Below are 103,995 nucleotides of genomic sequence, written 5' to 3' on the forward strand. Positions count from 1 at the left end.
CACCGGTCTGACTGGGCACCCTGCCTGTTCCCATTTCCACCTGTGCCCATTGGATGTGCTCCTCTTCCCAAAGTCCTCGCCTTTTGCAATTTTTCCTGTTGGTGCCATCTGCCCATTTTTTCTTTTGGAACCCTCTTCTAATTTACTAGGAGGATTTCCTTATGTGTTCTGCATACCAAGCCTTTGTTAAAACATCATCACTCCATTTCTGGCTTTCCTCTCTCTCTCTCTCTCTCTCTCTCTCTCTCTCTCTCTCTCTCTCTCTCTCTCTCTCCTGGGCACAAGGTTCTAAAATCTGAGTTTATCACAGGTAACCCTTGTTCCCCTTCCATGTGAACTGTTGAGATCTTGGTTAGAAGGTTGGCCTCCCATGTTGCTAGTCTAACGTTCTTGGCATTTACTTATTTCGGCCTTCAGTCTATTGGGACCTTAGGTTTTGTGTATGGGGTAAGTCAGATGCCTGTTCTTTCTCTCCCACCAGGACCCGAAAGGCCAGCATGAGGATGCGGATGGGGCCCCTGACCCATGGTGGTGCCATTCCTTGCTCTCACTTCCCAGCTCAGCCAGGGCCTGTTCTCCCGGCACCTGTCACGAGACCACACTACATCCATGACTATGGTTTTGTGGCATCACTTTGTAACGACCTCCTGTGTCTTTATTTCTTTTTAATTCCCACACACCCGCAGTCACTGGGGTCTCCTCCCGGGGACTGTTAGAATCGGTTGGCTGAGGTCCCTAGGATTCCATGTGGGGGTCTGATGCTCAGCTTCTGTTTTGTTGCATCCCTACACTTGACAAATGTAGGGACCCTTCCAAAATAGAAAAAAAAAATGCTCTCAAGGATGCCCAGGGCTGGTTTAAATCATTTTTATTACAGAACTACTTTTAAAATCTAAACAACATACCAGATATAAAAGGTATTCAGTATGTAGAAAGTACACAGTGTACATCCGAATCAACCGTACAAGGACAACTGGAAAACGAGGACTCGGGTGGGCAGCAGCATCTGTAGGGACAGAGGTGTCCACGGGCTGGGCACTGATCGGGGAGGCCCCTAGGGCTCCATGTGGACTCCCCAGGGATCTTGGCTCCCAGCCATTGCTTTCTGAGCACTTGTGTCTTAGGTCTCTGTCCCCGTGCCATGATGTGCCATGTCCCATGTGGACTCTGCAGGGCACGTGTAGGCATCCTTTGCTCTAAGAAGTCAGAGGCTGGGGGACTGCTTTGCCTTCTTCTCTAGTACCCCTACCCCCCGCAGAGTGTGCGGTGCCTCTCTGGGGACTCTAGCCATGGAATGCATTCTTGGTGGACCTGGGCATAGGGCTGGCCAATGCCCCAAGAGCCCCCTCCCCAGATATGGGCAAGGGGCCAGGACAGGTCCACTAGAATCTCCCTTTCACAGTTGAGGTTGAGTTACCAAGCCCAAGGGAGGACAGGTGGTGGGCAGTCAGTGCTCCAGACATCCCCCCACCTTGGGCTGCAAGTCAGGCCCCTCTAACTTCTGGGTCTTTAGTGCACCCCTGGCCCCATGGATCCCTGACCTCAATTTGGCCCCAGGGCTGGGAAGGCAGAGGCTCCCTGTGTCCTGGCATTCTTGGAAGTCGGAAGTCTCAGTCTGGTGTCAGGCCCCAGCGGAACAGTGCTCGCTGTCAGTGTTGCTGAACAGAGAGAGGGGCTGAGCGGCCTGCCACCTGCCCTCTGCAGCACCGGGGGGCTGTCCTGGCTGGAGAGAGGCTATGCCTCATGACGTCGCAGGAGCCCTGAGGTGATGTCCCCGGGGCCCACCCCTGGCTGAGGGAACAAAGGCTGGTGTCAGTCGGCAGTTGACCTCTTCCCCCCTCCAGCCCAGCGGTACCTGGAGGTGTTTGAGGGGACCCCCATCCAGCCCTCCTCTGGATCCTCCCAGGTACCCGCTGCTTGCTGTCCTGATGTCCTCGGCATTGGGATAGGTTGTTGGGGCAGAGCCCGCCCCCAGTCTCCCCACCCAGGCCACAAAATGCTGCTGCCAGTCTCCTGCCAGGTACCTTCCAACCAGCCCCTGCTGGGCTGGGAGCAGACAGTGGAGCCAACTCTCTTCCCATCAGTGCTGCTGATGCCCGTCGGTGGAGGGACCCTGTGCTGCTTGCAGCCTGCTGCCCTGGCCTCAGCAGCCTCATGCTTCAGGGGCTGTCACCTGCCACCCTTTGCTTCCTGGTAAAGGGTCCATGGGACTCCCAGGTCTCTACGCGGCCCAGTCAACCCAGCCTCCGTCAAAGGAGACCCCGGAGCTGGGGGTCCTGAGTCCCACTGGGAAGGGGGATGCAGCTGGAGCCCAGGACCTGAGCCGCCTTACTGGCTGCCTGGGTAACAGGGCTGCCACGGCACACCTGCCTGAGAAAGCCCCAATACCAAGTCCACATATGTCACCCGGTGGTCAGGCCACGCTGACAAAGGGCACTCGGCCCAGCCCTGGCGCGTGAGTTCTCAGAAAGGAAGTGCTGGACCGATGGTGCCCCTGGTGCCCATGGGCTTTGAGAGGCAGAAGTGTGACAGGCAGAGAGGAGCTCCATCATTACGTAGGATGTAGCAGCGGGAGAGAACCCTAGTGGACAGGCAGGGACCCCGGTCCACGGGGTGGGGGTGCTGCGTTGGGAGGAGAGGACACACTCTCCAGTGGACTGGGACCCTTGGCCCCGGCGGGAGAGTGTGGGGGGACCCTTGCCCCAAGGGGTGTGGGCCTCCCATCCACGGGGAGGGACCAGGGGTCTTTCAGGGCTGCTGAGGCCTCCGCCCGTGAAGACCCTCGGTGCTGTCTCCGGCCGCCGTGCGCGCCAGCGCGGACCCCACTGCGGGATCCCAGCAGCCGCCGAACACGGCGTTGCCAGGGCCGCGTGGGAGAAGGATAGCGCATGCGCCCGGCGCTGCTCGCGGCCCCGCCCCCAGACTGCCACCGCACGTGACCGCGGCGCCCCGGCCGCGCCCGCCCTCTCCGCGCGCGCGCAGATATCCCAGAACCCATGGCGTCCGAGCGGCCCTCGAGCCGGCCTGCGTGCCTCCTTGTGGCCAGCGGCGCGGCTGAGGGTGAGGCCCGACCCGAGCTCAGCGTGCGGGCTTCAGGGGATCGAGCCGGCCCTGGCCCGGGGGCTCTCGGGCTGGCGTCTCTGCAGGCGGACTAGGGGAGGCTGGGAACTGGGCGGCCTGGGGGCTGGGGTCCGGCCTGGGGCCCAGAGTGGGAATCCTGCGGCCTGGGAGACAGCAGTCTGGGCCTTTGAGAGCAGGAGGCCGTGAGCCCACGTCCCCCTGTACCCACCCTTCTTTCGGCCCGCCTTGCACACACCCAGGAGGATGAGGGGTCGGAGAAGGGACTGTCCAGGGGGGTACTGCTGATGTGCAGGAGCACTGCGCCCCATAGCCCTGCCGTGCGGCAAAGGTACGGGAGAGGGAGTGAGGGGCTTGCGCAGGACCCAGCGAGGCTGGCGCGGTCTCTGTTGCTGGTACTGACTCTCAGGGGCAGGGACGGAGGAGCTGGAGGGCGCCTATCCTGTCCTGAGCACTTCCCAGGTCCTCCCCTGTGCTTCCTGGTCGCAGGGGGCGTCACGAATCCAAAGTCACTTTGGGGGAGGTGGAGAGCCAGGGTTGGGACCTGGGGTCTGGCTCAGCTACCTTGACCTCTGTAGCTGCCCAAGTGGGTGGGAGAAAGGATAGCAGGCCAGGGGTTCGTAGTTTGGGGAGCCTCAGGGGCCCTAAACAGTGTTCCCAGAGTGAGGGTGGGAGGAACTGGGGCCCCCCTCCACCCTGCACGGGGAGATGGACGGTGGGAGGTACCAGTTGGGAGTGGGTTCAGTCCTGGGTTGGCAGGTTGGAAGTTTCGGCCAAAGATGGCTGGTTGGAGTGGGTGAGGAAGGGTTGCGCCAGCTAGGCTGTGCCATGGGATGTTGGGGACACCTGAGAAGGCCACTAGGCAGAAGAGGGGCAGGGGCAAGCCAGGGTCCTGGTCCCTGGGGAGGGGCTGGGCTACACCTGTGTTCCTGCTGACATTTGCCACAGCCCCACCCCCACGGGCACAGGCCTTGCTCACTGCTGCCTCCCTGGGGTCTGTAGTGGGAACAGCGCTCAGTCCTGGAGGTTCAGTGCGTGGGGAGCTGAGTGTAAGGGAGCCTGGCATTTAGGTTTGTCCTATGAAAAGGCCTCTTGTGGCTGGGCCAAGGAGAACTCCCTGGGGGATGAGAGGCCGGTGGGTTGGGCCAGGGTGAAGTGGAGAAGGGCTGCGCCTCAAGGTGGTTCTGGACCTGGGGGCTGGGGTGGGGCTGTGAGCCACAGACACATGTCCTTGCTGCAGGTGTGTCCGCCCAGTCTTTCCTGCACTGTTTCTCGCTAGCCAGCGCCGCCTTCAACCTGCAGGTGGCCACCCCGGGGGTGAGTCCAGCCACCCTGCTGGCGAGCTGCTGGGGGGGTGGGGGCTGCCTTCCTGGGGCAAGGCTGGGAGTGTGCTGCTTTCCCTGGGGGGCTGGGAGTGTGCATGGAGCTCTGGGCTCTGCAATGGTGTGGCCCCGGGTGGGGGATGGCAGTGATGTGTTTCTCACTTTGAGTGTTTGCAGCATCACCCTTGAGGTGGGTGGGAGGCTGAGGGGTTGGTGTCCTAGCCCAAGTCCCTGTGAGCCAACAGTAGGCACTGGATGCCCACCCTTGCCTCTGGGCTCCTGCAGGGGAAGACCTTGGACTTCGTGGATGTGAACGAGAGCAATGCCCGCTGGGTGCAGGACTTCCGCCTCAAGGCCTATGCCAGCCCCGCCAAGCTGGAGTCCATTGATGGTGAGGGGCTGTGCTGCCCTGGGCTTGCAGGGCGGGGTGTGGAGTTCCAGGTGGGTCTGCAGCCTCCCTGTACCCCCTCATGCTCCTGAAGCGCGGGGACCATCCGGAGCACCCTCCGGTCCTGCATCCTGGGCCGAGTTCCTGAGCTTGTCGGGGAGAGATGTGGTGGGCACATGGACGCAAGGAAAAGCCCATAGTGGCTCTTGGCCTGGGGAGCCTTACTCTGTGTGGGGAAGTGACCACGGATGTGTGGCCGCAGGAGCAGGGAGGAGCCAGGCAGGTGTCTGCGGGGAGCCTGGGCCGGCCGGCGGCCTCACCCTGTGAGCGGCCTGTGGTCTCCCTGCAGGTGCCCGCTACCATGCCCTCCTGATCCCCAGCTGTCCCGGGGCCCTGGCCGACCTAGCCAGCAGTGGGTCGCTGGCCCGCATTCTTCAACACTTCTGCTCCGAGAGTAGTAGGTGACCCCTGGGGCTGGGGGCACCAGAGTTGTGAGAAGTGGCCCGCAGAAGAGTGGAGGGTTGTGAAGACATGGGGGTGTGACGGTGGCAGCGTGGAGTGCAGGGTCCCATCTCAGTGGGGGGAGTGCCACATTGTTTGGGAGCAGCTGGTGGACGGGAAGCGCCTCTGAATCTAACCGTGAGTGGGCAGATGTACTCGGCTGCCGGAGCACCCCTGCCCTACCCCTGACATCGTGCCTCTGCAGGCCCTCTGCTGGTGCTGGGCTTCGTGTTCAAGGCCCGCAAGCAGCTGGGGAAAAGGCTGCTCTGTGGTGTGGCCCTGGCCTGGCGCCATCTGTTGGGTCATGTGCTCCTTTGGGCCAGGGTGCTCCTTTGGGGCCAAGAGAACCGGGGGCCCCGCAACGTCTTTGGTCTGTGGGAATGGGGCCCCTGTCCCAGCAGGGTCTGGACAGGTAGCGATTGTCCCTGGCCACCTCAGTTGTGGGAATGCACTTGTGCCACCTGCCTTCTGGGAGGGGCCCGGGTGAGGGCTTGGTGGGCGAGGGCCTGCCTCCTGAGGCTTGGGGGGATGGGAGGCGGGGTGCCAGCCCTTTCTGCTGGTAGGAGGGCTGCTGCTTGGTGACGGCAGTGGCAGTTGTGCAGTTAGACATTCACGGACAGGCCAGTCCAGGCCCGGATCAGTGCAGGCAGTGCTGGGGGCAGTGGTGCAGGGCATTCCCAGGGGGTAAATAGGCCTGCTGGGCCCTCATGTCTCCTTGTGGCTCAGCCGCCGGAACTTGAGATCTGAGCGAAGCCTGGGCCCAAGGCAGCCCTGGTGTGTCAGAGGAAGTGTGGCAGGCATCGGGAAGGGCAGGGCCGGGTGGGCACCCAGGGCCTCAGGCCTCGCTCTGCCCCTGCTTTCAGAACCCATCTGTGCCATTGGCCATGGTGTTGCTGCCCTCTGCAGTGCCACCGCGGAGGACAGGTCCTGGGTGTTTCAAGGCTACAGTGTCACTGGCGTGAGTGCAGCATGAGGGGTCCCAGGCTGTGGATGGGCACCAGACCTGCCGATGTGCCTGAAGCAGGGGGACAGCCTGGGACCTCAGGTCCATGTCACTTCTGGTGGGTGACACTTACCAAGACAGGGATCCTGAATCCGGGGATGGGCTGGTGGCTTTCTGCTGCCTGCAGTCCCTGCCCCTCTGAGGACACCTGGACGCTGGTCAGAAGGGGCTCTGCATGCACACGGTGGGGCCAGGCAGGCATTGGGGTAGTTTGGAGCCCTACTTTTATGCCCATCCAGTACACAATGCCCTTCGTGTCCAGGAAGTGGTAGCACCATTTGGGTGTTGGGCCTGTCTGGATGGGGAGCCAGACTATGGGTCCTGGGGGCAGGGGGCAGGTGGAGAGCTGGGAGGGCCTGCATGGTAGGACAGGCCTGGCCAGTGGCTCAGAAGAGGAACGGACTCCTCAGTGCATGCTCGTGTGGCCCTTAGTGGAGGGGTGAAGCTAGCCTGCCCCCACAGTAGCCTCGCCTCCCTAGATACCCCACAGCTGGAGGGCCTCACCCTCTGCCTCGGCGGCCTCTGAGGTCCCATCTCCACATGGAGGGCAGGGCCCCTGCCTGACCCTGTGGTGGGTGCCCCTTCCCCTGTAGCCCTCTGTGTACGAGCTTGTCCGGGTACCTGGCTTTGCCCACCTGCCCCTCATCGTGGAGGACTTTGTCAAGGAAGCAGGAGCCAGCTTCAGTGGTGAGCCGGGCATTGCCGACGGTGGGCAGGGCATGTTGCCAGGGCCAGCCTCTAGTTGAACATCTGGCAGACCTGGGGGCTGGCCTCAACTGGGCTGCGGGAGCTGGCCTGAGCTGACTGAGTGGGTTGGGCGGGGCGTGTCTGGAGCTGTCCCTGTGTGGGGCATGGCCTGAGGCCTATGCCCTCCGTGTCTCCTGCAGCCAGCCAGCCCGATGCTGTACATGTGGTGCTGGACCGTCACCTGGTCACGGGCCAGAACGCCAGCTCGACTGTCCCAGCTGTGCAGAACCTGCTGTTTCTTTGCGGCAGCCGGTGAGGAGCCATGTGGGCTGGGCTTTGCGGGCTGGTTCCCAGCTCCTGACCAGGCCATTTGCTGACTGGAGCCTGTCCTGCAGGAAGTGAGGCAGCTCCCCGCTGAGCCTACCGGACAGCCAGTGGACGCTACCACCCTCAGACTCTAAGTGTCCCCAGAAACAACCAGAATCAACCTCTAGGACCTGCCTCTTGAGAGTGACTTCCGGCCTCCTGACCCAGCCTCGTGGCATTGTCGGAGGCCCCCAGCAGTGAGCCCGGACAGGCCCCCTAGCTCCCAGCACACACTGCTTGCGTAAGGGGTGGACGGCACAAGGGTGCTGTGCTGGTCGCCAGGTACTCCTTGCAAATTCCAGGTGGACTGTCCATGGAGCCAGCTCAGGGGGCCTGAGATGGGGTGTTGGCCCCTCTGGTCTTCCTGGGGCGCCTGGCTCGGGGCCCCTTTGTGTGTCCCCCACCTTCGTTTGATGGGTGCTGCCACATGCAGCCTCTCAAGACAAAGCGAGGACGGAAGCGGTGGCCCCGCCGCCCCAGGCCGCTCTCTCCTAGCCCTGGGGGCCGCGTTGCGGCCCCCACACACCATCTTCCTCGGAAGCCTTCCCTGGGGGGACACTCTCGGGGGTCTGTCACACTTGTCCTGCACAGCGCACAGCTCCCTTGCTGGCCCTGTGTCTGCAGTTAGCTCCACGTGGTGAGGGGGCATCTCTGGACGAAAACTTTGAAAGATTGCACCTTAGGGGCATCATATATTATCTGTAAGGAGCCGAGTGACCTTGCTGATGGCTTCTGATCGGCCAGATCTTTTGTCATTGCTCCAGATCAGGTCACGAGGGGGGCTCTGCTCCACGGGGTTCTGTCTCCCTGCAGCTTGGTCCTGGGCTGGCCAGATCCAGGGGCTGGGGCTGGGGGCAGCCCAACAGGCTGGGATGATGCAGGCAAAAATTCTAGGACAGTGGGGTAGGTGCTGGTGGCTTCTCTGGCCCTGCCCTCTGGGAACCCCCCACATGCCCAGACTCAACATCTACCCCAGAGAAAAACTTAAACCCCATAGAGATGGTGTGCAGAAGACTGGCATTGTTCACCATGATGAATGAGTAGATTATAGCTTCTGAATGGACAATATTGATGTCCACATGGTGGAATATTTGGCTAGAAAAAGTGAGGTTCTGTTGATATTCTACAACACGAGTGAACCCTGAAAACATCATGTAAAGGGAAAGAAACCAGACATTAAGGGCCCTGTGTGACTACGACCCCATTTATATGCAATATTCATAAAGTCCAAAGTGGACTGTCATTTGTGGGTGGGAACAGGCAAATGACTGCTGTCTACTTACAGTGGTGCTGGCCGGGCTCTAAGCACATTGCAACTGGCACCTATGCCAGGATTGGGAGCTGACCGTGAGTCCTAGGAGGCAGTCCAGGGTATTCAGGGAGGGCTGCTGTGTAGGGGGCTGTTGGGCAGCTGTGGGCCGCAAGGGACCCTCCAGGGGTACTCAGGCACCTGCCCTTGGGGAGGGCTCCTGGGAGGCCACACACACTGACACCCAGCACTGCTGCTCTGACCCCAGCAAATGGGGTTTAGGGGCCCCTGCTCTCCTGCAGAAAGCTATGGGGAAAAACCTTGGCTTGGTGGGGCTCCAGGTGGGGGCAGGGAGTGGAAGAGGCTGCCCCAGAGTAGGGCAGGAGTCACAAGGCCTTCCTGCTGTCCCTTAGCCAGACCCAGGATGGTGTCTCAACAGGCCTGTCCCCACCACTCAACTCCACCCAAGCAGCCCCTCCCCTTGCTCCTGGGCAGTCTCACCTGGCCCCTGCAGCCCCTGCCCCTTCATCATTCAGTCCTGAAAAAAGGCTGGTCCTGTGGCTGGGCAGGGAAGGCCCATCCCACAGACCAGTTGTTACTGCCTCCCACCCAGCCCTTCCTAATGCTGCATGGCATACACAGTACAGTAAGCATCTCCTGAAGTGGTGCCATGCCTGTCATTGGGCTTCAGGTGTGTCCAGGATGTGGTTTCAAGTTCCCCACAGGTGGTACAAGGGGACCAAGCACCCAGAAGCCTCCCAGGGCCAGGACATCCCGGAGAAAAAGGAGTTGTCCAGAAGCACCAGGGAGGGGCAGGGTGGGGCTGTCCTCTCACAAGCATCTGCGTCCGGCACCCAGGAGGCCTGGTGCAGCGTCCCCTCTGGCAGGGCCCTGTCCTCCCGCATAGCCTACTGGTTTGCAGGCCACCTGGGGTTCCAGGCTCACAGGAAGAGCTTGGATGAGTCCCTGTGTTCAAGGTCAAAGGCCCCCTGGGCTCTCACATCACCACCCATAAGGCCCGTGGTGGCTTGAGGCCAAGGTGACTGTTGGTAGTGGGGGAGCTCTGACCCCATCCTGTCTTGGTCTGCCAGCTGGTGCCGAGAGGAACATGGGGCAGAGTTTCACCAGAATGAAGCACAGACAAGGAAAGTGACTGCTTTACTCTGTTAGGCAAATCAATTTGTGATCCATCCCTCCTCCAATTGGTAAAAAAAAATGCAAGATTCATCACCGGGCAAGTGCGGCGGGCCCCCTGCAGGCCAGCCTCGGGGCCGCTACTTTCCATTCTCCGCGCTGAACATCCGCTCCTAGGAATGCGCAGTGTGTGGCCGGGGCACACGCCGCCCTCCCACCGCCTTCTTGCAGGGAAGGAGGCCCTCGGGGGCTGCCCAGGGCTCAGAGTGCACAAGCTGGTGCCAGCCCTGCTGCCCTCTGCTCGTCTACTCACCATCAGCATCCGCTCCAGCTTCACAGCGTCTGCAGCGAACTTCCGGATCCCATCCGACAGCTTCTCCACAGCCATCTGGTCCTCATTGTGCAGCCAGCGGAAGGCCTTCTCGTCCAGGTGGACCTTCTCCAGGTTGCTGGCCTGGGCTGGGGGAGAACACGCACCAGGGCTGTCTCCACCGTCCAAGGTCACTGCCCCTCCCAGCCCCCTGATGCTGAGCCATCACTGCCCTAGACCGGATGGGAACCCCCGCATCAGGCCCCATGTGGGGACTCAGGCACTGCAGCCCTGACTGGCAACCCTGCTAGGATCCATCTCCTGCACCCCCAGGATGAGGTGTAGGCGTCCACAGTGGCCAAAGTGGGGTCGGCTCACCTGCCTTGGCCGAGAGCATGGGCACCAGCTTGGTGCTGTCCTTGAGCAGCTCTCCGAGGAGCTTGGGCGAGATGGTGAGGAAGTCACAGCCCGCAAGGGCTCTGATCTCACCCGTGTTGCGGAAGGAGGCACCCATGACAATGGTCTGGTAGCCAAATTTCTTGTAGTAGTTGTAGATCTTGGTGACGTTCTTCACACCTGGGAGGACAGGCTCCGGGTTCCAGGCCGCCCACTGCACTGCCCGAAGCAGCCCTCCCCAGACCCCACACACCTGACCCTGTGCCTGCCTGGCTCTGGGGCAGACAGGCTGGGTATCTCGCTCGCCTCTGCGGTGTCGCCAGGCACTTGCCTCACCCGTTACCTCAAAGGGCAGCTCACCAGGGTCCTCCAGGGGCTCGTACGACTTCTTGTCTGTGTTGGCAACATGCCAGTCAAGGATGCGCCCCACAAAGGGGGAGATGAGTGTCACCCCCGCCTCAGCACAGGCCACGGCCTGGGCGAAGGAGAAGAGCAGTGTCATGTTGCAGTGCACTCCGTGCTGCAGCTCCAGCTCCCTGTGGGGACAGGCGGCGTGAGCAGGCTGCAGGCGGCCTGGGCTCCTGCCCAGTACTGCCTGCCAGCACACGTCGTTTCACAAGAAAGGTGTTCAAGACTCGGGTCCTGTGCTCCAGCAGAGCCCACTGCAGCCAGAGTGCCCCACAAAGGTGGGCAGAGTGAGCCCGTTCCCCTTACGACCAAGTCAGGAACACTTACTGGGGTTCCCTCTGGTGACCCGAGCTTTCTTCATCAGACTCACATTTCAAAACAGGAACAAAGGCACAGAGGTCCTGAGAGCCACAGTGGGTGCACACCACAGCTGGTCCGTGACTCGGCTGGGGCTGGAGGCCATGGGCCACCTGACCGTAGTGGCCCCTACCCACCACTCACTCTCCCCCTCCCCCTCCCCGGGGTTCCCTGCAGAAGCCCATCAGTCCACCACGGTGTCCCGGGGCTGGCCCGAGGACAGGGTAACTGTGGTCGTGTGCCAAATGCTAGGCTTCTGCTCAGGCCCCGCCAGCCATGACACTGGGACAGTTTCAGAGGTGTCTCTGCCACATGGCCATACGGACACATTCAGGAGGCACAGCTGCGGTAGGACAGCCTACAGCCCCCGACAGCCAAGCATGAGCAACCACATGACCCAGCAACTCCACTCGGAAGGTGCCCACGAGATGAAACCACAGACTTGCGACGGGTGCTCACAGCAGCATGACCAGGGAGCACCTGGTGAGGGATCGATGCACATGCAAAATGCAGCCTACACACGGCAGGGTGTCAGCATCAGGGCACAAGCCACCCGTGAGCCTCCAAAGCCGCCCAGTGAGGGATGCCAATGCCAGGGCCACACACTGTGCGACCCACTCAGACCATCCAGAACGGGCAAATGCAGGGCAGTGGCATGAGATGAAGGCTCTCACTGCTGCTTCCTACCTTCTACACTGAGCCTGTGTGGCACAGAGGTAACTGACACATGGTAAACCAAACAGGTGCCGATGAGGACGGGAGATGAAGGCAACGGCTGCAGGCACTGCCAGGGCCTGGCGTCGTCTGGACTCAGGGGAGGCTTTGGGGCTGTGCTCCCACCCTGCCCCCTAAACTTACCTGCAGCCACCCGCCCTGTCCCCAGCCCCCAGCCCTGGACCGGCCTCACAGTCACGTACTTTCCAGCCTGAATCCCCTCCCAGGTTGACGACAGCTTTATCAGGATCCGGTCCTTGCTGATCCCAGCTTCCCTGTAGAGCTCTATGAGGCGCCTGGCCCGGGCCACCATGGCATCCTTATCGAAGGAGAGCCTGCGAGAGCGAGGGGCCGTGGCCAGAGGAAGCTGCCCTCAGGACACCACCAAGGAGGGCCAAGCCAGCTCTGACCCGTTTCGGGGCCAGGCCCCACCCTGCCCTGCCCTCAGGTGGGGCACAGCTCAGAAGGCCTCTCCCGGTCACGGTCCTCAGTGGATTTACACAGAGGAGGGCAGACGTGAGCCACGGAGCAGGGAGTGCCCTCCATTTCTCAGAGGGGCAGACTGAGCCCTCGCCACCCTCAGGAACCACAGACTGAACGTGGCTTCTGCCCGCAACCGCCTCCCACATCCTTACCTTGCGTCTACTTCTGTGGATACGCGGCCGGGAATCTTCTTCAGTATTTCTACTCCAAACAACACGAAAAGTTTGTCGATAGCATTTTTAATCTGTTCCTCTTGTGACCTGAAATTCAAGGGAGAAAAGTTAGGCCAGAACCTTGTTGGGCTGAAGTGCACAAGTCTATGAACAAACCCTGCTCCTCTGCCAAGTTCGTCCTTTCGTCTCCTTTCTCCTTACAGTTGTTTATTTGGGAATACACAAAGCGTTACAGCCCACCTAACCATCTGTAAGTGCAGGGCGGACCATCACACCCTCCTGCCGCCACACAGCCCTCCCGTCTGTCACCTCCCGCACTCTCCTCTCCTCTCCTCTCCTAGACGGCCTCCCGTCTTCGGGCACGGAGGGAAGTCATCTTTCCTCCCTCAGGAGCTGCGGGGCTACCAGAGAAGTGAAGGGCACACTGCTTTCCCAAAGCACTGCCACCTGAGGGCCCCTCTGAGCCCACCGCACACAGAAAGACTGCAGCCAGGGAGTCTCGGGGGGCCTCTGGCCCTGGCCAGGCCTGACTGGTGATCACTAAGGGCACCACGCTGTCACCCAAGTCCAGGAGCACGAGGCCTTGCTGATGCAGGAGCCTGGAAGACCCACCACTGGAGAGGGAGAGGGAGGTGGCTGAGTAGGGGGTGGGGGGTGCCTGGGTGGGACCTGTCACACACGTGCACTCGAGGGAGCCCCAGAAAGGACAGGCCCACCAGAGAGCCCCCGCCTGGGGCCGTAAGTCCTTGCAGGCACCACCCTCAGCTGAGCATGACCAGCAATGAAAATGTGACAAGCTTTCTAGAAAAGGCATAAATCTATGGCAAGGACAGTAGATTTATGTCTCTGGGGAGGGGGCTAACTACAGACGGGCCAGGGACATTCCAGAGGCACATGAATGCTAACACTGCACTGTGGTGGTGGCTGCACTGCTGCAGCAATTTCCCAAAACCACCTGGCTGTGTCCTGGTAAAGGCCATGAAATGCAGGCGGAGGCAAGTGGCTGCCGGGGCTGGGAGATGCCATGAAAGGGAGAGGGGCTCCCGGCGCGCAGCCCTGTATCCCGACTGGGTGGGGATTCCGGGGAATGCCTGCCTGTGAACAAACTGATTCACTGTGCCTATGGTGGATGCAGCTCACCCCCCATAAATGACACTTCAGTGACGCTGGTAAAACAGACACAAAAAGACAACTTCCTTCCTGAGAACTAAAATCCAGGGAGGGAGGGAAACACCTGGACTGGTATGCAGCCTGGTCAGGCACTCACCCGCCCAGCCTCTTGCCATAGGCAATGGCCTCCTCCACCAGCTCCTGGTACTCCGGCATCTGAGCAGCGGCCAGGATCAGGGAAGGGTTGGTGGTAGCATCCTGCGGCTTATACTCGTCAATAGCTGGGGAAGTAATTTTGTAAACTAAGTGGTGTGCTTGCTTCCACCCAGAAATCCATGAAGGGTCCCCTGTGAGCCCTAAATACATAAGCAGAGCAAGGTTCATTTTCTGCACAGTCCCTCCCCTGTCCCAGAGGGCTGGCCAACGGCAGCTGTGTGTGCAATGGTACAACCAACACTCAGACCAGAGACCAAATTGGCCACCGCAAAAGCTGACTTTCCCACCCTGGAGGGCCAGTCTGCACACCAAACTGCCATCAGGCATGCTGGTGCCCGAGTGTGCAACAGTGACCACCAGTTATCTCCATTGACTGCTTGCTTTCTTCTTTCAACGGTTCTCTCTTTTAATAAAATTCTTTCTAGTGACCAAGCTAGGAATTCCAGGAAGCCAAGGGAGCCTAGCCTGGAGTCTTGCTGACCAGGCTGTCAGAGTACATGCGAGGCAGCGGCCATTCACCTTCATCGGACTGCTTGGGGCGTCCTGAGGATTAGTTGGTTCAGTAGACTAGCTGGTCTGGCAAATTAGTATTTTCAGAGTATCCTTTGAAGACAAAACTATAGAGATGGAGAACCAGTTGCGGTAGCCAGGCACAGGGAGAGGAGGCGGCTCTCGGGAGCAGCAAAGAGAGGCCTCCGGCCACGGGACAGCTGTGTCCTAACTGCCCTGGCGGCTGCGACAATCTACACATAAAACTGCTCAGAGAACGGCCCGGGGCCCCAGCAGGGTGCAAACGTAAACGTGGGGTCAGGCCTGCCGCCCATTACTAGTATCAGCCTAGTGCCTAGTTCTGTTCTGACATCACACCATTGGGGCCACTGGGAGCCAATGGGCAAAGGATTCGTGGGACTCTATGCACTAAGTTTGCAACTTCCTGTGACTGTGTAATTATTTCAAAATAACAAGTGAAGAAAAAGTGCTTTGGACAAAACACACAGAGCAGTGCACTGAGAATTGTGCATTTTATTACATGTGATGGTAACTAAGATCCATCTGGGGTCAACAGATGAGCTTCAGGGTCCAGGGACCATTAAACACAATGCAAAACTGGTGGTGGGGGTGGGAGACACCGTTCTGGGAAGAGCGTCCACGGTTTTGACTCTATTTTCAAAGAGGCCTATGAGGCCCCAAAGGTAAGAACCTATGCAAAAGGACCACAAAATACCAAAATACTTACACCTATGTAACATTTATGGATATGCGTTATTAACTAATGTGTTTTTCACAGAGTTAATATTCATTAAAAAATAAAAATGTCAGCACTTGGGTTTGGATATTTCTAAAACGGAGGGAAAAAAGGCAAGCATTCGCCCCGAACCTTTTCAGCCCCAGCTGCCAGAAGGTGTAGCCGACTAGCCCCCCTGCTGCTGCTCCATGAGGGCCGGCAGGGGACACCCAGGGCAGGGCTCTGTCAACTCACCAGGGCAGAAACGCATTCGAAATGCCAGGAAGGGAAAAGCGGGAGCAGAAGAGCGTGCAGCCGCCCTCCCAGAGCTCTGCCCGCCGACGCCCACTGCCTCCGGGCCGGGCAGGAGCAGGGCTCCCCAAGCCCCCGGCTCTGACGGGCAGCTTCTGGCACATGGGTTTACGCACCCCGCCAGCAAGCCTGCAGGTTGGATCCAGGCCAATGGCCGCCGTATCCTCTTTTGTATTTAAGCAAATACGCCTATTCATGTCCAAGGCTCTGCTAGATAAACAATCCTCTTACTCAGTGTCACCCAAGAGGGGTAAAAGCCTGTTTCTCAAGTCACCGTGAGAAAGCAGAAACGCAGCCACTTCCTGACTGGGCCCCGCAGCACTCGGCCACCCGGCGGTTCTCGGCCTGCCCGAAAGCCTCATCTGCTCTGGGCGGCTCGGCCGGGAGTGGGCAGGGGAGCTGCGGGCCCACGGGGACGCCTCCAGGACTCTGCCACCCCATCTCTCCAGTGAACACCGTCCACTCCCAGGAAATCCCCAACTTCAGGGGCCTGCCTCTGCTTTCCTCAGCGCATCGGGTTTACGCACCCACCCCATCGCCCCGGCCGGCAGTCGGCCGCAAACGGTCCCCAGGGGCCACAGCTGTCCCCTGGGCGGGGGCGGGGGGAGTGTGCGCAACAGGTTTCAACAGCGGGTGGCGGCGTACCGCGTTTCTGGTTCTTCCGGGCCCAGAACTGACTCGCGTTCCCGGTCCGCTGTCAACAGTCGCCGAACAAAACACGGTCTCCCGGGAATCGGCTCCGAGTCCTCCCTGGAGCACGTCCACTCAAAGCCCCCAGAAGCCCTTCCCTGACCCAACGCCTTGCTGACCCTCGCCACGGGCCTCCGGGGGTCTTCCGCAGTTCCCAGGGCGCCCCTCCCCGCCCCCCGGGGCCCTGCCCCGGGCCTGCGCGCCCCTCGCCCCCTCAGGACCCCCTTCCCCGGGGGTCCTCGCCGTCTCCCCACCTCCGCCCTCGCCCCTCGGGCCCGGCACCCCTGAGCGCCTGGTCGGCCCTCGGCGCCCGCGTCTCCCGCACGGCCGACCCGGAACTCGGGGCCCCGCGCGGCCTCACCGTGGAAGTCGCCCGTGTCGGCCACCACGGTGGTGACCTGCTTGAGCTGGTCCAGCGCGTTCTCCATCCTCTGCCGCTTCACCGGGGAGCCAGACATTGCAAGGCGGCGGCGGGAGCGCGGGGGCCCACAATGCCCCGCGGCCGCCCCATGCAGGCCAATCGGAGGCTCCGCCCCGAAAAGGCCCCGCCCCCACGCTGGCGTGCCTGCCCTTTTTTTTTTTTTTGTCATTGATTTGTGGGCGTTCTTTATATATCCTGGACCAAGTCTTTCGTCAGATGTGTATGATTTGCAGATATTTTCTCCAGTACTGTGGTCGACTTTTTCATTTTCTTAATAGTACCTTTGATAAGAAGCTTTAAATTTTGATGACGTACAGTATATCAATTTTGATGATATACAATGTATCCATTTTTAGTTTTATGGTTTGTGCTTTTGTTATCTTCTCTAAATAAATCCTTGCTTACTCCAAGGTGACAAACTATGTTTCCATAGTTTCTTCTACACACATTTAGCTTTGGCTTTTGTGTTAGAGTCTTTGCTGAATCTCAAATTTATTTTGTGTATGTTTGAGGTAGAGGCCAAGGGTCATTTTTCTCCACTTGTTCCATCTTTGTTGAAAGATCCTTCCCCTCTCCTTAAAATGTAAACACAGGAAATTCACTTCACAGAAAAAAATATACTACTTATCAGGGAAATGCAAACTAAAGCTGCCGTGAGATATCTCCACTGTTGCACTGTCGCACTGAAATGGCAAAAGTAAGAATGACCAACGATACCAAAAGCTGAAAGGGTGCAGGAGCGACTGGAATCCTCAAACACGGCTGGTGGGGCACCACGCGGCCCAAAATGAGCTGTTTGGAGAGCAGTTCTGGCGTTTCTCATGAAGTTAAGCATGTAGTTTCCATGAGCACTAGGCCTTTCACTCCTCAGATAAAAACATGTTCAGGCAAAGATCTGCACTCATATATTCACAGCAGCTTTACTGATAAAAGCTCCAAACTGGAAACTACACAGATGTCCATCGGCAGGAGAAGTAGATAAACTGCTGTAGCTCCGTGCAGTTTAATGCTTCTGGACAACAAAAGGAATGAGCTAGCCACACACCCAACAGCATGGGTAAAGCCCACAGTCCTCACGGTGCCTGAGAGGAGGCTGACTCTAAAGCGCACATAGCAAAGATTCCATTTCTGTGAAGTTCAAGGACAGGCTGACTGCTGGTGCTGGTACTGATCCCCACAGTCCAAGGCTGCCTCTGGGGAGTCAGAACTGGCCTAGAAGGGGTGCAGGGAGCTTTCTGAGCTGATGGAAATGTTCCAATGGGTGATCGGGAGCAGCAGAACCAGCGCGCCTGGGAACTTCTTGAAATGCCTGTTCTCCCACCACCCACAGCATGAGCCGGAAGCTCTGGGCCAGCCCTGCAGCCTGGCCTTCGACAATACTGGGACGAGGCTGGTGCTCACCAGTGTCTGAGAAGCTCAGCTCTGTAAGGGTTAGTGGTCACTCACTGTAGGCGTTTGCCAAAACATTTTCAAATGTGCATTTCACCGTGTGTAAATTTTTAAAAAGGCAATGAACAGCAATAAAAAATGCAAGCCCTCAGAAACAATACATGCTTGGCATGTACTCCTTGGCATCAAAAATGATGCCCTAAGGTAGAAGATGGCCCAGATGCAGAAAAAGGTCCCCAGCATTAGCAAGGGCCACTCTGGTAAGGTGCAGGGCCTCGACCGTGCGGATGGCCCCACGTGGGCATTCAGCGTGCTGGGAGCTGGGTTGCCGCTCAGTCCCTCTGTGTACCTTTTCCTCACGAGCACCCCACGTCATGGCCCCAGATGCTGAGGCCCCTGGGAACAGGAGGACAATGTGAGCCTCAGGGGGACCTCCACGGGCTGTGATCCAGCTGCCACTCCCCTCCCTCGACCTCTGCAAGGTCAGCAAGGCCCTCAGCACCCTACAGGTCTCTGTGGGTTGGGAGCAGCTGACAGGTGCACATCTAGCTCCCATTCCGAGGCAGCAGGAGCTCTCATGGGCCTACTGTGCAGAGGCAGGGATGGAGGCACTGGGTCAGTGAGGGGGGAGGGGGTCCGGCCAGGCTGGCGGCTCTGGAGGCCACATCCGGTCACTCCGAGTTGTCTGACCGGGCCGGGTGGAAAAGGAAGTTGTTTGTGGACTTAGTACCTCACTCGCACTGACTCAGGAGGCACCGGACTTTCTCCCACTTTTCCTGGAAGGGCCTGTGATGTCCCTTAGCCTCTGCAGGCCCAGGGAGTCACACCCCTCACCACCCCGAGGTACAGGAGGTAGGAGGTGTGCCTGCAAACCTAAAGCATGATCCACGCAGCGCCCTTTCCCCTCTTGTGGTTATCTGGCGTTGCCCCTGAAGACCCCAAATCATCTCTTGGCACTGACACGCCTCAGACCTCACTTCAGATGGATAACAGGCTGGCATCATTTGCATCCAAGGGTCCTTGGGAAGGCCAGCAGTGCTGAGCCTGGACCGGCTCAGTCCCTGCCCAGGAACAAGTCGGCAGTGTGTCCAGGCAGGGGCCGGGAGCAAGGAGGGTGGCACTGGAGTGTCACTTGCCTGCTGTGTCCCCTGTGACCTAGGGGTGCTGGGCTGCTCAGGCAGGAGGGGGCCCCCGAGGGCCCAGGAGGATCTGTAAGTCACTGTGCTGCCACGTGGATGCTCTAATGTAAGTCCAGAGAGCAGCCTTGGAGGTCCAATGTCTGAAACGAAAGTTTGGGGAAGAGGCAAAGGGGTGAAGTCCAAGCCTTGGGGTCACAGAAGGAAAGGGGTAGGGAGGGAGGCTTGGGGTCTGAGGAGAAGACCTGCTGGCCAGCCAACCCCATCCAGGTGGCCAGGCCTGCGCTGCCATCCACTGGGAACCAGGCCAACACATGGAGGCAGAGAGTGGCAGGAAACAAGGTAAGTGGCTTAACAGAAGTCACCGTTGCTGGGAGCTGAGGCCTGGGCTGCCCCCTGTTGCAGAGCAGACCTCTGTGTGTGTGGAGAGCACCTGACCTAGTATCACTAGTCCCTGCTTCCAGCAGTCACTGAGCTCCTTGTTCTGGGTGCTGGGAAGGAGCACAGGTGGGACTGACCTGAGGACAAGGACAGGTGTGCACAGAGGGGCGGAGGTCATTGGCCTGTGGGGAGTGGGCAGCAGGTGTCAGGGAGGGCCTCACTGAGAAGCTGGCCTTTGAGCAAAGACTCCAGGTCTGGAGGAGAGCTGAGCAGGGCATTGCAAGCAAGACTCAGCCAGTGCAAAGGCCCTAAGGCAGCAGACACCTCACGTCATGGAAGGTGAGGAAGTGAGGTTTGAAAGCAACAGGAACTCCATCGAGGCCACCCAGCCCTCCATGGGACTTGAGTGGGGAGCCCGGAGGGCATGGAGCAAGGCTGGGGTGGAGGGGGTGGTGAGAGAGGCCTTAGGTTCTGAATGCTGCGCTGGGTCCCCCTGAGGGACCGGGGGAGACCGCTGGAGGCAGTGAGGAGCCAGTGTGCTCCCTGGCGGTGGGACAGTGACCAGAGGGTGCTGATAGAGTGGGCTTGGGGTCCCAAAGGCTGTTGGGGAGGGAGTAGGTCAGAGGTTGGGGCAAGAACCTCAGGTCTGGGGTAACTTGGTGCCCAGTATAGAGCAGCAAGGGGCTCAGGGGTCTTGAGCTCAGGGTGGGGTATCAGCCTGCAGGGTGGCATTTGGAGCCAGGAGGCTGGAGGGACCACCAGGAGAGGGGGAGACAGAGTAGGATGGGTCCAAGGGCAGTCCTGTTGGGGCCCCACGGCTGACGTTGCCAGAGGCAGCTGCATGGAGGGTGACAGCAAGCAGGGGGCAGAGGGGCAGAGGTCGCACACTCAGTGCTTGGGGGCTGGCTGTGAAGGGCACCGGGCTGGCAGTAGGAGAGGAGAGCATGCTCAGCTGACCCGGGTGGCTGGGATCCAGCGCACTCAGGCAGAGTGGCCTTTGTCACCAGATAGAATGTTACCAGGGACACTGGGAGGGCAGGGGGCAGACTGCTGCTGGCACGAGGGGAGGCTCTGCTGAACGCATCCCTTTGCCAGGGACTTTGGAGAAAGTGAGTCCACCAGCTGGGAGTTGGGGCAGGGGGACAGTGCAGGGTCTCAGATGGACAGATGCCTGTGCAGCCATGTCCACAGGGCTTCACAACAGCTGAGGCATGGAAGCAACCCAAATGTGGACAGATGAATGGATAAACAGAACGTGCTGTATCCATACATGATTCGTAATGAACACATACTTGGTCTCCAACCACGGCTCCCGGCTCCCCAAACCCTTGGCATTTCCGGAGGACGAGAGCAATGGGAGCAGCTCGCTACAGTATCTGGTCTCTCCCTGTCCTGAGAAGCTCAGAGCCACGAGCGGAAGCGGGTGTCTTGTTACTTCTCCCAAGCCCCTCTCCCCGCACCTGAGTTTGTACTCATGGGTGACTTTTGGAAATCCCCTAAGCACGGGGGCCGGTGGCCCGGGGAACCTCCCTGCTTAGAGGCCCCAAAAGGGCCTAGGAACTTACCCTAAGAATGCAGCAGCCCAGTTTGAAAAAGACAGATGCACCCCTATGTTTATCGCAGCACTGTTTACAATAGCCAAGAAATGGAAGCAACCTAAGTGTCCATCAGTAGATGAATGGGTAAAGATGTGGTGCATATGCACAATGGAGTATTATTCAGCCATAAGAAGAAAACAAATCCTACCATTTGCAACAACATGGATGGAGCTAGAGGGTATTATGCTCAGTGAAATAGCCAGGTGGAGAAAGACAAGTACCAAATGATTTCACTGATCTGTGGAGCATAAGAACAAAGCAAAAACCGAAGGAACAAAATGGCAGCAGAATCACAGAACCCAAGAATGGACTAAGTTACCAAAGGGAAAGGGACTGGGGAGGGTGGGTGGGAAGGGAGGGATAAGGGGAAAAAGGGGCATTACGATTAGCACACATAATGTGGGGGGGCACAGGGAGGGCTGTACAACACAGTGAAGACAAGTAGTGATTCCAGAGCATCTTACTACACTGATGGACAGTGACTGTAATGGGGTAGGAGGTGGGGACTTGATGATGGGAGGAGTCTAATAACCATAATGTTGCTCACGTAAGTGTATATTAATGATACCAAAATAAATTTTAAAATATAAATAAATAAATAAAAAGCACACACACAGAAAAAAAAATTACTGAGGGCCCCAAAAACCTTCTGTTTATGTGAGTTCTCAATATTTACTGTGTTAGGAAATAACACTATGGAAACTTAAAAACATGAATTTATTCCTGTTTTTAAAATAAGTGAGAGGCCATTGCCAGAGACTGCACCGCTGGCCAGCTGCTGCAGATGGGGCTGCTACTGCCTCGCATCGGAACTTCCTGGAAGACCTGCAGGTAGGCAGCTCAGCCAGGCACGGGCACCTGGCACCTCCCACTCCTCAGGCGTCCCCGATCATGCATGAATGATGCCTCGGGTTTGCTCAGTGCAAACCAAGCCCCTGAAGACCTGCCTTGATCTAGGCCCCAAAGCCTCACAGCCACCACCTGGCCAGCCCGCCAGACCCTGCCCAGACTCTCAGGGCGCTGAGCCCACATAGCTTTAGCCACATCAAGTGGCAGCATTTTGGGGAGCCAGCATTCAACACATTAAGAGCATATTTCTTTGAAAAATTGTTTTCTAAAGACAAATATAGTGAGCAGGGTGGCATTTATCTACATTTTGCAGCTCTCCTTGGTGCCCGGCTGCATGGCGGGTAACTGGGCCTGGTCACTGTGCCTGCCTTCAGTCTGTTGGTGAAGATCCAGGAGCAGGTGAACAGGCTTTGGGGTAATTGTGGACCCCATCCTGACAGGAGGCTGAGCCTCGCAGGTGGCATTCCTTGACAGTGAGAGGCAGTGTGGACTGTGAGCCACCCCAGCACCCTGGACTCCAAAAAAGGACCTTTGGTCCCACGTGATTTCCCACCACTATGTGGGCCTCGGTGGGGATGCTGTCTCTCTTCTGGTGGCAGATTCCAAAGTCATAATTTCCACTCGAACCTCAATTTACCACAGCCACGAAGAATGCCCTTTTCTCCCTGGGAGTGACAGGGTCCCTGGTTCATTTTGGAGAAAATGTTGGCCATGTTCCCAAGTCTGAATGCTTGCAGCTCGCCAGCCGGTGGCCCTTCCAGCTCAGCTCACATCTCGACCATTGACAGAGAGCATCTCCCGGCAGCCCCAGTCAGGGCTCCCAGGATTGCCATGCGACCCCCAATTCCTCCTGTTTCAGGGCCCAGACTAGACTAAGGGACGCCTGCTGAGTCACCTGGGACCCTCTAGTCAACTCTGGCCTGTCTTTCGCTGGGAGGGTGCAGCGGGGACGGACAGAGCCCCTGCCTGCTGCGCCAGGGGCCTTGCTGAGGGGCCAACAGCAAATGTGAGACCAGAGGAAAGGCAGTCGCTCACCGTGGTTTCCTGGGGAGACCCAACAAGCCACACAGGCTGCAAGGCTTACACCCCAGTCCCGCCCAGTCCCGGAGGCTGGAATCTGAGGTCCGGGGGTCCTCCTCAGGCGAGTTCAGACCTCTCCCCAGCTGCTGGCACATTGTTTGTAGTCTCTGAGGCTCCTTGGACAGTAGCTGTGTGACCCCGTCTCTGCCTCTGCCTCCCCTGGCATTTTGAGTGCGTGCATGCATGTGTGTGCCTGCCCAGCCTGCCTTACTATGCCAGTGATGTTGGATTAGGGCCCAACAGAATGACCCTATCTTCTATGAGTTTTGGGGGGATACAAGTCAACCTGTACCAGACTACTTACTGTCTTATGAAACTAGACTCAGGGTCCCCTGAGAGGGACTTGGGGGCCCCCAGGGGCTGGTGGACTCCACCTGGAGAGCTGTTCCCTGGGAATTGCCTCTTTTGGTCTAAGTACTGAGACGTCTCCACCAGCCCATTAGCTCCTGGAGGCAGCTGGTCTTGTGGCCTCTGGTGAACACAAGTCCTGAATTTAATGAAGTCAAACTCATCCACTTGTTCTGGGGTTTTGTACTGGAAGTACTCTGTTGACTTTATCACAAAGGCATTTTCCACATTTTCTTCTGTGACCTTGATAGATTTGCCACCCACACCACTCTAATACTTTTGGAGTTATTCACTTTTGGGGGGCAGTTAGTCGGAGGTTCTCTTCCTGTTTCTCCAAACACAGCTGTTTTCTCCCTGCCACTGGTGCCGCGCCTGCCGAGCACCATCCTCTCCAGGTAACAGGTCGCAGGTGCACCTCCTTCCTGTCCGTTCCCTGTGGCTCTACACAGGCACGGGGAACATCCCGCCTCCTGTGCTATTCTGTGCAAACTCTCTTGGTAAATCAAGTATTTTGAGAAGTCAAAAGAAAAGGGAAACAAAGGAAAAGGAAAAAGTTCTTCCTGAATGGCGTGGGGAATCCTTCTTGCCTCCTGGCAGGGCTTGGGTGCACTCACAGAGGCCGGCCGTGGGGGAGGGCAGGAGGGGACCGGAGCCATGCTGGTCGGGGAGGGCCACAGATATGCCTGTGCCCAAGACAAAGATGGGCTTTGTTTGTGGTGGCACAGCTGGGCACAGAGCGGGTGCTGGGCGGGCAGCTCCCTCCAAGCCCCATGTGACGTTCACTGCCCCGCCCATGGCCAGACGCTCTCCCCTGCAGCCCCAGCCTCCCTGATCAGGCCCAACTGCTCTCGAAGCCCCTGCCCCTCTGGGGCTCTGGGCAGGTGACCTGTCCCTGTGCCTGTTCTCCATGCATGCCCACCCCAGGGGCCCTGGGATTGCCCGGGGGGCAGAACTCGGTCACCCCTAATCTGGGGGCCCTAGACAGTCTCCCTCAGGGCACAAAGCTTCGGAGGGTCCTGGGAAGCAGTGGGGAAGCCCTTTCCGGGAGCCCAGGGGCCTGAGCAGACAGGGCCCTTGGAAACCGCAGGTCCTGGGTGGCTAGCCGGGGGCCCCCACTGGCTAGGAAGTCAGGGCCTGTGGGCTGGGGCATCCTCATGCTGTGCAGAAAGAAAAGTGGAGACAGAGGGGGCCAGAGCAGGTGGCCTGTGGCAGGGACGATGGCAGAGGGACAGGCAAGGAGGCTGACATAAGCTCTTGGCTCCCAAGGGACAAGCCTCCCAGCCTGGAGGCAGCCCCGAGGCCTGGCCCATCCTGGGGGAGGGGTCCTGCTGGGTGGGGGCAGGTGGGGGTCCCCCGGGGCTCTGACCTGGTTCCAGTACGGGCATCCCTGGCCAGCAAAGGCCCCCTTGGGAGGTGAAGTAGGGGTACCCACCTCTGCTCCAAGATAGGGGCCCAGCCAAGTAGGATGGGCAGGTATTCTGGCTGTGGGTACCTGTCCCTCCTGGTCCTGGACCAGAGGGACCTCTGGGTTTCTTGGGGAGGGTGAATGCCCCCCTCCCCTTTTTCCCTTGGGCCCTGTCTCCTGGTCTTCCAGATCCTGCCCAGGCTGGTGTGGACAGACCCTCCTCTCCTAGTCTGGGGATAGAGGAGGACCTTCTTTTTCCCAGGAGAAGGGGCTGTAGTGGTCAAGTCGGTGGTGGCCCAGAGGGCACCAGAGAATCCCAGTCCCTCTCGATCAGGCCTTGCCGGACGAACTCGGCCCACGAGGCCTGTCCCAGGTTAAGAGTCAGGGCTCTCAGCCTGGGGCTGGGCCTGGCCTGGTCGACCAGCCAAGAGCAGCCCTCCGCACTCCGTACCTGCCCTCTGTGTCTGAGCTCCTGCAGTCTCCCCTGGCCATCAGGTGGGGACCCTAGGGCACCCCGATGCAGGGTTGGTCACTTTGGGGACATACAGGTCCAGATGCACCTCTGACCAGGGAGGTTAGAGTGTTCCCTGGCTGACACACACCGCAGCACACGGAGCTGCCAGCAGAGGGCACCAGAGGCCTCCTCCACGGATGGGGCCCTGGAAGGCTCAGGTGGGCACTGGCCAGGTGGTCAGGTGTCTGCGGTGCAGAGCGCACTCACTGCCTGCTCAGCATCCCTGCTCCTGCACCAATGCCACTCCAGTTGACTGTCAACCCCACGCCCTCTTCTTGGGCACCTCCCTCAGCTTTGGGCTAAGCTCTCCAAACCAGTTTTGGCCCTTCCTGGCTGACTCATCCCCCTCCCACCGCTGACTTGATCATGGCCTGCCCCGCCTGACAGCTCTTACAAAGGACGCAATCTCTGGTGGGCTCGGGGATCCACAGTGACCCCCATCCCGCCTCCAGGAAACAGACACATAGCTGCTAGTAGACTTAATTGGTTTAATGACACAGCCTCTGAGCCTCTGTCACCACTCATCTTGGGGTGTGACCTGCAGAGTCCAGGGCTCCAGATTCACCCACCACCCACACAGCATGCAGGGCAAGCCTGGCCTGAGAACGGGTCAGAGAAAGTTCTTTTCTTGGGCTCTGCCGAGGGAAGAGGGATGGGAGTGGGAGAGGGTGTCCACGGCCAGTTCTTGGGTGAGGGTGACTGAGTCCATCCTGGCTCCTTGATGAGTGAAGGGAATATAGCATGCACCCCAGTGGAGCTGGGAGCCCTCCAGGCCACCCCTGGGGAGCAGTGCAGTGGATAGGGGTAACCCCAATATCTGGGGGCTCGGGTCACCAGCCCGGCCAGCTTGGAGCCCAAAGTGGCTGGGTGCTGAGGTCCACTGTCCTGGCCTGGAGGGGTAGGGGGTCAGGGGGAGCAGTGGTGAGCAGCTGCAGGGGGCAGGGATAGGGGCCAGGGTCACAGGCACCAGATGGAACCCCCGTGTGGGTGGCGACGCCAGAGGAGAAGTCTCTGTGGCCTCAGGGAGGGGTTGGTAGAGGAAGAAAGGGGCTGGGCAGGTTTGGGGACAGCCACGACTGGCCACAGGGGCAGGAGGATGAGGGGCTGGTCCCCCCAGGTGGCAAGTTTGGCTGAGGTGTGCCTAGGGGCAGGTGGAGGCAGAGGCATTGCTGAACTTCAGGACAGGCCCCCAGCCCACCCCAAACTCCTTTGGTGTCCACGGTGCCAAGTACATCCACATACAGAATAATGGCCCTTGCAGTGGGGGGTGGCCCCCGGCACAAGTGCGACCCGGCTGCAGGCGTGGTGCCCCAGGGCCAGGTCTAGCTGTCTTCCTCTACCCTCCTCTGGTTCTTGGAGTGAAACCTGCTCATAAGCTCCTCCAGCTCTGATCCACCTTGCTGTGTCTGCAGGGATGGGGGGGACTCAGCCTGGGGACCTGCGGGTTGGTCAGCCTCCCCATTTCCCGCGACCGGGGCGCAGGCGCGGTGGGAGGCACAGAAGTGGGGGGCGGCTTACCTCCAGGAAGGCCTTCTGCACGGTGAGCTGGCTGTACACGCGGACGCCGTCCTCACCGCAAACCTTCTTCAGCTCCTCCTTGTTGAGGGAGAAGAGCTGGGGCCCAGTCAGGATGCCCAGGTTCTCCACGATGCTGCGGGCAGGTGGGCGGCGGGGCATGAGGGTGGGCCCGGCCCTGGCAGCCTCCGCAGCACCCGCGCCTGCCCGCGCCGCCCGCCCCAGCAGCACGCTCACCGGGGGCTGAAGGCCTTGGCTTCCAGCCAGGCGCGGACCTCTTCGGGGCCCGACTCGTACGTGAGCGGCTGGCGCACCGGCTGGCTGCGCTCCACGCGGAAGTGCCGCTGGGGTGGCTGCGTCTTGATGTGGCTGATGATCCTGACGAGCTCGTCGTTGACCTCGTCCATGTGCTGGATCAGCTCTGCGGGCGGCACCGCGCACTCAGGGCCCCTGCCGCGCCCCTCCCCAGACCCCGGGCCCCGCCCCTCCCCAGGCCCCGGGCCCCGCCCCTCGGCGGCGCGGCCTCTCACCGTCCTTGCCCCCGGAGAAGCTTGGGGGCACCTTGTGGGTGGGACTGGCGGCACCCCAGTATTTCTGGCTGGCCTGCAGGGGTGGGGGGAGAGGCAAGAGGGTGGGGGCACCCCCAGCCCCAGCTGGTCATTCGATGTAGCCTGCTTGTGCACACAGACCACCTCCACTGCCCTCCGCGGCCCGCTCCACTTTCTGTCCCCTGAGTGGAGCGATGAGAATGTGGGGCACCCGCCCCTCCTCGCCCCCGACCCCAAATCTCCCCAGGCCCCCACCAGGCCTGCGGGCCGGCCCCTCTGCACCTTTGCAGAGACCCACTGGGGGCCCGTTCCAGCCCCTGCTGTGGAGGGTTCACCCCACCCATCCCAGTCTTCTGCGGAGACGCGGCTGCAGCTGCCGCCCAGCCACCTGGCCCCGACCTCCACCTTCCTCACCTGCTCCAGGTGGGCGTCCTCTGGCCGGACCTCATCCAGGATGTTGCAGGGCACATAGCCTGCCTGGCCACTGCGATTGCGAAGCTTCCACCATTGGCGGCCGTCCTCGAGCACCTGTGGGCACCCCTCCCCGCCATCATCCCCAGCCTGCAGGGCCCCACCCCTCCTCCAACCATGGGTACCAGTGTGGGGTGCATTTCACAGGTGGGCCGGAGAGTTCTGGGCATCTCCCCATGAGCCTGACCCTCCAGTATGGGGACGATCACCACTCCCTCCAGGTGCTCCTGGCGCTGCCCAGCCTTCCATCCCACCAGAGGGATCCCCCTGGCCCCCCACTTTCCTCAGTAGGGCCCTGAGTCAGGGTAACTCTAGCCTACTTGTGCATACAGATCACCCCCACCACCCTCCACAGCCCGCTCCACTTTCTGTCCCCTGGTGAGTGGCCTGGATTCAGGATTGGCACAGATGGTGCTTTGAGGGGCCTTTGGGGTGGGCATGAATGACGAGCCCCCTGCTGGGTCGGAGGGTCCCTCACTCTCCAGCCTGGGCCCAGCCTACTCTAGCACAGGGGCCCCCGAGCCCCCTCTGAGATTCCCCAAGACAGGGAGGCCCCTTAGGCTGTGCTCCAGGTGGGCCTGGTCTATGGACCCAGACTGGAGCCTGGGGAAAGGGGTGCCGCCAGTGTCACACAGCCCCCCACCGCACCCCTGCCTGTCTCCTGAGCAGCCTGCTCCTGGCCCCCACTCACCTCCAGGACCTCGTCCCTGAGCACCGACAGCTCGCTGGCGTTGCGGGCTGTGAAGTCATAGAGGATCTTCACGTACTTGGCCATGGTGGGCACGGGCTCGTAGCCCCTGCGTGGAACAGGTGGGGCTGAGGCCCAGGGCTGGGCTGGGTCTCCTCCTAGACCTGGGGCGAGGCTTGGGGGAGCAGCTTCCAGGTGCCTGGCTACCTCCTGCTTGGCTCTCTGAGGTGCAGCGGAGAGAGGCTGTGGCTTGTCAGCCGGGAATGGAAACTGTGACAGCCCCAGAGTGCCAGGGGCCCCTGGGCAGAGGTGGGGGCGGAGGTGGGCGGGACTCGGGGGCCATGGGCGCAGCAAGTCTGCCCCAGCCCAGGCCACCTCATGGGTCTCCAGGCCCACAGGAACCAGAGCTAGCGTGTACCCGGGAAATGACAGGGTCACAGCACCCCAGAAACAGCTGACCAATGAGGGCAGGATGTTTTCAGGGCCAAGGCCCCTGAAGCATGGCGGACATTGCAGGAGCAGCCGCAGGGGGCTGCCCATGGGCGGCAGGGGCACAGGGTACGAGGGCAGCAGCTCTGACTGGGGGTGTCCCAGGCTCAGGTGGAGCTCTGCCCAAGCCAGGCCATCCCGCTGGGTCAGTCTGATCATCAGGTCAGCTCCTCTTCCAGTACAGATCCCAAAACGCCAGGGAGGGGTGGGACTGGATGGCCCTGGAGTCCTGGCTGGGGTCTGCCCGGGTTGGCCAGGGAGATGGCCAGGGGCTGGAGGTCGAGATGCAGACGTTTCTTAAAGTGTGGCCCTAGGGCAGGCCCTGGGCACCAGGCTGGTGATGTGGGGTGAAGGGATGGGCTCCCTCCTCTCCTCAAACTGAATCCTGGGGCCTGGCAGGGTAACAACCTCCCAGGCAGATCCTGGACCAGGAATGGGAACAGAAAGGAGAGGGGGGGAGGGGGGATCCCCCAGGCCCTAGGTCTGTGAGACGTGGTATGTGGAAATGTGTGTGTGCAGGTAGAGGGCTGCTGTCCTAGCTCAGACCCTGTCTCCTCTGCTCCTCTGCCCACATCAGCCTCAATAGGGCAAGGATTGATGAAACCACTTAAGTTTAGTGGCTTAATATATTTCTAACCATGACTCTGAAACATAAATGTAGGGACAAGAAAAGAGACGATGGATTAAGGCAGTGAATGTATGGGTGGCTTTCGACATTTTTCCTTCAATTATATATAAAGGTAGAATGAAAGTATGGTACTAATTTGAAAGGTATGAATTTTGAAAGGTATGAATGAGGCACTTACTGCCACCTGGTGGCAGCATACCCACAGCAAAGCCTCTGTGATTCGAGGGGTGAGTGTCACACTCCCTCTGTGAAGAAGGCTTACCTGTGCGCATGTGGGGAGCTGCCTGGTGAGACATCTCCGGGGGGGGTGGGCTCAGACACAAGGCTGTGCTTCACGGAGTTTCGAAAAGATGGTCGGCTCACTGGAGTTGGCTGTGGGGAAAATGGATCATCTGGGCTCTGTGTGGGGTGGGAGTAGCTAGGCAGGGCGGTGAGGGCCAAGTGGAGGTGAACCACAGTGAAGGGGTAGATGCCGGAGTTGGGGGGGGAGGTGGGCTGTGGGTGCTCTGACCTCATCCTCAGGGGTGGTGGACACCTGCCCCTCCACTTCCCAGGGAGCCTCCTGCAGCATGTCCATGGGTGGCTCCCAGCCGTTGTGGAACGTGGGCACATAGAGGGGCACCTGCGGCTCCCGTGGCCACTCGGAGCTGAAGGAGTCCTGGGGTGAGCTGTGCCCACCTGTGGGAAGCGGCCCCTCCCACGACCCCATCTGGTCCGAGCCTCCACCCTGCACCGCCCTGCCCAGGCCTTCCCACCCCCTTCCTGCCCACAGCCGCACCGGGGGCGTGTCCAGGTCTCCCCCAGCGACTCCCACAGGGCCGTCTCCTTGGGGACTAGGTGGCCACGCAGGAAGCCCACAGCATCTTGGGACAGCAGGGGACTGGACACCGAGCGTGCAATGTCTGGACCACCGCAGGTGCTGACGATCTAGGGCACAGTGTGGTCAGGGGCGCCGTGCCCGCCAGACCCCAGCCTGTGCCCCACCCGGGGCTGCCCCGCTCTGAGGGCGGACCCCCCCCAGCCCAGTCACCAGGTCCAGAGGCCCGAAGAGGAAGTGCACGAGCTCAGCCGCGCTGGGGTTCTGGATGTGCCTCTGCAGCTTGGCCTGGTGGGGAGTGGGCAGCGGGTGCGTGGGGAGTGGGGGGCTCTGGACCCCCCCATTCCATGTCAGCACCGGGGGGCGGGCGGGAGGGCAGGCCGCTGGCTCACCAGCAGGTTGATGGCCAGCTTGATTTTCTGGAAGCAGTCAACAAACTCAGCCTCGGAAGGGGGCCGCGCCCGCAGTGTGAGAACGCCCTCTGGAATGGGGGTGGTGTGAGCCCGCTGGCCTGTCCCTGAGTCCCGCGAGTCTTGTCTGCAGTCTCATGTGTCCCTCCACCCGGACTGGACCCCCTGCTCAGTGGCCACTCCGTCCTCCCACTGCCCTGGTCTCCCCTCCCCCCACCTCTACTGCATCTGGGTCTTTGCATCGGACACCCCGCCTGCCCGGTGCCCCTCCTCCGCACCCGCCTCCCCTCCCCAACCCGTGCCCCCAGGGCCCCCCCACCGCACCCGCAGGTCCTTTCTTCCCCTTCTTCTTCCCCTTCTTGCGCTGTTTCAGCTGCTTGAAAGCCTCAGCCGCCTTCTGCAGCCGAGCCACGAACCACTCGATGTCGTCCAGGGCACAGTTGAGGACTTGCTGGGGTCAGAGTGGGGGTGTGTCAGCCTCAGGCACCCCCACCCACTGCCGGGACAGCCACTGCGGCTCCTTGGCCCTGCCTGGGGGAGGCTGGGCCCTGGCCGGGGGCTGACAAGACCCACCGTTTCCTTCTCTATCTTCTGAGCCAACACGGCCCGCGGCTCCTCGTCCTGCGACTCCTGGCGGCGGAAGCCTGGACGGGGCAGAGCTGCTTAAGCCAAGGCTGCCCCATGGCTGGGCAGCCCCAGCCCCGGCCCCGGCCCACGGCCTACCTGGCTCGCTGAGTGGCACAGGCGGGCCCACTCGGTTCCTGGAAGGGGAGCCCCCGCCCAGGTGCTGGAAGGGGACGGGGGCCGGGCCCATGGGAGGTGGCAGGACTGACTGCCGTTGCCGGATCTTCTCCTGGTGGCCCCTGGGGGACAAAGGCGGCTCAGCCCGCAACTGCGGGCGTCTCCCAGGCCCTCCCGCTGTGTCCCCTCCACCCTACTTCAGGGTCTGAGGCCGCATCTTCTTCCCCAGCCGGCAGTCGGCCAGCGCGCTCTCGATGTCCTCATGCACCAGCTCCGCCTGGGGGGACAGCGCGTGAGGTGGCGGCTGGGCTGGGCCTCCACCCGGTGCCCGCCTGGGCCCTGCCTCACCTCCACCTCGTCGCAGTAGAAGAAGTGGATGTCGGGCTTGCTCTGCTCGGAGTCCTGGCACACGAGCAGCAGCACCGACGGGTAGCGCAGCTGGTTCAGCACCGTCTGGCTGTGCCGCACGGTGGGCAGTGGGAAGTTCTCCAGCTCCTCCTGGGGGCCGGGCAGCTCAGTGGATGCAAACCCGCCCCAGGCAGAGCCGAGGAGGGACACAGCCACGGACCCGGCCTGTGGCGTCCCAGCCACGGACATGGACGCAAGTGCAGCTTGCAGCCCAGAAAAGGGACGTGGCCCAGCGTGGACAGACATTAGCTCCGCTGACAGGCCACAGCCATGGCACACGGATCACTGACACACCGGGCCCTGTGTGACGTGGCTTCTGGGAACACTCAGCCCCATCCAGCCACCTGCCCTGACCTGTCTGCCCTTGGCGCTTGTCAGGGCCCCACCCCGACAGGGATGCCCCGCTGCTCTGGTCAATGCCTCTGCCACCTGCCCCACTGCCTACCTGGGACTCCACATCCAGCAGCCGCAGGGACTGGTCGCTGACCTGCAGCAGCATCTCCTGCGTCCAGACCTTCTCCTTGGAGCTCAGCTGCACCAGCTTCCGGATAGCGTCGTCCACGGACACGATGGCTTCACTCTTGTCCATGATGAATGTGGCCAAGTGCTGGTGCAGAAATAGTCACTCTGGGCAGAGCCCACCTCGTGCCAGCATCAGGGACAAGGGGTACTCCCTGGGGGTCTGAGGGGCCGTGGCCAATCCTGGGGGGCCACGGACAACCCAGGGGGCCTGAGGGGGTCTCTGCTCTGTCTTGGTGGATGTCTGTGGGGCCACAGATGTGCCCTGACAGAACCCTTGGCAGCCCTCCACAAATAATCCCTGTCCACCACTTCTCGGGTGGCTGGGCTGCAGGGACACCCGCCTCCCTCCCCAGCTGACTTGGTGCAGACTCACTGCAGGACCTTTGCACGCTGTCTCTACCCCGCCCCTGGCCTTCCCAATGCTCTTCCTTAAGGATTCTGCCTGGACATCACCCTCCCTGACTGTTTAGCCTACAGTGTCACCATGACACCTCATCCCTGACCTGCCTGCTTTTTGTTTGTCATGAGCTGACACTGTGTTGTATGTGACCTACTTCTCTTTGTTTTCTGGCTGCTGGGCCCCGCTGACACCCCAGGGCCTGGGGCAGTACCTGCACACAGCAGGCCTCAGGGAATGTGCAGTGTAGGAGTGAGCGCCCTGGGCTCTTGGCCAGCCCAGCCCTCCCCTTACCAGTGTGCCCTTCTGTCCTCCCCACCTCCTGCCAGGCTCCCCCATGTGTCTGTTGATCTTCACTGGATTCAGTAAGCAATGCTGGCATAGCTGGATAAACACTAACATAAACTCCAGGCAGTCAAGACTTAAGGCAAAATGCAAAACCATGAAAGTGCTGAAAGAAAATCCTGGATGATTTTTTATATTCTCAGAAAGGCCTTTGCAAGAGGGTACTTTCCTAAATAAGGAAGAAAATCCAGATGCTCAAAAGAAAAGACCAATAAATCTGACTTAATGAAAAAGATAAAAACTTCTGCCGGAGGAAAAAAATACTATATACAGGGTTAAAAAGAAAAAGTGGGAAAAATATAGATAGAGTAGACATAAAAAGGCTAATTTTCTTAATATATAAAAAGACTAATATGTGTTATAATGATAGTTCTTACATCATTAAAAGCTCTATCTCGTTAAATAAAGATACCAGTAATAAATGAGTACATAAATGAGAAAATATGTAAGTGAAAAGATCAACACCCCAATAGAAAAATTGAAAAATTGGCAGAACTTATAAACACAGTCTTCAGGAAAGTAAACATTAGTAACTTTCTAATATAGAAAATTGTATGTGATCTCATTCAACAAAAGGACTGTGAATTGAAGCTCTGAGACTATTATTTTAGGAATGAATCAACCACTGATTTTTTTACCAAGTCTATTGACTAGCACCAACCAGTGCTTGTGGGTTACACCTGTGAGCTGGGGCGCAGTGAAGTGGGAACATCACTACACACCCGTCTGGCTGCTCTGGGGATAGGCTGGTGACACTGTAAAGGTGCACGTGCTCTCCTGTCACAATTCTGCTTCAGGTACCTGCCCGTGCACAAAACTGCAGAACTGCTTGTAATAATGAGGGTGGGACCCAGCCTACATGTCCACCCACAGGTTAGAGCGGTAAGTGGGCAGAAATACAGCATGGGCTATGGGGAGCCTGCATGTCTGTGCGGGGCAGGGTACAACCCAGAGCATGCCGCTAGCAGCACACACCACAACCAGACCAGACCTGCTCAGTAATTCCTAAATGGCGAAAGCCAGGGCATGTTTTGTGGCCATAATAGAATTAAGTTAGAGATCAGTAATAAAAAGAAAACCAGAAAACTTTCAATCAGAAATTAAGCAACCCACTTCTAAATAACTCATGGCTACACAGTTGTGGAAATGAACACACTTTTAACACTTTCAACCAATGGGCGAAAGAAGAAATCCCAAGGGAAATAAAATACTTAGAGGCAAGTGACAATGAAACCACAACACACCAAAACTGATGGGGCTCATCAAAAGCAGTGCTCAGGGGAGCCTTTAGAGCTGTAAATGCTTCCACGAATACAGAATAACAATCTGAATAATCCACAGGTCGAAGAAGTCACAAGAAAATCAGACATTCTGCACTGCACTGGACAGGGTGAGGATCTAATCACGTGGGTAACTGGTGAACCAGTGTGTTGTATATTTGACACCAATATAAATCGCGTATCAATGATACTTCAGTAAAAAAGAGAAAAAAGAAAATATTCTGAACCAAATGATAATAACACTATGTACATGAAAACTTGTGGGATACAGGTAAATGAGTCCTTCACTTGAAATTTACAGCTTTAAATGAATACATCAGAAAAGAAAGAATATATAATATCAGTGATCTAGGCACTCCCCTTAAGAAGCTAGACAAAGACAATCAAAACCCAAAGTAATTGGAAGAAAGGAAATTAAGAGAGAAATCAACGAACTAGTAAACAGAGAAATACTAGTGAAAAATCAACAAAGCTCAAAGTTGGTTCTGAACAGATTTATGAAATTTATAAATCTGTAGCAAGACTGATCAAGAAAAAAACAGAGAACACAAATTACCAATAACCAGAAGGACAGAGAGGACATTACCACAGATCCTACAGGCATCAAAGTGAACTTGTAACCAAAAACCTTCCAAAGAAGCACAAACCTTATACTCAGAAGGCCTCACAGGTGAGTCCTAAGAAATACCTAAGGAAGAAATCTTGACAACGTTCCATAAACTCCTGAGATGGAGGAGGAGAGCATATGCCCCCCGCCATTGTATGAAGCCAACATAAGCTGATGCCAAACCTGCCAAGGGCATTGAAGGAAAAGAAAATTATAGACCAGTATCTCTAATAAACATCAATGTAAAAAACCCTTAACGAAATATTAGCAAGAGCCCAACGGCATATAAAAAGGACAACACACTATGAACAAACGAGGTTTATCCCAGAAATGCAAGTTGATTCAACATAAAAAACACAGCCAATCAGTGTGATTTACTATGTTCAGTAGTGAATAAATCACAATAGGCTCAGAGAAAGCATTTAACAAAATTCAACACCTTTCATGATAAAAACTCTCAGCAAATAAGAATGGAAAGGACCTTTCTCACTCCAATAAAAGATGTCTACAAAAACACAGCAAATAAAACAGGTAGACTTGAGGACTTTCTTCTGAGACTGGACAGAAGGCAAGGGCATGTACTCCCAATACTCCTATTCAGCATTGGGCTAGTGGTCCTCGCCAGGGCAATGAAATAAGAAGATAAAGTGGCATCCATTCATGATAAAAACTCTCAAGAAAATGGGTATAGAGAGCAAGTACCTCAGCATAATAAAGGCCACATATGGCAAACCCACAGACAACATTATACTTAACAGCGAGAAGCTGAAAGCTTTTCCTTTAAGATTGGGAACAAGACAAGGATGCCCACTCTCCCCACTATTATTCAACATAGTTCTAGAGGCCCTGGCCACGGCAATCAGACAACACACAGAAATAAAAGGCACCCAGATTAGCAAGGGAGAAGTTAAACTGTCCCTGTTTGCAGATGACATGATACTGTACATAAAAAACCCTCAAGAATCCACTCCAAAACTTCTAGATCTAATATCTGAATCCGGCAAAGTTTCAGGATACAGAATTAATACACAGAAATCTGTTGCATTCCTATACACTAAAAATGAACTAGCAGAGAGAGAAATCAGGAAAACAATTCCATTCACAATTGCATCAAAAAGAATAAAATACCTAGGAATAAACTTAACCAAGGAACTGAAAGACCTATACTCTGAAAACTACAAGACACTCATGAAAGAAAAAGAAGATACCAATAAATGATCCGATAAAGGGTTGACATCCAAAATACATAAAGAGCTCACGCACCTCACAAATAAAAAGCAAATAATTCGATTAAAAAATGCAGACACTTCTCCAAAGAAGAAATTCAGATGGCCAACAGACACATGAAAAGATGCTCCACATCGCTAATGTCAGAGAAATGCAAATTAAAACCACAATGAGATATCACCTCACACCAGTAAGGATGGCCACCATCCAAAAGACAAACAACAACAAATGTTGGCGAGGTTGTGGAGAAAGGGGAACCCTCCTACACTGCTGGTGGGAATGTAAACTAGTTCAACCATTGTGGAAAGCAGTATGGAGGTTCCACAAAAAGCTCAAAATAGACATACCATTTGACCCAGGAATTCCACTCCTAGGAATTTATCCTAAGAATGCAGCAGCCCAGTTTGAAAAAGACATATGCACCCCTATGTTTATTGCAGCAGTGTTTACAATAGCCAAGAAATGGAAGCAACCTAAGTGTCCATCAGTAGATGAATGGATAAAGAAGATGTGGTACATATATACAATGGAATACTACTCAGCCATAAGAAAAAAACAAATCCTACCATTTGCAACAACATGGATGGAGCTAGAGGGTATTATGCTCAGTGAAATAAGCCAGGTGGAGAAAGACAAGTACCAAATGATTTCACTCATCTGTGGAGTATAAGAACAAAGCAAAAACTGAAGAAACAAAACAGCAGCAGACTCACAGAACCCAAGAATGGACTAACAGTTACCAAAGGGAAAGGGTCTGTGGGGGATGGGTGGGAAGGGAGGGAGAAGGGGAATAAGGGGCATTACGTTTAAGACACGTAGGTGGGGGCACGGGGAAGGCAGTATAGCACAGAGAAGACAAGCAATGACTCTATAGCATCTTACTACGCTGATGGACAGTGACTGCAATGGGGTATGTGGTGGGGACTTGATAATGGGGGTAATCTAGTAACTACAATGTTGATCATGTGATTGTATATTAATGATACCAAAAAATAAAAGAAGATAAAGTGGCTAAAAATAAGAAATTACATACTGGATTTTTAGACATTATTGTAGATGTAGAAAATCCAGCAACTCCACAAATGACCAGAACAAATAAATGAACTCGGCAAAGTCTTAGGGTTATTCGGTCACTGTGAAAATTTCAATCATTTTTCTACATGCTAGCAATAGACAACTGGAAAATGAAATTAAAAAAATATCATTTGCATCGGTATATAAAAATCAAATACCCAGTGAGTATTTTCACAAAAGACGTGTGAGACCCCTACTGTGCAAACCACAAAACCTCTTGAGTGAAGGTAGGTACGTTCTGGTGAGTACAGAGACCCCACATGCTGGATGGGAAAACTCAGTATTCCCAAGACACTAAAATGTCAACTGTCCCTGAATTGATCTGTAGACTTGACTCAATGCCAATCAAAATTCTATCAGGCTTTTTTTGGTGGGGGGTAGGCAGGTAGAAATGGACAGTTTAATTTTTCAATGTAACTGCAAGTCCAAAGAACTTAGAATAATCGGGAAAATCTCGAAGAAAAAAGAACAAAGTTGGAGAACTCACATTGCCTGATTTATAAATAATGCCACACTGAGTGACCGTGTGGAGCAGAGAAGCCCAGAAGAGACCCATTCATGTCCAGTGAATCGATTTTTGACAAAAGCACCAATAGGGGAGGGAGGGTCTCTTGAATGTGACCACACCTTCCCCACGGGGGAGAAATGAACCTTGAGTGCTATGCTCCCCGATCAGCCCTGATTCACACCATACCCAAAATTAATTTAAAACGGATCAGAGACCCAAATGCAAAAGCCTCAACTATGAGGTATCTAGGAGAAACACATAAAGAAATCTTCAGAGCCTTGGGTCAAGCAATGATCCCAAGCCGCCTTCTCCCTGAAAAAACAAGAAAACCCCAACTATCACAGACAAAACGGGGAAGATCAGATGTCAGCACCATCACCAGACTGGGAGAGGGTGACAACGTGCGTACAGGACGCCTACCCGTCAGTATGGAGCGTGTGTACATGCGGGGACGGACCAGGGCCACACGAAGCCGAAGTGTCCCCTGCAGCCCAGTGCCTACAGCTGTCTTGCTCTGCACCCACTTTTCCTTGAAATGAATTCGCGAAGCAGAACAAAGGTGTCTGTGAACCGTGAGGCTCCGCTTAGAAAGGATTCTCAAAAACACAAGGTGTGGTGATGGAGGGCACAGCGGTGCTGCCCACGCTGGGGTGGGAAAGACAGAGGGCCAGGGTGCTTTGGGGCAAAGGCATTTTCTGGGTGCCGGAGACGGTGAAAACCAAACCCACAGGCTTCAGCAGCGCCCCCCACTGTCAGAGTGGGTGTGTACTCCCCTGCCCCACCCTCTCTCTGTGCCTCTGTTTCCCCCTCCGGGAGGGGCAAGCAAACCCGCCCACTTCCCCCGCCTTGGTGGTTGTTGGGTGAGCAGGAGAGGCGCCCGGGGCTGCGGCCCCTCAGCAGGCTAGCCTGGACCGAAGTCCGGGAGCAGGTCTGGGAGGCCCAGGTGGCTATGGTTCCTCACCCAGGAGGGCAAAGTCCTGGGACGGAAAGGGATGGAGCTGACCTGCCCCCTCCTGCCCTGTCCTTGGGCACAAAGGCAGTAGCAGTCACCAGATGGGCAGGGCCACCGTCTCCCAACATGGCCAGTCAAGGGCCCTTGTGACTGGCATGGTGCAGGCCAGGGAACAGGCTCAGCCAGCAGGCCCGCCTGGCCTATGTGGGTATGGAGGCTTCTGTGGGGAGGGAGGTGCCCCCATTCGTGGCCCAGGGCCCCCTTCCTGGTACAGACTCCCCCTTTCTGGTCCAGGCCCCCCTTCCTGGCCCAGGCCCACTGTCCCTGCCTCCTGGGCCACTCCAGCCCTACTGCTGTGCTGCCTTGGACGATGGCCAGGACCGAGGACCTCAGCCCGCTGCCAGGAGCAGGAAGGTCACTTTAAAATCATACTTCCTGAGTTCAACATGTGGATCAAAACGGTCCCAAGAAAAGCCTGCTGAGCTGGCAGCTGGTGTGGAGCACAGACGAGCAGTCCCGAGCCCACCTCCCCGCGGCAGCTCGGCGAGGGTGTCTCAGTACCGTCTTCACCCCACTCAACCAGCTCCTTGTTTTGGAGCCAGGATGACAATTCCCACGGGGCCTTCCCATCGGAGCCCGGCCAGACAGCACTCAGGGCTTGTCCCCCACCCCACCCCAGCCCGTGTGGGCCACTAGCACCTTCTCTCCCCAGGCACGCCTTCAGGCTCCCTGTGTCCCCAGGCTGTGAGCTCCCCAGGGCAGGGGCCTCCTGGGTCCCCAGACCGTGAGCTCCCCCAGGGGGGGCTCCCCAAGATCTACTCCTGTAGGGGTCCCTGATGTGGACAGGTCCTTGGCTCTAGCCACCTGCTGTGGGTGTCAGACCTGGGCTACCCATGACTCTCTGCGCCTGCCCCACCCACGCTGCCCGTCCCCTGGGGCACTGAGGTGGTTGTGGGTGCGGGGCGGGCCCCTGGCCGCCTCACCTGGACGTGATACTGGGATGTCTCGTGCATGATGGTGTTCGAGTTGGAGTACTTCTTTCTCTGCTCTGAACGGGAAGCACCGGTCACTCACCCTGAGGGTGGGGCCATGGCCCCCAGTCCAAGCTGGATCCCAGGTGGGACTGGGGAGGGTGCAGCAGAGGTGGGGTGCTGCTCTGCTGGCCCCTCGAGGTTACCAGGAAGGACTCAAGGATGAGAAATGTGGGAGGTGGCCCTCCCGGCAGCCCCTGGGGCAGGACCCCGGCTCAGTGTGGTGGGGGCCTGTCTTGGAGAGGGTGCAGGAGGCTCAGTCTCCTCCCTGGAGCCCCCTTGCCCAGGAAGTCCGGGACAGGGCTTCCCCTGCTCTAAGCCCTGCCCCTCCCCAGAGCTTTGTGCTTTCCTGAGGGGACACGGACACTGTCCAAAGGCACCAAAGGAGAGGGCGGTGGGGGTGGCGGTGTGTCTTAGGGGGGCAGAGCTGGGGAGGTGGGGACTGGCCAGGCCCCACCTTCCTGGAGCTGGCACCTGGCACTCAGTCCTGCTGGAATCCTGCCCTGGGCGATAGAGTTGCGGCCGAATCAATATTGATGGCCCCTGAATTATTAGTAAGAGCCTCTCCCCTTACCAGAGTGCTGCAGAGAGCGACCCAGGCAGCTGTTGGTGAGGATTCAGGGGCCTCATCTGGGCTCCCAGGGCTGACCTGCATCTCCCCTGGGGGTCCTCGCACAGCCTTGCAGAGGGCAGTGGGCAAGACCTCCCCCGGGCCCCTGCCACTCCCATACTAGGCTGTCACCCACAGCCTCCCATCCTCAAACCTCACTCACCAAACAGGTCCTTGGCACTCATCTTGGACACACTGTCAGACTGGCCCAGGCTGCCGCTGCCAGGGAGAGGCTGGTGAGGGCAAGTCTGTGCTGCTCCCTCCCTGGGGACGGCTCCCCTCCCTGGGGTCGGCTTGGTGGGGGAGGAGTGGGCAGGTGGGGCGGGGGCTCACTTGGCAGCACCCGGGAAGCAGCTTACGGACCCCGACTGGCTCATGGTGTCCCTGGTGGTGGCTGGCAATGCAGGGCAGACCTCAGGCCTGAGTCCAGGGCCTAGTGCCCGCACCTGAGAGCACAGAGTGAAGCTGACGCCTCCTTGGGCCCTGGTGCAGGGCCTGGGTCTCCTCCTACCACATGCCAGAGCCAGGGGTTGGAGCCTGATGTCCTGGCCACATTCCCCAAGGGTGCCTGGGCAGGGGGTCCTCAGGCAGCAAAGCCCCACCTCCTGGGGACACACCAGGACCACCCCTGCCTTGCGTCCCAGCTGGCGGTCACTGTGGCCCCATCTCATCCAGGACCCTTGGTCCTCCACAGAGACCCTCAGGCCATCTGGGGTGGGGCTGCGAGGGGGTATCTTGGAGGCTCTGGAGGTGGGTCCTTGGCAAGGAAGTGCCTTCCCAGCAGAGGGCTGGGCAGGTTCAAAGGCACTGAGGCAGGTGGGAGGCACACATTGGAGGAAGAGTTCAGGGTGAGGCTGGAGCCCTGGGGGGTGTACTGGGTCCCAGAGCCCAGGGCAAAGGCCAGAGGGCGCCCACCCTCTAGGGTGAGAAGAGCCTGGACCCCTGGACCAGGCTGGCATGTCCTGGGGGTCTGTGTCCCCTGGGGACCTCTGGCAAGGCTGTCCCTCTTTGGCCTCAGTGTTTGGGGGTCTGCCAGGGTGGGGGCTCACAAGCTAAGGGTGCTGGTATCCAAGGCAGGGAGTGCCCCAGGACTTTCTGGTTTGACTCCCAGGAGGTGTGAGGCGCTGGGGCTACTCCCGCCCACATGCTCTCTGGGGAGGAGTGGGTGAGGGCGCAGGGCCAGATTCCTCTGTCCATCTGACTGTGGAGAATATGCCCGGAATGCTCATGACCCAGGGGGTGAGCCCAACTGTTTGCTTAATGGAAGCCAAAGGCATTGGGCACGTGTGTTCAGGTACACACACCTGGGTGACACACAGACATGCACAGGTCGGGGCACGCAGCCCCTCCCCTCAGGGAGTCTGGGCTGGGAACATGGAGGCTTCAGCTCCCTGGGACAGAGTGAGGGTCCCTGGGCCATGCAGACGGAGGGGTTCGGCACTGCCGGGGTCAGGGATCAGCTGGAGGAAGGGGAGCTTCTTTAGCTGACTGGCAGAGGCGCCCTGCAAACCCAAGGGGTGGCGCGGGCACTGCCCGAGGGCCCTGGGGCCCTGGGGCCCTGGCTGCACTTTGGTTTTACTATAGCCATTTTCCGGGTGCAAAGGCAGGGCTGAGCAGGGCGCTCGGTTGAGCAGTGGAGGGGAGGAGGCCCTGGCAGGGCAGGAAGGGCAGAGGGAGAGGCTCCAAGTTCAAATTCCAGTTCACAGCCAGTGACCTTGGGGAGGAGTCGGCTTAAGGGCCCAGGGAGAGGGGTGCGGGGGCCCTGGCTTTGCCCAGGTCCGGTAGCCGTGGGCTGGGGAGGGCCGTCGGGGTGGGAGGAGGGATAGGATGGGCCGGGGGAGCCGAGGCGGGGGCGGGCCTGAGGCGCAGTCTAAAGGCAGGCAGAGTGCGGAGCAGACAGGGCTGGGTGGGGCGCTGAGCCCTCGCAGGGACCTGGAGAGGCCTGGGCAGGGCTGCGGGAAGGGGGCCGAGGAGGGAGCAGAGGTGGGGGAGGGGAGGCTCTACCAGCTGGGCTCTGCGTCAGCACAGCGGGGGCCGACCAGGCTGGGGTGGGGGCACAGGTGGTCTGAACACCCCTGCAGTCCTGCGGAGCCCCCTCGCCTGCCACTAAGGACCCAAACACAGGCTCCAGCCTGGCCAGCGGGGCGGCCACAGGTGGGACACCCACGGCCCGCTGCCAGCCCACCCTGGATCTACCCTGCACAGGCCCCCGCCTCCTCCCTCAACCTTGACCAGAAGTCTGGCCCAGCCTGAGGCTTCCCCCACCCTGGATTTCCTTCTGGTTCAGACACCCAGGAGGCGCCTCCTGACGTCTGACCCACAGGGGCCCCGCCTGCCTTGGGCACTGGGGTGTAGGGCCTGCGAGGGGCCAGGGGAGAGCGGCCCTCACCACCGCCTTCAGGGCTGACTCAGGTGCCACTGGCTTTAACTTCCCCGAGTACCGGCGCCACCCCAGGGCCAGACCCGACCGAACCGGACCGGGCCGGCAGGCCGCAGCGGGACCGGGCTCCTGGCCACAGCCCGGTCAGTGCCTTGCGGCCCGATGCTCCCCTGCGCCCTCGGTCGACCCGAGGGCCCCGGCCAGAGCCCCGCATCGCGCAGCCACCTGGGGAAAACTGAGGTCCGGCCGGCCCGCCGTCGGTGCGCGCAGCTCCCGCGTCGGCCCTCAGCTGCCCTGGTTGGACCTACGCGCTCACCTGCTCTGTCGCCCTGGGCCCCGCGGCCGTCCTTCCGTCCTTCCGTCCGCCGTCTGTCGGCGCCTGGCCGGGCGGCGTCCGGGCTCAGCGGGCCGGGCCGGGCGGGGCCCGGAGGAACCTGAGCGGCAGGTTGGAGACCCCGCCCCGCCCGGCTCCCCGCGGCGGCGGCCCCAACACCCGCCCTTCCCTGCCCCGCCCCGCTCCCCGAGGTCGGCCCAATACCTGCCCGTGGCCCCGTGCATACCCCAGGCCAGAGCTGGGGACCAGGGCGACCGCGCAGGCTGAGGCCACGAGGCCTCTCTGGAGCACGCAGAGCTGTGCCCTGGCAGGGGCAGCATGTGCCCGGGGAGGCCAGCCTCACCCCTGCCAGATGCCTTCAGCTTCAGGTGCCCCCACTGGGGCCCACCCTGGCCACTGGCCCCAGCGCAAAGCTCCGTCTCTTCAGCCCTTTTAGTCTAGGGGAGCACTAGGCCCAGCTTCAGTCTGGGTGGGTGTCAGGCCCAGGGTGTCAGAGCCCCCTAATCTGCACTCTGAGCTTGCCAGATGGGACTCACCTCCACAATCTAGGAGATACTGAAGTCTCTCTCTTTGGGCCACCCCAGCCCAGCCTGGGCACCCCCTGAGGGATGGGGGCATGTCACTGGACGGGGTGTGCGAGGGCAGAACGGGTGGGGGAGCATCCTGTGATGCCCCTTCCTGAGGCCCAGGCCCCAGCTCTGCCCACTCCCAGGCTCCTGCTTCTGAACTGACTCCTGGGACGCCCGCCCCGCTGGGCCAGGAGGAAGTGGGGCAGGGGCAGAGGCAGGGCCAGGCGCGGTGGGCAGCCCCCACACGTGCCGGATCGGAGGCTATTGTTCCCATGGTGGGCGGGGCAGGCAAGGCTGCGCTCTCAGAAGGGCAGGGCAGTCGGCCTGCCTGCGTTTGCTGGGGCCAGCATGGCACACTTCCTGGGGAATCCCCAGGGAAGGGCAACACACTTCACCCTGGAGGCTCGGCGGCACTGCATTTGGACTCCAGGGGCATGTTGCTAGGACCCCAGAGGCAGGTCTCTGCGCCCGTTGTCTGGAGCATCCCAGGTGAGATGCGGAGGGGGTGCAGGAAGTGGCCTTCATCCTTGGGCCCAGCCCTGCCCCTGAACCCCAGCGAGGCCAGACTTCCTGGTTCTCTCCCTAACTCTGCTGAGCACCCAGGGGAAGAGGCAGATGCCCACCCTGACCCTTCCTGAAAGCTGTCAGGGTGGGCGAAAAGTGGGAAGGCCCGCACACAAGGCGACACTGAAGGGCAGCTCTTAGCTCCTGAGATCAATGACTGCCATCAGATTGGGAGCAGAGCCCCAAAAGCAGGCAGCAGGGGGCCTGGTGTCCCAGACCAGTTGGTGGCCACCCGGAGCCCTGGTGCCCCCCCATGGACAGGAGACCACTGCCTGTGTGTGGCTGAAGTGATGGGGGTCTCAAAGGCCCATCCCAGATCCTTAGGTGGGAAGTCATGAACCCTGGAAGCAACAGGTGTCATGCTGCCTGGGTCTGTAGGGAGCCACAGGGCACCCACCCCACCACCCTAAGGGCACGAGGCATCCACTGGTCCAGAGCCAGAGAAGCTGGCCAAGGGGAGGGATCGCCCCCCAACTCACCCAAGGGCAAAATCACTGAGGGTGCCACCACCACCCCTTGCTGAGGCCTGTGCTCAGGCAGAGAAAGAAGTCTGGAGAAGGTAGGTGCCTTAATTAGCACAAACTCAGGGAAGTACAAACATTTCTTTATTTTAAGAATATTGTGAGAAAACACCTAGATATTCAAACATGTTATTACAACACAGAAAATGTGCAAAAAAAATGAATGAAGTCATTAGAAAATACCAGCCTGGAACCTTCAAAGAGCACTCAGACCAGTGGATGGGTCTCATCCAGCACAGGAAACTGGTGCTGCTGACGTCTGGCCACACGGGCTTGGCCTCTGAGCAATGAATGGAGCGGCTCTCCGGCCATGCCCGCCCGGGGCCCCTGGTTGTTCTCCACATCCTTTCCTGCCACCCTCCCTCCCCTCAGTGCCTGGGGGTCCCAGACCACCTTTCTTCAGGATCCACAAGGGGAAGGGAGCTATGGCTGAGACCTTCCAACCCAGGGCTCACAGGCTCTCTGCACCGACTTTCTCCCGGCACTCAGCCTACTGCAAAGCCCGGGATCCCTGGTCCCTAGCTCCAGGCCCCGTGGTGTGGACTGGTGAGGAGAGGATGTGACACCCCATCACCATGAGAACTTGTGCCATCCCGGCCTGCTCCATGGAGACCAAGTACCCCAGCACACCCAGAGTGGGCCACGGACACTGGGAAAAGCTTCTCCAACGAGGTGACACGGTGGTGTCCCGAGCCACTGCTGGAATGGGTGGTTCTATGAGGTTTGTGGCAATAGCCTGGCTGCCCTTTTCAAAGGGCTGTGTCCACTCTGGGCCTCAGGGTCAGGGTAGCTGCTGAACTAAAACCCTCACCAGCCAAAATTGGGGACTGAGCAGATGTCCCTATGCCACCACGGCCATCACCCGGGGCACTTCTGGACCCCTCCCACAGTTGTCCCCAACACCTGGCCCCATACCTTGTTTCTGACCCCACCCCCTCCAAAACCCCTCAAGCCACTGCAAACTGCCCGGCCCTGAAACACCATGGCAAACCAGCAGGAAAATGCCTTTCCATTCTGCAACAGGGACAGTGACGTGGGGAGGCGGCTGGGCACCACCCATCTAGCTGACAAAGGTGGCGATGGCCACCACCTGCAAGACAGCCTCGAGGCCGTGGAGCGCCAGGAGCGTGGCGCTGAGCACCAAATCTGCCCACAGCACCACGGTCTGCCAGAGCAGGAAATACATGGACAACAGGCTGCCAGCTGCTGTGAGGACCAGGCTGGTGGCCAGCAGCCCCTTGGCCTCTGTCAGGTTGCCCTTGGTGCCTGGGGAGCAGAACAAAGTCAGGGTGAGTGCCGGGTCCTGGGATGATGTTTGCTCTGGATGCATGTGGGCCTGGGAGGCCAGAAGCCACAGGGAGGCCAGCCCTGGTGCCACAGCTGTGGGACAAATGCTAGCTTGTCACCATCACATTCTCCCAGGTTTGAGGACTGTGACTGCACAGGACTCACGAGTCCACAGAATTCAAAAAGGGGCACGTTTTCCTTTTTATCTTAAAACCACCCAAAGCTGTAATTTCTGAGTCTGTGTATCTGGGTCAGCTGGGTGGGTGGGAGAGGGGATTTGGTTTTCTCCTCTCAATTGTATTCTAACACCTTTTCCTAATTCCAAATTAACTTAAGATATTTTTTTCAGGAAAAAAATATGGTAGATTTATTCATTTAAAACTTCATGATCAACAAGAAAACACATTAAAATTAAGTAAAAAGGGTCATGCCATAGGGTGACCTTTCTTTTAAATTAAGGTACTGATATACAATCTTAGGAAAGTTTCACATGAGCAACATTGTGGTTACAACATTCACCTGTATTCTCAAGTCCCCCCCCCACCCCACTGCAGTCACTGCCCATCAGCGTGGTAAGACGCTACAGAGTCACTACTTGTCTTCTCCGTGCTGGACCGCCTTCCCCCTGACCTACCTATATTGTGACTGTGAATTAGTGCCCCTCAACCCCCTTCGCCCTCCCCTATGGTAACTGCTGGTCCCTTCTTGGAGTCTGTGTCTGCTGCTGTCTTGTTCCTTCAGTTTTGCTTTGCTGTTATGCTCCATGAATGAGTGAAGTCATTTGGTACTTGTCTTTCTCTGCCCGGCTTATTTCACTGAGCAGCATTAACTAAGATTTTGTTCAAAATTTCCTAAAATATTTTACTTGGGGCTAAGACCAATTCTGGAATATTTCATGCATTCTTACAAAAACAAAATTGTGTGTTTCACAAACAAGTGGGTCAGTCATGGGAAACACTGCCCCTCCAGCGGCTGCCAGCTGACTGCAGGTGCCCACGATCAGGGAGCCTGTGGGGGGGCGCAGCCTGTCCCCTCACTGCTGGTCAGGGTCTAGGGTGGGCATGCGGGCGGGTGAGGTGCTGCTGTCATGGGCTCTACCAGCTATTCCAACCGCAGGAGCATCTCCTAACGTCCCAGCACAGTCCCGTTTAAAACCCAGGTGTGCCAAAGAAGAGGTGGTGCGTGTACACATGGGATATTTCAGCCAAAAAAAAAAGAGATCCTGCCATTTGCCACACATGTATGGATCTAGAGGGTACTATGCTCAGTGAAATAGGCCAGGTGGAGAAAGACAAATACGTATGATTTCACTCATTTGGGGAATCTTAAAAAAAACCAAAACAGAAAGAGCAAAACAGCAGTAGACTATCATAGACACTAGAAGTGACTGGTGGTTACCATGGGGGAGGGGGACAAAGGGGTACAGATCTCAGTTATAATGGGTTGGTCACGGGGATGGAAGTGCAACATGGAGAAGGTAGCCAACGATTCTGCACCGTCTTCCTATGTGGACAGATAGTAACTGCACTAGAGAGGGTGAATATTTAATAATGGGTGTAACTGTTGAACCACTGTGCTGTATACCTGAAACCAATACTATACTGTATATCAACTATACTTCAATAAAAATACGGAGGTAAGTAAAATACAGGCATGCCTGTGGCTGTGGATGTAGCCAGCAGAGACCCTGGGAGCCCGGGCACTCGTGGCAGGGTCTGCAGTGCAGCAGAGGGCGAAGTTCATGTGCATCTGTGGAGACCACATTGGGCGTGGGTTGAGGGCCCTGAAATGGCACCGGAGCTGTGCTGGAGAGCCCTTCTAGCCCTCCTGGCCCCGCTGCCCTGTGGGGACAGGACAGAACTGCCCAGATCCTGCTCCAGACCGTGGGACTGACGGAAGGGGAGGAAGGCGGTGTGGTGGGCATGTGGGATCCAGGGAGCCCACGTCCCGTGTCTGGAGCTGTTGCAGGTGGTTTGTGCAGGACTTGCTCCCGAACAGGAAGTGTCTCTCCCAGGGATATTATGTCTCTTGGGCAAAGGTTCAGAGAAAACTGATGAATACTTAATGACACTCTAAGTGAGGCTCCAAAGCAACTGGGTAAGCAGTTAGAATCGAAACTGTCTCTGAGAACCACGTCATAAAGTGATGACTGCTTTCGGTGTAAGTCATCTAAACCACAACCCTGGTATCAGAAGTGCTATGTTTTCAGTCAACTCACCCAAGTACAACCGAATCGCTTCCAGAATCCCCATCAGAAACAGCAGGGTCAGGTCGAGGACCAGGTAGTCATGAGGGTAACTGAGAGCCTGACCTGGAGAAGGGACAACAGAGCAGGCTCAGGCCACAGGGGAGGCAGCTGGCGCCTGCCATGGCCTCTTTGCCCACGACTTACTTTTATATATGGTCATCAGGACAGTGGCTAGGAAATAAAGGGCAAAATATGTTCCGCTTAGATAAAGCAGCATCTGAAGAGGCACGGACGGGAGCTGGTAGTGGTTAAGGACTCAAGGCCAGCTGATGTGCTCTGCCTCCTGTGACCCCCCCGCCTGCGGGGCTTCCATCCCCATTCCTCCTGCTGCCACAGGAGCCAGTGGCCTGTACCCCCACCCCTGCCCAGGAGACAGACGTGCTGGCCTGGAGTGAGAGGACCGGCACGTGTAGTCACTGCAGGCAGGACAGCCTTCGCACGCCAGGCTTCCTCTGTGGTGTCACCTTAACCCTGGCCCAGTTACAAGATAGAAAAAAAATGACTTTTTCAAATTTTCTTCACAAAAACATTTCTCTTTCAGGGCAGTTAAATATCGATTGGCAATTTTCCTGAGCTCTGTGTCCTTTTATATTGGCACCAGAATTAGTCTGTAAGCATTCAAAGTGATGGGTCCCCACTGTGTTGGCACCCATGGGCCTGGTGGAAAGTGCAGGGCACAGCAGGAAGGTGGTGGAACCAGAGCATTCCATTCGGAGGAGGGATGTCAACCCTCCTAATCGGTCCATGAACACCCTTCCTACTTAAGAGTGGGATCACTGCTCAGGACTTCTAGAAAACACGGGCATGGAGGTTTAAAGGAGAGCTGACTTCTAGAGGCACAGCAGCCCTGGGCACCGTCCTTAGGAGGCCTGGGTCCGCGGCCCTGGGGTCTCGGGGTGCAGGATACCACCGTGGAGGACGCTCTCCCTGAAAGAGAAAGGCTCAGTCAGTGAGCCCCAAAGGCTCTTCTCCCTAGAAGCCTCCTTCCACGTCACCCTCCCTCTCCCGCGCTGACGCCCACCCGGGCCCGCAGCTAGGCACCTCCCCTCCCCCGTGCAGCCTCCCTGTGGGCAGGGTCTGACATTTTGCTTTGCAGAACCTGGGGCTGGGCCATTCCACCACCAGGGAAGAGAGACACCTTGGAACTCAAATGAACAGCAGTTTTTCTCATTTTCTGTGGATTCTGCGTATTTGCCACACACATATAATTGGAAGAAAACCTTCTCTGATTCAGGTTACAAGTCTTTTTTTGTAACTGATAATAGACATTTGCCTTCCTCTGGGATTTTACACATTGCCCCAGATATCCCTTCAAAAATAAGAATCTCCCGAACCAGCCACACTGTCTTTCCGTGGTGCGTTTCCTGGGCTCTCTCGCGTCCCATGGTGCCGATTCCTCCTGTCTGCAGATGTGAGCAAGCCTCTGCCTGAGTGCTTTCTGCAGTCAGGTTTCATGCTGGAAAATCTCTGACTAACCCTTGGATCGAACACATCCTGGGTCAGATCTCCTGTGTGAAGAGGCTCACAGCAGTTGCTCATTCGTGTTATCTAGATACGTCACTAAGAATCTAGAATTTGCCCATGCCCCTCTGAGCAGCGACGAGCGCGCCCTGTGCAGTGGCCTGCCTGTCCTTCCCCCGTGCAACCCCCTTTAGTCTGAAGGGGCAGGAGACAGACTCCCACCCCACTGAGATTTTTGTGAGGGCTGTCAAAGGGCCTCCTCAGGCAGATTGGCGGCCGTCTGTGGAGTCTCAGCTGGGTGGAGAACTTAAGCGGGTCAGCACAGGGCTTTAGTAACAGGTTCAGAGCTCGGCTGCCAGGAGGCAAGTGCGAGCAGGGGGCCGGGGGCCACGGAGCTCGGGTCACCTACAGGCTCGTGTTGCATTTGGACCAGGGAGCTCTTTAAACCCGATCTGTTCTTTCCAGGTTCTAGAAACAGTAGGCTGCCCACATACCAGGCACTATTAGGGTGGATGTTATGTTAATTGGGGTTTTCCTCCCTTCTGATCTCTCAGCTTCAGAGCCACTTCCAACCTACTTCCCAGTTACCCATTGTTGTAGATTGAAATTAGGGGGCTTAGGAAAAAATGTTGCCATATAAAAGCCTCAAGTGATACAGGACTTAAATAATTAACATTAAGGGTAGGTATCATCAGACATGCGGCGTGACCATGTCAGACCTCCACACTCATTCTAAATACAGCGTGGCTCTTAGGACTTGGCATTTGTGTCAGTGATTTACTGTAATAACATTTGGCCATGAACAGGTGTGTCAGAGCAAAGGTGAGCGTGGAAGCAAGGAGAACACACATCTTTCCTGAGGCGATGTACACAGTGTATGAGGAGATGTTGTCCTGGGATAAGCTTCGTTTTTCACCAAAAGAAAATAACACAAACCAACCTCATTTCCAGGGGCCCTCCATAAAGGTCTGGCAACTGGGACCCTTGTTGAGAGCTCAGAACACAAGACAACCAGGACGCCTCCCTGTGCCGTGCCCAATGGGCTGCTCCCATCTCTGCCCTCCACATTCCCTTCACGGAAAGTAACTGAAAGGACCACACTTGCGGTGTGGAACTGGGCTTTCCAATTGGAGCGAACACTGCAGCCGACCAAGGTAATTCCCAGGCTGGAGGAACACAGCCCACCCTGTCCGCCTACTGTGTTTGTCACGTGGCATGTGCACATGTGAGCTGTTGCCAGACTGAGGGGTCTGTCCTCTACGTGAGAGTGTGGTTGGCATGCGCCCTGGTGAACCCAGCAGGGCGCATGCCAACATGAGTTGTACCCACCTACGTGCGAGAGGGAATGTTCTACAGTGTGAATTAAAAACTCTCAATCTGCTCCATGAACCAGCGTCTGGGAGAACTGTACAAGTGAAACACACGGGCCGCGGGCAGGGGGTTTGCCTCCTTGCCCAAGCGCTGGTTTCCCGGACACGGAGCTGCAGGCGACGGTGCCTTCCGGGCCCCCCAAGCCCCCGGGGCCCTGTGACAACCTCCTTCCCGCCTGCTGCTCATCCTCTTGACCCCGAAGGAATTCTCAACAGAGCCACACAGCAAACAGGTTCCCTGAGCCCTCCGCTCGCTGACCCTGGTCCTCAGGGCTGGGATGTCGGTGGTGCTGCGGCCGTGGACGGCAGCCGGGCAGCCCCTCCGCAGGTCGGACACCGAGCTGACCGGTGCCCACAGAAAAGGAGAACCCGTCCACACAGGGCCTGTACCCGTGTTCCCTGCAGCAGCCGGTCGCACCCCAAAGGGAAACACCCCGGGATCCGCCAACAGGTGAAAGGATAGCCGCGCCGCGCCTGCCCCGCTCCACCACCGGGGAACCCTGGAGGGCCTTGTGCCGAACGAGGGGGCCAACCCCAAGGCCGGGCCTGGTTCCCATTTCTGGAGGCGGCGGGTCCGGGCGGGCCTCTCAAGGCTGGGGTCTCACGCGGTGAAGGCACAAGACAACCACCGAATCCTAACAAAATGACCTGCCCCGGACTGGCCTGCCTTTCCGACACCAGCAAGAACCAAACTGAACGGAACCCCTTTCCTGGGACAACCTCCGCCTCCAGCTGAGACCCTCAGGCCCCCGAGGCCCCCACCCCGAGGGACCCCATGGAGCCCCACCAGGCCCGAGACGCCCCCAAGGCTCCTAAAGCCCCCGAACCCCCAGGAGAACCCACCGTGCCCCCTCTTTCCCCTGTGGCTCCCCAGGCCCCCGAGACCCCTGGCCGCAGCCCGCCCCGCGGCGCGGGAACACCACAGCCCCTCACCTCGCCGCCCGGTCGCCATCTTGCCCCTCGGCCCCACCCGCCGAGTCCGCCGCGATCCCGGCAGCCTCTCCGCCCCGCGCCGTTCGCGTCCCCTCGGCCATTTTCGCTTCTGCTCCCGAAGAAGCCCGACCGCGCCGCGCTTCGGGAGTTGACACCGATCCGCGGCCGAGGCCCGATTAGTGTGTCCGCCAGCGCTCGGGAGCCTTCGGACTGGAGGCGGTGGAGAGCCGAGGCTCGGGAGGACCCGGACTCGGGGGCGTTCGGCTCCGCTCGGCTCCACTTCGGGCGGGCTCGGGTCTCGCTCGGGGCGGGGCAGCGGAGTGTGCTGCGCGGGATTCTGTGGGCCCGGCTGCGCTGCGTTTGAGGCCGGAGGCCCTGCTGTTCTGCACGACGGGCACCGCGGCTTCCTAGGCACTGAGGAAGACTAGCGCAGGGCCGCTCGGAAACCCTCGGGCAGCCTCGGACCTGTTCGGATCGGATCGGCTCCGCACTTCGGGGCCGCTTCGGCCCTCGTCGGTTCTGGACTGTCAGCCGTCAGCTCGACTCGACTGGGCCGCTTCGTATCGGTTCGGCCCCTGTTCGGGAGGCTTCGGCTCGGCTCGGCTCGGCTCGGCGGGCCGGCTGACCTCCTCCAGCTGCGCGCTTCGGGCGGCAGCGCGGGCTTCGGGTGGCCCCGGCCGGCGCCTTCGGGCGGGCTCGGCGGAGTCCGGATGGAGGACTCGGACGCGGCCGCCAAGCAGCTGGGCCTGGCCGAAGCGGCGGCGGTGGCGGCCGCGGCCGCTGTGGCGGCGGCGGCCGCGGCCGCGGCGGGAGGCGAGGCGGAGGAGCCAGTGCTCAGCAGGCACGAGGACTCGGAGGAGGACGGAGACTCGGAGGCGGAGCGCGAGACGCGGCGAGTGACGGCTGTGGCGGTGATGGCCGCCGAGCCCGGGCACATGGACCTGGGCTCCGAAGCCCTGCCGGGCCCCGACGAGGCCGCCGCGGCCGCCGCCTTCGCAGGTAGTGCCGCCGGTCCGCGGCCCCGCACCTGCTTGCACCTGCCCTGCACGCACCCACCCCGCGGGCATCTGCCCAGCGTGCCCCTTACCCGTCTCCCACAGGCACCTGCCCGCACATACCCCGGTGACCATCCTGCCCATTCTCCCAGCACATGCCTTGCACTGACTTTGTGTGCCCTGTCGTCCCTGCACACCTGCCCTGTGTGATCATCTGGGCCTTGGCCTGCATACCTGCTCTCTGAATCCCTTTCCTTGGGTCAGCTCTTCCCCTCCTGTTCAGCACTACACACTCCTTCCAGAACCTTCTCAGCTCCTGCCTCTTGCCCTGACTGCCCTCTCCTCTGTTTGTCCTGGGTACTGCTGACACGTTGGGTCAGACGTGGATCCTGTCCTTGGGGAGCCAGAGGGTGGATTCATCTGGTAACCTGGAATCTTAAGGGCCAGCTCGGGTGTGATCTGAGTGTTGGGGAGGAAGACAGTACCCGAGGGTGCAGGTGTGCAGGGCTAGGCCAGGATGGTCTTTGGGGACAATGACTCCAGAGGCCTCAGACTCCCCTTTCAGTCTCTCGTGTTTCCCCCATTTCCTTTATGGATCTTCCCTCCCACCAACTGCATTCCCTAAATTTCCATTCCCAGAGGAAGACCCGCATGGCTGCTGGACCACATTTTGTTTCTTGCCACACGGAACATTTTTGTTCTCAAATATCATGACCCGTGGAGCTGGAACTGTGCCCCAAAGCACTCTTAGGCAGGGCTTCCCCAGACCACCATCCTGAGGAAGGCAGGGACTTTCCCAAAGTTGTGTCCCTTCCCAACTGCAGTCTCCTGAGTGGCCCTTGAGGATGTGGAGTTGAGTGCCGGAACCCCTGGAGGGTGCTGTCATCACCGTGTGGCTCAGCGCTTTTCCTGTAAGAAGCTTGGTGGACTGGGTACCCAGAGACAGCAGCTGATCCTGGGGTGTGTGGTCCTGCTTGCTGTGGGTGTTTATCCAGCCTGTAGGTGCTGCATGGGAGTCAGCAGCCTGCCCAGCCCCTCGGGTCTGCAGGCTGTCTCTCTGGGGTTCCCACACAAGCAGGAAAGAAGGCCTGTGGCACTTCAAGGGTCCAGTTTCATGGCTGGACTCTTGTTTGACATAGGGATTGTGGACCATGCCACTTTTTGCAGGCTGATGTCCTTGCACATGTTTTTCTGGATGCAGAAAAGAAACATGATGCTGCCTGTCACATCAGAGAAACGTTTTATTATATATTTTCCTGCAGAACCTTATAGTTGTGTTTTTGCATGTGTAAAGCATGAGAACTTTCCATTACAAATTCCTATAGTCAGGTGATTTCTAGGTTTAAGTAACTCAGTGGGACTTGATGCCCATCCGAGGCTACTTTCTCTGGGCAGGCAGCTTGCACCACGAGCACGTACGTGATCAGAGACCTCTGGACAGCAGGGTTCACTGGGGCATGGCGTGTAGTCTGGTAGAGGGCACAGACTGGGAGCAGGTGCGTAGTGAGGTTAGGTGAGTGGTGGCTTAATGGATTGTGCAGGACTCTTCCAACCAGGATTTTTCAGCACCTCCCATGTGCTAGGGACTGCCCTGGGGACTGGACACTTTAGAATGCCTGTGACCAAGGCCTAGGAGCATGGGGACAGGCTGTTCAGGGGTGGACCATGAGCAGGAGGGCATCACAGGTGTCTGAGTTTGGGGGAACAGTGGGAAGGTGGGGTGTGGCATGCCAGCATGGGGGATGCTGCTGGCAGGGACCTAGTGCAACGCTGCGAGGGCCGGGGTGGGCGGCACTGGGGTATGGCAGGTCAGCCATACTTTTCAGAAGGAAGAGGTGTCTGACTGTAGGTGAGGCAGGTGGAGGTGAAGAGGGAGGGAGGGGGCAGTGACCACGGGGGTGGGGGTGGACAGGAGGGGCCCCACCTGGAGGGGAGGCGGGCTAGAGGGAGGGGAATCTGCAGAGGCTATGCTGTCCCATGTCTGATGGTAGAATGGGAAGAGTGCTGACCGCAGGCGTGTGGTTTTCTCCTGGAAGGGAGTGTGAAGCCAAGTGCGTTGCAGCAGAGCCCACGGCCAGCCCAGTGTCACGTCAGCTGGGCTGCTCTGGGGTCCTTCTGCAGTAAAAGGTGCTTCTATCCCCATCTCCTAGAGGGTCTTGATCGTTTAGTGGCCAGTCTGAGCAGGTTGGAGGCATAGGCACCTGATGGGAGCGCTGAGCCAGGATCCTGGTGGGAGTCCGCTGGTTCTGACGCTGTGCTGACTCTCCCCCTGTGTTGCAGAGGTGACCACTGTGACGGTGGCTAACGTGGGTACCTCCGCAGACAACGTCTTCACCACGTCCGTGGCAAATGCAGCCTCCCTCTCAGGACACGTTCTGGTAAGATGCTCTGAACTTCAGCCGTGGGCTCCTCCCGGAACCCTGGATGGTGGCCCTGGCCCCTTGGATACCCACCAGGCTGCCCCAGGCGTGAGAAGAAGGTGCAGCAGCTGCCCTGCTTTCTGGGGGCCTTAGAGCCATGCTCCTGGAGGGAGAAATGAGGGCTGAGGCGGAAGCAGCCTGTGGAATATGGGCTCAGAGGAGGGACTTTAGGCGGCAGCCTGGGGACAGTGCCTGGACCCTCCTTGCCAGATGGCTGCAGAAAGGGGGACTTTCCCAGGACCTTTGCTGGAACTGTTGGTCACGGTTACTCTCTAACCTTGATTGCACACCTGGGACACTGTGCCCAAAAGCCAAGTCACTGTCATTGGAACAGCCATGACCAGAAAACGCACACTTAGTTCCAGCAGCAGCAGTGTGGGGAAGGGCTCGGAATGTAGTTGATTGTGATGGTGTCTGGACGCTACAGGGTGATAGCCAGGCGGGGATTTCGTGCGTCCAGCCTGTTGGCTTCCCTGCGGCAGACTGTGTCCCATCCTCCTTCCTTGGAGAGGCCGGGCAGGGGGCCGGGGGCCCAGGCCCAAGCCTGCGCTCCCTGGCTGGGGTGCTCTGGGAGCTCAGAGGACAGGAACACTCTGAAGCTCATGCTACTGGCTGGAGGCTGACGGCACGGAGAGGGGTCCCAGGTAGCCGCATACTCCTGATTGCCTTCATAAGAAAAATACCCTGATTGTCAAGTGAACACAGAGCGTCCCTGTGTGCCCGTGTGTTTGGAGTGGCCCAGGCACACGTGCAGGTGTCCTGGCTGAGGTGTATGAGCACAGGCCTCAGCTGCGGGGCCCACACTCCTCGACAATACTCACTTCCCCTGATTGGCAAGTGGCTTTTTCATGTAGGAAAGGGTCTCGCTGTGCCTCGGGTGGGTTTACCTACTCCACGGGAGAACACTGTGACACCCGGAGCGCTGGTCAGGGCAGGTGCCGGGAGGGCTCTCGCCTACCCAGGGCCGCTTCAGAGTTTCCAGATCACTGTGTGCCCAGCAGCAAGGGTGGGCCTCAGCCCGCAGGAGGGTGCCCTGTAGCCTCCACTATGGCGGGGCGTGAGGTCCCTGCAGGCCAGCAGCGGGGAGCATGGGTGGGACTCAGGGTGACGCTGAGAGGGAGTCTGGCAGGGCCTCCGCTGTGATTGTGCTGTGATTGTAGCTGTGACCTCAAAGCCCTCCCTTGAGACCTGTGACCTTGCGGGAGCTGCTCAGGTGGGTGGGAGGGTTTCCTGCATCTCAGGGTGTTCAGAAAAGTCGCCTTCCCTCACCCCTATGGGCAATCCTGAGCATTTACTCAGGGCCTTTCTTGTTCTTGGCTGTGTGTTTAGCAGCATCTTTGAAAAAGACCTGCAAGGAATGGTAGGCGTCCCCTCGTGGGTGACAACAGGGACCGCGTGTAGAGCCGCATCCCATCATGCCAGGGCCATGCCCTGCAGCCACCATTTGGGCAACTCACAGAATGTCCCTTCTGTAGTCTGGCAGGACAGCCCTTCAGATTGGGGACAGCCTGAACACTGAGAAAGCCACGCTGATCGTGGTGCACACAGACGGCAGCATCGTGGAGACCGCCGGGCTGAAGGGCCCCACCGCCCCCCTCACCCCAGGTGCCGCCCCTTCCTGCTCCAGCTTTCCAAGCAGCACGAGTAGCACATCACCAGTGTGCACAGCTTATCCTGGGGAGTGACTTACTTGTTTTTGTGGTAAATTTAGAATATCAAATGTTATTAAGTTTAAGTAGAAAAAGGGGAATTTCCCAGGGTGAGGGAGGGTTGCCCAGAGCTGAAGGGGGCGATGCTGCTCAGTGGGGATAGCCGAGAGCTGCTGGAGAATGTTCTAGAATGGAGCCAAGTTGGCCGCACTGCTGGTGACTCTGGGGCTTCCGCATCTTACTTCCCAAACGCTCTCTGCCCAGGCCCCCAGTCTCCCGCAGCCCCCCTCGCCCCCGGCCAGGAGAAGGGAGGCACTAAGTACAACTGGGACCCGTCGGTGTACGACGGCGAGCTGCCTGTGCGCTGCCGGAACATCAGCGGCACGCTGTACAAGAGCCGGCTCGGCTCAGGTGAGGACACGCCAGCCAGGCCTGCTGCCCACCCTGACCCCCTTCCCTTTGTCACCCCAGCGCCCCTGGGCTGGAGGACGCCAGGCGGTTAAGACGGGAGGTGTGGGCAGCTCTGTCCCTGGTAGCTGCCACTGAGGCCCCAGTATTGGGGCAAATGGAGAAAGCACAGGGACCTGTAGTGGGCAGGGCTGGAACATGGTTCTGGGGTCAGCCTGGCAGCCATGGCAAAGGGTTCTGGATGGGTGGCAGATGTCACGAGCTTGGCGTGGGATGCGGCTGAGCTGCAGAGGCTGTGGATGGAGGTGGTTTGGCCGAGCAGGTGGTCAGGGAGCGGCTGGGAGGGTGGCTGCAAGGCGAGAGGCCTGGTTGCTTATTGGGCGAACATGGGAGCAGGTGAGCGAGGACAGGCAGCTGGGAGCTCTGCTGGGGTCTGGGCAGGAGTGGTGGGGGCAGGTGTCACTGATGGGCATCGTTTCAGGAGGCCGGGGGCGGTGCATCAAGCAGGGGGAGAACTGGTACAGCCCCACGGAGTTTGAAGCCATGGCGGGAAGGGCCAGCAGCAAGGACTGGAAGAGAAGCATCCGCTATGCAGGCAGGCCGCTGCAGTGCCTCATCCAGGTAGGCCTGAGGTGTGCGGCCCCTGGGGGGGCTCTGAGCCCGGCACCCCAGTGCCCCTGCTCCCAGTGTCTGCTGATGTTCAAAGAGGACAATGGGATGGTGTCCTGAGGAATGTGTGAGGTGACCTAGTCGCTTCTGCCTCTCAGCCTCTTATTAAAGGCCACCCCCGCTGCCTCGGTTTGCTCATGCAGGAGGGGCTTCTGATTCCTGGGTCCTCCCAGGCTCTGTGGGTGGTGATACGGTTATGAGCCCGTCGGCTGGTCCTGCTTCCTGCCACCGGTATTGGTGCTGTAGGAAAGAGAAGTGTGAGGCAGAGGAGGTTCTGAAAGCTGCAGGATTCTATCTTCCCGGACGAGGATAAGCAGTAGACCTGGCTGCAGGCTTCTCGTGGGGCCGATAGGCGTCAGGGCTGGCCTCCTGCGTGCCATGGCTCTTCTCCATTTCAGGACGGGATCCTCAATCCTCACGCTGCCTCCTGCACCTGTGCCTCCTGCTGCGATGACATGACCTTGGTAAGTGGGGGGCCCTCCCTAGAGGTGGCCACTGGGTGAGCCCTCAGCCCTCCTTGGCACCGTCCCCACTCCTGGTGGGACTCCTTTGCCCCTTGTCCCTGGCACCCCTGCAGCTGGCCCAGAGCTGTGTCAGTTTCTCTGCTTTGCAGAGGCCTCACATGTTGCCCGTGGCGGGCACGTCAGAGGAAATATCCTTAAGTGATGGAAAGTTCCTATAATATCACCATCTCAACCCCAGAGCCACATCATATATATATATGATATATATATATAAATTTTTTTATGGTTACAGTGAATGTATATGTGTCTTTTATATTCTGCTTTTTTAAAATTTATATCATGAAAATACTATACTGAACTTATTCATACATAGAGCTTTTAATGTGTTTTGAAATGCTTCCTTATCCCGAATTCTCAACTGTTTCAGGATGAATGGATATTCCATTGATTTTAACATATAATGCCGTGTAGCTTTCCGAAGCATTCAATATTATTTAGAATGTTTAAAGCACTGAATGAGATTTCTTCTCTTCGAGTGCTCACCTGGTTAATGATCAGGAGATAGGATGAGGCGGAGAAGAGTCCGTTAGAGAGACGTGATGTTCTTGGCTGGGAAAACTAAATGAATGTTCAGGAATTGTTTAGTTGATGTAGCCCCTAAATGTGATTACAGTGAAATAACCAACAGGATATTTTTGAGAAGGTAAAATATAGTTCACTTAGAAAAGCTGATAGGTGAGGTTCTCAGAGATCTGTGGAGTAGAAGGCAGGTCAGAGGGAATTGGTTCCACTGGGGAGCTTACAATGAGTGGCAGAATCATTCATAGTCACTCCAGAACACTGAAATCCTTAACTGTGAATCTGACAGAACATGCACAGAACTTGTACTGAAAACTAGAAACTGCTGTTGGAAGAAACCAGGGGAGCCAGCCCGTTGGGAGCCACATGTGGACAGTGTGTCTGTAGCTGGGAGCCACACGTGGAGGGTGTGTCGGGGGCTGGAGACCCCCCACAGTAAAGATGGCAGTTCTTCCTGAATTGACATTTCCTACAGAGCCCCAGCAGGGTTCCTCATAGACATAAACAAGCTGATCCTAAAATTTGTATGGAAAGGGGAAGGAAGTAGAGCCGAAGTAGCTTTGAGGAAGAAGATTAGAATGGGAAGAATCATGGCTGGACTTTAAGATTTGCTACATTGTTACCGTGATGAAGACCACGTGGTACTGACAGAGGGAGAGACCCCAGATCCAGGGAGAACACTACACAGGCCACTAGTGGTATTGGGACAGTTGGACATTCGTGGGCACAGGAACTTACTAACGAATTCAAAATGGATCACAGGTCCAAATTTATCCAAAACATAGAACTAAAATTTTTAGAAGAAAACTCAGGGAATGTCTTTGTGACTCTGACTTAGACCTAGGGTTTCTCAGACATGAAACCAAAGGCCCAGTCCACAAAATAAAAAGTCCATTGGACTGCATCAAATATTAAAATTTTGGCTTCCACCTCAGGAGTGGTGGTGTGATGAGATCTGTGGACCAGCTCCCCAGGGAAATAACTGTTAACAGTGAGGATTATAAAAGATCAACCACTTGAGGTGTTGAGATTGTCCAGACACACCGTAAATGAAGGATTATTTAACCAAGAAAACGTACTGCATCTCAGAACAGGGCGCATTAGAGCCGGGGCAGGCCCCCTCCTTGACCCCCCAGCTCAGCGTAAAGGACGCCCCTCCCCATGGGCGTGCCCAGCTGCTGGCTCCTCCCACACAGCCCCCAGGCGAGGCGTGTTGCTGGGAGGGCCAGTCAGCATTTCCTGCCTCCACCCTGCTCCTAGTTGCAGAGCTGCACTCCAGGCACCAGAGAGGAGAGACTGGGGGCTCCCCTTCCCTCACCAGTCTCTTCTCCGAGAGCAGAGGCCTCACTCGGCACAGCAGGGTGGGGAACCGTGGCCACGCTTGCCCATGGCCCAGCTTGCTTGGTGGGTTGAGGTACCTGCCTTGAGAGGCCAGCCAAGAGGACCAGAGACCACCGCCCCTGCCGGAGCCCTGCGCACAAAGCGGGGCTGCCACCTGAGAGACGGGAGCGCCATCCACCCCCAGCCTGGGACAGCGCATGTGGGAGGCAAGCTGAGCGTCTTGCGGGACGAGAATGGAGCCCCTGCTCAGGGCACCCCGAAGTGATTTGGGGATGGGGGCTGTTTGCACAGGGTGTTGTTGGAAGCAGCAGGCAGCCTCCTGGGGAGTGCAGACAGCTCCGGGTGGCCGCCCACAGCCAGGAGGCACCGTGTGTGTGCCCAGGCTGTCTCGGATGGCAGGGGCGCCCACCTCACGCTGTGGGGAGACTCTAGGGCAGGGTTGTGCCAAGCCCCAAGCACATCAGTCCGTGAGGAGGACGTCTTGTCCATGCTATACAGCACCTTACTTGAAATGCCTGGTTTTCAACAAAAAGTTGTAAGATGTGCAAACAGGAAAGTGAGCCAAACGGAAGAACCAGATGACAGATGCTGCCCCTGGGGGTCTGCCAGGCAGCTCACAGACAGCGGCTCCCAAGTGCCTTCTCTGCTGCCTGTTGCCCAGGGGAGCCACGTGCAGAATTGGCAGGAGTCTGGTCTGCACGCGGCCTCCCCAGGACCCTGCAGGCAGACTGGAACCACACAAGTGTGTTTGGCCACAGCCCCGAGATCCCAGTGCTGACCTGGGCCTGCTGGGAGTCCCTGGGCTGCTGGCAGCAACCGTCTTCTCTCCTGCGCTCACACGGCGGAGGCAGAGTGCTCTGGCATCCCCCATGAGGACACTGCACCCTCGGGTCAGGCCCCCTCCCGTGGCCTGTCACCTGTTGTCACCGCCTCAAACTCAGCCACATGGGGTTAAGAGCCTCAACACACAAACTTTGGGGACACCGTTAAGCCTGGGTGTGAGGTCGAAGTCCCAGCAGACAGAGAATGTCTAGGAGAGACAGAAATCACAAAAAAGCAGACAAGGGGGCCGAGTGGCTTCCTGGCCCTTATGGCAGTCGGGCCAGTGACCCTGTGCAGCAGCAGCGGCAAGTTGGGGTGTCTGCTGTGCACAGCCGTGCCCTGAGGCCTTGGGAGGTGCCGTCAGTGGGCCTTCTCTGCAGGGACTCCATGCCGTCTCTGCTTTGTCGTCACTGGTCCTATCAGGGTCATCAGGAATGCCATGGGCCACCTTCCCTGGCATCTGGGTGAGGCGTTTGCTGGCAGGTTCTCCCAGGCCCCCCTCTCTTTGTTTCCCACTTGTCCTCTGGGAGTTCCTGTAAACTCAGCATGTGGACAGTGCTTTTTCTTGTCTTGCGCTGTCATTCTTTTTGGAAGTGTCTCCTCTGGCACCGCAAGGACTTGGTGTTAAAGGAAGGTGAGATGTTTCCGCACAGCTTCCCGTCTGGTGTTCTCGCTATGTCACCTTCGCAGCCACAGATGATGCCACAGGAACAGGAGGCCGGCAGCCGCATCCATCCCAAGCATTTCCTTCCGTGTCCCTTTGCTTTTCCCCAGAGCGGTCCTGTCAGGCTCTTTGTCCCCTACAAAAGGCGCAAGAAGGAGAGTGAGCTGCCCACGACACCCGTGAAGAAGGACTCCTCCAAGAACATCACACTGCTTCCCGCCACGGCCACCACTGCCTGTGAGTCCACAGAGCAGGGCCTCCCCTCATTTGTCTGGCGTTGGGCGTGTCATCCTGTCACGGTGAGCCCACGGCACCCTTCCTGCCACCTGCCTGGCGGGCTCGTCCGCCTTGTTCAGGGCAGAGTGTAGCGCTGGGCATGCGGCCCACACTCAGGAGGGCCTCCCAACTCTTTCGCTCCTTGGGGTGCCCTTGGCAGGATTTCACACTCAAGCCAAGATGGGGACCTCCTCATCGGGGCCCGGCCTTCAGGGTGGGCCTCCGCGTTTGCACATCCTGATGTGCTTTCGGTTTCAGCAGCTGAAAACATACCCTGTATGTGTAAGACCGAGGCAGGCGTCTAGGAGAGGGGAACGCAGACAAAGGAGAATCTGGCTCTTTTAAACTGCAAAACGGAGAGAGGTGGTAATGGGAATGTACCAGCAGTTAACACACGTGGCAGAATACAGGAAAGATACGTGATAGATACTTAGTTGGAAGCCCTAAAGTTGAATTTCCCAGTTCACAGAGAAGCATTGGCTGTCTCACCCGAGTCCCATGGGGGGTGAATAAGGGTGACCTGTCTGCCAAGAGGCGATGGACTCGCAGAGATGCAGCGGGGCGTGGCAGTTCTCCGTCTTCAGCATCCATGAAAACCTGCTTTGTGATTCACGCGCAAAGTAGTTCTCAAATTCCTTTAAAATTTTCCTGTATTTTGTGTTCCGACTGTGCAATCCATTCCCTTATCCAGAGTTGAGCAGTATAAGCACATGCGGTAGCAAGTGTCCCCGTGGGCCTGGGGTCCTCGGCCTGCCGGCAGGAGGCAGGAGCTCTGTTTGGCTCCAGCCCCAGGCTCCCAGGGCTTTCTGACCTCTGAGGGCTGAGCCACCACCCGGCTGTGTCATGAAAAGGCTTTTGCTTCTCCAGTCACCGTGACCCCCTCAGGGCAGATCACTACCTCCGGCGCACTGACCTTTGACCGGGCGTCCACCGTGGAGGCCACCGCCGTCATCTCAGAGAGTCCGGCCCAGGGCGATGTCTTTGCTGGGGCCACAGGTGAGTGTCTCGGCACCTGCCCCACGTGGCTCATGCGCACTGTACCCTGCTGAGTCGGATTGTGGGTGGCCCCGTGTTCTCAGGAGCCTGCCTGGTCAGGCGGGGCTGGTGGGCGTGGTTGGGTGTGGCAGAGACCACGTGACCTGGGAAGCTGGAAAGCCTTGCAGAGCTGACCAGCCCCCATGCTAGACCAGCACTGTCTGTGGTGTGTATTGTAAATATTCTCGTAACCACATCATGAAAGTAAAAAAAACAGTTGAAGTTAATTTTTGCATTATGTTTTATTCCACCCAGTGTATCCCAGACATTGTCTTGCAACAGTTCAGACTCACCCTGTTTCTGGGGCTCGGGAGCCACACATGGCCAGAAGCCTATTGGGTGGTGCAGCTGTGGGCAGTCTGAGGTCTAAGATCTGTGCAGCCACCCTGGGTCTCGGCTGTCTCGCCCCTTTCCTGATAGTTCAAGAAGCAGGGGTGCAGCCCCCGTGCAGGGTCGGCCACCCGGAACCCCACTACCCAGGGTACCAGGACAGCTGTCAGATCGCACCGTTTCCAGAAGCTGCACTGCCAACGTCTCATCCTAAAATAGGTCAGTGTGAGAGGGCTCACTGCACATGCAGGTTGTTACCCTCAGACCTGCTTCTTACGGAAGAATTTCTAAGCGAAGTTGGGCCTGTTTGGGTTTTTGTGCCAACGTTGCAGTGTAGGGGCTGGCAGAGCAGGCCGCGGCCTGTATCTGTGACATAGCTGCTTCTGCACGGCCACGCTGCACAGCGCCCTTCCCACGAGGGCTGTTTGCAGCCTGTCTGCCCCGTGGGGATGCGTGTTCCCAGGCAGGGCCGTGGTCTCTCCGTGTCTGGTGCAGGAGTGAGTGGCATGCGCCCGGCCTTAAAGGTAACGATGGCGTCAAGGCATGTGTGCATTCTGTGGATTTTCATCTCACTGCATGTTTTGGACACTTTTAAAGGGAGTGTCATAGTCCTCACTGGTGGATGTTTATGTTTTTACGTTTATATTTACAAGGTAGAAACTTGTTCCCAAGTCCTACAGAAACATCGCCTTCCCAGTCTCACGTGCTTGTGTCCTGATTCTCTGCTGCCTCTTTAAACTCCTTCCATCCTGCAAGCTTACTAGTCGGCTGCCTTCCCTATGGCTTGTCCCACACTGGCCTGGGGTGAGCCCCTTGGCTGGGTCTTGTCCCTGGTAAATCTCCTGGGCTTGGGGCCGGCTCCTCAGCCCACCACCACCTGCACACTGGCTGTGGTGTGGACTCGCGGGTTCCTGTCTTACTCAGTGGGTTGTGACTTGCTACTGTCGGAATTTTATGCCGGAATACCACAGATGTGACCCGCAGGAGCCCGCCCAGTTGCTGCTGCATTCTCTGTCCTTGACTTGCCCTCTTTGAGCACTTCCTCCAGGAGTCCCGACCCTTTGGGAGGCAGGTGGTGGGCGGGAGCTGTATTGACTGCATCCACAGACCTCCTGTTGGGGTTCAAAATGGGCCACGGCGTTTTTCCTGGAAGGCCAGATGTTAGACCTTTAACAGCACACTCCCGTGTTAACCATCGGCACACTCTCTGCTGGTGGGTGTCTCTGTCCCAGGCCCTCTGTGGGCAGAGGTGGGAGGTGTGCATGCCTGCACATGTGTCTGTCTACATGTGTGGAGTCCCCAGTTCCTGCCTCCGACCAAGGTTCCTTCTCGCTTCCTCCCTTTCATGGTTTGACTTCCTGCAGCCTGGAGAACCAGGCCCCACCACCTGCATCCGTTCCCCATGAGAGTGGCCACAGGTGTCCAGGACGTGCAGCCGGGAGCTGCTGATCCTTTTGTCTGGCTCAGGGTTCGTGCAGTCTGATGTGGAGCCAGCCTCGCCCGTCTCTGTCCTCACGGGCAGGGAATGCTTTGGGGCACCCCACAAACGTGCTGCCTGTGAACATCTGGTTCCATCCTCACTCGGACACATGTGGCAGGCTTGGCAGGTGCCCTCGGTGTTGGCATTGGGAATCGTCAGTGTGTTCAGAACGCCTCCCCACCTCTGGAGCATTCTCTGAGGGGTTCATGTGCCGTTCATGCCTACTGATAACTGGCTACCCTGTGCTCCAGCACTGATGGGAAATTTTAGTGGTGGGAGCTTTGAAGCTAGGAAACGTATTAATTTTGTGTGTCGTTTTGCTTCCCAAACATTCTAGTGTTGACTGCCCTGCCGGCCCTGGCCGCACCCCCCTCCACCCCTACCAAGGCTGTCTCTCCTGCGGTGGTCAATGGGCTGGAGATGTCGGAACAGCGGAGTTGGCTGTACCTGGAAGAGATGGTCAACTCCCTGCTCAGCACAGCACAGCAACTCAAGACGTTGTTTGAACAAGCCAAGCAGGCCAGCTCCTACCGAGAAGCTGCCGCGGCCCAGGCCAGAGTCCAGGCAGACGTTGAGCGGAAAGAGGTACTGCTCGCATGGGCGGGAACAGCGGGTCTGTGGCCACCAGCCCCGCCCCAGCATCCACTGGCACCTGGGCCAGCTGGCAGTGGTTACGTTGGCGTACAGAGCTCACCCCCCACTTTCTGGGAATGGAGAACCCAGAGAACCATTTACAAGAGAAGCGTTTCTCATAAAATTGGGTAGGGGGTTGGTGTTTGTGGTTTTTGTGAATGAGATTTTTTTTGAGGGGGGGAAATGTGATTGGGGCAGATGCATAGATGCCACAGTGTGGGCACCCCGCAGGGGAGGGGCTGGGGTTCTGGGTGGTTGGCGTGCATCTGAAGGGTGTGCTGTCAGGCGCAGCTGGACATGCCCCGGCGGTGGGCATCACGTACCCCTGCAGGTTGTCGTCATGCAGTGAGAGTGTGGCTTGTATTTCAGTAAGTTTGGAGAAGCATCCTTCGGTGTGTCTGAGGGCAGGCGCGCGTCTCCCCCACGGCCAGTGCCTTCCTCATGGTGGGCTCTGCCTTCCTGCATCTTGATGCCCCGCACGCTGAGGCATGTAGTGGGTATCTCACTGCCTGCTTCTCTCACACTCTGAAGAAGCTGGGTCCTGTGCGTGGCCTCAAGGTTCACAAAGCGTTGTGTCCAAAACTGAGGGTGGAGGAGGGGCCAAGGCTAGTGGGCCGAATGCGAGTCGCCGCAGCCGAGCGCCCTGAGGAGGGCCGCGGCTCGCCCCGCGCGGGGGGCGCTGTGGGCCGCAGAACCAGGCCGAGGGGGCCCGTCCGGAGACACTTCCTCTTCCGGAGGCGGAGGATGCGCAGCAGGAGACGGGGGCATTTTTAGATTTTAGTTGAGAAGTGAGCCTTCTTAGTCACAGGAAATGTGGACTGTGGTTTGTGAACAAAAGTCAAATTGATTTTTTTCCTCCAAGTTTCTGTAAGACAAGCTGAAAAATTCCTACTTTTTATGGATTAGAGGAAAGAACTTTTCAGTTTCTTAATTTTCTAAACGATTTCTTAATGTGATTGACTTGCTTTCAAGGAAGAAAAATGTTGCTTCTTCTGAAGAGTTAACTTGAAAATAATTTCTAAAAAAGTGTTCCAAATGAGGGACAAATTTTATGGAGAAGAGAAAAGCCTGAGAGATTTGGGTAATCTCTACCCAATTACGGTAATGGTTACATTTTCAAATACTTGAGGATTTTGTAGATTTCTTACCACTTTCGGTTGCTAACTTAATTCTGTTAGGTCAGGAAATACACTCGGCGTGCTTTCAGCTCTTTGGAACTGACCAGGACCCCTGTGAGTCCGGTGTAGCTCCGCCCTCCCGGTGCGGGGCTGGGGCTCTGCCGCCTCACTCGCCCCGGTGGCTGTCGTGGTGCTCATGCCCTTCCTCGTCAGCCACCAGAGCCCCTTGTGGCTCATGTCTGGGGCCCTGAGTCCTCTTGGCCGTGGTCCACCTGGACACCTGTCTTTGCCTTTCTGAAATGCTTTGGTGATACAGAATGGGGTTCAACTGCGGTGTCCTTCCAGCACCGTGGCGATACCCTCCTGCCATCTTCTGCATCCACGGCCTTAGCTGTTGTCCGTATCCTTGATCCCCTACACATGGTGCACCTCCCTGTCCGACTGCTCCAGGAATTTCTCTGGTGTTGAGCGGTGTGCTGTGACGTGCCTGCGCGGGGCTCTCTTTGCGTGTGACAGCACCTGGGGTTTGTGTTGATCGCGCTGATGAGTGTCATGTCACAGCTCCCTAGGCACAGGCACGCCACTCCCGCCGCACCACAGCACACTAGGACACACGGGGAAGCACGGCATGGTTGGGGGCACGGGCAGTGAGGGGGGAGTGTAGGCAAGTGTGAGCAGGGTGAGCAGGCTGAGGAATGGCTAGTGGGCTAGGGGCCTGGGGTCTGCAGGTTGGTGGGATCTGACCTGGGGTGATCAGGGCAGATGCACAGATGCCACACTGTGGGCACCCCACAGGGGAGGGGCTGGGGTTCTGGGTGGTTGGCGTGCATCTGAAGGGTGTGCTGTCAGGCACATGGCCACTGTCTGCAGGAGGAGCTCACCTTGGAGGGGCAGCAAGGCCCAAAGACACGTCGGAGCAGCCGAACACAGGAAATAAAGAGATGCGGCTAGACAGTCGAGCTGCTTGGACTTGAAGTCATTTTTCACCTGGTTTGGAAGGTTTTGAGTCACCATTTCCACAAGCATCTTAAAGGCCCCTTTTCTCTTTCTGTGCCTTCAGACACGTGAGCCGTCAGCCCCGAGCACTTGGCATTAGGTCCCGGGACTCTGCAGTGTCCCGTCTGCTCTCTGCTGTCCAGGTTCGATGGCCTCTGGTGCCCCGTCTCCTCGTCCACAGGTGCTCTCTCTGTTGTCTCCCGCAGCCAGTGAGCGCGGGTGGTCGTGCTTTCCGGATTTAGGATTGTAGGCTGGAACCTGTTTGGCTCTTTAGCTTTCTTGAGTCCAACTAGGAGACAGAAATGATGGGTTATGCAGGAAGTTTACGGAGTAACTGTAGGGCACCAGGACACTGTGCGTCGCCCAGGTCTGATGGAAAGGAGCCCAGGATGAACACATTGGGAGGGGCTCTCTGTCCAAGGCTGGTGTGTAGACCTTGTGGCAGAAGATGTAGTTCACAAGTTAGCTGAGAAGTTTGCTGGTTTGGACCTGTTCTGGAGTTTCCGGACAAGCAAAAGGCAGCCCTCTGGGAGTTGCTGGAGGAGCAGCAGTCAGAAACTGGTGGTGTGGGTGGTGACACAGGCAGGAAACCTTCAGAACATGCAGAGGCTCTGGTTCCTGTGTTGAGGGGCTGCAGAAAGGTGATTGCCAGACTGAGGCTGTAGGAGTCCAGAGGGACTGCATTCTGAGCCTTGTGCCCACGTGAGCCCCAGCCTGTGCTGGGAGCCGGGGGAGCCTTACCATCATGCTCCCAGTAGGAGAGATGCATGAGGGGATGTCGCCTTCACAGAACCTGGGGAAGAGCGCCTCCGTTGCCAAGAGGAAGTAAGTTGAAGGACCCCACAGTTCTTTCATGTAGTCCTTTACCCTGTGCACATTCCCTAGCTGGCCTCTCAGCGCCATCTTTCCCTTCTGAGTCATTGAGCATTTCATTATAGCTCCTTTAAACTTCCAGCTGGCCCAACATTTGGGTCATCTCAGGGTCGTTTTCTATCGACCACTCTTCCTCTAGACTCTGGACCCAGTTTTGCTTTCTTCACATGTCTAGTAATTTCCGGTTGTTTATTGGACATTTGCATTCATTCGTGGTAGAGACTCTGAATTCTGTTGGGTTCCCTTTTCTTCCCCTGAATTGTGTTCTGGGGAGCAGTTGAGTTCCTGGCTTGCCATTGACCTTGGGGAGGCTGGCCTTACTCTTCATTAGGGCAGCTCTGTGCTGTCCTCCTCGGGCAGGTCCGTGACCCAGCAGGTGGGGAGGGTGGCTTTTCTTGGTTTTACGAGAAAGCCCAAAGTGTTTACTGCCCCTCCAGCCCAGGTGACTGCAGTCTTGGCGTTGGAGCCGCCCACGCCTGGTGGCCCTCGTGCTGCCGCGACCCTCTTCTTTCAGGAGCTGAGTCCTCTCTAGTTCCGGCCGCTTTTAATCGCGTCAGCCTTCCAGTCATGGCTTCTCTTCGTTTTCTGTGTGGCGTCTGTGGTTGTCTGAGGGCGTCAGCCCTGCACGTGCTCCAGCGGCATTACCTGGCCTCTAGCTCCACGTTCGTCTTTCTGTTTTTTCATGATACATGGGACACATGTAGCAAAAGTGGTATGCTGTTCTGTGGCCCACTTTTTATCATGTAGTTTCTACATATTTGCTGTTTTATACTTTACCAGTCCTAAGTTTTCAAGTTCTTAATTGTGCCTGGCTTTTGCAGTTATAAGCAAGGCCTTATTTTCATGAAAAAAATCAATGTAATTAAAAAATTACAGTTGTAAATTGGCTCCATAAATATCACCTGTTAAGTGGCAGGTGCTGGTGGAGTCAGTGAACCAGTATTGCTGGTTCTATAATTTCCCCCCTAGAATTAGAAGGGACTTGGGATCATTTTTAAGGGTGAGAGGGAAGCTGGATGTAAGGAAGGCTGTGGAGCCGTCCCCTCTCACCCCGTGAGGTCCGCCCCTCGGCCCGGCCAGTCTTTCGGTGAGGACAGCTTTCTGCCCAGCTGCTCTGCAGTGCGTCCCAGGAACGAAGTGAGTCGGAGGGCCGAATCGTGGGCCTCCCACAGGGACTGGGGCTGCGCACCTGCTTCCCCACAGCTGGCTGGTGCCGAGGGCTTCCGGGCCCCAAGGCCCTCCCGTCGCTGCCTGCAGCCTCTGGGCCTGCCTGCCTCCCTCCTGGGAAATGGAGCCCCACTCACGGGGAGGGCAGGGTTGGGGCACCAACACAGACATCTGCCTGTGCTGGTGAGGATGTGGGGGGAACGACGTTTAACTTTCAGTTTTACACTTTTCATCACTAAGTTTTGTGGACCTTTCTTTCACAGAATAAAATACACACACATTTCCTCCCCTCAGTAAAAATTCCAAATGACAGAGGCATGAAACTGAAAGGCGGTGCAACATCATCGAGGTGTTTTAGCCTTGCTGCGGGGTTGCCTCCGGCGAGAGGGAACATGCTGCGCTAGCGGCTGCCATCTTTTCTCAAGCGGGACAGCATATGAGCTCACGCGACACCGTTCTGTCTCACATTTAAGGGCCCAGAGCTGAATTCCTGTTGCACGAGATGCGCACCGACGTGGCCATCTGTCCCTGGCCTCTGGGCCTCGTTCCCCCAGGCAGCAGGGGCACCAACAGCGTGTTGGTTGGGGCCACCGGAGTGTCTGACGTGGCCACATTGGCAGGGTGCTCGCCCCACAAGCCTGGGCTCTGCGTTTCATTTGTGGTTTTATGTATTTCTAAGAAAGAAATACGACATGAAATCCCCTTATCTTTCAGTCTTGCTCTTTGGCAGGAGAAAGCTGAGCCTTTGTTCAGAGGGCCTGGCCTGAGCCTCCGCACCCCCAAAGCCTCCCTCACGTCCACGGCCTGAGCCTTTGACTGCGGCTGGAGCCATTGTAAGCGCACTGGCCTCTCTCTCGAGCTGGAGACGTGATATGTTCTCAGCCAGTTTTGTTCAAAGCTCAGTATGACCTAGAGGACACCCGGTGGGGTGGAACACCCTGTTTCCGTGTAAGGCTGGGTGGATGCCACCTGGCTAACATGGGGAGTCTTTCTGCCTCTGTGCTGGGGGTGCAGGCACTGCTCCGCAGGGCAGACTGGTTGGCCTGTGTGCAGCAGGTGCGGGCCGGCCACACTCAGTGCCATGTGCACTTGGCCTTGCCACATGGGGCTGACCTCTGGCCTGAGCCCCCTGTTGACCACAGCACCTGGGCACAGTTCACCTGGGATCAGGACCGATAGCCTGGCAGGCCTAGCAGGTGGTCAGAGGTGCTGAGAGGCTGCACTGGAGCATATAGACATGAGGAGGCCCACGACATGTGCTCCTAACACGCAGGTGGTGCCGAGAAACAGCCTCAGAATGAAGAAGGAGGGCTGGGCTGGCAGCGTGCCGGCTGGCCTTCACCTGGCGGGGGCTCTCGGCAGCCTTCTGCCATGATGTGAGTGATGATGTCAGGCAGCACAGACCTGGTCTCCCATCCCTGAGCCAACACCACGGAGGACAGGAAGGTCTTTTTTGTGTTTTTTGTTGGTATCATCAGTATACAATCGCATGAGTGACATTGTGGTTACTAGACTCCCCCCATTATCAAGTCCCCACCTCCTACCCCATCAGTCACTGTCCATCAGTGTAGTAAGATGCTATAGAGTCACTACTTGTCTTCTCCGTGCTGTACTGCCTTCCCCGTGCCCCCCCCGACATTATGTGTGCTAATCATAATGCCCCTTTTTCCCCCTTCTCCCTCCCTTCCCACCCACCCTCCCCAGCCCCTTTCCCTTTGGCAACCACTAGTCGCTTCTTGGGTTCTGTGATTCCGCTGCTGTTTTGTTCCTTCAGTTTTTGCTTTGTTCTTATGCTTCACAGATGAGTGAAATAGGAAGGTCTTATGCCATCAAAATGTTGCTCTTTGCCAGTGGCCCTTCTGTTTGACTCTAAGGTGGGACCTGTTCGGGCTGGAGTGGAAGCGCCCCGTGGGGCCCTTCAGGAGAGCTGGGGGCTGGCTGCGGGGGTCAAAGGTGGACAGAGCCTCACTCGTGAGTGGAGGGCAGGATGGGGGGAAGGCTGAGGGCTGCCTGCTTTGACGTTTTATTTGGAATTTAAAAAAATCAAGTGTAGCCCAGCTGAAACTCTGAAGGAGGTATTCGCCAATGCCCAGCATGGCACAGCTGTGTGATTTGCTTAGCAGAGGTTAAACGGGTGGAAGAGCAGACGCCCTGCATCAAGGCACATGGCAGCAGAAGCCAGCATCTGGCCACAGGGTCCTGGCTGACCGCCATGTGTGCCCATGCCCCAGCCCTCACTCAGCCTCCTGCTGGCCATCCCAAGAATGCCCATAGTGGGTCGGGCACTAGCTCAGCGCAGCCCCGGAGGCTGGGTCAGGTCGCTGCCGGTCAGGGTGCTGGCAGGGCTGTCCTGGCAAGGCCTCGTCCTGGCCGTAGATGCCCTCTGACTGTGCTCGCGTCAGGGAGAGCACCCAGGGGTCTTGTCCTAAAGGCACTGACCCCACCTGGGCCCAGGCCTTATCCAGCCTGGAGGCTCCACACACGTATTTCAGGGGCACGTCCCAGGCAGTGCGAGGGGCTAGGCGGGGGGCTGGGCAGGGGGCTCGTGTCCAGCCATGCCTCTGCCTCCTCTCAGGCTGTGGCTGAATTCGGTAAGACTTTTGCTGCCCCTGGAGAAACTTCTCTATTAGTTACAGACTTTGTCTCTTTTATTTAAGGTTTTTGTCATTTAAAGTAGAGGCAGGGTCAGACCAATGCTCGGATTTCCTGACGTGAGTCAGTTTTGTGAATGGAAATGTGATAAATAGAGCATTTTGCAAGGCTGAAATTCAGAACACAGCCCTCGAAGCAGCTTGTTCTGCTCAGCACACATGCACAAATAGAGACGGACCGGGGAGTTGGGGGTTGGTGGTACATCAGCAGGTGTGTCTGACTTGTTTTGTGTGGTGGCCTCATGCCGACCCGCTGGCCTGCCAGCGAAGGCCCCCGTCACCACAGTGGTACCGTGCGCTCCGGCTTGCTGCAGACCATGGCTCGCACATGTCTCCAGGTGGTGTGGACAGGGGGCTTAATGCAGGGCAGCTTCATCAGTTATACCACTAGGAGTGAGCGACCATGGACAGGCCTACTCACCTGGGCTCAGCCCTCGGTTAGAAAGGAAAGCTGCAACCCTGTACTTTAGGGGGACGGTGTGCTCCATGCGTGGGCCAGGTGCGGTGCCGGGTGTGGAGTGCATGGCAGCTGTTGCCGGAGCCTGGAAGCCCGCTCCTGACCCCTCAGGCCTGCCCGGTGTCTCTGGGGCCTGGACACAGCAGACACTCAGGAAATGTCCCCGGTGGCTGGGAACCCTGCCCTTCCTAGGTCAGGTGTTCTGTACCTGCTTAGAGATGAACTCCCCTGGGATGCAGAAAGGGTTCACACCGTGACAAGGTCCTGTCTGCACTTCCCACAGGAGTGGGAGCCCCATGTAGGCAAAGGAGGAGCTGATCTGGGAGGGGACGGATGTGGCAGGGATGGGGACGCGGTCAGCGCCTGCGGGTCCTGGGCGCCTGCTCTTCACTGACTGCCTGTGTCCTTCTTGCAGCAGTACTGTGTCAACTGCGGCCGAGAGGCCATGAGCGAGTGCACGGGCTGCCACAAAGTCAACTACTGCTCCACCTTCTGCCAGCGCAAGGTTAGCGTCCTCCCGCCCAGCCCTGCCTGCCCTCCGCCTTGCCCTCCGCTGGAGGGACTGCACTCCGGCCTGCACATGGCTGCCCTGGGACTTGAGGCAGTCAGCCCAGGCTGGTCTGCACCTGCCAGGCTCATTCCCGAAGGCCAAGGCCCACCCGCCACGGCGCCACCAGCTGTCCCCTGCTTCCTGTCCACCTGGGCCTTCAGCCTCCTCCGTGCTGTCCTCAGGCCCCATTAAAACCCTGGAAAAGGCACATGCGGCGAGTGCTGTGGCTGCCACGGCATGGGGCCGCTGCTCGTCGAGGGCCCATGAGCGCCCTGTGGTGACCCCATCCTGCCCTGCATGCCTTGTCATAGATCAGGAACACAGGTCATGGTCACAGGCACCCGGTTCTAGGACAATTAGAGAGAATACTTCCTGGAGCAGGACTGCCAGCTCGAGGTTCTAACTTCCCCACCCTCACCCAGAGAGGAGCTGAGGTGGAGCGTGGGCCCGCAGCACCGTCCTCTCGTCTGGGTGCCCGTTTGGAACTTTCCAGTCAAGGAAGGGAAGGTGTTAGGTGGACAGGTAGATAGATGCAAGCCCGGGCTTTTCTCGCCCATGCCACGTCTGCAGAAGGGAGCTGTGTTTGTTGGCACAACCCTCCCCAGCTGGGCCTCACCACTTGGCTTTCTGGAGCAGCCTTCCGAGGTCCCTGGAAACCCCCAGGAGTAGCAGATGCCGGAGGTGGGTGGGTGGCCACCACGGGCTGGTGGGGGAACCATGCCATGCCTGGAGTCTACACATGCTGAAGGCTCCCAGATGCTCTGGGGCAGCTCTGAGGTGGAGTCTGTGCCCGCTGGAGGCCCAGAGAGCATTTGGCACCCATGGGTTCTGTACCCTCCTCTGTGACCTGCTCCTCGAGTTTGCCCTCAGCACCCAGGACCCCAGGACATACACACATTTCTCTGTGTGTACAATGGTCCCGTCCTTAGACCCCTGCGGGGACAGAGGCATTGGCACGGGGCCTCTGCGTGTCAGGGCCCACGTGGTACTCTGCCTTTGGAGCTGGTCCCTGAAGCATGAGGGTGACTGGGCTCAGAGGGTTGGGCCCCCCGGTGCTGGAGATGGAGGAAGTGGAAGCCAGCCTGCTTTTGGCCTGAAGGTTCGTTAGGAGGCTTTAGCCCTCAGACTGGGCCACTGTGACCCATGCCTGGGGCCATGGAAGGGGAGCAGGGGCCGGGCGGTGCGGCTGCACGGTGGCGCTGCATGAGGCTGGAGCCGTCCATGCACAGACATGCGCAGCTTCCCCTGGGTGGGGTCACTGGGTCTGAGCACAGCGCACACCTGTGGTTTAGGTGTGATCCTTGACAAAGATGGTGTTTTTCGCTTGTGCTGTCTGCTCTCCCTTGACAACTGTTGGTTTTATTTATGTAAGTTGATCTAAAGCGAATTTCAGGACCGTAATTCTCATACTGGATCCGTAATGAATGGCAGACCGGATCTGAAGAGGCAGGGCCCAGCTACTTGTAATAGATGTTAAATGCCGACCTTGCAGCCAGGCACGTGCCCCAAAGTCCCGCTGTGTCCCCAGGGGCTGTGTGGCACTGTACAGTCGCTCAGTTGGACAAGGGTTGTGGCTTGTTTGGGGTGTTAGCCTGCATTTTTTCTGTCCAAATCCCATGAGTCGTGTGTTGCGTGTTACATCTTCATGGAGGTATAATTGACATGCCATAAAATTCACCTACTTACAAGTTGCAGTTCAGTGATTTTTGTAAATTGGCAGTTGTGCGAACATCCCAGTTTGCTTTTAGAACTTACAGAAGACCCCCTGGGGACCACGCACCTACTCCCACCTGCAGATCTGTCTTCCCTGAACGTTCCGTGTAGAGGGACCACACGACCTGTGGTCCCCTTGCACCTGGCTTCTTTCACTCAGCACATGCCCCAGGTTCATTGTTTCAAGGTGCCATCGCTTCAGCCCTTTGATGGCAGGACCCCATCCCACTGTGGGTGGTTGGCCGGCGGCCCCCACCTCATTCCTGCTGTCCCATGGCTGGGAGCATGTGTGAGAGCGTTTGGGTGGGTGTGTGCACTCGCCACGGCTACATACCTAGCAGTGGATTTTCTGGGTCACAGAGCAGCTTTGTGTCCTGAGAGGCCTTGCGGCCCCATCCTGGCTGCAGCTGCTCCCTTGGCAACACACCAGCATGCTGAGTGGTTTGAGCACCGTTTTGTAGCTTATTCGGTCGTCGTCTGTCTTGTTGGGGGAATGTCTGCTCAAATCTTGCCTGTTTTTTTAATCGCACTGCTGATCCTCCTCCTGTTGAAGGGCTTGCTCCTGTGTTTTCTTCATCATGTTGTTTGCAGGTGAAAGCCCTTAGTTTTGGTGAAGTCCAGTTTATCAGACAAATATTTTAATGGGGATCATGCTGTTGGTGACATAGTCATCTGAGAACCTTTGCCTAACTCCAGGTTAGGAAAAGCTCCTGTTTTCTTCTAAAACATTTATAATCTTAGCTGTTACATTTAGGGTCATGATCCATTTTGAGTTAATTTTTGTGTAGCTGTGAAAAGCCATGGATTTGAGCCCAGCCTGTGTGGTTTAATTATTGTATAGTTTTACACAGTCTGTTTTCAGGTAACTTCCAAGTTAAAGTTTTGTTATTTTGATATAATGATTTGAGATTTTACTTCTCTATTGTAAATTAAGCCACACATACTGTAGACACATAGGCAGCACAAAGATAATCAGCCGGGATCTGCACTTGAGTCACCTGCCAGCATTTGGGTGCCTTTGTGGCTGTTATTCACACGTGTGTTCATATTTGTTCACATCATGTCATTTTTTTACCAGACCTGAACCCGTCTGTGTCCACGCCCACGTCGCCTCCATGAACAATGTGGTCGTGCTGTCTGCCCGCCGCTGGGCCTCCTCCAGGCCCTGGTCGGCTGTGGAGAGCAATGGGTGTGGAGAGGGCTCCTGCCTCACCTGCCCTGCCTGTGGCCCGGGGCACATGGAGGAGCCAGCGTCCCGCTCGGTGCCCCACTCGGTGCCCATGTCACCTGCCCATCTGCCCGAGGGCCTTCTTGCATGGCTGGCTCCAGCTTTGCTTGCTTGTTTCTGAAATCACGAATGACTTATACCGTGGGCAGCAGCGTCTGAGGCACACGTTCCTCTGTGTGTATGATGGTCCCGTGCTTAGACCCCTGAGGGGACAGAGGCTCGGCACGGGGCCTGTGCGTGTCAGGGCCCACGTGGTGCTCGGCCTTTGGAGCTGGTCCCTGAAGCATGAGGGTGACCGGGCTCAGAGGGTTGGGCTCTCAGCCAGGACAGGGCTGAGGCCTCAGCCGGGGGGACTTCTCACTCTGCTTGAGGCGCTGCCCCGGCTAAGGGCCGTGTCTTCCTTTCAGGACTGGAAGGACCACCAGCACGCGTGTGGCCAGGCAGCTGCGGTCACGGTCCAGGCGGATGAGGTCCACGTTGCCGAGAGCGTGATGGAGAAAGCGGCCGTGTGAGGCTGCGGGGCCACCACAGGCCGCGGGCCTGCAGAGGACTTTGTGGGACGCTGAGGACGTGGGACCTTGCTGGCCAGCTTACGGCGGACTCTAAGTGGCCCGTGCCCTTGGCATGAGCTTCTGCCGCCCAGAAGCTGAGGGCGTTGGGGCAGCGCCGGCTGGCCCATGGCGCCTTCTCACGGTGCTCTTTTTTATCCCTTGGATCATGGGCGTCTGGTCTGACCCACAGGCGTGTTGTGTGCTGTAACACACGTGTACATACATGTGTCTGTCAATAAAGTTGATGTTTCCCTGCCCACCTGGACGGGCGATTCCAGCTTCAACCTCCCTGGTGCCAGGAGATGGGGGGGCCTCCACTTGGTTTGCCCTGGTCACGCAGTTCAGAAGTGGCTCAGAAAACGTGCTGAGCTGCAGGAACAGCGAGGCCAGCCTGCAGTGCTCGCCTGCAGTGCCCGCCACTGCCCCCGGCTGCCAACGAGTCAGCAGAGGCCAGGGCTCGAGGGTGGTGCTGCCCCACGTGTGGGAGCCACCGGCCGGGATGCAACAGGCTTGCTCCTGTGGCAGCTGGTAGTGGAGGCCTGTCTGTATCCCCGAAGAAACATCGTAACTGTCCCTATAGCATCGGATTAGACCCTGAGGACCCTGTGGCCACTCAGAGGCAAGGCCAGCCTGCATCCCCTCTCCCTGCTCTGAGGGACGGAGGACAAGGGGTCAAGGAGGGGCCTGCACTGGGGGGACGCCGCAGCTGGGAGTCGCTGCCGTTGGCAGTGCTGTTCCGCCAGCCGCTCATCTCCCAGCCCTGCACCCTCCCTGGGCTCCTGCTTCCGGAAGGTCCTCCAAGGTCTGCAGGGCCCAAGGCTTGGCTTTTGGGGCTCTGGCTGCAGGATGAGCTGGGAAGGGCCCGTCCTGAGGGAGGAGTGAGCACAGGAGCCTAGAGGCGCCCACGCCCAGCCCCCCGAGCCCCCTTCAGCTCCACTGCAGCAGCTGAGGACTGAGCTGGTGTCTTAACACGGGAGGAGGCTGCCCCTCTGGCATTTCATCTCCCCGCCTCTAGGGGACATGAAAGCCGAGAAGCTCCTCCAGCCCAGACGGCGCTGAGTGCAGCAGATCCAGATCGGAGCCCGGGGATCGCCCCTCCCCGCACCTTCCCCGGAGGCGCACGTTGAGAGAACAGGGGGGATCGGTGGTCACCCCTCTGCTCTCAGCCGTGTCTCCGTTGCCCTCGGTTTGCTCAGGCCAGGAGGGGCCACGTCACCCTCAGCAGAAGGGCGCCGGGGTAGGGACCTGGGCGGACCCCCCGTCTGAAAGTGCCAACAAGCAACTGCCAGCAGATCCCAGTCTGCGGCAAACGTGGGTGGAACAGCCACCTGGCAACACACCACTGTCCTGCCCACAGGCGGTGCACCCTGCCTCCTGGGAGCCAGGCTCTGCAGGGGCAGCGTGCTGGGGGAGGCTGCCATGCGAGCGCTCACTCCTTAAGACAGAGCCTCGGGACTGCACGCTCTGGGGGCGGTTTTCCAAAGGGTGTTATTTCTAAGCCTGTGGAGCTGTAGCCACGCAGCCGTGGCCACTGGGCAGCTCTGTTCACTGGGACGCTGAGGGTTCACAGCTGGCAGAGTCCTGGGCAAATGCTTCCAATGGTTTCTCCTGAGGTTGAATCCTCGGGAGACAGGCCAGGGCTGGCATCTGCGAGTCGGTGGTCAGCACAGTCCAGGCTGTCTGGGGAGCCACAGCCAGGCTGTCTATGGTGCCAGTGGCCCAGCTGAGCAAGTGGGAACTGCCCAGGCACCTCCTGGGGCCCCTGCCAGCCAGGCTCCATGTCGGGTCTGCCTTGTCCTTGTGTCCACCTGTCCCATGTCCACATGTCCCCAATATCCACTTTGCCACTGTGTCCACCTTGTCCCCAGAATCAACCTTATCCCCTGCCCTCCATGCCCATCTGGCCCCCGTGTCCACCTTATCCCTCACTGCAAGGGCTGCAGATGTCTGCCCATTGGGCTGGCAGGGACAGAGGGGGGCCACCAGTAGCTCCCAGCCTGTCTGCAGCTCAGCCCCCAGGGGAGGCATGGCTTACTGGCCTGGCGTCCACCCTCAGGAGCATGGCCAGCACAGGCCCACACACAGAATGATGGGGACATGGCCTCCTCCATGCAGGCATCCTGGGTGGGTAGGCAGAGCAGCAGGTGCCCACAGCTGGAGAGTGGCTGGTGCTGGGTGAGGCCCTCAGCAGTGCCAACCCCCTGAAGTGGGCACGGGCAGGGACCTGCTCTGCGCTGGACACAGCAGCCTCAGCAGGCGCCTGTGGAGCATGGGATGGGCAGTGGGGCACAGGTGTGGCACGTGGAACTGAGGCCAGTGGAGACCGGCAGCAGGGGGTTCAGGGCCCCTGACGTTCCGCCTGGCCCCACCAGCTCCCCTCCCTGGTCTTTACTTCACATCTGAGATCCCAGGAGGGCCCATCAGCCCAGCCTGGGGCAGCGGTGCTGCCTGGGGCTCCTCTGAGGATGGGGGCTTCCCCTGGGGGTCAGCCAGGTGTCTGATGCAGCCTCCCCACATTTCATGGTGCCTTCCCCCACAGCTCAGGGACACAGGTGTTAGACCTGTGGGCTTGGGGACACAGCACCCCGAGTCAGCCCCCAGACCAGCAGGAGACGTTAGTCCATCACTGCTCTGATGGTTCCCGGAAGATAAGTCTTTCCAAGGGTTATGGGGACAGGCTGGTCCTTGGGGGTGGCCCATGGGCAGCTTCTTGGGGGAAGGGGCAGCTGACACCCTGAGCAAGGAAGACAGCACCCAGATTGGGGAATGGGCGGGCCCCTCTCTCCACTCTGAGGTCGGCCTGATGCCCTGGACCTCGTAGCCTGCAGTTTCTTGCGTTCGTCACAGCTGGGGTCCCACACACAGAATGCAGCACTGGGGGGCAGGGGGCCTGAATTTCTCCTGCGGCCCAGGGACTGGGAGAGCCAAGGTGAATCCAGGTGGGGCTGACCCCGTTTGGAGGGGCCAAGGGCTGCCTCCTCCCCCGTGGGGACGGGGAGGGCCAGCCTGGGTGGCTCTGCTCAGCCTTGGGCCTGCACCCACTGCCTGTTTCTGTGCCCTGGGCCTGGCCCTGTGGACAGGCAAGAGGATGCCTCAGTGGGCCCACCAGCACTCCAGGTCCTTCTCCCGGGGACTCCGGGCATGGTTGGGTCAGGAGTTAGCAGGGAGCCACGCACTGACCTCCAGGCAGCTGCCAGGATGGTGGGCGGGACCAGCTCAGCTGAGTTTTGCAAGGACAGTGGAGTGGGGCCACCTTGGAGAAGCTGGGCCTAGCTGGGGGAGGCCTAGGTGCTGCCCCCCAACTGCGGTGGTCTTCCTATTGGGGAAGGGACAGCTTCAGGGAACAGCACACAGCCGCAGGGTGGGGCTCCCGTCTACAGGACAGCTATGCACACCCTCCCCTGGAGAGAACCGGAAACCGCCTGGGACCTGGGATGTGGGGCTGCTGGCCAGGGAGCAGCTTGGGAAGCACAGCTGGTGAATGTGGTGGGGAGCCTGTCTCAGGGGGGCGTGAGCACTGGTGGCTGAGCTCATGGCAGCCCCCATGAGCAGGCAGCCCTTACCCCCCTCCTTCCCCTACCCACCCACCATCCCCCAGCCTCCCCTGCGGATGTTTAGGAAGATATCTGTTTTAATTAGTGGACAAACCCCCCCCAGCACAGGCTGGAGTCTTGTCCCCTGAGGCGCGGGTGGGGGTTTGTCCTGCAGCAGAGGCGCATGGCCCTGCGGAAGACGCGGCGGAACTCGGCGTTGAAGACGGTGTAGATGATGGGGTTGAGGGCGCTGTTGACATAGCCCAGCCAGGTGACCGCGCTGACCAGCCGCGGTGGCACGGCGCAGGTGGGACACAGCGCCCGCGTGATGTGCACCACGAAGAACGGGGTCCAGCACCCCAGGAAGGCCCCTGGTGGGGGGGCGCCATGAGCTGCGGTGCTGCCCTGGGTGCTGCCCCTTTTCCCTCCGCCCACCTGCCCCAGGGCAGGGACCCACCGACCACCACCGGAAGGACCCTCATGGCCTTGCGCTCCCGGCCAGTGATCTTCGGGTGCCTCTTCCTGCGGGCCTGCGGCGGGGCCTCGGCCGGGAGGGCGGCGAGGGGTGGCGGGCCAGGGCCGCTGGGCCGGCGGGGAGCACGGCCGTGCAGCTTGGCGCTGCGGGCCGCCTCCCAGCGCCGCAGGCCCCGAAACGTGGCCCAGTAGAGCAGCAGCATGAGCGGGCAGGGCAGGAGGAAGGAGAACACGGACGAGTAGACGACGTAAGCGCGGTCCTCCAGGCGGCACACGGCGGGGTCGCGGCCGTGCGCGTCGTTGAGCCCGCACAGCACGGGCGCTGCCACCGCCGCCGACAGCAGCCACGTGGCGCCGATGAGCAGCAGCTGACGCCCGCCCCCGCCCTGGAGGTTGTAGCGCAGCGGCACCGCCACAGCCACGAACCTGCGGGGGGCGCGGGGCACAGTGAGCGCGGGAGGGCGCGGGGAGGGCGCGGGGGCGCGGGCGGGGGCGGCCCACCTGTCCACGCTGATGGCGCACAGGTTGAAGATAGAGGCGGTGCAGAGCATGACGTCCATGGCCATGAGCGCGTCGCAGAGACGGGGGCCCAGCAGCCACACGCCACCCTGGACCTGGGCCGCGAGGAGGGGGCGCCGCAGGAACAGACAGAAGACCCGCTGACGCTCCCTCTGCCGCGCCCTGGCCAGGAGCCCTAACAGCCCCCAGGGCGACACTGTGTTTCCGACCCCCACTTTTTGCGGGGAGCGGGGGTTGAATGCCAGAGGGAAAGGGAGCCAGAGTGAGCCAGACGGGCCAGTCCTCCCATCGAGCGGGGCGCCAGAGACGCCCCCTGGGTCCCCTTCCTGAGAAAGGCCTGGGAAGCCCGGCGTGGGGGGCGTGTCTGAGGACGCTGGTGGCTGATAATGTGGGGCTCAGGCTGTTTGGGCCCCTCCCCAGACAGGCGGGGACCCTGCCGCCCTGCAGTGCCCAGCCCACCGCCCCTATTCCCTCGCCCCCACCCCGGGGACAACTAGGGGTTTGGTTAAATGCTGTCGCTGCTCTGGAACTCCAAGAAGCCACTTCACTTTGACCTGCTCCATGAATGAGGGTGGTGATAGACCCACATAACTGTCCGGAGATAAATGGGTTAAAAGTATAAAGGCCTTGGCGCTGTGCCCAGTGTCCACACCAAGGGCAAGGAAGCAGACAGCTGCCCCACCTCTAAATCCCCTCCTGCTGGTTTGGGACGATTAGGAGCTTAAGAGCCATCACCCTGACGTCTGTGGCCCTGGGGGAGCGGCAGGCCATGCTGTCCTTGTCCGGCTACCCTCTTGCCCCAGCCTAGCCCAGACTCACCGCATACACTTTAGAAAAATTGATCCTCCCCTCCCCCACAGCCCAGGACACCTTGTCCCCAAGCCAGGCCTAAGCAGCTTTTCTCTGCCCAAAAGGCAGAGCACGCAGGGCTGGCACCGAGGGCTACCCACCCAAGGCCAGACCTGGTTTGGGGTGGAGGCTCCTGGGCCTGAGCTCTGCCAGGGGCTCTGTCACACCATCCCCTCCCTTGGGTTCCGCCGTCAGGCCTAGGCCTCCCCTCTGCCCAGCCCAGCTCACTGCCCAGCAAGCAGCCCGAGTCTGTGGGTGAGGGTCTTCTTCCCTGGGGGGTGCTGGCGTCACGGTGGCCTGTGGCCTTGTGCAGTAATCGTGTGCGCCTCCGTGCTCAGGGGGAGCCGGGGGCTCAGCCTGACTCTGCCTGTCTGTCCATCTGGCTGCCCTGGGGACTGGAGCCCAGCCGGGGGCTGGGGGTTCTGGACGGCCAAACTTCCTGTTTCTGGGGTCCCTGGCTTGAAGGATCCTTTGGGTGGCAGACGCCAACACCGAGGAGAGAAAAGGGACAGAGGCGGAAGGCAGGCCAGCGACAACAGGGCGGGTAGATGGACAGCGAGAGGAGCAGGGAGTGCGGTCCGAGGGCAGAGGCGCCGGTCCTGGGCCCCTGCAACCGCCCCGGCTCGAGGTTCCCGAGGAGCTAAAGCGGCCGGTCGCCCTGGGTCCTCGGCGTGGATGGGGACGGGGACAGGGCGACTAGGGCGCGTACGGCCGCGGACTCACCTCGGAGTAGACGAACAGAGGCAGCACCAGCAGGGCGAGGAGTAGATCGGCGGCCGCCAGGCTCACGATGAAATAGTTGGTGGGTGTCTGCAAGGCGCGCTCGGCCGCCACGCTCACGCACACGAGCGCGTTCCCCGCGAGCACCAAGCCGATGAGCAGCACACCCCCCGCCAGGGCGGCCGCCGCGCCGGGAGCCCAGGTTAGCAGCCCGGGTGCGTCCGCGGCGCTGCGGTTCCCCATGCCGTCCCGGCCCCGTGCGCCCTGCGCTCAGCACCGCGAACAGCGCCCCGCCCCGGGAGCCTCTCGGACACGCCCCGCCCCGCCCTGCTCGGTGGGCCCTTAGGCTCTCTGGGGTGCACCCTGGCTACCCTGGCTCTGCGCTCCGGGCCCAATGGGAAGCGAGTTAGGCGAGGTGATTGACATCGTCCCGCGCTGCACAGGGTTGTAGGGGACGCGCGGGTCTGTGCCTCGACAATGACGCGGATGGAAGGTCGGCTGGACCATCCCTCCTGGTGCGCAGGCACCCATGCCAGCTCCATCCTGCAGGTCTCTGGAGACCCCTAGATCACTACATGGGCGCAAGCTGAGCGTCCTCGCCGCAGGGGCGCTCCTGGAGTCTGTCCAGGACAAGAGGGGCCACAGCTCACTCCACCCGGGTCGTTCCTCCAGAAACCAAGAGGCCCTACCAGTTCCCTGCCGGCCCAGGGCGCTCTCCCACCTCCCTTTGGGCCCCCGCGGTGCCAGTGCGTGCTATCCCTTCCTCCCCGCTCTTGCCCACCCGACCCAATCCCCGGTCCCCCAGAACAGCCTCTCCTCTGGTACCCGAGACCACACTCAGTCACTCTCCACTTGCAGCCACAGCCACTGCCTGACCATGATCCTCCAGGTCCTCTGAGTGGTCAGCCCCAACCTCTATTTCATCACCTTGGCACTTGTGACCCTGAGCCACGTTGTGCGAGCCTCTGAACCTGGGAAGTGGTGCTTACATCCCAGCATTAAATGAGGTAACAGGGAAAGGTACACCACCAGCCAGCTTAGCCATCGCCTTTGCATGCTCTTCATGCACCAGTTTTACCTAAGTCACCTCCTTCTTCAGAGAAAAGAAAAGCCCAAAATGAGAACCCTCTCAGCCTGCACCCACCAAGCCTACAAACTCACTGAGCCTGTGGCCACCAGGACCCATCGCCTCCATGGGCCAGTACAGGACAGGGCTCATGGGAGGCTGGGAGCAGGGTCCCAGAGCTATGCAGCTGAAACTGCGTGGTACGCAGCTCCAAGGACACTGTAAGTTGGTCAGACAGCTGTGCGTGGCAGAACAGTCACCCAGACTGTCCTCTCTCAGATTATAAAAGTGCACAGAAAGAATGCATGGAAATTGTAGCATAGCCTGTTTTCAGTATGGCTTTACCAAAATCAGGTGACACACAACCCAGAGCCTTGTCACTAAAGGGGCCACACAGCAGGCAGTCCAATTCCAGCACTCTGTGGGACCATCTGATGCACCTCTGCCCCCACCCCCCCACCCTCCACCCTGTTTTCATTTCTGGCTCCCTGCACACTTGAGAGGGCTGGAGAACTCAGGATGGACCTGAAGCAGAGTTGCCAGGAGTCAAGGATCCTGATTTCAAAGATATCAGGGACACAGGGGCCAGTTTGACAGACTGACAGTTTGTGTATTAAGGAAAACACAAGGATTCTGAAAAAAAAGGATGCCTATGATAAAAGGCAAAAATCACATGAGGTCTAATCAGGGAAAGCTGCGTGCAGGGCATAGGTGTGAATGGGCATGTAGGTCTGAGCTGCATTCAACACCTCAATCCCTTTCATGTGTCTCTATAAAGGGAACTCACAGCTAGTGACTGGGGCAGGAGGAATTTTCTTCTCTCACAGGACAGAAGTCAGAGGCAGGCATGGTTCTTGGGTTGAGTGACAAGTAGTGAGTCCAGCCTAGCCTCCTATCTGCTTGGAGTTCCCTCCTGGTCCCCAGATGTTTGATATCGTTAAGAGTGAAAAGGCAGCCCAGACTGGGAAAAGATATATGCAATACAGATCTGTGATAAAGGATGCAGATCCAGAATATATAAAGAGCGCTGTCAAATCAACAAGAAGAAACAGACAATACAATGATAACAAAGGCAAATATCTTGAATAGGCATGTTACAAAAGAGGGCATCTTAATGGTCAATAAACAAAATCATCAGCCCCAGGGAGATGACAATAAAGACCACAGTGACATGCCACCGCACACTGAAGTGGGAAAAAATGCTTGATATGTAAAAAAAAAAAAAAGTTGGATATGTGATTTGGAAATGGCTTGTCTCTTCATTCTCCTAACAGTATATCTGAGTTAATTTTTTTATGTATAAGTTATGAACAGAGGTTCTTTTCTTTCTTTTTTCTTGCCTATGGTCCAGTTGCCTGAGTACCATTTGTTGAAAAGCCTATCTTTTCTCTTTTGAATTTTCTTTGAACTTTTGCCAAAAACCACTTGATCATATTTGTGTGGGTGTAATGTGATGCTCCCTGTGGGTTTTGGTTCCTTATTAAAGAAATTGTATTCTCTTCTTAGTTTTCTGAGAGATTTGAATACAAACGGATGTTGAATTCTGTCAAACATTTTTACTCTACCTATTGAGATGAGCATATGGTTTTTCTTCTGTAGTCTGTTGATAGGATGAAGGGCACTGACTGATTTTTGAAAGCGGAGCCAGCCTTCCAGGCATGGCATAAACCCCATTTGGTCATGGTGCACCATCCTCTTTACATACTGCTGTCAGATATTTGTCAAGGATTTTTGTATCTATATTAATGAAAGATATTGGTCTGTGGTTTTCTTTCCTTATATTATTTCTGTCTGGTTTGGGTATCAGAGTAATGTTGGTTTCCTAGAATAAGCTGGGGAGTTCTCCCTTCAATTCCGGTTTCTGTAATTGTATAGGATTGATATTAGTTCTTCCTTAAGTGTTGGAATATTCGTCAGCAAAGACCTCTGGGCCTGGAGTTGCTTTGCTGGATGGGTTTTGACTATGAAGTCAATTTCTTTAATGCCTATAGGACTGTTCAGGAGATCTGTTTCTTCTTGACTGAACCTGATAGTTCACTTCCAAGGAACTGGTTTATGTCAGTTTTCAAGTTTAAGGGCCTAGATTTGTTTATAATATTCCCTTATTGTCCTTTTTATAATGTGAGGTCTTTGATGACACCCTTCTTTCAACCCTTATATTTGTAAATTGTATCATTCTTTTTCTTGCTCTGTCTTATTAGAGGTTTATTAATTTTATTGATCTTTTCAAAGAACCAGTTTTTGGTTTCATTGGTTTTTTTCTTTTTTTCAATTTTATTGAGTTCTACCGTCACCTTTATTATTCCTTCCTTTTGCCTGATTATTTGCTCTTTCGCTAGAGATGGTCACCCTCTTCTAACATAAGCACTTAATGCTATAAATTTCCCTCTGAGATGCATCCCAGAAGTTTTTGTGTTTCGTGTTTTCAATTGTGTTCAATTTAAATATTCTCTGCTTTTCCTGAGACTCCTTCTGTGACCCATGGATTATTTAGAACTGTGATAATTTCCAAAGGTTTTCCAGTTCTCCATTATTTATTTCTAGTTTGATTCTATTATGGTGAGAAAAAAACAGTCTCTAGGACTTCAATTCCATTACATCTGTTAAGGTTTATGACCCAGAATACAGTCTGTCTTGTTCAATATTGTAATATTCCATGTACACCTGAAAAGAGCCTGTGTCCCCCTGAGACAAGGTAGAGAGCCACCCACGCGGATGCTGGATCAGGAACGTGCCCTGCGGATTCTCCAAGTCGTTGCTGATTTTCTGTCTGTTCTATTAAATACTGAGAAGGGAACGCTGAAGCCTCCAAGTATAGTTATTTTTTTATTTCTTCATTCAGCTCTATTTCTTCTTATAATTTTCTACCTGTGTATTTTGAAGATTTGTTGTAATGTGCCTACACCAGGGACATGGAGACAGGGTTAACAGTGTGGGGGACTCCAGAGGATTGGGAAGGTGATGGAACTGGTGGTGGTTACATAGTTGAATACATTTTTTCAAAACTCATAGAAGTGTACATCAAAAACAGTAACCATAAATAGTAAACTTCATAAAAGGGGCAAAATTAGAATGTGTGTGATCCCAGGTTGCAGACAATGGCTCTATTGGTGCTTAATACACGGATGATGAAGCCAGGATGGCCTGTCCTGGGAGAAGGATGTCCTAATCCTGTCCTGAACCTCTGGCCAGTGAAAGTTGGGATGTGTGATGTCTGAGGTTCTGCAGGTCCTGAGTGGCCACTCCGCCCTCCTGGACCAGTATGTCTATTATCCTCCAGAGTAGAATGGAAGCCAGAGCTGTGGGACTGACACCACCCTGGTGGTGACACTTGGGTCGGTGTCAGAGCTGGTATTGGGACCCTTTGCCGCCATTTTATGGGATGCTTGAAACATTTAAGAAAATGTTATTTATTTGGTTTGCAAGAGTTGCCCAAAAGTTTAAGAATCTCTTCTTAATCAGTAGAACTAGGAGACAGAATATCACCAAAGGAATAGAAAAATCTGAACAAGTCGTCAGTCAAGATCGTTTGTTGAACTGTCCATCAACAGCAGGCCACACATTCTCCCCAAGTGGATATGGAGCATCCACCGAGATAAAGATGGACCACATCCTGCGTCATAAAGAAACCTTAACAGATTTTTTAATAGAATGGAAATAGTACAAAGTATGTTCTCTGACCATAAGGAAATTAAACTAGAAAATAATAACAGAAAGATAACAGGAAGATTTCCCAAAACTTGGAAGTTAACACAATTCTGAGTAATCCATGGGTCAAAGGAGAAACTAGAAAATATTTTGAATTGAAGGGAAATTAAAATACATCATATCAACGTTTATCGGATGGAGCTAAAGCCATGCTCAGGGAAAACTGATGACATTAACTACTTAACTTGAAAAGAAAAAAGGTTTCAAATTAATGTAAAACACCAACTAGCAATCTGAAGGAGGGAAACCATGATATATTGACTGATGCAGAAAAAATATTTGACACAATCCAACGTCCATTCACGAGAGAAGCATTCAGCAACCTAGGAATAGAAGGGAACTTCTCAACCTGATAACAGGCATCTTCAAAAATCCTACAGCTGACATCATACTTAATGAGAGACCAAGTGCTGTCCAGCCCAAATCAGAAACAAGACAAGTATGCCCACTCCCACCACTTTTATTCAATGAGGCATCGTCATTCTAGCCAGGCAATAAAAAAATACAAAAATGGAATACATCCGTATTGGAAAGGAAAAAGGTAAAACTGTCCATATTCACAGATGGCATGACTGTCTACATAAAACCATGAGGTTGCAGGATACAAGGTCAACACACAAAAACCAATTGTATTTCTATTACCAGCAATGAACAAATTGGAAGCAAAAATTAAAAATGAAAACATGATATTTATAATAGCTAAAAAAATACACGATATATATGCAAATCTAACAAAACATGTACCAGAGCTGTAAGCTGAAAACTATAAAATGCTGATAAAATAAATCAAATAAGACCTAAATAAATTGCGAGGCACACCATATTCATGAACTGGAAAACTTCATATAGGCAAAGATATCAGTTCTCCCCAAACCGCTCTATAGATTTAATGCAACTGTAGTCAAGATTCCAGTGGCATTTCTCATAGAAATACAAAGGTTGATTTTAAGATTTATGTGGAAAAACAGAAGAAATAGAATTAGCCAAAATAGTTTTGAAAGAGCATAACATTGGAGGAATCATATTACTTGATTTTAAGAATTTCTATATATCTACATCAATCAAGACAGTGTGGTATTGGTAGGAACAGATGCGTAAGTCTACGGAAAACAATGGAAAGCCCACAAGTAGACTCACACCCAATACAACCAGCAGACTTTTTTACAAAGGTGCAAAAGGTGCAGAATAGAGAAAGGACAGTCTTTCCAACCTAGGGTACTGAGACAACTGGACATCCACATGCCAAAAAAAACCCCAAACCCTTAATCTGGTGCTCACACTTTATATGAAAGCTAACTCAAAATGAATCATAGACTGGACTGTACAACATAAAAGTATAAATATTTTGGAAATATGGGAGAAAATCTTTATGATCGAGGATTTAGCAAAGAGTTTTTAGACATGGCACCAAATGCACAATCTACAAATGAAAAAAACTGATGGACTGGATTTCATTAAAATTAAAATTTTTCAGTCCCAGAATGTAAGAAAATGTCAGCAAACCACATGTCCAGCAAATGACATGTATACAAAACATATAAAGACCTCTCAAAACTCAACAATAGTGACATTACAAGTAAAAAAAAAAAAACTCTAGATAAATATCCCTTATAAATACATATATAAAACTTTTCAACAAATATGAGCAAACCAAATCCAATAGCACTTTTTAAGGATTATACACTATGACCAAGTGGGGATTTATCCCAGAATGCAAGGTGATTCAACAGACAAAACTCATCACATTAATAGAAGGGAGGGAAAAAACTTAATCATCTCAACTGATGCAGAAAAAGCATTTGACACAATCCAACACCCTTTCGTGATAAAAAGCTTCAATAAACTAGGAATAGAAAGAAACTTCCTCCACATGATAAAGGTCATATATGAAAAAAACACATAAGTTAACATCATACTCAATGAGAAGAAACTAAAAGCTTTTCCTCTAAGATCAGGAAAGATATAAGGATACCCACTTTGGTTGCTTCTATTCAACATGGACTGGAAGTTTCAGCTAGAGCAGTTAGGCAAGAAAAACAAATAAAAGGCATCCAAAATTGGAATGGAAAAAGGGAAAAAGTAAGACTATTTCTATTTGTAGATGACATAATCTTATGTATAGAAAATCCTAAAAAACAAAAATCAAAAACGAGCAAACAAAAAACCCTGTTGGAGCTAATAAACAAGTTCAGCAAAATCGTAGGATATAAAATCAACATACAGAGATCAGCTATATTTCTATACACTAGCAATCCAAAATTTGAATTAAGAAAATAGTTCTTTTGTAATAGTGTCAAAAAGAATAAAATACTTTGGAATAAATTTAACCAAGAAGATAAAAGATTTGTACACTGAAAGCTTAAAACATGACTGGAAGAGAGTAAGGAAGACACAAATAAGTAAAGCCAATGTTCATGGATCAGAAAACTTAATACTGTTAAGATGGCCTTTCTGAACTGCAGATTGGATACACTTCCTATCAAAATCCTAATAGCCTTTTTTTCTCAAGGAAATGAAAAAGCCAATCCTAAAATTCATATGAAATTGTAATGAACCCCAAAAAACCAAAATAATCTTGAAAAAGAAAAACGAAGTTGTAGGACTCTCACCTCCTGATTTCAAAATTTACTACAAATCTACAGGCATCAAAACAGCTTAAGGATGGACCTACGAATCAGTGCAATACAACTGAGATGAGAGTTCAGACATAAACGCATACATCCCATTCATCTATGATTAATTGATTTTTCAACAAGGGTGTCAAGGCTATTCACTGGGGAAGATTTTCTTCAACGCACAGTGTTAGAACAACTGGGCATCCACATGCATAACAATGGAGCTGGACCCTTACCTCACACCATATACAATACTTGACTTGAAATGTATCAAAGACCTAAATATACAATCTAAAACTATAAAACTCTTAGAAGAAAATACAGGGGAAAATCTTTGTGACCTTGGATTTGGCATTTGTTTCTTAAATATAACAGCAAAAACTAAAACAACAGATAATTGGATTTCATAAAAATTCAAATATTTTGTGCATCAAAAAATACTATCTAGACAATGAAAAGAAAACTCATAGGAGAAAATGCTCAAAAATCATGTATCTGATAAGGCTCAAATATCCATAATATATAAAGAGTTCTTATAAATCCATTAACAACAAAAAGAACCCATTTTTAAAATTGGCAAAAGAACAGATTATGCAAATGGCCACTAAGCACATGAAAAGAAGCTAGACAACCTTAGTAGCTGGGGAAATGCAACTCAAAAGCACTTTTGACCCCTTGTGCTTCCATTTACGTTTTTGTAGAACTTGACGAGTTTGATCCTAAACTTTACATGGAAATTCAAAGGGTCAAAAATAGCTCAAAAACTCTGGAAGAAACACAAGGTGAATGGATTTGATCTACTAGATATTATGACTTATAAAATTATAATTAAGATAGTGACGTACTTAAAGCATTGTAGACAAGGGAACAAGGAATGATTATTAGGCCAGTGGCATATAACAGAGAGCCCAGAAAGAGACCTAATTATACACAGATGGTTGATTTTCAATAAAAATGGCATTGAACAATGGAAGAAATACGGCCATTTTGGTGACTAATGTGGACAACTGGGTGGACCTAACAGGAAAGATGAAACTTGGTCCCTACCTAACATCATGTACAACATAAAGTCCAGGTCTATATCTGGAACATGAAATAATGAAGCTTTGGGAGGTAAATGAAGGGAGACATTGCCCATATATTATATTGTCATCTTATGCAAGAGACAAAAAGATAGGAAAATATTGATACTTTTGACCCTACTAATATCAAAACTGTTGTCTCCATATGTTCACCAGCTCTAAACTATTCACAGCTTTTTCTCTGTCCCTACCAGTTCCCCACTTTGAAATACCCATTTCAAAGCAATTGAGCCCTTACCCCAAATCCCTAACATCCCTTTTTGAGTCATTACCCGACTGCCAGCTGATGGACTTGCTACAGGTTTGATGACTCGGCTTTGTGGGTCCACAGGTTTCCTCGCTGATCTTGGGTGGGGGAGGGGCAGGGGTAACAATTGAAATCCTTATCTTTTTTAGACATATGCTGAAATCCTCATAGAGGAGATGATACAATTTCTGAGATCTGTTCCAAAATTAATTGAAAAGACAGAGAAAGTAGATGGGGTGCGTAAGATTGGTCATGAATTGTTGATGCTGCATTATGGGAGTTCATTATGCTGTTCTGCCCACGTTCATACGTTTCTAATTCTCTACAATAATAATAAAGTTATTTTTCATTTTCTAGTCCTTAAGAGGGGGATGTTCATTAAGGTCACATAAGGTTGCGCTGTTACTGGGGGGGCTCCTGTCCCAAAGCGCCCAGCCGAAGGCCACCTAACCCACCCTGGAGTTGGCAGTTCTGTGCTGATGGAAGCCGGAGGAAAGCAGAGAGGCTGTAGATTTGGGGGAAATAATTCTTTTCAACATCATCTGGCAACCACCATTGATGCAGAACAAGACTACATACAAGCAGCTTAAATCTGACACCTAAAGCCTGGATACAACAGAAAAAGCAGTAGAGAATATTTTCTGTTCTCCCCTTATTCAGAGGATGAAACTGTCACGCTGAGCTAGCTTCTTACCTGTGTTCAGAATGAGCTTCCTCCTGCATCCTACTCTGGAAAAATTAGAACCTGGACCCTGAAATTGGCCATTATCAGGGCCCCCCCCACACACAGAGTGATGTCCGATTTGAGATTTTGAGTAGTGATTCATTTATTGTTTGAGTAGCTATTCGTTATTCATAAGTTGACTTTTCTGTGTCTGTAATGAGGACACAGTTCAGGGTCACGTCCTGGGAACCCGCAGGGCTTTTGCTAAAATCTATGGGTTGAAAGTGGCATTTTGTCCTGGTAGCTTGTATCACGTGTTGTTTCAAATAGAGTTAAATTGGGAGGGCAAGAGGTGGGCTGCACAGTGTCCCTTTGGTCATCTCTCCTGGTTGTGGTCACCCATTGGAACACGGTTCCCATGAGCACGTTCTAGGCACACCAGAGAAACCCAGCCATACCTAGTCTGACCTGTCCACATTTCAGCACAACCACCACACTGATGAGGCAGCCGCTGAGTGCATGCGCGAGGACACGGGCAGGGGGCTGTCTTTGCAGAAATTCTGAGTAATTGAGACAGTGACGAGCTGAAGGCAGTTACAGCACTCTATGTGACAAGGACATGCAGGACACGCCCTGCTGGCATCCTCACTCAGGATTTGCTGCATCCTTGTCTACCCCCTTGTACTAGTGACAGCTTGTGACCTCGTGTAGATATGACCGACGCAGGGGAGCAGGAGGGGGTTCATCACACAAATCTATGTGTGTGTCAAAAATTCACTTTTTACTGTATGTGAATTTCACTATATGTTGATTTTTTTAAAGTCAAATTTTACTGCATGCAAGTTTTTTTTTAACTAGGGAGATTTTTCTTATCAAGATCTGCCTGGATATGTAAGTGTGAGAAATTGGATCGTTAATACATAGAATCTGGATGTTCCCATGAGTATAATTAATCAGTCAATGGCGTTAAAGTATAGGGGATTTTAATCTGCTTATTTTCATAAAAACACGTCACAGCAGCTGTTTAAAAATACATGTAAAGAATACACCCATGAGATCCCATCGCACTGTACCCATGAGAGTGGCCCAAATCCAGAACATTGACACCCGGAATGCTGGCGAGGACGAGGCGCGGCAGGGACCCCCACTCGCCGCGGGCGGGAATGCAGGTGGCGTAGCTGCGTCGGAAGACAGTTTGGAGGTTTCTTAAAATAAACATACTCTTACCAACAACTCAGCAATCCCACCCCTTGGTTATTTACCCAAAGAAATTGATAACTTATGTCCACACAAAACCCCATACACGGATGTTTACAGCAGATTTATCCGTAACGGCCCAAACCTGGAAGCAACCAAGGCGTCCTTCACGGGTGAAGGACGGACTGTGGGCCATCCAGGCGCTGGGTGTTATTCGGCACCAAAGAGAAACGCGCCATCGGGCCAGGAGAACACACGAGGGCCCTCACACGCACAGGACCACGGGGGGAAGCCGACCTGGGAAGGCCACACGCTGTGTGAGCCCCTCTGTGACACTCTGGAAAAGGCGACAGTATGGAGACCGTGAAGGCCCGGGGATGAGGGGAGGAAGGGGTGCACAGGAGGAGCCCCGGGGATTTGTAGGGCAGCGAAACTTCTTTATGGTACTTCAACGATGGATCCGGGTCATTACACATTTGTCCAGACCCAGGGGTGTGTACCAAGACGAGCCCTAGTGTAAATTACAGATTTAGTTAACAATTATCAAAAGTAACAAACGTACCATACCGACCCACGTGTTAGGAATAAGGGAGGCTGGGTGTGGGAGCCCCTACTTTCCGCTGGATTTTACTGTGAATCTTAAACTGCTTTAAAAAAGAGTCTTACTGATTATGAACACAAGAACTACTAGTTTCTAACTTCATTTACTAGATTTGTAATTTATGCTTGAGGGTTTTGTGAGCGCTGGTTCTAAAAAGCCCTACTTAAAGCTCTACCCATTAAGCAGGCCTGACCAGCTGCCCGCTCCCCCGCGCCCCCCAGCTCATCCCGGCCTGAGGTCGGCCTCCCCGCCCGCCGCTGCGCCCCCTGGGCTCCGGGCGCCTCCGCGGCCGCCCAGCCCGGGTCCTCGACGGGCTCGCCCCGCGCGGCTGCACTCTGCCTCCGAGTGCGCTCGTCGGGGCTCCGAGGCGTTGCGCGCGCTGTACCCGCGACGGCCGGTCCGCCGCCCCCGGCCGCCCCGGGCCCCAGCCGCGCCGGAGCGCCCCCGACCCGCGCAGGGGCGCCGACGAGGCGACGGGGGCGGGCGGCCAGCGGGGCGACAGCTGGGGGGGCGGCCCTGACCTTCCTGCGAGATCGATGGGGCGCAGCCGGGCTGCGCGTTGCGCCCCCGGCCCGCCCCTCCTGGGCGCGCTATAAATGGGGCGGCGGCGGGCCGGTGGCCGTGGCGCTCAGCACCCGCCCAGCCCCCGCCGCGCCCACCATGGCCGCCGGACCCTTCCTGCTGTTGCCGTTGCTCCTCCTGCCAGGCTCCGCTGCACGCCCCGCCGCCCCCAGGTGAGCCCGCGATCCCGTGCCCACGCCCACCCCTCGGGTCCACCGCCCCCGGGCCGGCCTGACCCTGACCCATCCCTTCCCAGGGCCCCTAGGCACTCCGACGGGACGTTCACGAGTGAGCTCAGCCGCCTGCGGGAGCGCGCGCAGCTGCAGCGGCTGCTCCAGGGCCTGGTGGGGAAGCGCAGGTGAGGGGCTGCCCCCTGAGAGCACGTGGGGCGGGGGCTCCACCGAAGTGGGGACGCGCATAGCTGTGCCCACCCCCATCTCCAGGGCTAATTCTGACTTGGGGTTCGGGGGCAGTGATCAGGACACAGAGAACAGCACCGCCTGGACCAAGGCTGCCCAGGGCCGCTCCTGCCTGCTGTGGTCAGAGGTGCCTGCCCCGCAGGCCTGGTGAGCACCACTGGGAGCCCTCCCCTAGGCCCTTCTGGTCCCTTTGGGCACTTGGGTTGTGGGGACTGCACCCAGCAGTGGGACAGGGGGCCGGGAAGGTGAAACTGAGTCCGCTGGTGACGAGAGAGGGCCGTTTCACCTGCTGGGCAGGGGTCAGCAGCCCCTGACCTGGCTGCTGTCTCTGCAGGATTCCCTTGAGGGACCACCTGCAGCAGGCCTGGTCTCCCCCACTGCCGCCACGACTGAGCTCTGGGGCAATGGTTTCAGAGCCAGCCAGCCCTGCTGCAGGGACCCAGATGAGGCCCTGATGAAGAAGGCACCTTGCCCCCACCGATGTGGAGCAGAGCCGAGCTTGGACGGGCAGGTGGAGGGGTTGTGGGGTTGCGGGGTTGCAGTTGGCGGCAATAAAGGAGAAATTGAGACCCTGGCCTGAGCCCCCTTCTGTGCGCCATCTTGGTATCATCGAGGCAGGCCCTGCTGGGCAGGGCTGTCACAAGGAAGGAGGGCCCTATCCAGCAGATTCAGATTCTAGGCCGGTGGCCACACCCAGCTGCCCTTTACACCTGGGCAGCCATGGGCCGCCCCACCTTCCTGTTTCCCTATCTCTGACATCAGGGCCACTCCTGTCCCATCAACTGAGCCTCCCAGAGTCCCACCCACACCCCTTGTCATCCACTCAGCAAACATTCTGGGGGGGGTTGCTGGGTAAGAAGGCACAGCCTGGGCAGGGAGAGGTGACAGGCAGTGGGTGTCACCCAGGCCAGGTGCCATCCTGGAGTCAGAGGGCTGCAGTGCACATCTTGGCTCCCGGCCAGGCTGTGCCGTCTTGGACAAGTGGCTTGATCACTCTGTCCTGGGAACTTTGATGCCCCAGCGCTGGAGGGTTGCTGGAGGCTGTGTGGCCACCACCAGCAGACACACAACTGCCCTGTCACCTGTAGAGAAGCCAGGAGCTTCGGGAGGGCATTTCAGCACGTGGGGTGGCAGAGTAGAGCCCTGGAGGTGGGAAGGGCCACCCCATGGCCACAACAGCCCCTCCCTCCATCCTCACCCCACCCAAGGCCCTCTCCCCAGCTGCTGAAGGCTTGGGAGGCCAAGGGAGGATGGGGGAGGGCAGTTGGCGACCTGGGTTGAGGAACCTCACCAGAACTCTCTGTGGGGCCCCAGAGCCAGTGGGGACCTAGGATCCCTCAGGAGCTCCCAGCTGTCCTGGGCAGAGTGGGGACAGGTTGGGAGTGGGAGCAGCTAACGTGGCTGCTGCAGCCACACAATTGCTCCAGTCCCCGCCCCGGCCCAGGGGCCCCAGCACTCCCTGAGCTCCTTTGGCCAGTCTTGCTGTCCACGGGCTGGGCCCCCGCCGGCCTCCGCATGGTGCCCCATTCCGGGCAGTAGGCTAGGCCTGGCTGGCGGCCGGCGGGAGCCCCCTTGGTGGTGGCCAGTCGGTCGTAAAGGATCATAAAGTGGGGCGGTGCCTGGCAGGGGCGAAGGTCGCCGGCGGAGACTGCGCCAGTGCAACCGGCTGCTCCAAGGGTCCCGGATGCCAGGCGGGCTCAGAGCCTCCCGCCGGCTGATGGCCACCGAGATGGGAGCTTGGGCGCTGCTGCTCCCTCTGGTCACGACGCTGGCTCAGGCCCAGGGTACCTACAGGTGCGGCAGGGGGGCTGGGCGGCAGCAGGAGGTTGGAGGCACCTGCTGATGGCTTCCTATTTTCTAGTCTGCTCTGTAAACAACTCCAACTTTGAAATCAAGGAGAACACGTATCTCAGCCAGCCCCTGGTCGACATCTATATCCCTGAGGGCCAGCAGGTGACCCTTGGACCCTCGTCCACCCCCTTGGCATTTCGGATCCAGGGGACCCAGCTGTTTCTTAACGTCACTCCTGACTATGAGGTACAGGTGGCAGGCCTGGGTGGGGCGTGCCCATGACGGCAGCTGGGGTGCCTCACCCCCAGGGGACCCATGTGGGCACCACACTCTTCCCTGGAGAAGGGCTCTCCCGGGGCCTCTGGGGCTCAGTGGGCTCTGCATGCCCCAGGCAGTGACCCCAAGGCTTGGCTGAGGCTGGCCGTGAGGGGGGCAGGGGATGAAGCTGGCTGGGCCCAATGCTTTCTGGACTTAGTGCAGATGACAGGGATGCTAGGCCAGCACCTGCCCCTCTTGGCCTCAGTGCCCTCACCTGTGGAATGGGGACAATGTGCTGTGACCAGTTGGGTGGGCAGCTCCCAGCAACCATGCCCCCACAGGAGGCCACCTTGCTGCAGGCGCATCTGGAGTGCAGGAGAGGTGATGTGGTGGTGAGTCTCCCCCACCCCAGGTGCCCCATCCCCACCTGCACCCCTGTGGCAGAGTGCTCCGGGTGTGGAGTTCTGCTCACTGGGTCACCCTGTGCTGTTGATGCTCAGACTCTGCCCTGAGCAGCAGACTCGCAAACCCAGCCCTGACCAGACAGCACACCCCAACACACACCCCAGCCTGGGGTCCCCCGTGGGAGGCACCCCACCCTACCAGCTTGGTCCTTGCCTTCCTGCCTCTTCCTGTCCCCCCACCAGCAAATTTGCTTCAAGCTAGACACTCCTCACCTCTGTGCCCAACCTGGGCCTCGGCCACCAGCACCTCCTTTCTGGAACCTCCCAAGAGGTTGCTCCCCTCTGGGTCCTGACCCCAACTCGCTCTCAGTGTGGTTGAAGACAAGCCGCACATCCCAGCCCAGAGCGCACACGGTCGCAGCTGATGCCTGTTGGGTGAGGCCTCTCCTCGACCTGGGCCCGCCCTCACACGGGCCTCCGCAGGGTGAGGCCTCAGCCACCCGTCCCAGGCCGCAGGCTGCACCTGCCAGCTCAGCAGGCCACCACAGGCACCTCAGGATGAGACTGCCAGAGCCTTTCTTCTTAAACAGCCTGACGTTGCTGTCATACCTGAGAAGCGCAGGCAGCTTGGCATCCCCACGTTCACAGGGGCTTTAGTTCACCTGAACCAAGATCCGAGCAAGGCCCACAGGATGCCGCTGGCCGATGTTTCTCTTGTCTCTTCACCTATGGCTCCCTTCCTTTTATTCTCCCTTTGACTTTGTTTTTGAGGAAGTCTGATGCCATTTTCTTCATTTGGGATTTTGCTGGTCACACCCCCAGCCTCAGGCCAGGGCACGTGCCACCTTGGGCACCTCACAAACTGCTCTGTGCTCCTCGTCCATCAGCCCTGCTGGAGTGGCAGCCCAGGGCAGACAGCTCTGACTTGGGAACCACATGCCAGCATGGCTGCGGGCTGGGGCCCTCAGAGTATGCCTCTGCCGGGCAGGATCCCACAGGGATAAGGCTACCCACTGCTCTGCCCCCAGGTCACCCAGCTGAGGGTGTTTGTGTTCGTGCTGGACGTCAATGACAACCCGCCCATGTTCCCCTTTGTGACCAAGGTCAAGGAGGTGCCGGAAGTGAGTGTGAGGGAAGCCTGGGCTGGTGCCCTCTGATCTGGGTCTGGGGCATCAGGAGCCCAGGGTAGAGGCCAGAAGGCAGGGGACTAGTGCCCAGGGACTCGACCAGTGATCCGTCCATGGGAGTCAGGAGTGTGGCCAGACCAACAGCTCTCCATCCCAGGACACTAAAGTGAATGCCATCGTCATCCCTGAGACGGAACTGCAGGCCAAGGATCTTGACAAAGATGACATCTTGTTCTACTCCCTCCAGGAAGTGACCCCGGTTGGTGACCCCAGCCCCTGCACCAACTCTGACCCCTCCTTTTGGGTGTCCCCGCCTCCCTGCATCCTCCCAGGGTCTCAGGCTGAGTCCCCACCTCCTTAGGGTGCCAGCAGCCTCTTCTCCTTGGTTGGTGTGAACCGCCCCGCCCTGCGGCTGGACCAGCCCCTGGACTTCTACAAGTGGCAGAACGTGACCTTCCAGCTGCTGGTGCGGGTGAGTGGGCCGCTCCCGGCTCGGCCAGAGCTCGGCCCCCGCCCAGGGCACAGAGGCCTCATCTGGCTGCCCGGCTGTTGCAGGACACACAGGAGGAGGGTGCGGAGCCCAGCCACACGGCCACAGCCACCTTGGTCCTGGAGGTGCAGCCTGCCGACCTGCGGCCCCCCTGGTTCCTGCCCTGCGCCTATGCAGATTCCGAAGTTTGCGTCCAAGCCCAGTACCACGGGGCTGTCCCCACCGGCCACCGACTGGTACTGGGGATGGGAGGGGCAGTGTCAGCACTGGGTGGGGGCAAGGAGCTGGGTGCCCTGGGACCAAATTTGGTTATTATTTTCAAACAAATGAGAACATTCTCCCTAAACTACTCTTGCCCAACCCATGGTGGTGAGTGGTAAGCAAACCCCTCTGGAATTACAGCCCAGGGACGACCCTGCAGAGACCCAGTGAGGCAGGCTGGGAGGCTGGAAGCACTGGAGGGGACTTGACAGGGTTCCCGAGGAGCAGCTGGCCCTCTGACTGGCTGACTGTCCCCTGGAGGGTCTCACAAGTTGCACTGAGGCACCAGAGGGCAGTGGGGCTGCCAGGGCCTCCCGCCATACGTGACTCTGTAGACTCTCCCCAGGCCACGTGTATGCTTGTTGAGACATGATGTTCAGATCCATCAAATGTCTTTGGGCAAACTGACTCATTAGCAACAGAGCCAAAGGGAGTGGCCATGCCAGACAACAGGACTGCCCATCTGGGGGGGGCTTTTCAAATCTTGAGGGGGAGTGGATGGGCCGAGCTGGGGCCTTGGCAGCAGCCCGTGGCATCCCCTCATCTCCGGTCTCCACAGCCGGCCCCCCTCACCCTGCGCCCTGGGCCCATCTATGCTGTGGATGGGGACCGGGGCATTGGCCAGCACATCACCTACAGCATCATGGAGGGTGAGTGCCAGCCCCTCAGTTATTTCCACGTGGCCCCCGGGCCCCATCCCAAGCCTGGGCCAAGGAAGCCCCAGGGGGCCCCACCCTGTGGTCCAGAGAGGACCTGAGGCCAAACTCTCATGCCATCTTCCCAGGACAAAATGATGGCACGTTCAGCATCGATTCTGACTCCGGCAACCTCACCATGACCAGAAGTGTCCCCAGCCCCAAGACCTTCCTTCTGCTGGTCAAGGTGGGTCCCCTGGCCAAGTCTCCATGGGCCTTCCTGAGCCCCAGGCTGCAGGGCTCACCCTTTGAGGACCTGCTGGTCACTGCTGCCTCCCTGACCCCCAGGGTGACCAGATGGACCATGCCCGCTACTCAGTGACCCAGGTCACGATGGTGGCCCGAGATGCCAACGGGAGCCTGCCCCACTTCTCCCAGAGCCTGTACCGAGGCACTGTGGTGCTGGGCTCTGGCGTGGGTGTGCTGGTCAAGGATGCCGCCGACCCCTCCCAACCTCTGAGGGTCTGGGCCCAGGACCCTGAATTCCCGGTAGGCCTGGCCCGGTCCCTAGGTCTGTCTGGCCGCCCCTCCACTGTGCATGGGGCGTATCTGGGGAGAGCCTGGGCCCAGGACTCACCAGGGTTGTGTCCAGGACCTCAACTCAGCCATCATCTATCGAGTCACCAACAATACCTACTTCCAGATGGATGGGGAGGCCATGAAGACGGCCACCCCACTGGTGCAGGAGGGAGTCTTCTATGCTGAGGTGAGCATGGCATCTCCAAGGGAGGGGGTTTGAGCTAGGCCTAGGAGGACATGCCCCCTTCCCACTCCAGGTTGAGGCCTACAACACAGTGACTTCAGGGACAGATTCCACAACGGTGGAGATACAGGTCTCAGAGCAGAGGGAGACCACCCCGGCAGGTGAGCGGCCAGGGACCAGGGAGGGCTCTTGCCACAGGTAGGGCGGTGCCTCTCTGGGCCGGGCAAGCTGGGGGCAGAGGCAAGCCCAAAGCCTGTACCTGGCCCCCAGGGCCCCCAACTCCCCCAGAGGCTGGAGGAACCCGGCCCACAAGCAGCACCACTCCAGAAGCCCCGAGGCCCCCAGGGCCCTCTCAGAGACCCTCCACGACCACCTCTGGGGGGGGCACCGGCCTGTACCCTCCCTCAGGCACAACTCTGAGGCCTCCTGCTTCGTCCAAGCCCGGGGGGCCCCCCAGTGCGGGAACCAGCACCTCCCCCACACCAGCATCACCCAGTGGGAGCTCAACACAGACCCTGACCCTGAAGCCGGGAACCTTTCAGCCATTGCCCCCTGAGCACAGCAGGACCCCCACACCCTCAGGTAGCACACCCGTTTGCCCTAGGGTCGCCCTTGTGCCCCCGAGCCATGACTCTGGGTGGTCCTGGGCATCACTGTAGGACAGGGGCCCCCCCAGCCTGGCCCAGCCAATCCCAAGCAGGGGTGTACCTGGTCTGGGGGGAGACAGACAGGTCCTGGGAGCCCCCAACGAAGTACACTGGGGAAGGTGTGTAGAGGGCACGTAGAGGCCAGATCTGGGGTCCAGTGAGCCCCTAATTCCCAGGTTACTCCCTCCACTCAGCTCCCTAGAGTGTTGGACCCCTGCCTCCCTGGCCCTAGTGGGCAATGAGCCGCATCCCCCTCCCTCCCTTCAGCAGCCTGGCCTCCCAGGGTCCCAGGACATACAGCTTCTTAGCTGGGGGTCCAGTAGTGCCCACCACAGAACCTCGGCTGTGGGGGGCGGCCAGGCCTGGCTTGTTCTTGGGGTGTTCCAAGCCAGGTGCCAGGGTGCATTAAGTGCTGTGCCGTGGTGCTAATGGTAGGGGTGCCTGTGTTGCAGGGGTGCCTAGGACCAGCACTGCAGGGCAAGGTGATCCGGGAGGCAGCCCTGCTGGGGACAAGCGCTTCTCCGTGGTGGAGATGGGGGTCCTGGGCGGGGTGCTGGGCGCACTGCTGCTTCTGGCTCTGATCGCCCTCACAGTCCTCATCCACAAGCACTACGGCCACCGACTCAAGTGCTGCTCTGGCAAAGCCCTGGTAAGACTCTGGGGGTTGGGGACAGGAGAGGGTCAGACAGGGCAGGAGAGCAGCGACAGTGCGGCTAAGATAAGACAGACAAGGGGCTGAGAATGGAGTCAGGGAAAGACGGGGGTGGGGGGGCAGCTGATGGCGAGGAAGAGGGGGTTGGAGGGAAGGAGTGGGGGGGTGCAGGGGGAGGTTAGGTGGGGGCTTAGTAGGGGGGAGATGGGGAGGGGTGGAGAGGGAGAGGGGTGGCAGGGAGGGTGGAAGCTCAGAAATCAGCAATCAGCTGGACTATGGAAAGCAGAGGTATGGAGAGAAGGGACGTCAATGCCATAGTCCAGAAGATGGAGAGGCAGACGGGCGGAGGAAAGGGGAGGGGCGGGTGGATCCCGGTCTCGGGAGGTAAAGGGGTGGGTTCGGCCCAGGCCTGGTTGACGCCCTGGTTCCCCTGCCTCCTCCCCAGGAGCCCCAGACCCGCGGCTTTGACAACCAGGCCTTCCTAGCCCACCAGGAGGCCAACTGGGCACCGGCTCCCAGCCCCCCACCCGGCCCCACCCAGGCCCCGCCCGCGGACCCCGCGCCTCCCTCGCCCTCCGGCTCGGTGCGCCCAAGCCCTTCCCTCGAGTCCCCTGGAGCGGCCCGGGATGCGGACGGCCCGGCCGCCGTGAGGTCCATCCTGACCAAGGAGCGGCGGCCCGAGGGCGGCTACAAGGCCGTGTGGTTCGGCGAGGACATCGGGGCCGAGGCCGACGTGGTGGTCCTCAACGCGCCCGGCTCGGACGCACACGGCGCCGGCGACTCCGGCAGCGACTGCAGCCGCGAGGACGAGGACGCGGATGGGCGCCACAGCGGGGATGCCCTGGACGACGCCTTGGGCGCGGGCTCCACCTACGTCTAGCGCGGCTCCCCGCCTCCCCACGGCGGGCGGGTCTGCTGGGAGTCGCTGGGCTGCGGACCCCCAACTCCTCTGTGCAGAATAAAGCGGCCCTTCGGAACCCCGGGCTGGCGTGGCGGCGGGGCGCGGCGGGGGCCGGGACGCGCAGGTCCGCGCCATGTGGCCCATCCTGTCTAGCCCAGGCCAAGTCCGCGGCCGCGCGGGGGCCGAGGGCGGTGGGCGGCTGCTGCCCAGGGCGCCATTTCCCGTAAACCGCGAGCTGCACCCGCCGGCCACGGGGCTTCCCAGGCTCCGTGCCAGCTGGCAGCTGGGAAGTTCCTCTCCTGGGCCAAACGCGGTCCGACGGGCTGCAGGAGGGTCTCGCCTGGGGAGGCTGAGGCATCCGCCTCGCCAGCAGCCATCTCAGGAAGCCTCCTCCTCTAGGAGGGCCTGGTCCGGGGACCTCCGGGGTCACAGCCTGTGGGCCTTGGGCCCAAGACTGGGGGAACCAGGGCCATGGAGGGGGGTCCGACCACCGGCTTCCTCAAGGCCAGGCCTCAGGCCGGACTTCCTCTCTGGCCACCACTGTCCCTTATGAGTCATCGGCGT

General features: G+C 57.3%; 8 protein-coding genes and 1 long non-coding RNA gene across 31 annotated transcripts; 4 read left to right on the forward strand and 5 right to left on the reverse strand.

Annotated features, from left to right (window-relative positions):
* Positions 1-2,931: 2,931 nt before the first annotated feature.
* On the forward strand, positions 2,932-9,250 carry GATD1 (glutamine amidotransferase class 1 domain containing 1). 5 transcript variants are annotated; one of them, XM_037011531.2, is made up of 8 exons: positions 2,932-3,060; positions 4,319-4,395; positions 4,686-4,791; positions 5,138-5,245; positions 6,153-6,247; positions 6,886-6,979; positions 7,180-7,291; positions 7,375-9,250. In XM_037011531.2, the coding sequence occupies exons 1-8, from the start codon at positions 2,997-2,999 to the stop codon at positions 7,379-7,381; spliced, it is 663 nt and encodes a 220-aa protein (XP_036867426.1). In that variant the 5' UTR covers positions 2,932-2,996; the 3' UTR covers positions 7,382-9,250. The 5 variants fall into 5 exon arrangements, with proteins under 5 accessions (XP_036867426.1, XP_036867428.2, XP_036867429.1 ...); XM_037011533.2 differs by lacking the exon at positions 6,153-6,247; XM_037011534.2 differs by lacking the exon at positions 5,138-5,245.
* Positions 9,251-9,739: 489 nt separating this feature from the next.
* Positions 9,740-16,648, reverse strand: TALDO1 (transaldolase 1). Of its 2 annotated transcripts, none has more exons than XM_017678830.3 (8): positions 16,484-16,648; positions 13,837-13,960; positions 12,549-12,656; positions 12,117-12,248; positions 10,795-10,970; positions 10,417-10,614; positions 10,042-10,187; positions 9,740-9,901 (listed from the first exon to the last, which is right to left on the reverse strand). In XM_017678830.3, exons 1-8 carry the CDS (start codon positions 16,578-16,580, stop codon positions 9,869-9,871), a joined length of 1,014 nt encoding a protein of 337 aa, XP_017534319.3. In that variant the 5' UTR covers positions 16,581-16,648; the 3' UTR covers positions 9,740-9,868. The 2 variants fall into 2 exon arrangements, with proteins under 2 accessions (XP_017534319.3, XP_017534320.3); XM_017678831.3 differs by lacking the exon at positions 16,484-16,648 and adding an exon at positions 16,078-16,261.
* A 9,069-nt stretch (positions 16,649-25,717) lies between these two features.
* Positions 25,718-43,359, reverse strand: EPS8L2 (EPS8 signaling adaptor L2). 7 transcript variants are annotated; one of them, XR_012123054.1, is made up of 21 exons: positions 43,208-43,359; positions 40,845-40,957; positions 40,675-40,730; positions 39,854-39,918; positions 32,404-32,565; positions 31,899-32,048; positions 31,748-31,827; positions 31,533-31,672; positions 31,383-31,453; positions 31,134-31,260; positions 30,792-30,880; positions 30,613-30,687; positions 30,361-30,509; positions 30,094-30,229; positions 29,845-29,954; positions 28,469-28,574; positions 27,721-27,834; positions 27,289-27,488; positions 26,996-27,179; positions 26,762-26,894; positions 25,718-26,649 (listed from the first exon to the last, which is right to left on the reverse strand). XR_012123054.1 is itself a non-coding variant. In XM_037011538.2 (21 exons), exons 2-21 carry the CDS (start codon positions 40,886-40,888, stop codon positions 26,566-26,568), a joined length of 2,106 nt encoding a protein of 701 aa, XP_036867433.1. In that variant the 5' UTR covers positions 40,889-40,957; positions 43,208-43,359; the 3' UTR covers positions 25,718-26,565. The 7 variants fall into 7 exon arrangements, 6 of the variants coding, with proteins under 6 accessions (XP_036867433.1, XP_036867431.1, XP_036867432.1 ...); XM_037011538.2 differs by having other exon boundaries at positions 27,289-27,361; positions 32,446-32,565; XM_037011536.2 differs by having other exon boundaries at positions 27,289-27,361.
* A 1,586-nt stretch (positions 43,360-44,945) lies between these two features.
* TMEM80 (transmembrane protein 80) lies at positions 44,946-52,662 on the reverse strand. Of its 4 annotated transcripts, XM_017678857.3 has the most exons (5): positions 52,179-52,650; positions 49,322-49,341; positions 48,559-48,652; positions 48,385-48,477; positions 44,946-46,145 (listed from the first exon to the last, which is right to left on the reverse strand). In XM_017678857.3, exons 1-5 carry the CDS (start codon positions 52,195-52,197, stop codon positions 45,940-45,942), a joined length of 432 nt encoding a protein of 143 aa, XP_017534346.1. In that variant the 5' UTR covers positions 52,198-52,650; the 3' UTR covers positions 44,946-45,939. The 4 variants fall into 4 exon arrangements, with proteins under 4 accessions (XP_017534346.1, XP_073073487.1, XP_073073486.1 ...); XM_073217386.1 differs by lacking the exon at positions 48,559-48,652 and having other exon boundaries at positions 49,243-49,341; positions 52,179-52,662; XM_073217385.1 differs by lacking the exons at positions 48,559-48,652; positions 52,179-52,650 and adding an exon at positions 51,411-51,966 and having other exon boundaries at positions 49,243-49,341.
* Positions 52,663-52,704: 42 nt separating this feature from the next.
* Positions 52,705-77,512, forward strand: DEAF1 (DEAF1 transcription factor). Of its 5 annotated transcripts, XR_005059415.2 has the most exons (13): positions 52,705-53,177; positions 55,454-55,551; positions 57,069-57,198; positions 57,507-57,653; positions 58,132-58,271; positions 58,718-58,783; positions 62,300-62,426; positions 63,333-63,461; positions 63,756-64,049; positions 65,648-65,895; positions 73,621-73,710; positions 76,547-76,657; positions 77,104-77,512. XR_005059415.2 is itself a non-coding variant. In XM_037011542.2 (12 exons), exons 1-12 carry the CDS (start codon positions 52,889-52,891, stop codon positions 77,206-77,208), a joined length of 1,863 nt encoding a protein of 620 aa, XP_036867437.1. In that variant the 5' UTR covers positions 52,705-52,888; the 3' UTR covers positions 77,209-77,512. The 5 variants fall into 5 exon arrangements, 4 of the variants coding, with proteins under 4 accessions (XP_036867437.1, XP_036867439.1, XP_036867438.1 ...); XM_037011542.2 differs by lacking the exon at positions 76,547-76,657; XM_037011544.2 differs by lacking the exon at positions 76,547-76,657 and having other exon boundaries at positions 63,921-64,049.
* A 3,343-nt stretch (positions 77,513-80,855) lies between these two features.
* Positions 80,856-83,601, reverse strand: DRD4 (dopamine receptor D4). Its single transcript, XM_037011689.2, has 4 exons — positions 83,346-83,601; positions 81,756-81,868; positions 81,238-81,680; positions 80,856-81,151 (listed from the first exon to the last, which is right to left on the reverse strand). Exons 1-4 carry the CDS (start codon positions 83,583-83,585, stop codon positions 80,883-80,885), a joined length of 1,065 nt encoding a protein of 354 aa, XP_036867584.1. The 5' UTR covers positions 83,586-83,601; the 3' UTR covers positions 80,856-80,882.
* A 10,089-nt stretch (positions 83,602-93,690) lies between these two features.
* Positions 93,691-98,975, reverse strand: LOC140844543 (uncharacterized). Of its 2 annotated transcripts, XR_012123056.1 has the most exons (4): positions 98,229-98,975; positions 97,826-97,916; positions 94,067-94,432; positions 93,691-93,902 (listed from the first exon to the last, which is right to left on the reverse strand). It is a non-coding gene; the product is annotated as an uncharacterized lncRNA (long non-coding RNA). The 2 variants fall into 2 exon arrangements; XR_012123055.1 differs by having other exon boundaries at positions 93,691-94,432.
* Positions 94,721-96,056, forward strand: SCT (secretin). Of its 2 annotated transcripts, XM_017678812.3 has the most exons (4): positions 94,721-95,256; positions 95,340-95,441; positions 95,557-95,649; positions 95,837-96,056. In XM_017678812.3, the coding sequence occupies exons 1-4, from the start codon at positions 95,183-95,185 to the stop codon at positions 95,955-95,957; spliced, it is 390 nt and encodes a 129-aa protein (XP_017534301.1). In that variant the 5' UTR covers positions 94,721-95,182; the 3' UTR covers positions 95,958-96,056. The 2 variants fall into 2 exon arrangements, with proteins under 2 accessions (XP_017534301.1, XP_073073495.1); XM_073217394.1 differs by having other exon boundaries at positions 95,116-95,441.
* On the forward strand, positions 97,155-103,511 carry CDHR5 (cadherin related family member 5). Of its 3 annotated transcripts, none has more exons than XM_037011549.2 (15): positions 97,155-97,286; positions 97,364-97,539; positions 97,893-97,943; positions 98,984-99,076; positions 99,240-99,341; positions 99,444-99,554; positions 99,638-99,808; positions 100,393-100,483; positions 100,618-100,715; positions 100,817-101,017; positions 101,121-101,234; positions 101,305-101,392; positions 101,502-101,813; positions 102,331-102,527; positions 102,976-103,511. In XM_037011549.2, the coding sequence occupies exons 1-15, from the start codon at positions 97,187-97,189 to the stop codon at positions 103,408-103,410; spliced, it is 2,340 nt and encodes a 779-aa protein (XP_036867444.2). In that variant the 5' UTR covers positions 97,155-97,186; the 3' UTR covers positions 103,411-103,511. The 3 variants fall into 3 exon arrangements, with proteins under 3 accessions (XP_036867444.2, XP_036867445.2, XP_036867446.2); XM_037011550.2 differs by having other exon boundaries at positions 101,640-101,813; XM_037011551.2 differs by lacking the exon at positions 101,502-101,813.
* The last annotated feature ends 484 nt before the right edge of the window (positions 103,512-103,995 follow it).

Source organism: Manis javanica, chromosome 11 (assembly GCF_040802235.1).
Source record: "Manis javanica isolate MJ-LG chromosome 11, MJ_LKY, whole genome shotgun sequence".
In the NCBI taxonomy this organism is placed as follows: Eukaryota; Metazoa; Chordata; class Mammalia; order Pholidota; family Manidae; genus Manis; species Manis javanica.

What these genes read in the sequence shown, in the direction of transcription:
- DRD4 (XM_037011689.2), bottom strand. Translation starts at nt 83,585, where the DNA reads ATGGGGAACCGCAGCGCCGCGGACGCACCCGGGCTGCTAACCTGGGCT. An exon ending in TGCGCCATCAGCGTGGACAG is followed by an intron (nt 81,681 to 81,755) that starts GTGGGCCGCCCC and finishes CGCCCCCCGCAG; the next exon opens with GTTCGTGGCTGTGGCGGTGC. An exon ending in GGTCCTTCCGGTGGTGGTCG is followed by an intron (nt 81,152 to 81,237) that starts GTGGGTCCCTGC and finishes CCCCCCCACCAG; the next exon opens with GGGCCTTCCTGGGGTGCTGG.
- EPS8L2 (XM_037011536.2), bottom strand. Translation starts at nt 40,888, where the DNA reads ATGAGCCAGTCGGGGTCCGTAAGCTGCTTCCCGGGTGCTGCCAA. An exon ending in TCAGGGACGAGGTCCTGGAG is followed by an intron (nt 27,835 to 28,468) that starts GTGAGTGGGGGC and finishes GGGTGCCCACAG; the next exon opens with GTGCTCGAGGACGGCCGCCA. An exon ending in GCCAAGGCCTTCAGCCCCCG is followed by an intron (nt 26,895 to 26,995) that starts GTGAGCGTGCTG and finishes ACCTGCCCGCAG; the next exon opens with CATCGTGGAGAACCTGGGCA.
- GATD1 (XM_037011531.2), top strand. Translation starts at nt 2,997, where the DNA reads ATGGCGTCCGAGCGGCCCTCGAGCCGGCCTGCGTGCCTCCTTGTGGCC. An exon ending in CAAGCTGGAGTCCATTGATG is followed by an intron (nt 4,792 to 5,137) that starts GTGAGGGGCTGT and finishes GTCTCCCTGCAG; the next exon opens with GTGCCCGCTACCATGCCCTC. An exon ending in AGCAGGAGCCAGCTTCAGTG is followed by an intron (nt 6,980 to 7,179) that starts GTGAGCCGGGCA and finishes TGTCTCCTGCAG; the next exon opens with CCAGCCAGCCCGATGCTGTA.
- TALDO1 (XM_017678830.3), bottom strand. Translation starts at nt 16,580, where the DNA reads ATGTCTGGCTCCCCGGTGAAGCGGCAGAGGATGGAGAACGCGCTGGAC. An exon ending in TATGGCAAGAGGCTGGGCGG is followed by an intron (nt 12,657 to 13,836) that starts GTGAGTGCCTGA and finishes CTTGAATTTCAG; the next exon opens with GTCACAAGAGGAACAGATTA. An exon ending in AGCTGGAGCGGATGCTGATG is followed by an intron (nt 9,902 to 10,041) that starts GTGAGTAGACGA and finishes GCGCATTCCTAG; the next exon opens with GAGCGGATGTTCAGCGCGGA.
- CDHR5 (XM_037011549.2), top strand. Translation starts at nt 97,187, where the DNA reads ATGCCAGGCGGGCTCAGAGCCTCCCGCCGGCTGATGGCCACCGAGATG. An exon ending in ACGTCACTCCTGACTATGAG is followed by an intron (nt 97,540 to 97,892) that starts GTACAGGTGGCA and finishes ATGCCCCCACAG; the next exon opens with GAGGCCACCTTGCTGCAGGC. An exon ending in CAGGACCCCCACACCCTCAG is followed by an intron (nt 101,814 to 102,330) that starts GTAGCACACCCG and finishes CCTGTGTTGCAG; the next exon opens with GGGTGCCTAGGACCAGCACT.
- DEAF1 (XM_037011542.2), top strand. Translation starts at nt 52,889, where the DNA reads ATGGAGGACTCGGACGCGGCCGCCAAGCAGCTGGGCCTGGCCGAAGCG. An exon ending in CAAGAGCCGGCTCGGCTCAG is followed by an intron (nt 57,654 to 58,131) that starts GTGAGGACACGC and finishes GCATCGTTTCAG; the next exon opens with GAGGCCGGGGGCGGTGCATC. An exon ending in TGTCTTTGCTGGGGCCACAG is followed by an intron (nt 63,462 to 63,755) that starts GTGAGTGTCTCG and finishes TATTCCACCCAG; the next exon opens with TGTATCCCAGACATTGTCTT.
- TMEM80 (XM_017678857.3), bottom strand. An exon ending in CCTGATGACCATATATAAAA is followed by an intron (nt 48,478 to 48,558) that starts GTAAGTCGTGGG and finishes TCCCTTCTCCAG; the next exon opens with GTCAGGCTCTCAGTTACCCT. An exon ending in AGCGATTCGGTTGTACTTGG is followed by an intron (nt 46,146 to 48,384) that starts GTGAGTTGACTG and finishes TCTGCTCCCCAG; the next exon opens with GCACCAAGGGCAACCTGACA.
- SCT (XM_073217394.1), top strand. Translation starts at nt 95,119, where the DNA reads ATGGGGCGGCGGCGGGCCGGTGGCCGTGGCGCTCAGCACCCGCCCAGC. An exon ending in GGCCTGGTGGGGAAGCGCAG is followed by an intron (nt 95,442 to 95,556) that starts GTGAGGGGCTGC and finishes GTTCGGGGGCAG; the next exon opens with TGATCAGGACACAGAGAACA. An exon ending in GTGCCTGCCCCGCAGGCCTG is followed by an intron (nt 95,650 to 95,836) that starts GTGAGCACCACT and finishes CTGTCTCTGCAG; the next exon opens with GATTCCCTTGAGGGACCACC.